Source organism: Tauraco erythrolophus, chromosome 1 (assembly GCF_009769465.1).
Source record: "Tauraco erythrolophus isolate bTauEry1 chromosome 1, bTauEry1.pri, whole genome shotgun sequence".
NCBI lineage: Eukaryota > Metazoa > Chordata > Aves > Musophagiformes > Musophagidae > Tauraco > Tauraco erythrolophus.
In genome coordinates, this window is record NC_141465.1 from 3968344 (window position 1) to 4112522 (window position 144179).

General features: G+C 47.9%; 1 protein-coding gene across 5 annotated transcripts; it reads right to left on the reverse strand.

Moving 5' to 3' along the window:
- Positions 1 to 9093: 9093 nt before the first annotated feature.
- Positions 9094 to 118708, reverse strand: IGSF11 (immunoglobulin superfamily member 11). Of its 5 annotated transcripts, none has more exons than XM_086615169.1 (7): positions 118384 to 118708; positions 14255 to 14418; positions 12811 to 13018; positions 11863 to 12018; positions 10763 to 10885; positions 10381 to 10531; positions 9094 to 9544 (listed from the first exon to the last, which is right to left on the reverse strand). In XM_086615169.1, the coding sequence occupies exons 1-7, from the start codon at positions 118454 to 118456 to the stop codon at positions 9094 to 9096; spliced, it is 1326 nt and encodes a 441-aa protein (XP_086471295.1). In that variant the 5' UTR covers positions 118457 to 118708. The 5 variants fall into 5 exon arrangements, with proteins under 5 accessions (XP_086471295.1, XP_086471364.1, XP_086471456.1 ...); XM_086615238.1 differs by lacking the exon at positions 118384 to 118708 and adding an exon at positions 21172 to 21187; XM_086615330.1 differs by lacking the exon at positions 118384 to 118708 and having other exon boundaries at positions 10835 to 10885; positions 14255 to 14398.
- Between the last annotated feature and the right edge of the window lie 25471 nt (positions 118709 to 144179).

The following is a 144179-nucleotide window of genomic DNA, read 5'->3' on the forward strand; positions in this document are numbered from 1 at the left end:
GTGTGTGCTGGGGAGAGATGGGGGCACAACGTTTATATTAAAGGCCAGCTGAAAGGCTATCAGAAGACCCCTGTGGGGTGTATGCTTTTGACTTGACCGACAAGAATAAAAATGAAGGCCTGACATACAAATCCTGACTATAAGCTGCATTTCAAAGGCAAACAGTATTTGTCGAGTAGCTGGGCTCAGAGCTGTGGTTTGGACCATTTCATAGACCAGCTTTTGGTAAACGCAGATCTGAAATCAAGATCTGGTTTCTAGCACCCCAGGATCCCACTGCTTGGGGCTGGGTGGAAGGTGAAAAGCACATCCAAAATCTATTAGAGTCATGTTTTCTGATTTCCATCTACACATAGCTGAAAAGAAAAATGAGCTTAGGAGTTTTGCATATAACCACCTTACCTTTTGTACCAAAGCCTCACCAGACTTGCCTCAGCACATACTTTGCTCTCGTATCTGAACCCAAACTCTAGATGTCCTTGATGGTACAATTAATCTAGACCCATTACTGAGCATGGACATGGGAGCTGGTTTCACAAGGTCACTGAAGCTTTGCATCCCCAGAGCTGGCTGGCTGGCACATAAGATTTAATTTGCAGTGGCTTTTCTGCTGGATGCTCTCCTAAGCTCTGAAGCATTGCTCCAGTGTGGAGGAGCTAGAAAACTCAGCCAAGCAGCTCCTTTCAACCTCAACAGCAAGGCAGAAGGACAAATTTAAGCCAGTTGTGAGCCTGTAAGAAGAAGTCAGTTGCACTGGTGGTTACAGTTAACTAAGGAAACAGCAGCTTTTTACAGTTTGTGGCCTATCTGTTCCCCAGCCTTGCACATGCACCAGCCCATTCCCCATCCCTTTGAATCACAGACCAGCGTAACAAGAGGAGGAGCTGGGAAGCTAAAGGCAAAACCATTTGCTTCTAGCCCAGTTAAAGCACTCAAGCCTCCCCACCACAGCATAGCAGACACCACAGTACGGAGGGCAGATCCTAAGTAAGAACAGTAGGAGAAAAAAGGGAAGAGGTGTTCATACTCAAGGCATAGAGCACTTTATTCTTTGCAGGACCACAAGGAAAAGAAACCAACCTCCGAGCCAGTAAGGAGGTGAAGCCTGGTGCAGACAAGCCGAACAAGTGGACAACTGGAGCCGATGTAGTTCTTCATCCCTCCAGAGGATGTCATCGTAGAGCCACCAAAAAAAGCGAGCTTTGTGACCCAAATCTGAAGAGTGAGTAAATGCCTAGTGTTCAGACGCTATTCAGACGATAGCCCCAAACCTCCCTCTTTACTTATCCAGAAGCAACCAACTTTCCCTCGGCCAGCATGCAACTTGCAGAAGGACAGGAGGAGCGGCAAAGCCCATCGCGACTTGAGAGACGTGCAACAGGTTAGCCTGGAAAACAAAGAGGATGTGTGCTCTGGGTGACTGGGCTGAGCAAAGGCACAGGGGCTTTACAGTTGTGCCCCCTTTCAACCTCTTTTGGTGTCCTTGAGCGTGGATGGGCGTGTGAAAGATGCATTCACACACAAGGAAGACGAGCAAAGTAAACCACGAACACGGAGATTGTGTTCACGGAGAGCAGGAACAGACTGCACTCAGCAGCCATTGAGCAAGTGCACTGCAAGGAAAGAGCTGGTGGGGGGGTCTATGTGCTTGTTCACCCGTTTCTGTGGGCTGTGTCACAAGAAGGTAGTCTTTGGTTTTGTGCATATTTGTCCCAGCAGCAAACCACAGCCAAAAGGAAGAAGCACTAACGATGTTCATGGCACATTTCTTTAATAGTTTCTATTCCTAATGATACGTCTTGACTTTGAGAGTCTAAAGCCACATCGGCTTTTTTTCTGAGCTAATTCTGACCTCTGCTGCCTTTGATCCTTCATGTAGGACATAGGGGCAAGCATGCCTTCACCGCAAGCTTCAGTCTGAGAAGACAAGAGAGAATCACGAGTGGAAACACTGTACCAGTGATACAAAGCACAATAAAAGAGTCTGTAGGCTGCTGTCCAATCTTAGAAACTGCCACAGCTTGAAGTACTGCTACTGCAACCCAAACCAGGCACCTTTTCCCTGCCCCAAAATCCACATGGACAATGACCTGGCGATTGCTATACTCAGCTTGCCAAAGTGTCTTGAGCTCCTTCAAGAAAAATAACTACCCAAGGGAAATGCTGCAGTTGTTGATAGCACGCAGGAAGCCAGAAGCCCCTGCACCAAACATGGTGGGTTTAAATACAAGCAAGTTAAATGACAGAGCCTGTGGGCTTTGCTCTATCAGGACCCTTGGCCAATGTTTCCCTCTGTGCTTGCACCACATCAGTTTTCCCATTAAAGCGTATCAACTGGAAGCAAGTCATAATCCCTTTCCATGTATGATTTAATAAGTCCAAATCCAGGAGCTGACCCAGACTACATCCAGTGCTAAAGAATCACTTGCCAGCCAGCCATGCAAGCTGCCTCTTAATCTCCTCTCTTCTTTGCTGCTATTTGTTTTGGGGGTTTGGCTTTGTTTGTTTGTTTTTTACACGGATAGATTAAATTTCCTGCCAGCCCACTTTCTCATTCAAACATGTTCCAGAGGAAGGGGGGGGGGGGGGGGGGGGTGGGGAAGGAGGAAATCAGGAACAAATGACCAGCAGAAAATGACATTAGAAGGCTTAGTGAAGAGTCTGATCCTCAGCCATGCACACTGCCCCTGTCCTACACATCGCAGTGCTCACTAAAGCAAGGGAGCCTCTGCCACAGGGAAAGGAAAAGTGTTTATTTTGAATGTCACTGTCTATGAAAACTCATCAAAGAAAATATGCCAGAGCCCTCGACTCGGGAAGTCCCAAGGCTGCCAAGTTTCTCCTCCCCAAAAAACTGCATTCCCCAATCCATGCCCAAAGCTCTTGCCACATATTAACTCCCACTCCTCCTCCATGGCCGTGTAGGTGACCTAACGAAACCTTCCTCTGCGCTGCCCATGAGCTGGCAACAAGAACTGTAGGCTACTGCCAGGCTCAGGAAATGTCCTGTGTGTGCCCCTCCTTGCTTAGGAGTTCACAGACCTGGTATTTCTCCGTAACATCCTCCCAGCACTTGCAACACGCAGTGGCAGACCTGGAAGAAAGCAATATGAAAAAAAGAGCCACAGCCTTTCACTCTCCCTTCTTTTGAGGCTTGCTTCATCCTTGATGTTCACTTACTCCCCACCCATGAAGGGACATAGCTCAGTGACACTGAATTTCCTTTCTCAACGCTCATATTCCTGATCCTCATCAGCACATCTTACCTTACTCACAAGAGCAGAGCTGTGACAAGGGCACTATGTGGAACCCCTGCTTTGCTGGCATCAGGAGAACTGACATCAGGAGAACAAGCTGCAGGCAGGATGGCCAGCAGCACTTGGAAAAAGCACAGGAAGATGGGCAACTCAGTCCTCAAGACACCTCACAACAGCTGTGCCCCAGGGCTCCCGTTAACAGAGGCCACATGAGTTAATGCCTGTTGGGTTTACTCTGAAGTCAACACGTGAAAGGGATCTGCTTCCTCAGTTTTCCCTGCCCTCTGTCTTAGAAATGTTCAAGACCCTCTTAACAGAATCTGCTGAACCATTTTGGGTGCATTTGGTGTTGGCACACATGTGCACAGATTCATCCACTCGCTCACAAAACAGTAGCACTGTGGTTGGGAAGATCCCTGTCAGAGTGCAAACACAGAAAGGCACTTCCGTGCCTGAAGTAGCTGGGATGCAAAGCATTGCTTCCAAGAGAAAATCAGTAACCTGCAAAAACTTACCAATGTGTTTGATGAAACCAGAAATTTATCATGAAAATTCCCCCAATATTTTTCCTTTTTGGGAGGCAATTAAAAAATTTCAGTTTGATTTCCTCTACCCAGTACCAAATCTATCACCCAGTTACCTCATAAGGACCTAAACCATGACATAAGGAGGACTGATCTCCTGAGCATCTCAGATCCTCACGCCAGGCAGTCTTGGACAGGACACCATCTGGTAGATTGGCTTCTGCTGGAAACTCTTCTGTGCTCTGGCAAGGGTTTGTTGAAGTACATGCATCTGGGTAATTTTATTTTTTTTAGTTCAGATGACTCAGCAGATCCTAATCCAAAAACTGTGTAAGTTAAAAAAACTTCTGGCAGTCTACAGACTATATTTCCCAAATGTTTGAAATTAAGCTGTCGTCTACATCAACCTCTAAAAACATATCCACTGCTAAAGCATAAAGCATCCTCTCATGATTATTCCTCTGTCTCAGCGCTCAAATGTACAGCTAATCCTTGTGCTAGAACAAGTTTCCTTCTGATATTCTTTGGTAGAAGGTGACATAACTGATAGGTACTGACATTTAAAATAACATCCATGGCACCCACTGTGGTGGACAACCCCCGTCACACACGTGGGGCTGAAGGCTGTCAGCAAACTCAAGCATTTCAGTGGCAGCTTCCACTTAAAACTATAATAGCTTGAACCTTTGTTTGCTTTTTAATGCTAAATAGTCACCCTTGAGCACTATGGAGACCTCTAACTGGTATTATTTCTGGGTAGATATTTGTATTTCAGCAATGCCTCGCTAGGTACAATTTACAGGATAAACTCCAGCCCACTAGGTGCTGTGCAAAACCAGTAAACTATCCGGTACCTTAGGGTATTCTGCTCTGTATCAATAGCCAGATGTGGAGAAAATGACGTAAGGGGCAAGGCAGTGGCAAGGACTGGATAGGATAGCAGAATACTGACGGGGCTATCATGGGAATAAAATGCGAAGATGTTATTCACATCACATCAAGGTTGCACAAGCAAAAGATGAAAAATGCAAACCTTAAGATTTCTACAGCAACTTTCCCCAAATGGCGATGCCGTCGTCTCATATCCTGGAAGGCCCATAGCTGAAAATGCATCCACAGGAGTACTTCAAACCGGGTGTTGAAAAATAACGAGGAATGAGAACACGGTGCGTGTGCAGCAGGGCTGAATTAGCGCTGCTGTTGGATCTGTAGGTTTCTGGTTTTAATAATCATCTTCAGAATATCTGGGGGATTTTGGAGATAAAGCAGGGAAAATGAAACACGGAGGTAAAAATGCGAAATCTTTGGTGAAACATCAGGTGGCTCTAACTAATAATAACCTTCTGCTAGAAACTGTAGATATGGATTAAGAAGTGTACACTTCCCAGTCTCCTTATGCCCTACAAGTGTGAATAGCCAAGCACAAGTACAGGCTGGGCGGAGAAAGGATTGAGAGCAGCCCTGAGGTAAAGGACTTGGGGGTGCTGGTGGATGAGAAGCTCAACATGAGCCGGCACCGTGCGCTGGCAGCCCAGAAAGCCAACCGTGTCCTGGGCTGTATCACAAGAAGCGTGGCCAGTAGGTCAAGGGAGGGGATTCTGCCCCTCTGCTCTCACAAGACCCCACCTGGAATACTGCGTTCAGCTCTGGAGTCCCCAGCACAAGAAGGATATGGAGCTGCTGGAGCGAGTCCAGAGGAGGGCCACGAAGATGAGCCGAGGGCTGGAGCACCTCTGCTATGAAGACAGGCTGAGAGAGTTGGGGCTGTTCAGCCTGGAGAAGAGAAGGCTCCGGGGTGATCTTATTGCAGCCTTCCAGTACTCAAAGGGGACCTACAGGGAAGCTGGAGAGGGGCTTTTTACAAGGGCATGTAGGGATAGGACAAGGGGAAATGGCTTTAAACTGAAAGAGGGGAGATTTAGATTGGATATAAGGAAGAAATTTTTCCCTCTGAGGGTGGTGAGGCACTGGAACAGGTTGCCCAGAGAAGTTGTAGATGCCCCATCCCTGGAAGTGTTCAAGGCCAGGTTGGATGAGGCTTTGAGCAACCTGGTGTAGTGGAGGGTGTCCCTGCCCATGGCAGGGGCATTGGAACTGGATGATCTTTGAGGTCCCTTCGAACCCAAACCATTCTATGATTCTATGATTTTAAGTTCAGACACTGAACCTTCCCGTGCTCCGTCTATGGGGATCAGCTCTTCTATTAACTTCCTGACAGTTTCCCCCAGCAAACTTATTCAAAAGTAGATTCAGGTTGGATATTAGGAAAAAATTTTTTACCATGAGAGTTGTAGAACACTGGAACAGGTTGCCCAGAGAGGTGGTGGATGCTCCATCCCTGGAGACGTTCAAGGCCCGGTTGGATGAGGCCCTGAACAACCTGATCTAGTTGGAGATATCCCTGTTCCTTGCAGGGGGGTTGGACTAGATGACCTTTGAAGGTCCCTTCCAGCCCTAACGATTCTATGATTCTATGATTCTATGATTCTATGAAAAGCCCAAGAAAGTCAGTGAGGACCTTCTTGGTGACTCCCTTCGATTTTGAAGCTGGGATGAACATGGCGTGTTTCAGATTGGAAAACCAGCACGTGAGCAGAGTCAGGCAATTTTTAAAAACATTTTCCCACATCACTCAAAGCAGCGACGGATCTCCTCCAACACATTACAGAAAATAAAACTCACCTTTGTCTAGAGAAGGAGACACCTTCGAGCCTGGGAAATCGTACCTTCAAGGGCAACGTGTCAGACTACTAGGAATGGGAAAAACAAGGCTGTACCATCAGGGTTCACTGCCAAACTCACCGGCCTAATAACAGGCAGGTCTTGGTTTTATGGTCGCTGCTTACTGCCAGTCGTATCAAGGATGAGTATTAACAGCTGAACTCGCTGGAGTTACAGAATTAGGTAGAGGGGGGAAAAAAAGTGGCAGCAGGCAGTAAGAAGTCCTTTTTTATATGAATAAAGTTTTTATTGAATTTTAGACAATTAGAAAGAACAAAGAAAGAGGAGCAAACAGTCTCATGGAGGGTAGAAACCAGAAGATCTTTCCCAGTAGAGGAGGGGGCTGCTGAGGTCAATGTTCCCGTCAACGTCACACAGGGCTTGTCACAAAAGCAGAGAGAATGTGTCTGGGCTTTTCTTTGATTGTTTTGGGTTTGTGTTTTGTTTTTTTTTCTTCCCAGATTAGGGTTTCTAAAGCCACCCTTCTTCCTCCATCAATCCCACCATCCAGCAGACAAGCAGGAAGAAGGACTGCTCCGGTGAAACGTGTACACACACACACACAGAGCAACCACCCGCCAGCACCACTGCGGGGGTTTGCACCCATTCCAGATGGAGCTGGGTAGAGGGGGAAGGAAGGGAGGTTGGATTTTTTTTTCCTTGTTTCTCTTTCCTTTGTTATTTTAAGCAAAGAAGGCACGATATCTCAGCCAAGCTTCAAACTCAGTGCTGCCTGGGAGCCCCCAACGTCCCAAAAAGCCGGCGTGTCCATGTGGGAACCCAGCCCCTCACCTCTCCCTCCTCTTCCTCAGAGTCTGTGCTTGCATTTGAAAGGTACCGCTCAGGCAGAAGGCTCTACCCAAGGTTTGTGCACTGCTAGGGAAAGTAAAGCCGTGCCGGGACAAGGAAAGTGAGGATGAGGAAGAGTCTGTTGGCTTCAACAGACCCTTTGTCCAATGTGAGAGCTATGGAAAGTCACCTGTGACCCCCTCACATTGCTTTTCCAAGAGCAGACCTGGAGGATTCTGGTGCTTTTGGAGGTGACCACTGCCTTTACACATGCAAGGGGTGGTGTTACGCAGGAGAGCCGAGACACTCGTCCAGGCATGGCCCCTTTGAGCCAGTGGTCTCTAGGAGAGTCAGTCCAGCCCTCCAAATGGCACCAGGTTCCTTCAGTGGTTTCAACTCTTGGCTTTGATTAAGGCTATTTAGTTGCAATAGAAAAAGGATAGGTGCCAGCCACAACCACCTCCCTGGCTGCAAGGAGATGGCAGAGCCACTGGCAGATGCCACCAGTACTGGGTGCTGGGACATTGAGAGAAGTAAGGGAGGCAGAGAGATAGCACGTGGGCTCCCACAGGGTTACCCCCTCCTTTAAGCCCCTGTTTTCACCCTAAGGAAAGTGATTCGGAAGCGAATCCTGCCAACCTCAGTGTCTGGGAAGTCTGTGTGTGTGGGAGAGCAGGAATGAAAACTCTGATGTCTCCATGTGAGGGCCCCAAGCACAGCACATGCCCAGCCACGCCGGCCAGCCCTGGGTAGCCTGATAAGGACAACCCACCTTGCAAACACCAAAGCTGTGAAGTTTGAAGCCACTTGCCCTAAACCAGAACAGTCCAGGGGCAGCAGACACCTCTGGACCTGCCCGCTGCTCTGCTCCACCACCCTGGCTCCTCTCTGCCTCCCGAATAACCCCAGCAACGCCCAAAAGAACCCAGACATGAGCCCTACAGCAGCAGCAGCGACGCATCCTCGCCCTGCACGGAGTGTCCTGGGGAAAGACGTTCAGATGGCTGCATCCTCCACAGCCATGAACAAGTCTCCGGTGGCAACCCAAGCTAGCGCAGGAAAAACACCCGGTCAGAGGAGAACGTGTGTGTGTGTGAGTGTTTGTGTACATGTTGGGGTGAGGGAAGAACTGCAAAAAACCAAAGACAAACACTCCCAGGTCCGTGCCTTCGCCCAGCCATCCCCTCGGCCGGGCTGGTGGCTGTGCCTTCATCTTATCCCTCCAGCCTGGCCCGTGCCTCGTCACACCCAGCCCCGGCACAATGAATTCCCGTATCCGGCAGCAGAGCTGAGGCTGTGGGGAGGGGGTCGTGGCCGCTGTGTTGGGGCATACCCTGCCTCAGCACCCCTCCCTGCCCCAACACAGGCTGCCATCCTCTCGAAAATGAAACAGCAACAACAGAGAAAAAAAATAATATATATATCTCTCTCTCCTCAAACCTCCCTGAAAGACCCAAATGGACGGAATCAACCCCCAACAAAACCAACAGGAAACAGAAGCAAAAATCCCCCCCGAGGTCAGGACATGGCGCATGTCCCAGCTGGGGTCCAGCAGCCAGGAAGTGCGTCCCCACCTTCCCGCTCCCCCAGCCTTGGCACGTCTGCGGCGCCCACCGGCACCAGGAGCCGCAGCAGCCGGGGGGATACGGCACGGCCAGGGCTGTCCCGCCGGCCGGCAGCGGCCTCAGGAGGTGAGAGGCAAATGTGTGTCCTTCCCTCTGCCTCGCCACCTTTCAGGAAGGAGTAGGGTCTCTTTGCCCCACCAAATACGAGAGGCCATTTGCTCAGCCGCTGGCATGGCCCTACACAAGGGAGCCGGCCCGGCTCTGGGCAGGCACCATGACCGGGACAGCCCCGATCCGCTCCAGAGTGGCTTGGCTGACAGCGTAGGAGCGGGTGTGCGGTGGCCGTGGCTTCCTGCTGACCGAGCCGTTGCTCCGGATCACCTCCTGAGGGGACGGTGCCGTGCTGGCCGTCACCACCAGCGTCTTAGGGGGAGCTGGGGATGGGTGGCCACCGTTGGCATAGACGGGGCGGGTGCTCGTGCTCCCCGAGCGGGAGAAAGGGGGCTGGTGGGCATCGTTGCTGTTGCTGAAGCGGGTGAAGGAGTCCGTGGCGTGGTTGGCTTTGGGGTCATTCCAGTAGCGGCTGTTGTAGGTGTTGGAGGAGGTGAGGGTGTCGTTCTCCGACGAGGACGCGTCGGCGTGGAATGTCTTTGCGGCAGAGGAGCATTTGGGTGGCAGGTCGTCTTCCCTGGGAAGGAAAGAGTGTGAGGGCACGTGGAGGATGCTGCCCTGCTTGCCCAACATCCCCCCGCCAAACTCTACTGGGGTCAACACCATCAATTCAAGGTGAAGGACAGCACCAATGTGGACCAGCATTGCTCCTTAGCCCGTATCATAGAACAGAATCCTAGAATGGTTCAGGTTGGAAGGGACCTCAAAGATCATCTAGTTCCAACCCCCCTGCCATGGGCAGGGACACCCTCCACTACACCAGGTTGCTCAAAGCCTCATCCAACCTGGCCTTGAACACTTCCAGGGATGGCACACCCTGTATGCTCATCGCTCTTTGCAGGAGCTGCTTCTGTACACATTAATTGCTTCATGTGCCTACCGCTGGGACAAATGACCCACACTCATGTGTCCAGTGGTTGTCACAGCCACTGATACTTCACAGACAGTCAGTATGACTGTACAACCAATGAAGCTGATACTCAGGAGAGCTGCAGGAAGCTACCAGAGGGAAGCACTGCAGCTGTAACAGCAGGGAAGATCACAGTTGTATATCCAGAGCTTTTTCGCTATCACTGTCTGGTATCGTGGGTCAGGATCCTCACCATGTCACTCTCCTACGGAGCTACAATGTCAAGCCAAAGCTCTCAATAAAAGCAATACTGAAAAGAAGTTCTGTTGTTACCATTCTTCATTTGCTCTCTCCGTTTTCTGGACATACATGGACATTTTCCCCTGACCCAGGAGAACACAGCCAGGATTAGCAAGAGTGAGATTTCTGATTGCCTTCCTGCCAGCCTCTGCTTTTTTTGGGTGGTCAGAGGTCCCCTGCCACCAGCTTTCCCTGACTCTTACCTTATCTCATTGGGAATCTCCTCTTCTTCTTCTTCTTTGTGTTTATTTTTCCAGTAAAACAGTGCCACGGCCACCAAGACAATGCAAATGACAAGCACAACGGCACCTGTGGCCACCGCTCCTGCAATCAGGCCAATGCTCCGGGGGTGGGCTGTGGGGACGATTGAACAGAGAATGGAGAAGAAATCAGAGCTGGGCTGTGGCTGTCCATGAGCATTTGAAGCTACCATGGCTTGGGAGGGGGGAAAGGCAATGTCCCCATTCCAGGGCACGATGATCTTCTGATAGAGAGGCACATGGTGGCTCACAGCAAACATGGTTACAGACTTTACTGTCACAAGATAGAAGCAGGTGGCCAAGGCTCCCTTGGCAAAATACTTACGCGCAATGACTTGCAGGTCCAGAAGGCAAGTGCTGGTTCCAATGGCATTTGAAGCCACACATTGGTAAAGACCTGAGGACACAGTGCTGATATTTCGGAGAGTGACAGTGCCCTGGACTTGGTCTAGTCAGAGAGAAAAGAAGGATTTAAATCCCTCCCCCCCTTAAGGAAAACCATGAAAGGGCAAAGCCAGCAAATAGAGAATTTTGGTGTGAGACTCTTAAGAGAGAAATAAATTAGGAAATAACCTTGAGATGGAAGCATTGCACACGCACACACAAGATTACGTCTTAAGGAGCTTACAATAGATGTTACTTCTTATAGATGAATTTCTGCAAATGAAAGCTTGGGACCCTCAGCATTGTGTGAGAAAAGGGAGGAAAGAAGAGATGTGCCATTACCTATACCCAGATCTACCTGCTAAATTCAATCCTGCCCTGCAGAAGTCCTGCTCTCCCCTCCCCGGGTTCCTCACCCCCTGGCTCTGCCAATTTTCCTCATTCCTGAATTCTGTAAAACTTAAATGCTTGCGTATTCTTAAAACACAGCAAGATGAAGGGCAAAAGTACAGATACCACTACTTGGTCAGGACACCTAGGCTAAGAAATTTTATGGGTGGGACTTGAGGCTAGGCAATACCCAGCCTGATCAGAGCTTCCTTTTACATACGTCTGACAGGTGGCTCTGGCAGTAGCTTATTGGACAACAGTGACCTCAGTGCGAGAAGCTGGCATTACTTTCCTGGGATGATTCTGCCTGCCTTCTCTCAGTTTCCAATCTATGAGCCTCTCATTTGGTTTAAAATGCAGGTGAATCGGCAGCTGAAAGCTCCAGCCACATGTCAACATCTGGCAACCATGTTGTCTCTCTCCCATTCGACCAGACCCTTGTTCCTCAATGGGGAACATGTTACTGCACCAAAAAACATGAAAATTTAAGTGGCCGCTGGAGGGTGCCTGGTCCACCATGGGCTCTAGGAATCTTCATTCCAACAAAGTGACCATGCAAGTGATGGCAGACGCTCAGTGAGCCATGCCACCTCTGGCAGCTCAGACAAAGGAAAGCCGAGGAAATAAGAGGATAATCAACAGAACAAGCACCTTGTGTGGCAGTTGGGGGCAACTTGGGAACATTGTCCAGTTTCTCCCAGAGGTATGTCGGCCGGGGGATGCCTTCTTCCGAGCTGCAGGTCAGTGTGATATCGCTGCCCACGTCCAGGGACCCCTGGATTCTGCAAAGCGGGGCAGAAGGAGGAACTGCGAGAGAAGAGGGGAAAGCGACAGCAGATCAGGAAATAAGACCCAACAGTGGAGTGCAGGCTCTTTCTGGACACGCGTTGCTGGGGGAAAGCAAGGACACTGGCATGAGCCGACAAGAGGAAGGCAGCAGACAAAAACCCATGAAGGTTTGAGGGGGGACAGTTCACAAAGATTCCTGACCCACCAGCCCATCACAGTTACAGACTACTGCTGACTTTCACAGGACTCAGTACTCTTAGATTCCCTCCCTAGAGAAAAAGGTGGCGAACATTTCTGCGTTTGAGACAGCAAAGGCGGTGAGAGCTAACAGAGCTGCAGAAAGAATTTGCTGTGGTTGGGTTTTTATTTCATATCCCTACAATGGCACAACCTCTGGAGTATTTCGTGTCCTGGGTACCATCCAGTACTAATCGCTTTCATGAAAACGCAGCAAAGATCTAAAGTCATCCTCTTCTCCTGTTGCTATGCACCAAACTCTTACAATCCCTTCAGCTCTCTAGGATGCCCTAGCACTCTATTCATGCTTCTTTCCAACTCCACATCACAACGCTGCCACAAGGAAGTTATCTCCACAATATTTTAAAACTCCATTACACGTCACCTGCATATGAAGTCTATGTGCCCTACAAACTCCCACAATACCCGCAAGGCAGCCCATCCCTCACCACAGGATGTCCGTGGGCTCCAATGCATACATGACCATATTGCTCTGCTATGATGCACTATCATGCACAGAGGATCCCCTTGTCCCTGTTCCTCTCCTCTCCCCCATAATCCCAATAAACACACCTAAGACAGTAAGTCCAATGACTCCAATATTCCTGACGCCTCGGTCGGGAAGATTGTTGACCAAACACTGGTATGTGCCAGTATCCGATAGCTGAGTGTTGTTGATGAAGATGGAGGCACTGGTGGTTGGCATTGTCACAGCAAACCCCACTCGCCCGTAGAACTGGGGTGCACCACCGAAGATCTGACCCCCTTGGTAGAGAATAACCTGGAAAAGAAAGGAAGGCTCAAACAACACTCTTCAGGAGCTGAGCAAGGAGGAAGAACGGCAAACAAAACATGGGCTTCCAGAGCCGAAAGGACCAGTTCCTAAAGCATCTCTAAAAAATCAGACCTCGGTATACAGTTGTCCGAGATAGACCTGTCCTATCAGAGGTGTTCTCTCTAAAAGAGGAACACACTCTGTAGCCTGTTTTATGTCAGTAAAAACATTCACAGAGGTAACAGACCAGACAGATACTCAAGTCTTCTGGCACAGCTGGACTGGCACTGCCAGCCTGCTTCATGTAATAATTATTACCCATCTGGACAGGATGGATGTAGAGAGACAGAGACTCTGCGGGTCAGTGAGTACTTTGCTGGAAAGCATCCACTCAGTGGACAGTATCATTTTGAGTGTCAGCCAGTAAGATCCTGCCATGATCTGACACTGTTTACTGAAGGTCATTGGGATGAACTGAGTGACAGGCAATGCAACCCTTGAACCTGCATTGCCTCTACCAGTCAGGTGGCTTATATAGCAGTCTGTGCTCAGACCAAGTCCCTGAGGAGCAAGTACTCTTCATTGCAGGTTCTCATAACTTTATACCAAATGGATGGGGGCAGTGTGACCCAAGACAGATGCATTTCAGAGCAATGACATTCTTTTGCTGTCGGAGTATGTGGGCAAAAAATCAGGTCAGCAGATCTCAGGTTATGATTCTAGTGTGCACTACAACGGATTCTCGTTCGCTAATGTTCATAAGAATGGACTTGCATGAGCAACCAACAGTGAAAAAGTAAGAGGGGAAGTAAAAGGGGAGATGAGTCTATGAGAGGCCATGTGTTCTGGCACCTTTTACATAGATTTCACAGGTTTAAGCCTGCAGCTGCTCACAGATCCTCCAAATCCCACATCCAGCACACCAAAACCTGGATTACATCTCCTGTCCTTTTTTTAACACACAAACCACCGGAGATCCCGGGCAGCCACACAGTAGCACATACACCTGCCCCAATCGCACATCCAGCCAAGGTAGCCAAGGACACACTGTGCATCAGTTAACAAGGCATTGAAGAAATCAGAGTCGTGTAAGATCCAGAGGGTGTGTTCTGTGATGAAGGGAATGTTCTGGGACAACCAGAGACTCAGCATCGTAAAGGGACTACATCCAAGATCAGCGTGAAAAGGGTGAGGAAAAGGAAAGCCCCAAAGAAATGCATGATCCGGTAAGAAAGTACCTACCTGTTGAGGCTGGTTGGCGTTAGAAAGAGGAATGACCATCCAGATGACATTAAGGTTAGTGAGAGCAGCGTTAGTGGTGAAGGTGCAGGGCAATACTGCTGTCTGGCCTCGGGCAACCTGGATATTCCCTGAACTGACTGACACCTCCAGAGGACACACCAGACCTGGAAAGAGAAGGACACCCAGTTCAAGCATTTCAGGAGAAGGACACCCAGTTTAAGCATTGCAGGTGGCCCCATACACATGCAGGTCCTGACAGGAGCATCCTCTTGTTACACAACTGTCCCTTATCAATTACTTCAGGCTAAAAAAACCTACATTTGTCCCTCAACAGATCAGTCTCCTCTCAGGCAGACATTTTCCACAGGCAAATGCAGGTAGGCAGCCCTTTTAAGTGAGAGCACTCTAGTTTCAGAGCACTCTCAAAACAACAGGTTTTGTTTTGTCAACGGGGAAAGAGCTAGAAGAGCACCCAAGCTGTGCCTAAGAGATAATGAAATATGTTTTCAAACCCACTAATCTTAATAATACCCAACATCACTGAAACAGAAAAGTGCATCCTAAAAGTCTTCACACCAAGGAGTAAGAGGAGAGAACGTGCATCACTAAAGAAGAAACACAGCTCTCCCCCTACTTCTACCTCTCATAAAGTCCAGCACGAACAGAAACATTTTAGTACTATTTTTAATTTAAAGGGTTCAAAATCTAAATCTTTTCCAGTCCAGGTATTTCTATCTAGCTGGTGAAAAATTACTACTGATAATGGAAGACCTCATCAAATCTCATTTATTTGCCAGCATTTCCACTATCCACTTCTTTGCATTCCACACCAGCTGGACAGGGCTCAAAGCCCGATAAGCCCCAGCTTCCCAGCACAGCAGCTCAAGGCTGCAGTTTTTAGACTACAAATCACACTGGGAAATATCTCCCTTCCTATTGCCAAAATCTTGTCAAATGCAAGCAACCAAGGAGTCACCACCACCATTTTGAGCAGGACTAAATTTCTTTAAACCACTTTCCTCCACAAAATCAAAATATTGACTACAAACACCATCTCTCAATATAACAGCTCACTATCTTCTTGTTCAAGGCACGTGGGATGCTGCTGGAGGAGAAGACAAGGGGTTTTCAAGATCCAAGGCAATATCAGAATATGGCTAGCACCCAGGTGTAGTCTGTGGACCGCCCTATTCTCTTGCTGACTCCAGGAAGGGCTGCCAGCAGTTTCTATTTTCTGCCAAGAGACACTGGTTTGCTAAAGGTGAAATTCCCCATGATAACAGGTTCCTATCTATCTGAACTACAAAGAAATCAAACTGGCTAATTTCTGAGTAAAAGGCGAGGTCTCCCGCATGCTTCTCTGCTGGGATCCTTCCCAGCCTACCTAATAGAAAGATGGGGCATTCAGAGCCTGGAAGCACTGAGCTTCAGATGCTACAGATCCAAAGTTTCTAGCATCTGAACAGCCTACGATGAGTTCCTGGGTTTGGACTGACTGCTCTGGAGCTGCAGTACCCCAGGACCTTGCAAATCCTCAGCAGCTCCCTCTGGACTTCTGTTCCCTCCTCCATATCTCCCACCTCCAAAGCCCCAGGTAGTTTAGGGGGGCTCAGAATTGCTTCAGAAAAGAGCCAGATGAAATGCCATTTTAATCTTTTCAAGTGAAATTCATGAGTTTCTTATTTTGCAGAAGAACAACCAAGCCTGACTTTCCTTACAGGCTTGGAACATATTTGAAAATATGGAACATTTTGGAAATTCCTAGGGAAACAGTTTATCTCTGGTGCTAACATCTCAGAGAATTAGGTGCTTGGATGAGGAACAGTTGGTGAAAGCTTAATCCATCAATCTCCTCTGCAGGGCTGTCAGTAGCAAGTGGAAGTAAATAATTTGAAGAGCCAGTAATATGCATCACCTTTACTACAAGGCATCTGCCTTTCAGTTGCATCTGTGGTCAACAGACTGGAATGGTTTTGGATTCCTCCTTTGCTTATAGCTGGCCAGGCAGTGGCAGTAGCCCAAAAATCTGAAGTGATCCATGTCAACTTTGGAGATGTCCCTTACTGAGTAAGACCTTGACAAAGGATTGTCTTTTCTGCAGGCCTAAATTTGAAGGCTACCTTGCCATGACTGCTCATCCAGTTTAGCATCATCCATGTGCTAAACAGTGTTCAAGGAGTCACAATAATTTGGACATTTATTGGATTAACCTCTCTTTCCCAGGTTTTCCTAGGACAAATCCTGCCTGACTCATTTAGTGGCCTTCTATGATGAGGTTACGGCATTGATGGATAGGGGAAGAGCAACTGACATCATCTACCTGGACTTATCCAATGCATTCGATACTGTCCCACACCACATCCTTGTCTCTAAACTGGAAAGACATGGTTTTGATGGATGGACCACTCGGTGGATAAGGAATTGGCTCTCAAAGAGTTGTGGTCAACGGTTCAATGTCCACGTGGAGGCCAGTGACGAGTGGTGTTCCTCAGGGGTCAGTACTGGGACCAGTGTTATTTAACATCTTTGTTGGTAACATGGACAGTGGGATTGAGTGCACCCTCAGCAAGTTTTCAGATGACACCAAGTTGTGTGGTGTTCTTGAGACGCTGGAGGGAAGAGATGCCATCCAGAGGGACCTTGACAGGCTGGAGAGGTGGGCCTGTGAGAACCTCATGAAGTTCAACAAGGCCAAGTGCAAGGTCCTGCACGTGGGTCAGGGCAATCCCAAGCACAAATACAGGCTGGGCGGAGAAAGGATTGAGAGCAGCCCTGAGGTAAAAGACTTGGGAGTACTGGTGGGTGAGAAACTCAACATGAGCCGGCACCGTGCGCTGGCAGCCCAGAAAGCCAACCGTATCCTGGGCTGTATCAAAAGGACCGTGGCCAGCAGGTCAAGGGAGGTGATTCTGCCCCTCTGCTCAGCTCTTGTGAGACCTCACCTGGAATACTGCGTTCAGCTTTGGAGTCCCCAGCACAAGAAGCACATGGAGCTGCTGGAGTGAGTCCAGAGGAGAGACACGAAGATGATCAGAGGGCTGGAGCTCTGCTATGAAGACAGGATGAGAGAATTGGGGCTGTTGAGCCTGGAGAAGAGAAGGCTCCGGGGTGATCTTATAGCAGCCTTCCAGTACCTAAAGGGGGCCTACAGGAAAGCTGGAGAGGGGCTTTTTACAAGGGCCTGTAGTGAAAGGACAAGGGGCAATGGCTTTAAACTGAAAGAGGGGAGATTTAGATTAGATCTAAGGAAGAAATTTTTTCTTCAGAGGGTGGTGAGGCAGTGGATCAGGTTGCCCAGAGAAGTTGTAGATGCCCCAACCTGGTGTAGTGGAGGGTTTCCTTGCCCATGGCAGGGGGTTTGGAACTAGATGATCTTTGAGGTCCCTTCCAACTCTAACCATTCTATGATTCTATGATTCCAACATGGTGCAGAAAGCTCTTCTGCCATGTTCAGCATAGATTTGATGAGATGCTCTCCATGAGAGGAAAACCAACTACTCATCTGTCTTGGAATAGCAACTTGCCTTCTTCAGCCCCATCCCTTATCCCCTCCACTTTCTCCTCCAAGAAAAACCCACCCGTTTAAACTCTTGTCATTCAGAAAAAAGCAATACTTAAGTATTCACTACTAGCAAATTTCCTGGAAAAGTTAGAGTTTACAGTTTGCATTGCAGGGTTTGTCACATCAATCACTCAATCATCAAAACAACGCGATTTTCATACCTAACCACCCTCTTGCTACTCCTAATATTTACTATTAGCTGATTGTAAACATCCTGCAGAATAACAAAAACACGAAAATAGAACATGCATAATCTCTTCACTGTAAAAAAAAAATTTCAATACATTTGAGAATTTCCCGATCTACTTATGAACAATTTCAAAAAGGAAAGAAAACACATAATATTCCCTTTCCTTTGCCAGTACCCCACTCTTGCCCTGCAGCACCCCACAGCCCCCTTAATCTCCTCCCCCTTGCAGGGCAACACAGGAAGAGCGGAGGTTCCCATCCATTTCTCTTGCATGGAGACCATGGAGAGAAGAGAGTGCTTGCATGCTTTGAACCTGGCATGCAAAAGGAGCAATCCCCCCACACCATGCTGTCCCATCTCTGTCTCGTGAAACCACCAGGCAAGCCAGCTCCTCAGACTTACCTTTGCCTCATGCATCAACTGCTCTTTCTCGGGGATGCGCACAAGGCAGGTGGCACTTAAAGACAAGGACTCATTTTGTTAAGCTAAGTGGCACCTGGAGGGCTCCAGCTGGGGAAAACACACACAACTGCTTCTGACAAGTCAGCTTAAACAAGGCGACAGGGGAGTCAGGAGAGCAAATGTAGGCAAAGTCCTCTTCCACCAGCGCAAACAGGGAGGTAGGCTGGTGTGTAAACACAGCACTGGGAGGGCACTACTACAACGTGATTCCTTTCCCAGAGGGACAGTGGAAAGAGCAAAGATCATAGAATCATAGAATGGTTAGAGTTGGAAGGGACCTCAAAGATCATCCAGTTCCAATGCCCTTGCCATGGGCAGGGACACCCTCCACTACACCAGCTTGCCCAAAGCCTCATCCAACCTGGCCTTGAACACTTCCAGGGATGGGGCATCTACAACTTCTCTGGGCAACCTGTTCCAGTGCCTCGCCACCCTCAGAGTGAAGAATTTCTTCCTTATATCTTATCTAAATCTCCCCTCTTTCAGTTTAAAGCCATTGCCCCTTGTCCTATCACTACACGCCCTTGTAAAAAGTCCCTCTCCAGCTTTTCTGTAGGCCCCCTTTAAGTACTGGAAGGCTGCAATGAGATCACCCTGGAGCCTTCTCTTCTCCAGACTGAACAGCTTCAGAAGCTACAGCGTCCTCCTTTATATCTCAGACAACTAGAAAACGTAACAAATTTACTCGTGCCCTTGTCCATCCACGCAAGGGTCTACGTGACTGCATCCTTCCATACCAATACTCGTGGCTCGAAACGCAGGTGGATGCACACACAGACACATACACTTACAAACCTGCATGCCCAGGAAGACACCTCGGAGGAAAACTCAACCGAATGTTACGTGTTTAAACATTTCAAAATTAGGACTCACAAAAATGTGGTCTTGCGTTAATGCCAAAGGAGGGAGGCAGGGGAGAGAGGGAGGAAGGTATTTCAAATTTAGCATATCTGTTGGGATAAGGATATTTCAGTGCAGCCTAAGGAACGAGGACTTGAATTCCCTCGAGTAGACATAAATGCAAATATAGACATATGCACGCATATACAGCCCAGTCTAGTAGGTCAAATGACACATAAAAGGTCAGAAAAATCAAGCAAAGGATGTTGTAAAGGGTGTCCTTTTGCAAAAGTACAAAATCCAGACCTTTTCTAAGCATTCAGAGTAGTTTAATGACTTGTGAGAGGCAACAAGAATCGATCACCAGGAAATTGTCTCCTAGAATTGGATTACAATGGCCATTACGCCCGCTCTTGCCTGCGCAGTCTCCTCCTTGCTGAGTAATTAAGCATCCCTGTAAGCAGCATGCCTGGAGGAAGAGCAGGGTACACCACTGTCAGCAGAAACAGGAACGGGCCCTTCCTGTACGTAGGACACTTTGATCTTAGCTTGATTCAGCAAACAGCTTTCTCCTTTGATGCTGATGCAGCGAACTCCCATCACTAATTAGAATGGATGCTCCATTTTTTGTTCTCCTAACAGGGAACCAGCCAGCAGAACAGTGTTTTGGCTACAGAGGCTCTTTTAGAGCTTCTTTGTACTTCCAGGACCGAGTAATCTGGCAACAGATAGCTCTGATTTAATTTTTGATGGGTGACTACTGCTTTTTCAAGTAGCATGCTCGGCTCCCTCCCCTGCCTACATGAAGAAGTCCTTGTAGATCGTTCATACAGCATGACACAAGCAGGTAGGTCTCAGTCCTGGAACCAGCATTTGCCTGCCTGCTGGGTATGAGGAGGAGACAGATGCTGCCACATGTTCACTAGCTGCCCTACAAGGGCTGCAAGCTTGAGACGCTTCGGAATACACCAGATGCTGCGAAGCTGAAAGACTGGGGCACATCTTAGCACTTTGACTCACGCTAAGTTGACTGAAAACGTTCCCAGCTCCCGCTCACCGCCACACTTCTCTGCCAGAGGTCACCGGCAAGACCACCAAATCACCCTGGCTGACAGCCCCATGAGTAAAATAAGGACTTCCACCACCATCGCTTCACATCAATAGGCCAGATCATAACACGAACAGCTGACGCACCATCACCAGTCCATAACATCATGATGACAAACGGTCACAGACAACAAGGGCCTCGGAGGCTGTGCCTTCAGAAAGCACTGCGGTCACGCCGTTGTGCTAAGGGCATGTCCTCTACTGCTGGATCATCCCCAGCACCTGGTTTTCAGAGGCAACCATGCCAGTGAGGTAGCTGGGTATCACTGGCTGGGTTGCAGAGCTTCTCTTCCCCCACTATATTTAGCTTAGGAGTGTTGATCTCCCAGGACAACAGAAAAATAGAAGTTTCTTTGGATGGTCATTCATACCATGAAAGTCAAGCTCCTGCCCTGCCTCATCTTCCGGAGGACACTCTCTACTTTGCAAATACCCCAAGAACTGTTGGCAAGTCAGCAGCATTTGGCACCTGCTAGCAGCCACCTCCTGATACTGATCGGCGTGGGAGGCTGGGCTACCGTGACTGCATACACAGAGGTTCCCTCTGCAGCGCTGGCAAACGAGGGAGGCAAATGGCCAGGGGAGAAAGGAGGGAGGGAGGTGTAAAAGGGATGAAAAAAACCTCAGCTGCGTGTATTCTGCATCTCCAGACCTCAAGAGAAAACGTGCAGAAATGCGTGTGGCTGGGGGCAGAAATAAGAATAAAGCTTCAAGCTGTATCATCTTGCATCCGAAACCCAGGGAATGGCTCCCCACCCTGTCCCAGCGCAATTAGCAATCCTGTTGCCACGTGCTGGGGAAGATGCCTTTGGCAGTATGACATTTTGGGTCCCTCATTAGAGAGGCAAAGATGAGGTCACTCAAAAGTTTCAAGAACAAAGTAGGAACAGAGTGTTTGATCTGGCAAGTGCAGGCAACGGAGGGACAGACTGCAGAGTGCTCTCTTTGCCGAGATGAAAGGAGAACACAAGTCGCTGTGCCTTTGGCCTTGCCTCGTGTCTCTGAGCCTGGCACCAAAGCCCCTGAAGGAGCCTGACCTGCAGTTGCAAGCACTGATAGCACTGAAGTTATCCGGCGTGATATGACAGCATCCAAACAGGCTGCTCAACAAGTCGACTGAATACCAGTCTTGCCCATTCTCACCAGGGACTGAGCATGTTCCTGCCATTCGAGATGTGCTACTCAGAATCTAGCTAACCAAAAGCAGTATTTACCCAGCCTGGTGCCTGGAGGCAGCTTGCAGTAGGCTGCACCCTGCTTGCGGAAGCAGCATCACTGAGCACTCCAGTGGAACGCAGATCTGAGTTACTGTCCAGCGAGGCTGAATTATTTCCAGTTCACTATGGAAAATCTACCATGGAAAAACTTGCAGTCTCCAAAGCCACTCTGCAGGGCAGGCATTTGGGACAGATGCACACTGTCATAGTAGACCGTACTCCTGGGCCAATGTGCTCTAGCACAAAATTTCCTGGGGAGGATGCTTGGTAGAGACCTCCTTGGAACAATTATACTGGGAGCAACAGTGAGAAGAAGGGAGGGCTCCACCACACTAGAACCCTTCTGCCAGCCCACACCAAGGAGAAGGCAAACTTTGGTCCAGAGACATCTGCAGGGTTGTTGCCTCCGTGCCCCAGTTTGTGGGCACATGTTATACAGGTGCTACAGGGAGTCTTCCCAGAGAGCCTGTGGGTCATCCTGAGGACACCCAAGAAAATGTCAAGCTTCTGTCAGAAAAGAGAGACAGAAACTTTCTAGCACAGCTCCTCCTCAAGACACAATCAACACTGCCTCGGCCACTCCCAACAGAAGTTTGTCTAATTTAGTCCTTAAAGCCCCGAACGACGTCTGTACCGTGCAGCACAGCTTAGCAGTGCAGTCCAGTGCTGAGCAGCCCCAGAGCTGCTTTCTTGTAATCCCCAGAGCTCTCACCAGTGGAGCTTCTGGGTTCCTGCTCTTCCTGCTCTCAACCCAGCCATGCAAGCCACACTTGCCAACCTCGTCCCTTCCCCTCGCCCTGTCCAGCTCTTTCGGCACCATCCCCATCATGATGATGGGCAAGTGCATAGCTCAGAGCTAAAAAGGGGAGTTGTGACTGAACAGTTTGGCCATTTTGTTCTCCAAAACAGCTGTATCAAACTTTGAATATCTCAGGCTGAGAATTTATTCGGACTAAGCCCGTTCCCTTTATTTGAACAGGGACAATATCCCAGCTCATGCTGGCTCTTTCTGGCTCACAGGTCTAGCAATGGGACAGTAACCTCACAGTGTATAAGGCAAAATAATCTCCAACTTTTCCTTCCTATCTTTGATGGCTCTGCGGGACAGACTGGAACAAACAGCAGGAAAAGTATCACACCTAGCATGCTTTTAGAGCAAGATCCCTGTAACACAGGTGTTAAACCTATACTGATTCTAACTTTTCCTCTGAGGTGTATACAGTGCTACTTCCTCTGTTGAACGCAGGCCAAAAGGCAAGTTAACCTCTAAGCACCTTTATCCCTGGAGAAACCATCAGACACAACTGGTGGTTTCTAGTCTCATTCCTGCAGCTTGGATTCTCCCAAGTAAATAGATCCATTTTACCACAGTAAGAGCAATCTCAGGATTGCTGCCCATCCTGTAGGACATACAGGCTGGCAGACACTCATCCAAGGAGTAAACACCATGTCAGGGTCTTGAACTCCAGCCCTGCAGCCTTTCTTGCCAAGAACTAGACCAGCTGATTGGTAACATTGGCTACCTGTAAATACATCCAACCCTAACTATTCTATGATTCTATGTGCTGATCACACCGACCCTTCTCCCTTATTGCTTATGACCTCATCTGAACTAGACAGAGAGCTAACAGTGAAACTCCCCACTGACCCACACTGCTCTGGCCTCAGCTGGTGGCCTGGTGAACTGCAGGCACCACAACCCCTGCCACCCTTCCTTTTAGAAGTAGGTCTTTGTCTGCAGGGCAGTTGTGAGGAGGATTTCAAGCAACTGTCTGATTGAGATGACATGGAGCACATCTCCCTGCCCCTGACCTCCCCAACCTGCAGCTGTAGGGGAGATGAAAACTGGTCTTTAAGACCAAATCAAGGCAGGCAAGCTTTTAGCTATACATACTACAAGAACGGTGCCAGCTCCCTCCCGTGTCCTTGTCAGAGGAGCTGGACTAGCTCTTGAAGGGGTAGGAAAACAGCTCTCATAACAATTGAGGAATTTGATTCCTTCCCCATCTCTGGCACACACTCCCTGGATCCTACTGAGCAAATCAGCCAGCTTCAGGTATCCTCAGAGGGTCCCTATGAGTGAGATCCTCATTTGCTCAGGTTTAGACCTCAGGGGTTTGATTTGCTGAACTGCTGAGCATTCAAACCTGCTAGAGAAATCGAGAGGGGCTGTGCTCTCCATGTAGCTGGGATCACATTATGTTGAGCTCTCAGCGTAACCCGAACGGTGCCCTTCCCACAGATCTTAATGCTGGTGTTTAATTAGTCGCAGTCCTGAAATGCAAAAGAGGTTTCTGAACTGTGAGAAGAGCATCGTGTTAGAGCAGCTTGCTAACACATACAAAGTGGGAACAAGAACCCAAATCTGGTCTGCAGATGCCCTGGTGACAGCAGGGTCAGGAGCCGAACGACCCAAATGGTCCAATTCTGGACTCCTGCCGTATTCCCAATACTGTCTTCTCTTCTATGTCTCTATCCATCCTGGCTGGACCTGCCAGGAGAGCCACCTTCTTCACAGCTCTTGCTAGCTGGGACGGTTGCTTTGCATCTCTGCTGCCTCGGATGCAGTACGCGTGCAAGTCAGAGATAAAAAAACAGCCGCATTGTATTATAGAAAGATTATAAAAATAGGAAGGGACATTGATAGGAACAAAAATAGCATCTACAATGACACGAGCTAGGATAAAACTGATCAATCGCTGTGCTCTGGGGCATGCGTTAATCCCCTCTCCATGGTATAGTGTTGCACAATTAGGTACATTATGGAAAGTTTAACACTTTCCTCCGATGCATGCGGCATTGGCTGGAAACCGAGACTGCTGCGATGCGAGCTGGCAGTCCTTGGATTCACAGCATTTGCAGAGGACTCAAGGAGCAGCTGCGCCACGGAGGTCAAGGAATTTTTTGCTTTAGCAGACGAGCAAGACCACAGGGCATCCAGAGGGAATCAGGAGCTCACTCATTGCTCCCCTGAGTTGAAAGCGGGGGGGGGGGCGGTGGGTAAGCCTAATTCAGCCCACTCTACGGGACCATTTGGTGCAAATTTGCCCATTCCTGGCTGTGGCCAGCATCGGAGTCATCAATGACTCATCTCCCCAGGACTCAGGTGGGCAAATCAGGAGCATGCAATCTGTCATTTCTTTCCCTCCTAAGGTCCTCCAGAGATGCTTGAAAGACCGTTTTCCGAATCGCAGGCACAGGCAAGGGGGAAAGCGAAAGTTCAGCTTGTCACAGAAAGGCATCGCCCTATTCTTTGTCTTCTACAAAGCTGAGACTGGCATAGTCCCTCCTACTTCGCCCCTAGTCCAGTGATAGATCAGCTCTGGGGAATCCTGCTGCAGTAACTTAAGACATTGTCATCCTCTGCTGTTTGCCTTGTCACCCAGCACAAGGTCATTGCCCCAAAAGCAGAAAGCCAGGCATTGATCAGCACAACCTGGTGAGGAAGCTGTGAGGACAGACTAACTTGCTTTGCTGTGAAAGGGAAAAGCTGCACTGCAGACACGCTGTCCTGTTCTGCTCACTGCTACAGTGGAGGCATCATCCAACAGTAATGAATGTCGAAGGCTGGGAACATTTTAAATGACCACGGCCAGTTACTTTAGGCTGAAGTGACTTGGGGATGAAAGCTTATCAAAAGTTCATGCAATCACATTAAAGTTGGGAAGATCAGCTTGAGTTTGCAAAGAGCCTGCAACAACAGCTCAAAGCTGCAGACTTTCCTGTTCATTTAGCTCAAATGGCAACATAAACCTCCCACATCTCTCCTCTTAATTATCTCACTGCTTGTCACAGCACATCAGAAAGGAAAAGGCACGTTTTACAGCATTACATTGCCTAAAAGAGGGGAAAAAAGCAGAGAGTTGACTGAGAGCAGCGAAGACATACGTTGGCTTCATTTTACTGAAGCAGGTTGCAAACCTTGCAGGAGCCAGCTCTTAACGCCTGGGAAGCACCACCATGGCCAGTCACTGTCTCTGAAAGCATCCTCAAGCATCCGCACGGGTATCTGTAGCCACACCTGAGGCCAGCTGAGCCCACAACATGCACAGTACAGGATGAGGCTGCATGGGATGAGCAAAGGGCTGCATGTAACTCGCTTACCCCAGAGCAGGACTCTAATTAAAGCTCTTCCCAGGATCTAAAAGCAAAACCAGCCTCGAGTTTCCCTCCACCTCCCCATCCCATTTCTTTGCTAGTACTCTCCCAATCAGCAGAGATGTGTTGCGCTGCGGAGCAGCGCCAAGTGCTGGCAACAGCACGCGACGTTGCTGACACAGTAGAGCGGCCTCCTTCCGGAGAAGGTATCCACTGGTGCCTCTGCAGGAGAAACGTATCTGCTCCCAAGACCAGGGAACAGAGAGTCAGGGTCAGGAAGCTGGAATTAAAACAGGTCGGCAAAGCTCTACTAAGATACTCGCTCCTATTTTCTGTTTGCCGAGCCATAAAAAATACATTCACGGCCCAGCAGGTTTGTAAATGATTTATGGTCAAAAGAATAAATTTCTTCCTTCTCTCCCGGTTATAAAAAAAAAAAAAAAGAAAAGAAAAGTGCGACATGATAAACTGCTTAATAAGGGAAAACAGCTCGAGGTTTAAATACGTTCAATGGTATATTGAGTGGGAAGGACAGAGCCCATAAGGAATAAGATTAAAGCCCAGGAAGGGTTGCTCGTACAGGGGAAGGCTGGATGAATGGGTGGGCAGGCTGGAATGTACGACTTGTGTGGGGTGAGGAGAGGCAGGAGAGTGGGGTGCAGCTGCATCAGATGGGGATCAGTGGGGATGGGGAAGGAGAACTGCCTCATCAGTGACTTCGAGCACTTTATCAGAGAATGCATTGAGAGAGATGCGTTGTGCGTATCCCTCTGCCTCCTGCCTCCGCTACGGGAAAAGTGCCGTTGATACACCAACCGCAAACTCACACCTGAGCGGCTACTTCTAACTCCAGTGCAAAGAGTCCCAACCTACGGTTCAACTACGGTTCCACCGCTTTAGCCCAAAGCTCATCAAGAGCTGTGTCCGTCCTCCCCAAAAAAGAGGAAGCGCAGAGGGTGATGGACAGAAAAGGGACAGTGCTTGCCCTATTAGGCACAGGCTGGCTGAAGATGCCGCTGCTGCTGTGGTTCCCTCCCTGCAGATGCCACTGACATTCCTCGGGGAACTTCAGGTGGCCACGTGAAACCCAGGCCTTGCTGGTGCTGCTGCATCTTCCAGAAACAACAAGACAGCAAGATAACAGGAACACAATGCATCCACACACCCAGACGTTGATGGGCTCCACCACAAACAGGAGTGCATCTGTGCATGCAAGGGTGCACGTATGACAAAAAGCCACTGAGGCCTCCAGCAGGGCTTGGGTCAGCACTGAGTACACCAAGGAGCTGGGACTTCCTATGTGAGAAAGCTTCCCTGCAGGGGGAGAGCAAAGGCTGGGCCAGACTTACATCAGGCTGAAGAGGGGCCAAGGGCAGCCCCAGGAAGGAGAGGTTGGAGGAAAGGAATGTAGGGCTGCGGTAGCAGCGTGGGAGCTGGGATTGGGGTTAAGCAAGTGCAGAGGACAATGAATAGCAGGGCCCAGGGATAGGAAATAACTCCCCAAGAAATAGCCTCACATCTCCAAGCCAAATGCAGGAGAGCTCGCTCAATGCTACTTGGGGTACCTACCTTACCTGCCTTCCCCCATTACCGGGATATCCTAGCACCATCATCACCCCATGGTCAGTGATGATGACCTATGGGGGGTTACAATGGGCTGGTCCCTCAACAAAGGGGTGCCTAAGACAAAACACAATAAAATTAAGTAATTTAAAATAAAAGCAATCCCTGAGGAGACAGCAACTAGCCATCTCTGAGAAGACAAGTTTTCATCTATAGACTGATCCCATTCTCCTTGAAGTCAGGAAGGACTGTCACTGAGATGAGTATCAGATTCTTAAAGGATCTGGTCCAGCAACCCACTATTTTTGGCTAAGGCAATGCCAACAAGTTGACCATCTGCATTCCACCCCAATCGTACGTCTCATGTATGAAATGCTCTCATCCTATGGAGTACACAAGCTTTGCAAGTGAAAGGATGCTTGGCAGATGTTCTTCAGTGTTCACTGTGCCTTTCAGCTCCTCTAAAAATTTTCCTGCTCTGTGACTCGCTGTGAGTCCTACTTCACCTACGCAGCTGTCTGTGTGGCCATCGGAGTCTGCTGCCCACGGCCGCTCGGCCAGACACTGATGCCCGGGCTGATTTAATATGTCCTAGAAATTCCACTAAAGGTAGTTAAGCCACTGGAAATACGCTTGATTTTTAAAAATTAAGCACATGTTTAAGTATCTTGCCAAATCGGGGCTTAAAGGTCTAATCACATTTGCATCCATTTTGCTAACAAAACTCCTGTGGCCCGCTGGTATGAGAGCGAGCCTTCAAGTGAGAACACGGACAACCACAGTGAAACTTCCCTGTCTCATCCGTGATGCTCAAAACAAGCCTGATAAAAACATAAAAGAATCATTTTCAGTCTCCAAAAGCAGTCAGATTGAAATCAACTTTCATGGATACGTTCAAAGACATTAGACTTCCATAGCTTAAACTTTGTTAATCCCAAACTACTTTGGATGCAAAATTATTAAAACCAAACAAACATAAAAGAAACAAAAAGGCAGGCTCTTTTTCATTTAAATTGAAAAGAAAGGAAAACTCAAATTCATCTTCTGATCTGGCAAATGTCAGGTCAGTAATTGAATGTTTCAGATTATGAGTTGAGCTGTCTGAAGGAGGTTGTAAAAGGACAATTTTCCACTAGGGAAAAAAAAAAAAGGACTTTTCATTAAAAGCAAAATAGGTTGTAAGAATATCAACTTTGATGACATTTTCAGTGAGTGAAGTCAAAATGAATTGCTTCGACTTTCCCATTTAATTATGGTAATATTGGCACACTTCAGTGCAATAAGGTAAAAACACTTTATTTCAATCCATTTAAACTTTTGTCATATATTTAGGCATTACATAAATTCTGGCTTCATTTAATTTTATTCAGCACTGCTACAGTGTTATACACACACACACACTTAATATACTTGCTATGACTTTTTGACATCTTGTGAACAGTGTCTTTTCCCAGTGGAAATTTCCCCTGATTTTTGTTCCATCCACTAAAAAATCTGGACTCTCACTGCGACACAAAACAAAACAGAGAGGACACATTAGGACTTCTCTAGAATAGATGACCACTTCGTTACCAGCTTGAGCTACCAACAACTCCAGCCCAGTCTTCACATGGAAACATCCAGAGTTCAGGAGCTGTAGGTGTTTCCATGTGAAGTTTGGTCCTGATGTTTCTCAAGTGGCCGGTGTCAGGCACAGACCCTTCCACACATGAGCCACAGGAACACATCCATTTAAGCACTTTGCTGTCCTTGCCCTAAATGAGACTCGCTCCCTGCTCCCCATTCTCAGGGAGCTCTGTCTTCCCCAACTCCCTGCCCCAAAACCCAGAGTTCTGCCACGAATGTTGACGAGTAGAAATCAATTCCTCACTCTCCAGCTGTTTGGGCTAATCATTCCCACGTCGCGTGATGGAACCAGGACCAATCCATAAAATATGCGCAGATGGATTAACGCAAATCTGCTGTCTGTCTGCTGCGTGCCCTTTTGGCGTGTGGGTACGTGCCAGGGTGCAAAGGGAAACAAGTCCTTGTTTTTTCACCTGTAAGGTGGTGAGGCACTGGAACAGGTTGCCCAGAGAAGCTGTGGATGCCCCATCCCTGGAAGTGTTCAAGGCCAGGTTGGATGGGGCTTTGAGCAACCTGATCTAGTGGAAGGTGTTGCTGCCCATGGCAGGGGGTTGGAACTAGATGATCTTTAAGGTCCCTTCCAACCCAAACCATTCTATGATTCCAAGTCCTAATGGTGGGAGGTTCTCCCTGCTCACCGTTTTCCCAGGGTTGAGGCAACTGCAGCTCTAAGCGTTGGAGCTGAGATCACCAGGCCTGACTTGTCGCGAACGCTGAGCATCCTCATCACCAGCTGGTCCCAACCCTCCTGCTCTCTTGTCAGGTATCCAGCATCATGCTGGAAAAGCTCCAGTGCAGAAAGTTGCACCAATAGCTCTAAAATACGCTAGTGGGCATGGCACTGGGGCAATGCAGAGTCTCCCATTTTGCAGTGAGGAAAACCAAGGTGGAGAGAGGATATAACTCACCTAAACACCATGCGGCAGGTCAATGGCGAGACAAGAATAGGACTTCAGCACCTGATTCATGGGCCTTGCCCTGCCTATTAATCACGTTCTTCACCACTGTGCCAAGTATTAGTATTGATTTCAAATTAACACACACATTTCTTATCAAGGAGAGAAAGAAAAATAAGCAAGAAGGTTCACTACGTTCAGCTGTGTTGGAGGCCAACGTGACTGTAAGAGCAAATGCTTTCTGCAAGAGGCCCTGCCCCAAAACAGTCCAGGCTGGGAGGCATACACCACCACCCTCAAGGAAGCATCAGATGCTCACAAAATGCTCCAAACTTCTTAAGGAGGTATTCAAAAAACATAGAATAACATGCTTGAAATGCAGGAAAGAGGCTTTGTGAATGCAGCTGCTGCTGTTATTGTCCAGGACAACGTGCCTCCCTTCTCACCATCCTCTTTCCTGATGCCAAGTCCTGAGACACAGGTTAACTCTGGGTGACCAAACCTCACGGTTCTGTCTGATTTTATTGTTACCCTCTCTTCTTCCCTTCCGCTGATGTCCTAAATTCCCTTTTACAAGAGCTGCTACCTTTTGCAAACATCAAGCTGCTGCTTCCCTTGTCTTCTAGAGCCTGAGTCTCAGGAAAACACTTTGCAAATTTTCCCTCCATAACAGATGCAAGAAGCTGCTTATGCCCAAGCAGTGAAAGTACACAACTGCTCTGAACTATAGAAAGTTTTTTTTTTCTGCACAGCTGGCTCAGTTTTTCACACAGATGTTGTCTCTCTTGCCAAGTCTAAGAGCACACGAAGCAGCATTAATATGAAAGAGCCCAATTGGACACTGGTTTAACAAGCTGAAAATTCCCCAAGCACAGCCTGGATGATGGGTTTTCCTTTTCCTTTCTTTTTTGCTTTAATGCACCCGGAGGGGGGGAAAAAAAGTAAAATAGAACAAAACCATAAGAAGCCACTGAAGGAAGTCTTAGCCCTTTGGGAGTAAATTCCCTTTTTGAAATTGAAAACACACATGTTAATCTTTAATGTTAAACCCTGGATTAAAAATTCATTCAAAAATCTCACAGTTTGGAACACTTACAAGTCCATTGCATTATTAAAAGCTCAGATCAGTGCTACTCTGCATAAAGAAGTCTCTCCAAACTCTTTCCTTTCTCTTGAAGCCAAGAGCAGGTACTCACTGCTCTCCCCGTTTATCCTTTAAGCTCCGAGAAGCTTTGTTGTGGTTCCCAAGAGCTGGGAAAGGCTCAGTCTGGGGGTCTCTGAGTCCCGTTTCAGAGCACTGCCACTCACATCGTGGTCTCCAAACAGCACTCCCCTGTCTAGCAGGGGTTAGCAGTGGTGCAAGGTCATGGCTGGACTCAGCCTGCCCAGTTGTGCCTTTCTGAAACTAGATCTTACCCACAGGCATCAAAACCATCACCGGCCTCCACCTTCGTCAGAGTGCCTGGGCAATGCTGGGGAGGACTTGCACCAAATTCTGCAGGTCAGCCCAGGGTTGAGTTTGCTGGTGCCCACAAACACCCCCCGTTTTAAGAAAGTGATGTGGGATGCACAGCACCAAGGAAAGAACTGTCTGTGCCCGACGCAATCCAGGCTGCCACAGCTCACGGTGGCAGACGATTCACCAAAATATTTTGCATCATGGAAGGAAGAATTGTTCCCAAACTGCCCCAGGCCACCTTGCTACAAAGGTTCTTGTTTAGAAATACGAAGCACGAGGCTGAGCCCTCAATTTTACTTACTTTTTTGTGCTCTTTTTTCTGTGTGCCTAGGGAGGGGGGAACGAGGAACCAGGCAGCATGTGCAGAGGTGTTGTGGTTTTTACAAGTATTTTTGGAGCCATTTGCTCTCTTACCAGCTGCAGTCTGCAGTAGGCCGAGTAGGAGGTTTCCATCTCTAGAGTCTGTGGTCCCACATCATTTACCTTAAGGGAACTTTCTTTTTAAGCATCGGTGTTTTCAACAGCTACCTCAGCACGGTCACACTAGCAGTTACCATCACGAAGCAGCCTCTCTCCTCCTTCCTTTCCTGCACTTGCAGGCTCATTTCCTTCCAAATCCTCCACCTGAGACCATCCCCAGGAGGCTGCCCTGCCCTCACCTGCAGACAGCTGGGTCTGCACCAGCTGAAGCCAGAGCCCTGCCCATGAACCTCCAAGGAGAAGAAGGTGCATGGGCAGTGGGCACAGCTCTTGGAGGGGGTGCTCCCCTCCGGGATGTGCTGGTGCCTCTCTCTGACCCTCCAGGTGCCATCGGAGGAGAGGACCTCCCCTCTGCAGTCGAGACTGCTGCCTGCTGTGCAAAAGGTACCACGGGAGACCGAAGACACCGGGCAATGCAACAGGCAACCTTAATGTTACCGTACTCCAGGTGAAAACGCTGCAATCTGTCCCTACCTCTAAAGCGGTACTTGTCATCAGGGAGGTAAAGAAAGAAAAGTAAAAAACACACAGAAAAGATTAAACACATACAAATAGCGCTTATCTCTCCCTTGTTTATCATAACTTTTCCTGCCACATTTGCTAATGGCAATAATAATCATGACTGTAGTAGAATCACGCTTTGGCTTCTTTCCCAGATTCTCCTCTTGTTCACCAGGCAGTGAAGTCATTGCATCACCAAAACTTCACAGATATCTGGCTTTGCAAGAGGGGTCCCACCAAGAAAGGTTTTCACAGCTTCCCATGGAAGCTGAGGAAACAAAAGAGGGATGGAGGAGAGCCCTTGTCTTGGGGAGAGGAGAGTGAAAGGCAGGAGGGAACAGAGGTGGCACATGTCCACTGTATTTGCCAAGAGTGGAAAGTAAGGAAAGCAACAATTATGAACACACAATCCAGCACACAAACAGTCCTGCTCAGGGTGAAGATGTGTTCCCCCAGCAGGATCTGAGCACCCCTGGGACCCAGGGAAGGTGAGGAGCCATAAGCCCAGATGACTTGCCCATGCTTGCGCACAGCTAGACATGAACCCTCGCTCTCTGGAGTCCAGCTCGATAGTTCATCTCTCTCTTTCAGTCTTCTACTTCTAAACTCATGTGCCCATGAAGTCAAATTACAATTAAGACTCCACAAATATGGCAAAATATATTCATGAACATCTGTTTGAATAATAAGCCTGAATCTGCTTTGACAGTATTCACCCAACCTGGTTTCCTTGCCTTATGTGAGGGCTCACACCAGGTCTCCTCTGTTCAAAGATGATGACACGAGGGGGAAGCTGCTGCACACACTCACGTAAACATGCAGATGGCTTCAGCTGGTGGAGGAGGGGTTTTCCAGCCTTTTCCAGGGGAACAGACTTTCCAGAGGTTGCAGGCTACTTCTTGGACTATCAGCTAAGATAAAGAAGCCTGAAGTCAGAAGGCTAAAATATACTGCTTCAAAGCCTGGTCTACCAGTAAGAAATCTGTCTGGGGGTTTGAATCCTCTGCAGTTTGGACTTGCTGGGAGAAGAGGGGTAGTCGCTTACACTGAGGCCATACCTGCTCCTCTGGCTGGATGTCCCCAAGGGTGCAGATGAGCATCCCTCCCGCTCCTCATGCCACCCTCTCCCCCTCAGATCTGCCAGATTAACACCTGGTGCAATAGCTCTCCCTCACAGCCCTGGCAAAAAGATCCTCATTAGTGGGTAAGAGCAAATTTTTTTCTACCATAGGTCACGCTGAGAGGATCAGGTTAAAGAGCCAGAATGCCAGCAGCTGCACGGGCAGCCTGAACTGACGGTATCCCCTGGCAGGGGAAGGGGAGCAGGGACAGCCTCTGACCTCTCCATCCACCCCAGCAGCAGTCAGGGCAGCACGTCTGACTGCAGCCTTGCTGCCTGCCTCCACTTGCCTGACTGTGAAATGGGGCAGTACCCCCTCACCCCACCAGTGCTCTGTGCTGCTTGGGCATGTGGCATTGAGGAAAGGCAGGTAAATGAGCAGAGGGACTGATGAAAGCAGTAGAAACCATCTCCCGAGGTGTACATGTGTGTTGAAAGTCATCAACGCTCAAAGCAATAGAATATGACCCTGGGAAAAACGTTTCTTGAAAAGCAAAGAGGAATAAACTCAAAGAGGAACACATTTGATGGCCAGCCAGAGAGAGAGCGTGGAGTTAAATCAGCATAGCTTAAAACACACATCCCACCAGAGGCAGATGGAAAGGCTGCCCACTGCGTGCCTCTGCAAGAGCCCCGTATCTCCACAGACGTTTTGGGGCTATGTCTAAGCAGGATGTGAAACAATTTAAGAACAATACAGCAGGACAAGAAGAGTCTCCAAGCAGGAGGAAGCAAGAGTTTGAGAAAGAGCAGCACTAAACTGGATAAATCCTAGAAGAACAACAGAAGTTCAGAAGGAATCATCTTTTGAGGCTGCCATAGGGATGTTTTTTATGTTCACACAGGGAAGGAATTCAGCTCTAATGACAAGGAGGTATTGTGGGAGGCTGTGCTGCACTGAGACTGGCACAAGGCTGCTGCCCATCCAGGGACGACTTTCATCAAAGGAACAGCTTTTTACAACTGCTTTCCCAGCTCTCATTATCGTAGAACCTACTGACATGTATTTCCACACTCCTGTCACAAGATGTTAAAGTCTTTTCCAAGCTCTAGGAAGCAGGAAGATAGAGCAGTGGAGGAAAGGACTCCTGCGAGGCTGGAAGACAGCATAGCATCAGACAGCACATGCAGCAACAATCCATAACCACAGAAGACAGATGAAGAAAATACAGCTCCCTTTGGAGAGTGGAAGTCTAACAAATGAAAATAAGCTGCCATTAGTCTTTTGGCATGAACATCCCTGGCTTGAAGTAAGTAAATGGGTTTAGTTCCTACTTTTTATTTTAATTGAAGAAGAGGAATGGTGTTGCTGCATCCACACCCCCATTACACCTACAACGATGACTAGTGGCCCAATGCTTCCCTAGCAGAGAGGGAAGAGCCTTGGGCATCCGCTGGCCTACCATCTTCCCTGCAGCCCTGTCAGTGACCCTCACAAATCTCTCCAATGCCACTATTGCCCCTCACCGATGAGACCCAAGAGGACACGGTTTGAGGCAGCATGGTTGTGCCCATCACTGCAACAGCACAACTGCCTGTGGCTGTGAGAACCACAGGAAGGGGCTGAGGGGAAAAATCATGCCCTTGGGTTAAAGGACATTGTGTGGATCCTCACTCCTTGGGACCTGTGCTTACTTTGCAGGCTGTATCTCCAGCCCTGTGCCACCAAACACGGGCATGTGGGATGGGGGGAGACAGCGCGCAAGCTCCTTTCTGTGACGGCACCTTCCTCCCAAGAGCAATGGAGTCCAGGTGCTCACCAGAGCTGACAAGGCCATGCAGCACTGACTCAGTGCTCTGCATCCTCTGAGAAGTGAAAAACAGGAGGTGGCAGGGTGGTTTTCCCCCTGCTTTCCGGATGCTTGGGTTTCTGACAGATTTCTCTGCGAGGGGCTACCCAAAAGCTCCGCGGAGCTGGAGCGTCAAACGTTAGCGCTCAGCGCTTAATTTGTGGTGCAAATGCTGTCAAACCCGATTGCGTCTCTTTGCCCCTCCGAGGCATCCCAGGCCCTCTCCGCTTCTGCAGGGGGCTGAGGCTTTAAGGAATGACCAACTGTTAAAGCGAGCCTGCGAACCGGCAGGATGCACGGCGTATGCTCCAGCGCCAGGCGTGCCCTCTCCCCTCTCCTCCCCTCCACCGGGTCCACAGCATGGTCAGCAGGGAACACACCCCAGGAAACTTAATTAACGAACATATTTGAAAGCTCCAGGCATCATCTCGCTAGAAGAAAAGAGTGATAACATTAGCATCTGAGCACGAGCTCTTTGGGTTAAGAAAGGAGGGAGATGAGGCTGGAGGCGCTGGCTGGGAAGCATCCCAAAAGTACTGGAGTCTCTGCAGGGATCTGCCCTACTCATTCGTACCAGACACAAAGGTACCAGAGGGGAAGGAGCCTTCTGACAAGGGAGGACCAGGCAGGATTAAGTGGGAACCCATAAAACATGGCAGACTCTTTTTTCTACGCCATGTGAAAGGAGAAAGTGATCATCGCAGAGAAAGGACGATAGGAAATGAGATAGAGATAGGGGGATACATCAAAGGGACAGAAAGGAAACAGAAGAAAAATAGACAGAAAAATGCTAAAGGATAAATGTAGTGTGTTTTTAATTTGCATGAGAAAAATAGTTCTCTCTTCCCCACCGATCATCTTTATTAGCAACCAAATTTGCAGTGAGATCTCAGACTAGCTATCCAGCTACAACAACGGCAAAGCTCTGAAACAAACTGCTCCGGAGAGGCTGTGAAAGCTCCACCTCAGGCAGCTTTTAAAGGCAGGACATAGGGCTGATGGAGATGTAACCAGGTACTTTGCCTGAGCAGCACACAGATCAGACCAGTTTGGCCCACTATGGGCTATCTGATCTTTGGAGAGCAGCTGCATGGAATCACTGAGCTTGTAAAAGTTACTGTTTAATACAGTTTACCCACATAGAGCTCACCTCACTTTCACAGACCACAGTCCACATGTCACTGGACTAAAAACATGCCCCAAGATCTTCTCAAGCTTCTGCAGCTCTACATTTGACATGCTTCAACTGCAAGGACAGATTCTGGGAAAAGTGAAGGAGGGCACAGAAAAAAAGGGATGTGTAGGAAGACCACTTTGCCCCAGGAACCCACAGCTTGCTCAGCGACAGTACTTGTATGTAGCCACACTGGGAGGTGCAATCTCCCCAGTGGTTCCAACTCCTCTTCTCAGTTCAACGACGCACTATCCACCGTCCACATCAACCTAAAGCTTTGAGCCAGGAGATGGAGAACATCAGGCTGAGCTGTCTCATTTTAAATCTCGACTATGAGGAAGGAAGCCAGCAGCAACACCCTGGGCAGAGGAAGATGTTGGTGGTAGACAACTATTCCTTCACCTCTCACTTCATTACCCCGCAGGAAGGAGGTACATGGGAAAAGATGATTCTTTAGACATCATCTTTCTCTGAGTATCTGCTGCAATCCAAACTCCAACCAGTAGCCCACTTCTCATAGAATAGTTTTGGTTTGGAAGAGACCTTAAAGATCATCTAGTTCCAAACCCCCTGCCACGGGCAGGGACACCCCCAACTACACCAGGTTGCTCAAAGCCTCATCCAACTTGGCCTTGAACACTTCCAGGGATGGGGCAGCCACAACTTCTCTGGGCAACCTGTTCCAGTGCCTCACCAGCCTCATTGTAAAAAATTTCTTCCTTAGATCTAATTGAAATCTCCCCTCTTTCAGTTTAAAGCCATTGCCCCTTGTCCTATCACTACATGTCCCTGTAAAATGTCCTTCTCCAGCTTTCTTGTAGGCTCCTTTAGGTACTAGAAGGCTGCTAGAAGGTGTCCCCAGAGCCTTATCTTCTCCTGGATGAACAGCCCCATCTCTCTCAGCCTATCTTCACAGGAGACAGCCTGTGCTCCAGTCCTCGGATCATCTTTGTGGCCTCCTCTGGACTCGCTCCAACAGCTCCATCCTCCTTGTGTTGGGGACTCCAGAGCTGAACGCAGCACTGCAGGTGGGGTCTCACGAGAGCAGAGTAGAGGGGCAGAATCACCTCCCTCGACCTGCTCCCCACACTGCTTTGGATGCAGCCCAGGATATGGTTGGCTTTTGGAGCTGCAAGCGCACATTGCCAGCTCATGTTGAGCTTCTCATCCACCAGCACTCCCAAGTCCTTCTCCTCAGGGCTGCTCTCAATCCACTCTCTGCCCAGCCTGTATTTGTGCTTGACATTACTCTGACCCACGTGCAGGACCTTGCACTTGGCCTTGTTGAACTTCATGAGGTTCTCACAGGCCCACCTCTCCAGCCTGTCAAGGTCCCTCTGGATGGCATCCCTTCCCTCCAGCATGTCCACCACATCACACAGCTTGGTGTCATCAGCAAACTTGCTGAGGGTGCACTCAATCCCACTATCCATGTTGCCAACAAAGAGGTTAAACAGCTCCGGTTTCAATACCGACCGCTGAGGAACACCACTCGTCAGTGGCCTCCACTTGGACATGGAGCCGTTGACTGCAATTCTTTGAGTGCAACCACCCAGCAAATTCCTTATCCACTGAGTAGTTCATCTGTCAAATCCATGTATCTCCAATTGAGAGATTATTTATGGGGCTAGGTGGATCTGAGGCAAGACCCTGCAAAGCCACTGCGATTAAGAGAATGAAAAAAACAATAGCTAATCTCAGGCAGTGAACAACCATGGATAAGAAACCTGCTGTCAGGAGCTCTGGAGCATGACAAGAGGTCTTGAATCTCCCTGTCTGTCACCATTCCCATTTAAAATCTTCACTTCTCAAACCAGCAGCCTTGATAGGAGAAGACCACCTTCTTTCCACATGCAGGGAGGAGAAGGGGAAAAATCTCCTGCTTCTTCCAGGAGAGGAGAGGCACCTCTGTTTGCTCAAGCTTGCCCGCTTACACGAAGGCGTGATCAGCTGGGGGGTGATGCTCTCCCTAACTTTGGCTTACCAGGCTGACACCAGCACAAAGTCCATCCACCAGCTCTTGGCCCAGCAGCTTGTCAGACTGGTGACCAGCTTCAGAGCTCAAGAGAAGGTCACCAGCTTAGTTTGCAGGGCTGATATCAAGGCACATTTCTACTCGAGTCACTGTGTTTTCCTGCAATTTTCCTTTCCAACCTTCCAGGCAAATATCAGCACTTGTAGCTATTTATGTTCTCAGGAAAGTGACTGCCTGGAATGAGGGAAACTATGAAAAATGAACACAAGAAATATAGGGATGAAGAGAAAAATAAGGAGAAAGGTAAATAGGAGTTTTCCAGCACCAAATTTAAATGAAAAAGCAACAAAAAGAGTTTCCTTTTCTTCCTTGACTTCTTTCCAGTCCCCTTTTTCTCACTTTTCTTCTCAGTGAAAATTGAAAGCTGTGTCAGAAAAAATTAAAACCTACCTTTCCCACTTCCTCCTCCTCCCCTGACCATTTTCCATAGAAAAAAAAAAATGAAGACAAGAACATGATGCAAGCTTCTGTGAAAAACAGTCTTTGATTAAAAAAGCTATTTTTCATTAACACATAGAGCTGAAGGAAAAACCTGGACTAGCTCCACACAGCATTTTGGAGATACAGGCTAACCCCAAGCCCACAAGTATTTGTCCTCAGCAAAAGGAGAATTCAGACACAGCATAAGTACATGTATCTATACGGGGTTTAATCCAGCTAGTGTGCTAAACTCAGCAGGAATGCCACGCTGGAAAGGACATGTTGTACTTTCCTGATAGCAGCTCACAGCAAGACCTGTGCTACCGCATCCTCCCTCTGACTCTTAACTCGTGCTGAACGGAATGGATGCAGCAATGTCACCACACCTTGCTTTGCCCAGGCAGACAAAATCCCTAAACGCACTGATTCAGTGCTATACCCTTGTCCAGCAGGTACCAGAACCCCAGCTCCTGGCCAAGAGCTCTACAGCAGTTTATGTACATGCAGCTGCTGTCAAAGGCACACGTCCCCGTGAGGTTTATTGGCTCTCTACCTCCCACTTGCTGGGAGGAAGCCAAGATGCAGGAATTTGTGAACTTACTAACTCAGCGTTTCTGCCTTACTGGCACAACGTCTGGACATGGCCTTCTGGAAAGTCTTATGACCACTTGTTGGTTGCAGAGCCAACGCTCAAGCCCAGGTCTTTTGAAGCTGTTGCCCCAGAACATCATGGCTTTACGCGATAGTACGGGTCACAAGATCAGCACCACAAATTTGTCAGGGAAAGGAGGCCTGGGAAGGACCCACAGGGCACAGCCAGCACCTTCCCACCCTGGCAGCCACACTTACACACCGGGCAGCTGGGTCGCAGTGCACCACAGCGGCTGGGGGAATACAGGATGCGTGCCAAGCAGAGATGGGGGGCACCAACATTAAAGGGGTCTACATGTCCTCAAATTGCTGAGCGCATCTGCTCACGTATATGCATAAATAGGGGAACAGCACTGTTTCCTCTGGATCTTCCACTAAAGCAGGTTGAGGAAAAACAGAGGCGGGCTCTCACTTTTTCAGTGCAGTAGTCCAGCAGGAGGGAGCAGAGGAGGGGAACTGGCACAAGAACACATCTTCCAGTGAAAGGGATGATGCACTGAGAATTCTTTGGCCAAAACACCCTCTTGTTCCTCTACAGGGCAAGTACTGCTGCATCCTTTCACAGCATCCTTGTATTGCCCTCATGCCTCCTGCTCCCTCATAAAAAAAAATAAAATCCTCCTTTAAAAACATTTACCCACCACAGTTTCTTTCTTAGGCAGCCTTTACTTCACCCATGAAAGCACAAAAAGAAGCTGAGCTCTGATATACCACTGCATCCTCCCCTTTATCCCCATCCTTTCCTCAGCACAATTTGAAGAGTAATGACCTGAACCAACCCCAGCTTAAGACAATGGGTGTCTGTGTACTGACTTCAATGGAATTTGGATTAACACGGGATTGCAAAATCTCCAAAATTAATGCAATGGTAATGCTGTTAAAACAATGGCTCAAAGGGCAGGAGATCCCTGAAGTTAAAGGTTTCCCTTGAAATTAAGTAAGCCACACCGCACATCCTGCATTGTCTGCGATTACACCTTCATGCAGAGAACGACACCAAGTGCTGCACATCTGAGAGCAAAACCCAGCAACACAAGCCCCTGTGCGTGCAAAGCAAACACTAAGAGCAGATAACAGTAGCTATCTACCTCCTTCTTCATCCCTCAGTTGGTACTGATATCTTGTTCACTGCAATGCTTTTTGTTCTTGTGCTTTTCTTGAAAAATTAATAAAACAAAAATGTTAGAAGCAGACAGCGTGTGTAGAACGAATGCTCCTCTGACAACAGTTATTCTACAGAGCTCAGAGAGTAGCAAAGTCAGCGTCAACCTCAGCTCCACATAGCCACGGGATGCCCCCTTTGAGCCTCCTTGCCAGGTCACCAGATGCCAGGCAGGAAAGCAACAAGATTGTCCTGGTTTCGCCGGGATAGAATCATAGAATCAATTTGCTGTTCAGAAAAGCTACATTTCTAAAGTAAGCTGCACTTTTAAGAAGACAGCAGCTGGTGAGAACAAAGTTGATAAGACACTTGGTTTTAATTTGTAGCCAGCCGTGGTATGCAGGTATCTACAGCGATCAAGGACTTTTCAACTGCTTTCTACTAAATCACCCAGATGTCCAAGAACCTGGGGGAGCGTGGCCTGGGCGACTGACACCTAAATCAGTAATACGTGTTCCACACCACGTAACATCATGCTCACTATAAATTGGAAAGTTTGTTGGAGACAGCCTCTCTTTCTCAATGGTTGCTGGAGGGTCTTGCCCATCATTCTGCCCCAAGGCCTACTCTTTCTCTTCCAGAATTGTGGTTTTGGAATTTGTTCATCCAGGAGACGAGAAGGCTCTGGGGTGATCTTACAGCAGTCTTCCAGTACTTAAAGGGGCCTACAGGAAAGCTGGAGAGGGACTTTTTACAAGGGTGTGTAGTGATAGGACAAGGGGAAATGGCTTTAAACTGAAAGAGGGGAGATTTAGATCAGATATAAGGAAGAAATTTTTCACTCTGAGGGTGGTGAGGCACTGGAGCAGGCTGCCTAGAGGAGTTGTGGCTGCCCCATCCCTGGAGGTATTCAAGGCCAGATTGGATGAGGCTTTGAGCAACCTGATCTAGTGGAAGGTGTCCCTGCCTGAGGCAGGGGGTTTGGAACTAGATGATCCTTAAGGTCCCTTTCAACCCAAACCATTCCGTGATTCTCCTTTCTGGGATCACTAGTCAGGAACAGGCTGGACATTGGTCAAGGGGTGGTGAGCAATTGCACCATACATCACTTGTCTGTATATATTATTACTATTAAAATTATTATTTTCCATTTTATTTCAATTATTAAATAGTTCTTATCTCAACCCACGGGTCTTCCTTCCTCTTCCCAATTCCTCTTGAGTGGGGAGGAGTCACTGGGTAATAGAACAGCTGGCTATTGTTTAACCCCAGACACGGGCTAGACGTAGACAAAGATGTTGAGGAATATGCCACTAACAATGACACCTTCTTTCAGAGCTTCTCTCCCCATATGGGTAATGTTCTTGTGTGTATTATTATCCCAACTGCACAAAAGAAAATCTCAACTGCCTGGCCCCAGTTTTAACCAGAGCACCCACTAAATGGTGACTGCCGACAATGAGAGATGCCCAACTTTAGTCGAGAGATGTTAGCCAGAAGCCGAGCACCTGCAGCTCCTGCTGAAGGCAATGAGGGCTGGTGGTTTGGAGTAGTCCTTTCTCCAGCTGCTGTGATAACTCCATGTCTCAGTGTGGCCCCACAGCTTCTCCTGCAGGCTGCAGTGGAAGTGAGGGGAGATGGATGGGGTTGGGGTAGGAAGCAGGCAGCCACTGCTTCACTACGTGTGTATCTTTTGCCTATTAGGCACTATGTGCCTGTTTTCCCCAGATCTTTCCAGGGAAATTCTGGCTACATTTAGTTTGGCTGGGGTACAAGGCTGTTTTTAGGGAAACAAATAAACAAAGATCCCTTTTTAATTTTCATTTAGATCTAGGATTTATATTTTATTTGTTAATTTTGCTTTAATCTCCTTGTCCTTCATTACTCTCTGACTTTCACAGCAGGGTAGAGGAGGCACACAGGGAGGAGGGTGAGGAGTAGTGAGAGCAGTGATGAGAAAGGTCCTGAAAGAGGGAAGAGAGTGAGGGGGAAAGGGTATTGTTGACAGCATCTGATCCTCCGATTAATGTATTTCTAAGCAGATTAACTGAATCCCAACTGCTCTGTGCCAGGTTTCTTCTCTAAGCTTCTCTCTCCCCCATATAAATAAAAAGACATTTCCTCTGAGCAAACAGCCAACGTACAGACCAGAGCTCTGGCAGACTCCCTGTCCTCATGTGGCACAACACTATGGGGCACAGCAGAAGTATGGGTGGGAAGTATGGGTCTATGGAGGTAACCTCCAGTTTTGAACATGTTTTGTGTTTGTTTTTTCACCTCCTCAGGACTTTGCATGACTTCTGACTTGGTCATGTTCAGGAAGTGTGGAAGGATGCCAAGCATGACGTGGGAAGATGAAGAAACAACGGCTGGTACTATCCTGGTCCCAGAGGCACATCAGAACTCGTGATCTCGTTACACTTTGCTTATCCATAGCTGCTGTCCATGGCACCCACATAGGGAGGAGGGGAGGGATGGCAGGTGAGAACATCCCCCAAAAGATGGTGGAAACCGCTAAACACAACTGACTTCTTCCTGCCTTGCTCCACCAAAACCTTCACAATTACTCCCTACCAGAAAGAAACATTGCCATTTCAACCCAGGTTCTTGGAGCATTTCGCAGCCAGTAGTTGGCCAAACCCCCACAACCCTGTATCACTGTCCCCGTTTCACTGATGGGGAAATTGAACGAAGGAGACTTCTCTGAGGTCAGAGGGAAGGTCAGTGACACAGCACCATCCACATGAGCTGAGTGACAGGCATCTTTCCAGGTCACAAGATCAGCCTTGGCTGAATAGGGGTTCTCTAATGAGTCTTTGAATTTAGCCTCAAAGTTTGTTTCCAGACCTTGTGAAGCAACCCCTCCATCAGCCAGTCTCCAGCCTTGCTCCCCAAGGGCAGGTTTGCCAGCTCTGCTAGCAACAGCCACAGTGGTCACGGGACATTTCTGCCTGCCTAACAAGCTGATGGAGCTCAAAGACCATGTCTGCCTTCAAACATTGCAGCATTGCCAACCCATCTTGAAAAGGAGTCTGGAAGGATGGAATAGACCTCCTGCCCCCACTCCCTTCTTACATCTGCTCATTTTCTTGGTCCAGGTTTCCTCCTGGCACTCTGCCTTCACCTGAGCAACAAGTGGCTGAAACACTCACAGACACTCATCACCTTCTTTGTGTTAGAACTCCCCTTAAAAAGGGAGGTTTTTCTGTATCTCCTACCAGGGAAGGACAGCAGCGCTCGTAATGAACAGCCAGCACAGAATAGTTGATGGAACCACTCAGAAAGAAGAGGAATTCCCATTTGCTCAGCTGTCCATCTTGCCCTGCTCAAGTCATGGTGGGAGCCTTAAAAATTAAGTCAAAGACACGTCAAGGCTAAAACGCTGGCTTTGCCACACAGCGACAGCTCCGAACATTAACTCTGCCTCAGAAGGCTGCATCACACACAACTTTTAAATGAAATATTTCAGATCTTATTGCACTGTACTGCACGGTGTTTTCCTACCGATGCCTTTTCATTAAGAAAATCACCAGAGAAGTCCTGCGCTGCAAATGGAAGCGGAGATTGTGACTAAACAAGACTATACAGAGTCAGTTCAGGCTGTAGGGAAAAGATAAGGGCAGGGGGAAAAAAGCAAATGAATCTCTGTTGCCTAAGGCACTGAAGGGAATAAGGAGGGATTTACAAACTCATCAGGAGGAGAAGCACCACCACAAAGAAGGTAGGTTCATTAATAAATGAGGATAAGGATGAAATTAATGGTTCAGAAATGGCTGAGCAGCTTTTTTAAATCTGTCCTTAGCCAGAAGAATAAAGAGAGGAAGTTTGGACTAGAAAGAAGGAAAAAAAAAAGCAAGTTTAAAAAAAGCAGACGCGTAAAGAGCTTGAAGAATGATACGTCCACAAATCAAATAAAGCAAACAACATCCTAGAACTTAATCCAGAAACGACAGAGACATTTTTTAAAAGTATTTTTTCACTTCAACAGCATTAATAGAGGGCTGAACATTAAGCAATCTATACATATAAGCACCTGCATAAATGTATGTAAGATCAGGAGCCTAATTTGTTATGGCAGGGCATTGACAAACTTATTATCCCAGTGACAAATAATCTGACAATTTACACTGAGCTAGGGAGGCTCCACAAAACCAACCAGAAAGCAAACATAATAAAGATTTTCCATAAGACATAGAGCTGGTAATGTTTAATTCCAAGTCAATATCTACCCCTAGTGAAATAATGAAACAAATATGAAGGGTCATTAAGAAACTAAAGAATAAAATTACGAGCAATACACAAGTGAAAGTCTTTTGCTTTTTAATACACGTGCACAACTAGCACCCAGAGGAAAGGCAGTAATGGAAATTGGAAGCTTTAGGAATTTGGAGGATTTGACATTGCCCCACTGTATCAGGTTGAGCAGAACCAACAGCCCATGGATCAAAAAACCGGCCAGAGGTACTGAAAGAAAATACGCTTTGTTGGACTGGGAAGTGACAAATGATGTGCCAAAGGGTTTGCATCCAAGTTGGTCTTATGAAACCAATGTCACAGGAAACCAGCACTAACTGTCCATGAAATTTGCAGCTGACACCCTACAGAGAAATTGCAAATACAAAAAAAAGATGAAGAAACAGGCCCTTGACGAACACAGAGCTCCTTAAAATTAAGGATGCGTGGGCAATGGTCCGAAAGTTAAAGCAGAGAGTAGCGTGAGTGGGACAGAGGATGATGGAATCCAGACTCATCAAAGCCACAAGCCGAACCCAACAAAATAGAAAAATGCAGGTAATGTCCCTGGAGAGCAATAATCCGGAAGATGGATACACAGCAGGAGGGAAAAGACACAGAAGCTGTTTTGTTCTCTGAGACTTGAGGTTACAGAAAATAGCAAATAAAAAAAACTTGATGTGCTATATTAGCAAAACAGGTTCTTGCAATTTTGGGTGCTGAACAGAGGGACATCCCATCACAGTGAAGGGAGGGAGGAAAGAGTTTCTGCATCATTTCAGTGCAACCAGCCCAAAGATTTGGTTTTGTCCATTCCATCAGTTTTTCCTCACTGGCAACAAATGAGCAGCAAATTAGGAAAAAATCAGAGGTGACTGATAAACAGACCTGGAAGAATTTATAAAGAAGACTAAGAAGGGTTAGATGTGTACAGCTTATTAAGGAACAACCCCCTGGAAGTAAACTGGAAAATATCCTTGATGCATGTGAATACTTCAGAGTGGGAGAAGGTAATAACTAGGAGTTATGAGATTAAATTAGAAAAAAAAGACGAAAAAGAAATAGACCTCAGATCAGGAAATAAGTTGGCCTGGTTCTGCTTCTGCATCAGGGAAAATTAGAAGTAACTCAACAGAAAGGAAAGAAGGGGCACAGAAAACAGGTACTGCAAGTGCATCTAGAGAGAGTGTTTCGGAGATCCTTCCCGAAAGGCTCTCCTTTCTTCAGGCTGAGAGAGCTGGGGCTGTTCAGCCTGGAGAAGAGAAGGCTCCGGGGTGATCTTACAGCAGCCTTCCAGTACTTAAAGGAGGCCTACAGGAAAGATAGAGAGGGGCTTTTTACAAGGGCATGTAGTGACAGGACAAGGGGAAATGGATTTCAACTGAAAGAGGGGAGATTTCAATTGGATATAAAGAAGAAATTTTTCACTCAGAGAGTGGTGAGGCACTGGAACAGGTTGCCCAGAGAAGTTGTAGATGCCCCATCCCTGGAAGTGTTCAAGGCCAGGCTGGATGTGGCTTTGGGCAGCCTGGTGTAGTGGAAGGTGTTCCTGCCCATGGCAGGGAGGTTGGAACTGGAGGATCTTTGAAGTCCCTTCCAACCCAAACCATTCTATGATTCCCCTCTCTCCCAGTCTTTGCGTGGTCTGAGATCTCAGCTCCCCAGCTGCTGCAGCACTCTTGGTTGCACTGATTTGTTCCTTCCTTTTAGGAAAAGCAGACGCTTTTCCCAGTATACGAGCACTGGGCAGAATTCAAACCACTGCAGAGGCAAAACAGCGTTGCCGGGTGTTTCAGCAGCTCTGGCTAATCTCATACCCATTAGCAACACGCTTAGTTACGTAAAAGAGATACTGAGGCTCTAATTCCACTATTCATTACCATTATTAATACAGTGACATACAAATACATAATGAAGACCTCTTGTCCCTAGGGAGGTCATGTTTCCAGATGCCTGCTGACCACAGAGAGGGCTGGGAGAGGGGCACGGTCTCTGAGCTCCTCTAAGCACTACAGGGCTGCATAAACAGACCTGGCCTCTTCTCCTGGACAACAACTAAAAGGAACATTCTTCTCTCTCATCAAAATTTAAGTCAGCAGGTACACCCACAGAGCACTAAATCCAGGGAGGAATATCCTCAGGGTCCCTATGTATTTGCAAAAAGACAAATGCAACCTCCAAGTCGGGAGATGTCCATGCCTGTTACTTAAGAGCCAGCGAAGGAGAAAACAAGAGTAATAGTGCTCAGCAGCCCCAAGGACTTTCATCTAAGCTGCCATAAAGGTTTGCGCTCCTGCAGGCACAGGGAAGGACAGAGCAAGCTGGAGAGACGAGTACTGGAAAGCACCACTGCTTGGTGGTAACTCGTGACAAATTTGGGCAAATTGGAAGAATTTGGAAGAATTACACCCGTTACACCCGTTACCACCGGGTGAAGGAGTGCAGTGATGGGAGCTTTTGGAGTCTTTGTCCACTTACAAAATAGGCATTGCGTGTCTGAGAAGTGTCTTCTGGAGGCCAATATACTTAATATCTTAAATTTGATGTTTAGCAGACGCCCTGCATGGCATGATGTCCTCCCAGAAGCCCTTTGCAAATGCCAGCCTGCCCTGTATCCATTTGGCCACATCTGTGTCCTGTTAGAAAGGTAGATCCCCCATAGTTCCTGCTCAGTGACACTCCAGCCACAGCTCAAAGACATTGGCCACCCTGAAGCCTGTTTCTGCTACGTTCTCCCAAATGAATGGGGAATGGTTCTGTGAGTGAAAGCAAGGGATATCATTCTGGATTGGCAGGTTTCACCACATCTAAATCACAAAAAGCTCTGTCAGGAGGGAGTGACTGTTCTCCATGCAAACCCATCAACCAAGAGTGCGTCCTGCAGGAAAAAAAAAATACATTTTGAGGATGGTGAGGCACTGGAACAAGTTGCTCAGAGAAGTTGTGGATGCCCCATTCCTGGAAGTGTTCAAGGCCAGGCTGGATGAGGCTTTGAGCAACCTGGTGTAGTGGAGGGTGTCCCTGCCCATGGCAGGAGGGTTGGAACTAGATGATATTTGAGGTCCCTTCCAACCCAAACCATTCTATGATTCTATGATCCTTATTATATTCATTCCTCACTTTCTGATGGCTAAATCCTGGCTTGCCCTGCCTTCATAATATGCTGTAGACTCCAGGACCTGGAGATGCATGTGAGCATTCCCCATCACGTATTTTGGGCAGGGCCAGATGCAACACAGCGTTAAGTGTTCCCAGGTCACCCGGTGGCAACAATACTCAGTTGCACCCCATGGTCCCAGAGAAGCAAGCTCAGCTGTTTCAGGAATAGCACTGGAGACTTGCCTTCCTCTAAACGCCAGGCAGAAGCACTTCAGGAACTGCAATGCTTTTAGCCAGCAAGCATAAAAACTTCTATACAGCTCACTTGCCCCACCCAGAGGCATTTTGCTCTGCGTCGTGCATATACCAAAGTTCTGCAGGCTCCAAGTTCTGCAGAAGAAATGGGCAAATAACAGCTGTACCACTGAATTAAACCCAAGAAGGGGCAATGATGGTAGTGAGAGATTCCTATAGACCTTGACAATTATCAAGTCCAGGCCCTCTGGAGCTTTTCTTCAGTCTCTTAGAGTTGTGAAATTGATCTGGAAACCACTTTATTAATGTTCTTTCTTTTCCTCCCCTTCTCCCCAAGCAGCAGCATCATTTATTAATTTATGATTAAATGAATTATTGATTCTCACTGCACCTGCAATATTTGCCATTGTCCTTCTCCTCCAGAGACTCTTTGACTGATGTGAGAATGGCAAGATGTCAGAGAGAGGAAAAAAGGGAAAGAAGAAACTCACTGCACATGGGACCCCAGACAAGCGTGCTCCCCAGTGAAGTGCCAAGCTGCAGAGGATGGATGCAATGCACCAGGGCACAGTGATGATGCCACCTTCTCAGATGCCAATGGAAAAAAAAAAAAGAAGAAAAAAAAAGAAAGTGCAAAGCCAAATTGCTTCTGATAAGGAAGGAATGAGTAGCAGAGCTATTCATAGGCATTCAGCATGTGGAGAGGCTTAAAAAAAAAGGTCTGACCCAAAGCCAAAGCTTTTGTTTTTATTCAGAAAAGTCAAGCTGCAGTTCTTTGAATACATCACTGAAAAAAACCTTCCAGGCTTTTGGCTTTTGCCTTGCGATTACAATCAACAGATGGTGATTATTTCACAGGCTGGGGCATCTGGTCAGCTCCCAGCCAAACATAAATAAAAGACCTTTGCGTGATGTTATCGGGCATTCCAGTCCAGAAGCAAAACCAAGGTTGGGAACAAAAGAAAAAAGGTAAAAGAGAAGAGAGATTTGAAGTTCTCTGAGTTTGGAGATGTTTCCTTTCCAACAGGAAAGTTGGTGGGGATGAAAAAATATAGCGTCTTCACAGAAATGCGCCCCTTGCACAGATGATCAGAGCTCAGCACTCTTGAAACTGATGGAAATTTCTGTGTCGGAATCTCCCTATCTTGAATTAAACCTAAACCTTGACCCTTTCTTTATCTGGACTTTGCAGGCCAGATAAACCTTCACTCTTTTTTATAGCATCTTTCATCTCACCATTGTAACATGTCTCCCCCTAAAAAGCCAGGCAAGTTTTACTCCATCTGAGAACGGCAGGAACGCATCAAGGTACTGATCCTGCTTCTCATCAGGGAAAAAGGATGACCAAGACACTGCAGGGCATCCTCTCCCCATGCACCTTTCCTGGCCAGAAGAGCCACAGCATTCTCCTTGAAGTAACCACACAGAAAAAGCACCTCTTGATTTTTGTTCACCTCGCCGTGAATCCCTGCTCGCCCCAACACCATGCTGGCTCTGGGCACCTGACCACTGCCCATCGAGGGGCTGAACCCACAACAGCAAGGGAAGACCTAATCCCAGCAGACAAATTACCCTCTTAGGTGGGAGGTGTGGGGCTGTGTTTCATGGAAAGGAATTCCCAGATCACAGAGGCTTTGGGCGTGCGTGTGTGCAAACCCACCCAAAAGCAACGCAATGGCCACATCTGTCCTTCCTGCACCCCGATTTTGTTACGCTCTGTTAGCCCACAGCTCTATTTCACCCCAAGCATACGTGATAGGATCACAGGTTTTATCTGCAGAGAATCTTCAGAGCCCTCGCTGCTGTTTTGTACTACAGGATGATGGCTGGAAACCTGAAAGGTGAGGATCTCCTCCAGGTTCCCCACCACCGCAGCTCATGTTACGATGTACCGCTGCACGGTTTCTTACCCCCTTCCCAGGGAGAATCGGCGGAATTCAGCCATTTCATTACGTGCTCAGCAGGACTACGGGCGAGAGTGGAATTAGATGCCTGCTCCCCAGCTGAGAAGGAGTGATGGGGACACCCTCCAGCCCAATTTATACAGCGGCATCAGAAGGCAATGGCAAAACAGGGCCGGAGGTGGGGCAAGGGGCACGGACGGGTAATATAGGAGTGAAATCTCTGCAGAGAACACACACATGTCGTGGGATGAAGGAAGGAAATTACATTACACTCTACACGTACAGGGAACAAGCTTGGCTCTGAAATAGAAGAGCAGCATGTTACCCCACCGCCTCCTATTAAATTGATGGACTACGTGGCTGTGCCCAGGGCTTCTCGAGATAAAAAGGTTCATTTCCTTGGAGAACAAGGTTTTGACCTTCACGACCTTACTGGGCCTGTACGCCTTTACCCATTTTAATTTCAGATTAGCATCTCGCATTTTCAGTACCTAGGGGATTACTGTTTTCGCCTGCGCAGCAACTGCAGTTCATAAAAGTATCGGTTACCCTCCCCCTTGTTCACAAAAATCAAGGCAGATCTGACCAGATGGCACATGCTCCTGCGCTCCGTGTCAGGCTGCATTAATTCAGGGGAAATGAACTCTCCTCCAAAACTATATTTATTTCAGACACCGCCATGCCCGGTTGCTGGGCTGTCCTCAGGAAAACCTAGAGCCAGCTCTTTTCCGTGAGCTTAGTGGGGGGAAAAGGATGGCAAAGGCCTTGCTGGAAGTCTCAGGTGCCAGGAAGGAGGAGTGCCCACAGGATTCCAGGCCCCTTCCGCAGGCCTTTGAGAAAGTAGCTGTTTCCTTAATGCTCAAAGCATCATGAAGCACAAGGTGCTCCCACACCTTGTTGGACCAGCCCAGTAACATCTTAAGGCAGCGTTACTGGAACAGCTCAGCCTTTTGGGGAAGGTTGCATTACGCTGCCTTGCTAGGATAGGGAATGGGATTCCTCCAAGCAACGGAGAAAGGCGAAAGCTGTTCTGGTACGGTGGAGGGTGCGCACCTTGAGTTAGTATCTAGATCCAGCTCTTCGACAGGCCCACTTCTGCGGGGTTTAGGTAAGGCATTTCACCTATTTATAGCTCTGGCCATGCTGTCCCATTGATGGCCCATTTCCTCCACCTTCTGCTGGAATAATTCTCCCTGTTGCTGGGGACAGTACAGTGCGAGTGCTGGAAAAGAGAGTCTGATTGGGTAAGAAACGCCCTTTGTTCCTCTCTGTAAAATGTTATTTACCATCTTCCATAGCACGTATAACAACACCTAAGTGCTATACTATAATTAGTAAAATCATACAGAGAAACTGTTCATGTGGATAATGATGGTTTGCGTCCTCCCATGTGGGTAGTTTAAGGTTGAATTAATTCATGTTTGCCCAGCTATGCGAGATCTATGGAAGAAAGGCTATTGTTATGCAAATAATTATTAATAACGACTCCTCCTGCACTGCTCCCCATTATATGTGCTCAATTTATAAGTCAAAGGGTGCTTTTCTCCTGCTGCAAGACAAACTGTGTTCCACAAATGGAAACGTTAGTGTCAGTGTACCTGGCAAGGGAGGACAGCTCTGAAATGAGGGTGCTTTTCTGAAATCGAAGGCTCGGCTTCTGGATCCTCCTTTCTATGCTACAAGCAATATATGTGACCCTGGAAGGCACTAGGATGAGCAGTCACCCTGCCTACCCGAGGCATCAAACTCAGGCACAGTTCAGAGGATCTCACCACAGAGGCAAGCCCATGCAGAGGGAAAAATCCAGACCACCAAATACCATATAATTTGCCCAGAGGTGAACAACTATCTTCATTTCACAGACTGAAGCACAAACGCTTTGGACAATAAAGCAACTCTTAGAGGTATGGTGAGTATAAATACACCATACATACAACGCTCAAGTCCTACACTAAATTAAGTCAGGTGTCTATCAAAGACGACTTTTAAGAACACTGGGGTTTTACTGTTCTGTTTCCACACAGGAAACAGCCATCAGCGGAGCAGGTCTGATGCACCCCAAGCTCTCATGCACACTAACTCTGGTGAGGGATTTCTCAAACAGAAACACAGAGAATTAAGTTACACCTTTGGCTCCCGAAGCAGCAGCTTGTGAACACAGGGCTCCTGGGCAGGATAGGCTCTGACAGAGGTTAACAAGGACCACCCCCCCCTCCCCAAAGTGGTCACCCTCCATCACTGACAAATGTTTTTGCAGGTTTCCCACTGCGCCGAAGTTCGCAGACGCCTTAGGCAAGACATAGGTAGTAAGGTCTAAGCTGGATGTCTTCCTGCATCTTCTGCAGCTGCGGACACTAGAGAATCTGCAGTCAGAGCTTAGGTAAAGGGAGGGGTGAGGACCACAAAAGGCAGAAGTGATGCCTGCTCATCCCTCTGTCGTTCCGCAGATGCAATCCAGCTAAGCATCAAGGAAAATTGATTTGTGCCACGTGAATGAGCGAATGCGAGGTGAAGGCACTCCTGGAACTGATGTGGTAGAAAGAAAGTCCTTCATTTTATTTATCTGCAACTCTGCTTTCACAGTAGCTATGATAAATAGATACTAATCGTTGCCACGGACGGTCCAGCGTTCAGATGTGTGCCCTTCCCTGAGGCCACTGGAAGAATGCATGTTGTGTGTGTTCGCATGAGAAATACCGCCAGCCCCACTGCTTGCACAGCCCTGCAGATTTGCTCATTCGGTCACCAGTCCAAGGCACAAACTCTCACAATTACCCAAAATCTTCAAGAAGCAGACCAAGGTGTTGTAGTGAATGCATTCTGGTCTTGCTGCCGGGAAGAAAAGTGCATGTCCTAAGATTGTGGAGCACTATGTCTAGGATCTGATGTTTAAGGGATCCCCTAGTGATTTCAGCAAGCTGATAAAAAACACGCTAGAACAAGTCTTTTTTTGAACTGTAGCACATTTAACCTCAGAAAGCTCTTCCTCACTGTCTTGTTTTCAGCGGAGAGAAAGTCAGACCTCTGGGTAAGGTTTCCAGCCACCAGGAGTGATGGCTTCATGTTCTGACACTCGTGAATCCCTTCAACATTAACTCCACAAGCAGCACTAAACAGAGCAGGCAGTAAGGATATACATTGCTGATGTTTTAGATAGGTCTCAGTAGTTCAATCACGTATGGATTTTTATTCCAGCCCAAACAGCTTTTCCTTAGGCTGTTTCCCCACAAACAGGTTGGTTTCACTGGGGTCTGCTGTAGTAGCGCACTTTGGTGAGGAAAAGACGGAGGACTTCTGTAAATGGACTTTTCTAAGGACTGAGATTAGTCTTTAAAACAGCACACCTGGTCTCCCCTATAGAAAGCAAAGATCATAGGACACTTCCTGTTGGCCAACCAGTGTCCTAGGACTGGATGAGGAATCCAGCTAAAAATCTTTAAAGATCCAAAACCGCTATACATGTGAGCAAAGTATTCTGTTCCCTACACAGACACAAGTCTTTAGCTATCAACTTGTGTCTCTCAGTGGTTTTAAAAGGCTTTTAGACCTTTTTGTCAAGAAGAAAACATGAGACTGGCACAGGAGAGAACACAAGGGTGGTAAGTCCAGGCAGGTCACAAAGATGAGAACTTCACTTTGGTTTTTTTATCCCTCTCTTGGACCCACTTGTCTAGAACAGCAGAGAGAACATTCATGGGCAAGAAATATACTTAATTTTTTGAAATAGCAGCAAAGATGCCAAAACTTGGGTGCAATTATCCTACTTGGGGTAAAGCTCAAGGTTTTCAGTTTAGCATCCCAGGTAAGGATGCTACTAATGATGATGCGTTACGCTGGTAAGTCACAGCAATGATGCAATTGCCAGGATCACAATTGGACAGCTACTTCCTCAGTGCTCTGGTTAAACACATTCTTTCAAAAAGGAACAAAAACCTTCTTGAGCAGCAGAATATCCGAAGCCTGATTTCTTGCAACTGCCTGGTATGTGGCTTCTCAGGTGTCCAGTAACCCACGTGAGTTCCTACCGCAGCTGTTGCAGAACTGAATAGCACCTTCCCACCCCATCTCCAACAACCACAAGTTCCTTGTCTTTCTTCAACGAGTTAACTCATGAATGACTGATCCTCGGTGACTTTTTGATTAGCTCTTGCTCTTGGTGCAGAAAGCGTCTCTTCTGCAGAAGAGGCCTGTCTTGCCACTGGAGTATATTTGCTACCTGGAGCCTGCACTGGCTGCTGCTGCGGGTTTCGCTCGTAAGGGTAGAGGCCCGCAGCTCCCATCAGGGCACAGGCCTGAACAGAAGCATTCAAGAAACAGAGCAGCAGGCTCTTTCTTGGATGCACTTAGCTGTCTGATTGCTTTCTTGTAAGACTGGCCCTGGGGGATAGTTGTGACATATGACTGTGGCGCAAACATTGCAGGTGTTCCCTAAGCTGGGAGTTACTCAGGATCTAGGACAGCTTTCACGTTACAGGTAACATATGAGCAGCATCAGGAGAAGAAACACTAATTAGATGACTTATGAGCCCTGAAAAGACCAGGCAAGAGGCGAAACAAAAGGATCCCTTCCAGACCTGGAGACTAGTCACTGACCGGTGAACTGGCATCGGTCTTGGCAGTCGTGTCTATCAACTCCAATATCAGCTCTGCACGATGCAGCTTGAGACTCGCGATGAACCGCTTCATGTAATGGATACCCCCAGCACAGATGAAGGCCAAAAATTTCCCGTACCGTGTCTGCCAGGCCATGAGAAATGCCAATACTTTTTGCTGTAGCAAAGAGGCGCAGCCAAAAGGAGGAAACCAGATTCCAGATTTTACAGTTCAGTGATCCCTTAGGCATACTGAGGAAGAACATCTCTGCTCCCTGCAAGTTTTGATGGAAAAGACCTAAAACATCCCCTCTAGTCCATCCGTGGAGGACATCCCACCACAGCCTGGTTACAGCACACGTCAGAAACGCAGGACTTAAACGTATGGCAAGATGCTTTTCCGAGGGAGGAATGGGCAGTTTCGCTTATTTACAACAATGTTCCACGCTCCTTTCCTACTCTGCCAGCACTCCAAAGATGCACAGCCTGCACAAGAAAGCTGTTTCAAGACGGTCCTTTGTTACAGAAAAGATGCTGTGAATAAATCACAGGCTCGTGAGCTACCCTGGCCAACAGGATACCCCGGGATAATCAAACCCTCCGTGTTACAGACTGTTAAATTGAGACACGAAGCATCAGCCTGACCTGCCGCGATCCCACAGGCAATGAATGACCAAGGCAGGAGCAGTGGCTCTCCCTGGCTTCCCAAGAAGGCACATCTGCTTTCTTACTGCTCTGCATCGTCTTTCCGAAATCCCTCCTTCTCTCTGCAGCCTTGCGACGCGCGCTCCGCGCTCACGCCAGTCCTCCGCGTACACCATCGATCTCAGACCGTGCTTCACAGGATGCTCCCCGCTTGTTTGTTTGCTAATGAATATTATTTCTAAAAAGTAAGAGGTGGGAGGGGTGGAGGAAGGATGAGGGAGCCTGGAGTAAAGGCTGCCGCTGTGGTCAGTCTCTATGGAAATAATCCACAATGCTAATACGTCCTAAAATGGCAATAAAGCCTGTGTTCTCTTATGTAATCCCATAGTAAGAAAGAGCTCTGTCGGCTTGCCTGACAAACGATATCTCTGTAACCTTGGAGAGGATTATTACCAAAAAACACAGGGTGGAAAAACAAAGCGACATGCACACACACACGCAGAGGCGCACGCAAATCCATCGGATGCAGCAAAAGGACAAACAACTCGAGCCGGGCTCCTGCACGTCAGCCCCGCGATATTGTGTCTCTGTCATCAAACGGGGAAAGAACCTCCTGGCAAAGCAGCAGCCCTGCCCCAGCTCCTTCTCTGCAAGCAGCTCCCCCTCCCTCCCCAGGCACCAGGAGCAGGCAAAGGGCAGGTTTTCCCCTCTTCTGTCCTCCTTCCCTCCCTCCCTCCCCCAAAATGAACATTCAAAGCCCCGGCAGCTGGCCAAATCCAGTTTGTCTGCGTCACCAACGCACGTGGATTCACATCTGTCCTGCCCAGCAGTGATGGAACCAGGGCTACGTGCATCCTCGAGGAGGACTCATGCCCCCAGATCCATCAAGTTGTGCATCAGCAAGGGAAAAACTGCACTTTTTCCGGGCAGAGCTGAATGGCACTGTAAGGCTACCCAGTTTGCCTTAGAGGCATAAGGAGACAGGAGGTTTGGAGGAAGGGGAACGCTCATTTGGGAGCTGTCACTAAGTTTGGCTGGTGAACCATAAACCAAAGCCAGGCAGATCTTCACTCTCGTGCCTCAGGTGCAGAACAGAAATAAAGCACCATCAGATTAAAACCACGCTTCACAAGGCAAACCACGGTGTCTGTCCATGCAGGTAGCCCTCCCACCACCCCCCTCTGGTTCTCTCTCCATCTGCAGACTGTGCCCCACTGCCAACGTGGAAAGGGATGCTCCAGGTCACACTGGGAACCCCTTGGGGACATGGATCTAAGGCAGTAATTGCTTGAGCAAACACCCCCATCCTCCCATGGACCTGCCAGCCCCCAGCTCCCTCCTCCAGGACATGCAGCCAGACAGGTGGGAGGCTGACCCCAGGAGACGACTCACATGCAATACTATTAGCACCAAGCTCTTGATGCCAGTGAAGTATGGTGGCTGTTCCAGTATCTCTTTCCCACAGATGAAAGCATGGGAACATTTAGCAGAGGGCCAGAAAACTTTCTTGGGAACAAGAGATGACATTGGACGGGTTTCCATGCCTGATTGAACATTCACCCTTTCATGATGGGCTGCGTTTAAAAGACTTTTAATGTTTTTTCAGGCAGTAGAAGATACATGAATAAAGAGCCTCAAGTCAGCGAAGATTCCTGAAGGCAGGAAAAAGCCAACTCTGAAGAAAAAGTCAGTCCTATCACTTAAAAAGACATTATTATGACATTTAAAAGTCATGTTTAAGGGAGCACAGCCTTCACCAGTTAGTTCATGCAGAGAGCTCTAATTCACACTAGTATAAACAGTGTGACTGCCTGGAAAATAAAGGGTTACAATCATTATTCACAGCAGTCACATTTTTTTAATTAATAACCTCGTAATTGGTATCGACTTCAACCAACTGATGACAGTCTTATGATGAGCCGTTCCCAGCCAAGCTTCCTACCCAATTGCCCTCAGGTCAGGAAAACAGTGAACTCCATTATCGGGCAGGAGCTCTCTGCCCCGCACCAGTCTCCCTCCTGGGCTGCAGAGAGGTCACCCCATGCGTGAGACGCAGTGGCCACCCACCTCCACAGCCGTTCTCCAGCCCTTCCTACCACCATGGCTGCACCGATCCTCTACGGCGCTGCAGCCCGGCTTCCACAGGCCGGCGGCTAAACCTCCGGCACCTCCTGGTGCAGCGATTTCCCCATGGAGAACTATGACTAAAAAACCTGATCCCACAGCCAGGGCTACCAGAGCCCCTTCCCAATGCCAGAGAAGACAGCGAAGGATAACCCACTCCCAGGAATTCATTTCTAGGAAGCCGAATGAGCAAATCTTGCTCTGTGTTGTTCAGGCACAGGCTCAAGCGATGGAAGTCACTCCCCAAATCTGCGAGAGATGGTGATTTTGGACATTTCCGACGTAACTGCAATATGCAGCTCGGACGCACCTTTCCGGAGCATGGGGAAAGGAAAAAACAGGCTTTGGTGACAAAGCGCAGCACGACCCAAGATGGGTTGAGGCTAAAGCACAAGCCCTGGGGCAGCATTTCAGGTCTCCACACCGAATTTCAGGAGAGGTTTCCTCCCAAAAAAAAACCAGCACGAGTCCCCTGGGTACCGCAGCCCCTCGCAGGGTTTGCTCAGCCACAGTGCCGGGCACGCCGGGGGAGCAGAGGGGTAAAACCACCGCTCTGGCACCTCCCCCAAATCAGTGCCCTGCTTCCCCCCCCCACCTCACCTCCCCAGCGGGACCCAAAAAGTCCCTTTTCCCCCCTCCAAGCCTTCCCTTCCCGCCACTACCGGGGAGCAGCATTAGAGGGCAGTGCGCTGCCTCGAAAGGGGGATGCTGACCCCCCCTCACCCCCAAGACAGGGCCACCCCCCGCACCCCGGGGCACGGTGTCCCCCCGGCTGCCCCTCGGCATCGCCGCTGAAGGAGGGGGCCACCCCCCCGGCCCAGGTCCAGGGCCCCCCCACTCTCTGGTAGCCGCTGCGGCGAGCCCTGCCCACCACCCCCCCACCGGCAGGCAGGAGCCGGGAAAATCTGCAGAGGCTGGCGTTTTAATTAGAAAATGCCGAGTTTTAATTAAATAAACGCTAAATAAACGCAAAGGCGAATAAAGCAATGCCCACACTCTTTGATTCTGCAATTCAATTTATTTTGCGCTGTCCCCGCGCTTTTCGGTTTCCGTACGGCGAAGCCTTTTGCATTGATCACTGGGAGCTGCATTGCAGAATTTGGCAGGGACAAAGCTGGAAGCGCTGGCTGTTGGATAAAGGGCAGTTGGAACTTCTCGCAGCTGGGGATGCATCGGAGGCAGCCTGCGTCTGCGGCAGAGGAACAGATTTTTTCCAGATTTTTGAGCACCAAAGTTCCCACTGACCATAAGTGGAGTTCAACGACACTCCTGAAAATCATGTGGGAAAGAAGAGGACAAGAAAACACCCTGTCCCGTCTCTAACTAAGGAGAGCAAGAGAGTAGGCACGCACATAAATCGACGGGGTACCTTCATTCTGCAACCCTGCAAACACTTCATCGGTTTCTTGAGCACGCAATTGTTAATTTCAAGGTTCTAGAGACCAAAATTACGAAACAAAACCAAGGCTTTTGCTTTCAAAAGCCAGTTCTGGTTGCTAAGTGACTATAATATACTTCTTTATCATACCATTTGAAAAACCCACGCAACCAAGAGCAAGGAAATTGCCAGGTTAGGACATCAGGAATGTGTCCTAGCAGGATGATGAGTATTATATATGTATTTGTACTCTAGTAGTGCTTAGAGACCCCAGAGAGCCATTGTCTTTGCTAACATTAAAAGTAAAAGATAGTTCCAAGGAGGTCTTAAACTAAAATGGGGCATAAGAAGTTGGTTTAAGAAACAGTAGCACTGACCTGGAAAAAAAGGAGGGCAAGGAAGCAGCTCTATGAAAACTGAGAAGAAAACCCACCATGAACAGAAGAAACTGTAAAGGGAGATATCTATGGGTAGGACTGGTGACCGAGACTGTAATAAACTACATTTGGATGGAGAGCTGGTGGGGGGCTTGGGGGAAAGAACACAAAAAAGGTAAAAGCATGAATGAGGGGCTAAAGTAGGAAAGTTTTAAAACTAAGGACACCAGAGGAGCATCCCGCAGGTAAAAAACTCACAGTAAGGGCACAGACAGAGCAATAAGTGAAAATCTGAAGGAAAAAATAAGCAACTTTGATGGACTGCAAGCAAAGAAGAGCTGAAGCCATGAGCTGCAGCAGCACAATCAGTAGTAGCTGCAATAACTAGAACCAGGCACTAGTTCTGGTTACTGTAGCAATCCATGCAAAAATGCTCAAACTGAGAGAATATGATTCCTCTGTGCTTTATCCAGCATCACATAACAAAAAGTACAAAGCAACTTTACTTCTCTTCCGTAATAGCTCTGGAATTCTTAAAAAGGACTATTGATTTTATTTCCAAAATACTATTTTCCAGAATGCTAGTCCGTAAGAATTACTGTCAGTGAATAAATTAATCAGCTGACTACGCCTGTGAATAGTCTTTCTGCTTGCTGATTCTTAGGAATGCTGGCATCACTGTCTGGTGTAAAGTCTGCATGTAGCTATAACAAAACCCCTTGTTTTGTAAATACCCTTTTACCCATGAAAACAGTGCTATGCTTTCCCATACGGCTCTCCTACATCCCTCTCGAACAGGAATTTCACTCGCAGTGCCAAGTAGGGAACAAAGACAAGCAGGCACAGATATTGTGCCATGAACTTCAGAGCATTCACACCCCGGGTACGTTCCTGGGAAATGGGGGGAGGGGGGGGCTGGCCATTGGCATTCTAGAAAGGGACACACGGTGCCTGGGGTCTTCTCCAAGCCAGGGGACCGGAGCAGCACTGAGACCGGGGGCTCTGGTCCAAGCATAACTGCCCACTAAATATCCACTACAAAGAAGCTCAGAAAAGACCAAGAGAGTTCACATGGATAATTTAGAAGGAAAAATGACAAAACTTGATTGGTAATGAAATTAGAGAGGCGGACTTGCTTTTAAGCCCAAAAGCTATGATTACTGTCTATAGATACAACACTGAAGTCATTTATTGAGATCACACTGTGAGTTTGTGTGGGTGTACACTAGCATTTTGTCACCCACACTGTTTTCAAACCTGCTGGTCAGAAAATTTCACAAATCAGTAGACACCTCCAAGATTTAGGTGCCTGTAAGTTTTGTGACATCGAGGGCATGAGTAAATTTGCGTTGCGACAAACTGTTGTAACAACTCACCAGGCAGCTGCCTGGTTTCGCCGGCCAGGTAGTCAGCCACCACACACGGATCCCAAAGCCAGGTATTTGCCAGGCCAGTACCTTTTTGAGCAAATAGGAAGTAGAGGAGAAAGGAAAGAATATTTCCAAAGGTCACAAAAGATGTAGGAAGGAGCTGAGTGTTACCAGTTGGGGGGACGTGGAAAGCTTTGGCAGGGCACAGGGTGCCTGAAGACGTGTGGACTCTCTGCAAACGCTGCGGTGCTTGATCCTGGGGATGTCACCAAAAGAAGGAAGCGTTGCAGGAGTGCTGGGGATGTAGGACAGGAACCTGCAGACAGCCAAGTTCCCAAATGAGCTTTTCTTTTCATGTAAGCAGGTCAAAATACCGTTTTCTTTCAAGGTCTATGAAAGAGGGGTAAACACCAGGTAGGTACAGATGCAAATTAGCATAAGCAAGCTCCTTCTAGGCATGCCCACACAGTGATGTTAGCTGCATGGGTATGTGCAGCACTGTCCTCATTCACCCAAATGTTGCCAGCAAGCACAGAGAAATCGGAGCAAGCCCAAGCCGAGTACACTTGCAAATCAAATCCCTGAGGTCATAAAGTCTCTTGTCTCTTTTACCAAACGGAGCTTCTGAACCTCAGGAGTCTGCAAAGTATGTTGAACGGCACTTTGCATCTGAATGATGCCTGATCGTTATCTGCAGAGATATTCAGAACAACTGAGTACCTACAAGCAACCTCTGCAACCTGAGTTATCATCTAGCAGATAAGCTACAGATCTACCAGGCCATCTGTGATCAAGGATTTGGTCATCCCTGCACCACAAACCCGGCTCTGTCCTCAGACAAGTCACTTTGCCATGGCTATCCACACAAAAACCGGATCTGTATCCTCTCCCTCATTGCCAAGAAGGCACAGTAGCGGGGAGTTCAGGAAGAGGAATAATTTAAGGTTAATAGATGAACTGCTCTGTGCTCTTTCAGTGTCATTACTTTCCGGTCTTGAACAAACGTGTTTTCTCTCATGTAATAATCTTGGTTAAAAAACGGGTGTACGGAGCCCTGCAGGTCCTTGACCACCCTCTCCCACCCCCATCTTGCAGCTCCTGCCCCGGTGCGACGCGGCTCCATGCCAGCGATACCCGAGCGTCTCTGGCACGCCGTGGGTTCAGAGTGGTAACCGAACACGGCTCCTCAGAATAGACACGCTCCCCCGGTGGCTCCCACGACCCTGTATCTTCAGTAACCCTACCCCACCGGGGCAGGGGCTGGGGGCAGGAAAGCAGGCGGGCCAGCAGAACAGGAGACCCTCAAGACTCCAGGGATTAAGTCTATCCACCAGGCACAACTGTTGTCCGAGTCCTTCTCCCCACCCCATTCCCAAATCTTCATAACAGGTGGAGAAGGAGGGGGTGATCACCACCCTCTCAAGAATCCCCGCACACATGCCTAAGGGCTGGACATAACCAGGTAGGGCCAGAGGCATCCTGGCAGAGGGACGAAGACATGGAGCCAAATAAAGACATGGAATTCAGCACCCAAGTGGAGATAAAAATACATGGACTTCAGCCCTGCCCTGAGCAGAAGGAAGGGCCAAGAGAGCTCTCTACCAAACCCAGTCAATGTCATTCTGCCCTTCCCAAAAACTTTCAAAAGACATGCCAAATCTGGACTCAACTACAACATGCAAGTCAGGCCAAGCGTGCCAGGAGCCCTTCAGCAGCACTGGCAAAGGCTGCTCACACGTGTCACTCCACCATCGCAGGCGTTGGCTGCTCTGCACGCATGGGGTGGGTGGCCTGGACCTGCCACAGGAGCCAGCAGAGTCACCGTTACTCCTGGGACACAGCTGCCAAAGGGTAACGCTGGTGCCACATCCCAGATAAAGTGCAACTGGGTGTACAAACTCTGCCAGGTCCACGCAGGCTCGGAGGCTGGGTATCTGTACGGCATCCCAGGAGCCACTGGCAACAAGGAAGAGTTGCCCAGGGCTCACAGAGGGCAAGGAGGTGAGGGCAATCCAGGGCTGGCGGATGAACATGACAAAGCCTGGGAGATGGCCTAGCTGGAAAAGGAGCCACTGTCCTCGAGCATCCTGCCTTGAACACTGGGCAAAGTCCCATGACCAAGCAGCCGGTGGGTCTGCACATAAGTCCAAGAAGTGGGGAGGGAAGCTGTGGGAGAAACACAGGAGCAAGGGTAAGAGCCCCTGTTTGCACATGGCTTGGAGTGGGAGGAGTTGGGTGACTAGGGGGGACACAGGGGAGGGACAAGTCTCAGAGAAAACTAAAAAGAAGCAACAGCCAGTAGACAGAAAGCAGAATCCATTTTTCTGCACCACTGAACTGAGTCACTTAGTCTTTTATGAGACCAGTGATGTACTAGAAAAAAAAAGAAAAAAGAAAACCACCCTCTGCCTGAGCGGATGCAGATGAGGCATTTCCAGTGCAGAGCACACAAGAACCAGTCGGAGGGCTACCCTACATGCATCCCAGCGCAGCAGTGTGACGAGGAAGGCACATGGCACGGGCAGGATGGTAGCACAGATACAAGGCAGCAGGACTATAGCAGTGATGAGACCCATCAGGCACAACACACTGGGGAGGGCTGGTGAAAGAGGCAGTTTGGTGGGCAGGAGCCCTCAATCCAGCGCTCTTGGGGGAGTTCAGTCTCAGGTCTGGGCTTTGGTGCTTCACCTTCCACAGGGAAGTCTGAGTGTGGCCCTACACCCCATAACAGTTAGACCAGAATCCCATGTTTCATCTGCTCTGCAAGAGACATAGCTCTCCTGCGTTTGCAGCCCTCTTGATGCAGCTGCTCTGCATTACCGTGGGACGGACCACTGATGCAGAGACCTGATGAGAGCATAAACAGAGAGAAGAAAAAAAAAAAGAGGAAAAAAAGGAAAAAAAAAGCTATAATCTATAAAGCAGTAACTCTAGATATAATTTGTGTGTGATGTACCAGACTCAGCAGAGCAATGGTACCCAGCGGCCGGTGCAGGTCTAACATAACAAAAGGCATTTTCACATGTGTAACAAAGCGATCAAGAAATACGGGGTGAGAGAGAAGGACAAAGCCTGCCAGGAACCTGGAAGAGCACAATCAAGGTGTCACTTGTGCAGCGCACCTCTGAGATGCTGAGAATGAGACATGCATCGTTCAGTAGGTGGTGGTGTATGTTCAGGTAGAGCTATTCAGGAAAACAAAAAAAACTCACTAATGTGGCAACACACGCAATCAATACAGATTGCTGGAGCGACCAAGCTGTCTAGAGAAACCAATACCTACAGATATCAGAATCAACAATGCAGGATACTTTAAATGCCTTAAGAACAAGAAATTTTAGTGCCTAGACTGAGACCCTCAGTTTACTGGCACTGCAAAAAAAACCCACAAACATAGGTTTACTAGAAGCAGGATTATGTCTGTATTTCACCAGCCGTTCTCCGCAGGCAGCTTCCCTCCCTCTCCCCAGACAGCTTCAAAACTTCACCAACCTCATGGCTTAGAGGTGCCAAACGGGATCGTACAGATCCCGTGTGCTCTGCAGCACCTGGGATCTGGACACTGACGTGCCGAGAGGGGCAGCAGCCATGTCGCTTGTAGCAAATTGAACGCAACGTGACTCGCACGCTCTGGGATGTGGTATCTGTGTTAACTGCTTTTACATAAAATGTGCTTTAATTCACCTCCTTCCTATATTCCTCCTCCCCTCTCAACTATCAACGACTTTACAAGAAGTCTCTGAAGCAGAGGAGCTGTCAGGAGGCTGTAGCAGCTGAGCATGAGACAACAGAGCTCTTCACACTTGGAGGCAGTTGAGAGTTGCAGTATTCACACATTTGCTGGATATTATTGCTCAGTGATTAAGGAGTTAACTACACCAGCAGTCGCATTTGTGGGTTTAGGTCACCCCTCTCTGGACTAACCCATCTGCTCGCCCCTTGGAGAGCAACCGTTGCAAACTCCTTGTGCAACTCGTTGCAGAAAACCTGCTGCAAACTCGGGAGCCTCCTGCCACATCCTCGGACAACCAGCTCTGTCTCTGAGGTAGGCTTGGAAAGAAGGGGGAAAAAACTGACAGGAGCTGAGATTTGTCAGTATTGCTGAAATTCTACGAGCCTGGCAGCAGCCAGGGTCAAAGGATGGCAGCAGCACTAGGATTGGGTATGGTCTAGTGGGAGGAGAAGACAACAGCCGAGGAGCTAAAGAGGGACAAAATAGAGCACAAAGCAGAATATAGTAACAGGTTCTATCCGGAAATATTATCTGCACAAGCAATTGTAAACCCTCCACAGAGGAAACAAAAAAAACCCACCATGTCCTGGAAAAAGTGTGCAGAAGTGATGTATTTGGTAAAGGAGTTTCTCCAAATAAAATAATTTCCACCTTCAGCCCACTCTGACCAGAGAATAATCACCCAGCTTCAGCAACAAACTGGGGCAGCAACCCAGCTGGGAGGACTGATGATAAGAAATAGATGACACACACAAATCAACGCATACGTATGTGCACATGCACAGATGTATGGAGGAAATTCCTTGGTTATTTACCGTTGCGTATCTTAGGCTGCTTCAAAACCTTCTCCAAGGCAGATGAAGAAAGCTTTGCCCTCATGCCACATGGACACACACACAGATTTTGGACCTCCCGTGTGAGCTCAGTCCCTGCTAGAGGCCCAGGTTAAAAACAAAGTGCTGTTTCCACTCCTGCAGATAACCGCTACCTACTCAGCAGTGTGGGCAACAGGTCCTCCCTGTCCCGCCCATAACTCTGCTGAGATGACACCGTGCCTTACCTATGCACTCCCGATGCATCCGTTATCCCCTACGAGCCTTTCCTCTGCAGACTGCATTGTACCATAGTTCCCAGGCACAGAAAGCTGACAGGAGATTGTTCACTTCGTCCTCTACCACCTTACCACGTGCCAGGGACCTGCCAGAACCCCAGCCTATGGCCAGGAAGACCATGAGCTCAAGATTTGAACTCAAACCTGCCACTGTATGATGACCTTGAGCAAGGCAGCTTTCTGGCAGGATTTCAAGCCAGGAAAATTTGAAAGCCCTCAAGCTATGTATTGAAGAGATGGAAGATCATATCCTTCATCCTCAGCGTTCACAAAAACGTGTAGCAGACTCAGCAGCAACTTCCAGCTGAGAGATCGACTGATGACCTGCAACGAGGACAAAGGCATCTGAGAAATCACCCAGAGCACGAGCCACAACATGCAGCCATCTCTCAACTGCTGTCGATTCAGGAAAACCATCATTTGCAGTGAGTAAGCTTCAGTTAAGTAAGCTTCCCTGTACTATGGGTTATCTCCATAACTGGACCCCGGCAGGTACAGTTTTACAGTGATTTTGCAGAGAAATCCTGCTCTGCCATTCAGATCAACTGTCCATGCAGCCCTTTAGGGCTATTTGCATTGCACAATGTGTGTAGACTGGATCATAAAATGGTTTGGGTTGGAAGGGACCTTAAAGATTATCTAATTCCAAACCCCCTGCCATGGCCAGGGACATCTTCCACTAGATCAGGTTGCTCAAAGCTTCATCCAACCAAGCCTTGAACACTTTCAGGGATGGGGCATCTACAACTTTTCTGGGAAACCTGTCCCAGTGTTTCACCAGCCTCATTGTAAAAAAGACTTCTTCCTTATATCTAATCTAATCTCCTCTCTTTCAGTTTAAAGCTATTGCCCCTTGTTCTGTCACTACACGCCCTTGTCTAAAGTCCCTCTCCAGCTTTCCTGTAGGCCCCCTTTAAGTACTCAAAGGCTGCTAGAAGGTCTCCCTGGAGCTTTCTTTTCTCCAGGCTGAACAGGATCTGGGAATGCAGCCTCTTCTGCTATTTATGCCTCCCCCAGTACAATACACAGCTTCCCTTCTGCTTGTGCTGCTGCATGGACACTGGCAAAACCAGTCGGCTAGTGGTCCTCCAGAGACCGACCACCCGACAGAGCAGCTCTGTACCCTGCCACACAGAGACAGCAGTGCAACAAGGAACGCCACTCCGAGGGAGAGGTTTTGAGACCACCTAATACAGCTGAGAAAAGGCACGCAGCCCCTCGCAGAGCAGGAGAGGCAAGCTGCAAGCTCCCCGTCGTACAGGTGCTTTCCTCTGGCGATGGCTTTGAAGACGGCCCATTCATCTGATTTGTGACTTATGTAATCACCAGAGAGAAACAGGGCTGGTTTGTTTGCTTTTTGCTTTAATAGAAGTCATGTAATCACTTTAGGTTTAAGCTCCAGTCCAAATCGGACTATTTTTACATTTCAGGCTTTATCTCTCTGGAAAGAGGATGAGTCCTTTTGCCTGGCTTACAAAGAAGGAGTTGTGATAACGCAGCGGCTGCTGGAAGACCACATGGAGAGCAGCGTGCCCCTTCTCATCTGCACCCCGGGGTGCACTCACCAGATGCTCACCCCACAGCTCCCAGGTAGAGATCCCTGGGAGCTGGTGTTATAACCTGAACCACTTGGTCTGCACAAACCTTGAATCCTCTTTTATTTCCCAATTCTTGCTCTAGCTTTCTCGCACCTATACATCCCACTGCCATCTCCTCAGAAGCAATTAATTCTTTATTTCATCCCAGGTTTTGAGCTCACTACATTGTTCTGCATTTCTGTCTAAACTCCAGCAGCTCTTGCTCTCATGATACTTCCCTTGATGTTGGCTGTCACTGTGCACGCTACCTACCATCTAAACACCGAGGTGCCAAGTTTCAACCGAAGGAACTGACAAAAGATTTGCATGCTTTAACAAATCGTACCTTCCATTATATGGGTCCTACTCTGCACAGGGGCCAAGCCTTAATCATCTGGAATAAAACAGGCTTCCTCACTACACTACCCCTGTTCCCCACTTCCGCCCTATTTCTCCACATTTGCAGCAGAGACTTCTTTCTGAAGACAGTCCACACTTCAGAGGTGCTTAGACCTTGGCCCGAGCCATCATCAAAACAAAATCCGCGTGCAGACCTTCCTGAAAGCGTAGAGTGTTTACAAACTGATTTATTGCCCCAGGCCCCATCAGTGGCTCTTTTTACTCCTTGTCAAACGATTTAGATTTCACTCAACACTTCTTCTCAGGCGGAAACGCCCCATCATGTTGGCAGCAGGATTAAAATGGCATGTGAGCCAGCCAGGGTGAAAACATCGCCATTAATTTTTCATCTTTCCTCGGGCAACTCTGCCTATAGATCTACACAGGTATTAAGACAACCTTGTCAACTAGAACCGTTAGCTCATCTTCCTCCTGCATCCCTGGTACACAGCCAGCAGAGCTGCTGGTGCAGCAGTAGAAGGCAGTGACCCTTTTGGGGTGGCTGTGCCCCTGCCATACCAGGGTGTATGGAGCACTCACTGGCGCCAAGGGTAGGTCCCTGTGGACCAAACGCATGACTTCAGTCATCCTCCTTCCACAACCACCCCAGGGACAGCCACGCCAATGGTGGCCAGAGTGTTTTTTCCATGGGGAGTTTGATGCCAACCAGTCCTTTGCGCTGGCTACCACTGGGCAACCATCACTTTGAATCAAAAGTGCTTAAACAGCCTAGACCATCCCTCTGCTGAACATCTCACCAGGAAACACCAAGATCCAGCAAATGAAATCCTCCTGCGCTCTGCCCCAAAGCTCTTAACACCACCAGCAAGGGTGATCACAGAGCTGCTTCGCTCCCACCCATGCTCGGTCCACTCTTCTCTGACATCGTGTCTCCCTTCAGCCCTCCACAAATAGAGAGCCACCAAAAGACATGTCAAAAGCAATCTTCCCTGTAAACACAAGAAACCTGTAGCCACCCTTCCTTAACAGCCCTGACACAGCCAGGCCTCCCACTACCTCTGCTCCCACACCCACTGAGCTTGGACAGGCAAAAGCCTACAGCAAAGCAAGGAGACCTTCATGGGAAAAAATAAAATGCTGCCCAAGGTGAGTTAGCAGAAGGTTGTAGTCTCTTGAAAGCCTGGGCTGGCAGAGCAGTCTCTCCTCCAGGAGATTTTCAGGCCAGAGATAAAGTTGAAGATCAGACCATTTCTAGCCATCAGAGATCCTGTGGTTTTTGGGTTTTTTTAATATATATATAAGATTAAAAGTGGTAAGCTCAGTGTCATGGCTACATTCCAGCTCAGGTGATTACATGCTCACTATCTTAAACCCCCCTGCCCCTCCACTGGTCTGACTGGACGGAGTAACAACAAGCTTGACTCAATAACTGGCATTCCTTTTACAGAGGAGGCACAGCAAAAACAGCAAGCTATGCTCAGGGAAGACTCTACTCAGATATTTGAAGCCAAAGACAATTTGACAAGTGCAGATAAGCAAAAAAGTATTTTAACTGTCTACCGGGCAGAATGCTCTCTCGAAAAGCTGATGAGAAATTCAGAGATTTGTGTGCATTTGATTGCACGTCTGATCATACATCCTATTGCTATAGATCCAGCCTTAAAATATTGCTAAGGATGCAGCCTCACAAAACATACTTGATGTGAGGACCATTAACAATGAGAACTGCCTAAGTACTGGACTTGACCAGATGGCGGAAAGATTTTTGCATTTTCTCGTCATACAGTTACGGATGGCTCTGCACCGTCATCACAATAGCTTTGTCCTCTGGCTGTATACTCATAATTGCACTTTATTTTTGTATTTCTTCACAACTTAGTGCTAAGCACAGCTCTCAAAACAGACGCTTTTGTTCCATGTAGGAGCCTTCTCTCCCCGTGCTGGCTGGCTCTAACTTCTGTTGTGACAATATGTTTATCTTCTCTAATATTTGTTTGCCCCTTTTTATTCCATCTATTTTCTTCGACATACATTTTTAATTAGGCACACTCCTCTGCTTTCATTGCCTGCTAACACACTCATTTACAAAGCTCACTATTGCTGCAAATCCCTGTTGTATGCATAAAAGGTCAAGTCTATTTCTTGCAATAACCTTTGTCTGGCCAAGTTATCAGTCGTACATCACAGATGAGATGATCCCTAAGGAGACCACTTGTATTCAAAATGTATTCAAACCTTTTTCCTTTGGTGACGAGGATTCCTAAACATGAGGGGTAACAGTGTCACACCACCACGGTAACAATATTTGACTTTTAGGGAGAATATACTTTTCACAAGGGATGTTCTTCCTTCTAGACTCATGGTACGCTTGAAACATCTGGAGATTTTGTTCAACCCAATGCCATTCTCTTTGAGTTGGCATCCACTGCCGAGCCCCTGACCCTCCAAAGCCTCCATGGGTAGCGGATTTGAGGCTCACTTGCCCTCTCCACATTTCTCTGAAACTTCTCAGAAAACCAGGAAGCACTGAAGCCACCTCCGTCAACACTCTACCAGAGATAGAAACCTTCTATTTGCTTTCCCCATACTGGTGCCCAGGATGAGGTGCAGGAGAGAAAGCAACAGTGCTGAGATGAGCCCTCCTCCTCCAGCCCCATAAGCAGGATAGTGGACCACAGCACAGCTGAGGGACTCCAGGGACAGCTGCAGCTTCACAAAACAAGGCAGGTGGTAGGTTTGTGCAGGCAATTGGAAAGCATCTGGGGATACTGACCCCAATAGCAGTTCACTCTTTTAGCTCTCCCCAGGATGGTCACAAGCAGCCCAGGGGGACTCCACAAAGAAGACAGCAGTTCTGGGCTAAGGAGACCATGCTGAGGCATGGAGAGGTGACCTGTCTTCACCCAGGTCAGCGGCAGAGCTAGAGCCAGGATTTGAGCTGGAAACAGGAACCAAACCAGACTGAAATCATGCCTTGCTGATGTCCTGACTTTGCCCACACCTTCCTACTGCTTCCTTCACGTCAGCCTCAGTGACTCTGCAGCTATCTGAAGAGTCAGCTCAGGGGTGCAATTGGAGATGCCTGGACAGGGGAGGTGGTGGGAAGTCACGGATGGGCAGGCAGAGGGTTACAGCCTGGTCTCAAAACAGCTTACACCAACCACAGACCGGCACCTTGAGCAGTCCCAACTCTCAGCCTCACGCATTTGTTACCTCCTCAGGTGTAGGACAGTTGGACACCTATCTCAAGCCAAGTAACTGAACCGCTTCCAAGATAAGCCAGGCTCTCCTCAGCACTGTAATTAATTCACCAGCCTTTCCCTTTCCCCTCCCTGTGCCAGGTCAGCAAATTCACTGTTATGCCAGTTACTAAAACTGTATCTCGCTCTCTCTGGCAGTTTATCAGTTTTATTGGTGTGAATATGTCTTCCCCAGACGGCCTTCAGAAGTAAACGTATGGTAGAACAAATAGCTAAAAGCATGCGGGACAGACAGAGCAAAAAGCTTGCGTGATGCATGAGGCAGGAGGCTGGGAGAGCGGGAGGGAGCCTGTGCACAAGGCGGAGAGGAAAGCATGCAGAGCAGAAGAAAGAAGAGAGACATCAACCATACCCAAAGAAGCTGGGGGATGGCTCCTCTGGGATCAGCAGTGGGCAACACTGGCATTGCTTGTGCTTATAGCCACGGGACCCAGGGCAAGACATGCAACCCTCTCAACGCACTTGCTTTTGCAGCAAGACATTTCTGGGATGCCCTAGGAAGCCTTCTGTGAAACACGGCGAAATAAGATGCATCCAGGCTGCCTGTGAGTTATCAGGTATAAGAAACACTCTTGTGTGGTGGAAAACAAGTTGTTAAAAAAAAGATATCAGCTCTCCAGCTGTGCAGCCAGGGGTCCACACTGTGAAAGCACATGTATACCAGCCTCCTCCACTTTCAAAACACCCCTCAGATTTCATTGCCATCTCAAAGCTGACATTTACCCTCCAGGTATTGTCTGCATTGTATTTTAATAATCTCCCCACCTGTCATTATTTTCTCTCCCAAATCTGTTGCTCTTCAGCAATGCTGTAATTTAACTCCAGCTGAAGGCTGCTTGGGCTTGGATGACAACGTTTTCTCTATTAGTACCTGCCAGAGACAAAGCTGAAGCTCATCAAATGATAAATGACCATAACTGCCTCTCGCTCTCCAAGATTTATTTAGATCGTGACACAGAGAAAAACAACAAACTACAAACTGAAACATGTTTGGTCCTCACAGCCCCACTGTGGGCAAGCATCAGTCCCCAGTCACGACATGACCCACCAGCCAGGGACGCCCACTGGCCTCAGAGGTTTTCTAATGACAGTTGTGGCATTGCCACACATGTCCAGTGTGCTATTTTCTCCCATCTCATCTCTTCCAGGGGAAGATGAAAATCAAGACCAGATGCAGGTTTTCTGGCAGAAAGGTAAAAGGGGAAGAGAGAGATGGTCACCACATGGTCTACCACATCTCCATAGCATCCAGGCTGTACTGAAAGAGAGGACAATATCCTGATCTGTTACACCAAAGTAAATCTGATCCTTGTGAATATACAACCCACCTCCACTTCCCAATATCAAATGTAAATATACATGGGAGGAAGGGGAAGGGAAACTTCCTTCCTGGACTTTGTGGGTGACCTGCAGAAGACTCTAAGTACTTGCGCTCCTTTTGCAAAATTAGGAGAACTCCAAAACAGGCTGACTCCAGGAAGCCAAGGCTCTGCTATCCTGAAAATGCACATTCAAGTTACCTCTTCTGTGCAGGCCTTGAATTTCTCTTGGCCAGCATCTCTTTGAACGGTGTAACACGACATTTTACATACCCAGCAATACCGGCCAAGATCTGTAGCGTTTCCTCCCTGAGAGGAAAGCAGGGGAAAAAAAAATAAATAACGTATCATTTCACTAAAGTAATTCTGATCTGGCCTGGGGGTATATTATGATGAGGCTTCACTCCCTGGTATGCTTCCAGACGTTCCCATTTCTTCACTGTCACTTCCTCTTGGATACGTTTGCCTGTGCTGTTGGTGCAGCTGTCAAGTCCACTGGAGATGTCAGGAGACTGACAGTCACTCACACAACCACACTGTCCCGCAACACAACTCTCCTGCCTGGCTCCACATCTTTGCTAGTGCTGCCATCTCCCTCCAGCAGGACACCAGCCACCCCTGGAGCAGCCACTGACCTGCTCCCTGTGTCTGAAGCTACCTGCGAGAAGGGCCCAGCCAAGGAGTTGCCTCATCCCTTGGCAGGAAGCAGGTAGAAAGAAGAGCAGGACCAGGTTTGCTCCCAGGTGCAGAATCCAGGGTTGCTCCCTGCCAGCACACACATCCTCACCACTGTGCGATCACCCTGATCACCCTCACCAAAGAAGGCAATGCATGGCTCTCTGAGTTGATATGGGCTTGGACACAGAGGGAGGAGGACTGCTCTTGTTCTGCACCATCTGTAAGCCAACAAGCTACTGTCTCACACTGTCCTGCAAGATCTCCTACGAAGACAGGCTAAGAGAGTTGGGCTTGTTCAGCCTGGAGAAGAGAAGGCTTTGGGGAGACCTTCCAGCAGCCTTCCAGTACCTAAAGGGAGCCTATAAGAAACCTGGAGAGGGACTTTTTACAAGGGCCTGTAGTGATAGGACAAAGGGCAATAGCTTTAACCTGAAAGAGGGCAGATTTAGATTAGACCTGAGGAAGAAACTTTTTACAATAAGGGTGTTCAATCTCTGGAACAGGTTGCCCAGAGAAGTTGTGGATGCTCCATCCCTGAAGGTATTCAAGGCCAGGTTGGATGAGGCTTCGAGCAACCTGATCTAGTGGAAGGTGTCTCTCTCCATGGCAGGGGGGTTGGAACTAAGTGATCTTTAAGGTCCCTTCCAAACCAAACCATTCTGTGATTCTATGATCTTGTGTGTTTGGGATGCCTTCAAGGAAGGGTCTTGACCTTTGACTGGACAAGAATTTTAGACTTTTGTGGGGTGCCAGGACCCTTTGCTCTTTAGACAATCACCTGCCTTCTCTCATAGAGACGTGATAGTCATGACACTATGACAAGCTGCTTTTCACTAGACCTTGCCAGATAAGGGAGACAAGACTCAGTAACAAGACCCACCTAACTTTTATCCAGACCAGTTGATTGAGAGGTTCATCGGGCACTGCTAGAGCCAGAACTAGCAGCTCAATTGCACATCCTGAAGCAAGCTAAGACCAGTTTGCACCAGAAGTGGGCCACAGTTCAGAGAGAATGGAGCCTTCCAGCCTAGCAGGCTAGCTGCAAGTCAGCAAATGGCTTTAAACTGAAAGAGGGGAGATTTAGATTAGATCCAAGGAAGAAATTTTTCACTCTGAGGGTGGTGAGGCACTAGAACAGGTTGCCCAGAGAAACTGTGGATGTCCCATCCCTGGAAGTGTTCAAGGCTGGGTTGGATGAGGCGTTGAGCAACCTGGTGTAGTGGAGTGTGCCCCTGCCCATGACAGGGGGGTTGGAACTGGATGATCTTTGAGGTCCCTTCCAACCCAAACCATTCTATGATCCTGTGATTCTACAAATACTATGGTGTCTAGCCAGTACGTATTGGCTGTGAAATAGCCAATATAGCTCTACTTGAGACATGCCTTCAGTTCCTTCTCTTCCTTAAGGGGAAGATGCCTGCCAGACACCAGATCTCAAAACTTGGATGTCTGCTTCAGCATCACGCTGCAGACTCCCATTTTCTGCATTCTCTCGTAGACTGCAGCTAATCAGAGCTGCCTGCCTGTGGGAAGGAGGCAAAGGATCAGTCCTGCAGTTGCTGTTGGTGGCATTATTCAGTTCTACAGTCAGTGTCTAGCAGCAGCAGGATTTTCCTCTCTAGAGGTGTCTGGAAATTTTCCAGGATGAAAGCTCCTACCATTGAGCTGGTGCTGTTACCTCCCTGGAAAGACTAGGATGCGCCCCTTTGCTGGCGATTTCAGAGGTGACAGCAGCTGTCAGACCCTAGCAGAGAACGTGAATGTGATAGTTGAAATAAACTTGCTATTTTTCTGTCAGGTGAAACGTCTACGTGGATGCTGAAACATCCCAGGCAAGCGCAGCTTCACTGCTTTCCTATCATTCTCGTTAAGAGCTCAGTTTATTACATTTTGTCATTGCTAAGCTGAGTTCATTTTGGGACCTCTTAATTACAACGCAGCCTGCTTTGGAAACAAAACCAGCAACGATGTTGGCAAGCACTCACAGAGCAGAGAATTCTACCTGAAAAAAGACATTAGAGGCAAACCTTCAGCTGTAAAGGTCTCCAATTTATGGCCAGGCAGGTTCCTGCAGGGGCATTCAAGCCGAGTCACTCCATGTTAGGATGATGATGATGAGGAGCAGCCGCCCCAGGTAAGAGCAGCAGTAGGAGCACAGGCACCGCGTCACAGCGTTGGCCGTGCCAGCACCTGGCACCATGGGCTTTGGAGGGCTGGGACTCAAAACAGGAACGTATTCGGGGGGCATCCTGTGGGTTTGGGGTGACAGGCAGAAAGAAGCCCGAGGACAGATGAGGTACAAGGTGAGGAATTTGTGCGCGTTACAGGTAGGTTCCCACAGGCAGCTGTAAACTTGGTAAACACGTTACGCTTTGGAGATTAACGAGGTGAGATGCTTGCGATGGGAACCCGTTCTAGGCAATGCCTTCTGCCAGCAAAAACTCTGCAAGCTCTCTGGAGAACACGCAGGTGCCTGGGGAGGACGTGCAAGAGTGTGGGGAGGATCAGCTGTATACAGGGAGCACTCCCCAGCAGCGTGTAGGCAGGCGTAATATTAGGGGAGGGATGCATATGACATTTTTACCAGTAAGAAGATGCAAGGAGACAAGGCTCCAGGGTGATCTTATAGCAGCCTTCCAGTACTTAAAGGGGGCCTACAGGAAAGCTGGAGAGGGACTTTTTACAAGGGCGTGTAGTGATAGGACAAGGGGCAATGGCTTTAAACTGAAAGAGGGGAGATTTAGATTAGATATAAGGAAGAATGAGGGTCATGAGGCACTGGTTTCCCAGAGAAGTTGTAGATGCCCCATCCCTGGAAGTGTTCAAGGCCAGGTTGGATGGGGCTTTGGGCAACCTGGTGTAGTGGAGGGTGTCCCTGCCCATGGCAGGGGGGTTGGAACTAGATGATCTTTGAGGTCCCTTCCAACTCTAACCATTCTATGATTCTATGATCTGTCTGTCAGAAAAGCAACATCACCTTTTCTGCTCAGACACAATCGTGGGGCCACAAAGAACTAACGCGTTAGGTGGTTGTCACCATGCTGTAGCCATGGTCTCTCTGAGTGCCTTCAAGACCACAGACTGGATGTACAACCCCCTCCCGTAAGAAAACCTGGACCCTTCCTGCTGGAGATGAGGGAGAACCTTCCTGCACTGCAACTGGGGCTCTGCCATCCAAAAGGACAAGTCTGCAATTTTTAAGCCTTATTAAAAGACAGAGCGTAAGCCCAGCAGTGTGCTGGGCACACCAATTCAGCAGCGCAAACCAAGCAGCGTGTACAAAACCAACACAGGCATGCTCTGAGGCTTTTCTGTCTCCAAGCAACTTGGAGCACCAAGGCTCTCCCCATTTCACCAAGGACTGCTGCTCTCAGCAGGGTCCAGGGGGGGTGTGGTGCCACCAACGTCCACCAAATCCTTCCCAGACCTTCTCAAAGAGACATGAGGACTGACACCCCACTACAGTTTGACAGCAGACAGATTTCATAGTGACAGCATGGGATAAAGTGTTGCAGCGATGTTCTTACCATTGTCGCTCATAAGCCAGACCAGAAAATGTCTATTAGGAGCTTTTCTTGATATTCCACCTACCTTTCTTTCCCTGAGCTTTATCACATCACTCCTACTTATACACCTCCTGCTACCCTTCTGAGCAGCTCCTCTCCGTGAAGTTCACACCCTTCAAATTATAGGAAGACAGTTATGTTTCCCCTTTTCATCACCAATTACCCATGATAAACGCATTTGGTTGCTTTAATCTTTCCTCATACCTCGGCTACCCTCCAGTACCCTAATTGTTCTTGTTACTCTTTGAACTCCTTCTAACTTGCCTGCCTTCTGTGACAATGAGATGTTTGGAGCCAAGCACCAAGGTTTGGGTGGGACCTGACCACAGCTGCATGTTAATTCCATCATTAGCAAGATTAGGTGTCTCTGGCAGGATGCGGGTGTTTGTTCCTCCCCACATCTCGTTGCTCGTGGTGCGGCTGTCCTCCAGCCAACTGCAGGTTCCTCGGCCGCTATCATTTGTTGGTTTTATTTAACCAAGGGATTAAAAGCTTTCAGGACAGTAATTACAATGATCACTTGAGTGCTGGCTCTGAAGCCTGATGGCACACCAGACGTCCTCCAGTTCTGAGCAGCGCGTCCTCTGGCATGGGAAGTGCCCACAGGGATGGGTCAGACAGTGCTCCCCTACTCACAGCCTCTGCAAGCCTTCTCCACCTATGGCACACTGAGCCCAGAGCTAATATGCATGGCTTGAATGCTCTGGCTACAGGCAAGAGAGCCTCAGGAGGTGTATGCAAGAACTTGGTGCCCTCTGAAACTTAGGGCACTGCTCTGCCATCGCCCATCCTGCCAAGGAAGACTGCCTGTGCACGCGTCCGATAGCACTATCCACAAATACAGACTGAATCTAGGGCAGGAGAGGCAGCTAGGGATGCTCTGAAGTGGCAACTGCAATCTTTTACTTATGCAAAGGCAGCATAAAAGCCACCCACATATGGCTGTAGAGTCACATTAGCTTTAACATCCTAAGCCATAATGAAAAGAGTATCTGGTGATAGAAGACAACAGCATCAAACAATAGCCTCTCACTGACCACTTGCACCCAGAGCACGGGCTGAGAAGTGTCCTACAGGTAGACCTACGATAGTCTTCTACGCTGTCTGTTGGGCAGAAACGCAGGGATGTCATATTTTCAATTTGTTAGCTTTCTGCATGTGTTCCAGGAACAAATTTCCATAAAATGGAGCTAATGAGTCTTGCCTAGTTAGAGACACGGAGCTGAAAAGCCCTCGACATAAGGAACAGGCAGTATTAATAATATATTAGACTCCTCTGCAATACCGTTCTCATAGCTGAGAACATGCGTGACCCTGTGCAAGCTTCATCGTCTCTCCTTTCCGTGCCTTGGGGGCTTCAGGGTAATTTCAAACTTTGAAAGTCTTCTCCTCCACTTGCTCCAGTTTCTGATTTTCCTAGAGAGCCATCCGAATCTCACAACATCACCTGAGCAGTAGGTAAGTAAAAATTGCCTCAGCCGTAGAGGAGAAATCTAGGTTAATTATGTTGATAACTTAACCCCAGGGCTAATCTCTAGTCCATTAAGGTAAGCAGATGGTCAGCTCACTGCAGGGAAGAGGAAGAGAGGACAGAGAAGCAGCTCTCATTCACAACAGGCAGGACCAGACATGTCCCCAAGAGGGTGGGCATTCCCATCCTGCTCCCTTCCCCCATGGATGGGTTTTCTTTATACCCGTGGTTGGCCAGGCAATCCAGAAAGGGAAGCACAGAGCCACCAGGAGATAAACAAAAGCCCACACAAGGTGAGTATTTTTGCAATTCCAGTAATCAGTGCACTGGCATAGATTGAAAGCAGGGAGGGATAGGGAGTGGGAAGCACATGTAGATGGGTCTTGCAGGCTGGCATACCTGGAACGGGGTGGTTCAATAGTACATCCATAAGAAATAAAGGTCAGACACAGTGTGTCATTGCATGAATGGCTTTAAACTGAAAGAGGGCAGATTTAGATTAGATCCAAGGAAGAAATTTTTTACATTGAGGGTGTGAGGCACTGCAACAGGTTGCCCAAAGATGTTGTGGCTGCCCCATCCCTGGAAGTGTTCAAGGCCAGGTTGGATGAGGCTTTGAGCAACCTGGTGTAGTGGAGGGTGTCCCTGCCCATGGCAGGGAGGTTGGAACTAGATGATCTTTGAGGTCCCTTCCAACCCAGACCATTCTATGTTTCTATGAATGGAGGAGAAGCATTTTCAATATAGTCTCCTGACCAAAGCAGACACTAAAAGCCCTCCCAGGAGCACTACTGTGTGGGATATGTCCCTCCTAGGGTGACAGGGGAGGCCCCTATGGTCAATGCACGGGGCTAGGAACAGGTGTCCCAGCTCCTGTCCTCACTTCTTTCAGTGATGAACGGATCAAGCAGGAGCAACGCATTTGGTCTCTGTCTCCACAGTATCATAGAACAGTTTGGGTTGGAAGGGGTCTTAAAGATCATCTAGTTCCAACCCCTCTGCCATGGGCAGGGACACCTTCCCATAGATCAGGTTACTCAAAGCCTCATCCAACCTGGCCTTGAACACTTCCAGGGACAGAGCACCCACTACGTCTCTGGGCAACCTGTTCCAGTGTTTCACCACCCTCATAGTAAAGAATGTGTAAAGCGTCTGTAAGACATGCCTTCTACGCCTCGCAGGGGGATTTTGTAAAGCTTAAGTGTCTGTAAAGTGCTTTTTAGCCCTTGGATGAAAAGGGACAGAGACACCTCACATCTTAGCGGTCACCCTATTTCTTTAGTAGCCATGAAGGGATGCCAAGAACAGCTCTGCCTGCCTAAGAGCTCCCTGGCTTCCACTAGAATTGCAAAAGAGTCTTTATCTACTCTCCTCCGCAGAAACAGCAAATCCCAAGAGGAGAATAGATAAATATAGGTTTATGTGCAAACAACCGCAGCGTATAAAAGGGATTCTCCAAACTATCTATTTCGGGTATCGTTTCTTAGGGCAAAACTGCTCCATCCCAACTTAATCCTCCAACCACTGTAGCAAATGATTTCCCAAACACTAGCACTCTGCAGATCATCTGCTAGGACACTAAAGGTGTCCACAGCATGGGAATGTTCAACCTTATAGGGAAACAGAAATGGGGAGCTTCAGACTATTATTTTTAAAGGTACAGTTCAAGCCTAAGGGTCCTGTGGCAATGCTGCATTGTGATGTTTGAGATCCCTGTGCAAACTCATCACAGGATCAAATCACAACACAACCATCGAGTTGACAAGCTGAGACTAGTATACAACATGTACATTAAACAATTATATCTGAAGGAGATGGGACCAGCTGGTGCACATTAGAATCATTTTACTTATTTAGGGGACAGCCTGAGCAGCCTTCCCTTAAACATGTGCTTGGAGGTGAGCTCCACTTTGGGAAAAGCAGGAGTTATAAGATGAAGCCACGGGTACATTCACATGGTGTACTGCAGGCAGAAGCAAGCCCTGACCACCCTTTGAGCAGATGAAGATGCACAGTTGTGGTTAGCATGCTGAGATGCAAGGTGCATTAGCTCATACCAAGCGCTGCACTGAAGCAGTCTCATGGCTTTCAGACCAGCGCTGGCTTGTGTCCACTGGCTGGGATGGAAGGTCCAGGGAGCTCAATTCTGCCTGCAATATCACGTAGGCATTGCCCACATCACCTCCCTGCAAGCCCATAAATCCCCTGCTCCTCATCTTCCCTTTTTCCCCTCTGTTCCCTTTCTGCAGTGCAGGTTCTTTTGGGAGGTGAGGATGGATGACACCAACTGGCACTTCATCACCAGTAACGCACACATACACAGAGGGACAGGTCACAAAAGAAATCATCACTTCCCTGAGGAAACCATTCACAGCTTCACCTCCCAGGAACACCCTCCAAGCAGTCATCCCCTCCCCAGTGCACCTCACAGGAGTGGCAACAAAAGTTCAGCTTCTGTCAGAAAAATGACTGTTATGGATGGAGCTCTTCTTACTGCCGAGACCTGCTGCCTCTGTGTGCACCTGAGTGCCCAGCTCTGCTCACCCAGAGATGTTTTACTGGCTTCTTACTTCTGCTGGTACTGCACAACCAACTGAGCCGCTCCTCTTCTGGTTCAAATTTCAACATTCATAAAACACATCCTAAAATAACGCCTATTAACCAGCAGCACCAGCCCCTTGCACAATACTACTTGCCCAGACCCTGGCATGAGGAACAAGGCATCTCATCGGGTCCTCCAGCTGAGATGGCTCACCACCTCCTTCCCCACTTCTTCAGCCCGAGGGACCCCAGGCACATGTCGTGCCCCTTAGCAGGGCAATGCTTCTATGGGTAGGCAAGTGTCATAACCTCAGCGTCACTGACGGGCATTACCAGCATCAAAATGACACAGCAGGAAAGACATCTCAGAGCCCTGCACGAGTTGGTGGCACAAAGGTACTAAATGTGCTCCAGCAGCTGGGTGACACCAGCAGCACCGTGCACCAGCCACTCTGCGCTGAACCTTGCTACTCCGTTTTTGTGTCCCCTGAGGAGACTGCCATCAGCGCTGGAAAAAGGGGGGAGATGTTTGAAGTAGCAAAGAAACATCTGACAACGGTAGGCACGTCACAGCGATACCATGGATGTCAGAAACAACGCGTGGGAAGGAAGCAATTTGTCTCCCTCTCCAAAATATTTGGTCTTGCAAAAAGGCACAGGAAAGATCCATTTCTCCTTCAGTTCCAGGGAGTCAGATTGATAGTGAGCAAGGGCAGGTCCCAGAACTTCTTACACGCACACCAACATTGAGCACGGTGTTTGGCAAGCCGAGGTCAGAGAAGAAACAAGTGGTTGTGCTCCCCTCTGGTTCCCCTCAGCACCTCAACAAGGCACGAGAAGAAGATACCAAGATGCAAAGCAGAAATCCATCACATTTCAGAAAGGTTTCCCTCTCCCAAGTCACTCAAAGGAGGAACTTTGCTTCGGATTCAGCCCAGCGATAATTTCTAATCCATCATCTGAAGGATTACAGAAAGTTAGAGGAGACAGATGGTGTTGCAAAGACGGAGGAGTCTTATTGCTTGGCTGCAGCCTGTACTTGCCAAGGTTACAGCCAGGATTTCAGAAAGCTCCACTCTGCAGAAGCCGCTGCTCACTCCGGGCCGGACGGACCATGCTGTACCGGCAAGATGCCGGCTCAGCGCAGGAACAGCCGAGGCTGCCAGCAGGACAGTTTGCAGATGGGCTGCAAGGAAGAGGGATCCCTGCTCTGCACAGCCTCACGGGGCTTTTGCGTTGGGACTGGATGGAGAAGGAAGATGTTTTGCAGCCAACCAGCACTTGGCAGTGGCAGGAGAGCACAGCTCCTGGTAATTCACATGCTGCCTCCCTGCACCACGTGCAACTGTCGCCCTTCTCAGTTTTGCCTGCACCAAAGTTTTGCAGCGGGTCAGGGGCAGAGCCTGGGACGAAGTGACAGGGGCTGTCCCAGCTCCCTGCAGCCCACTCTGCCCCCACTCCAGCAGCACCCATGCCCGTCGTGCTTTGCCCCAGCCTTCAGCCCAGCCAGGGCACGGTGGTCGCCCAGAGAAGGGTGAGCATCACGTGCCAACTAGCACCAGCCTTGCTCCCAGCAGGGCTGCAAGAGAAGGGTGCTTCGGCGTTTGGATTTTGGTTTTTATGAGTTTGCAACACTGAAAAATTTATGGATGGATGATTTTTTTTTTTACATCCGCTTTTTTTCTTCTCTTGAAGACATATTAGAAATAGTAGGTGTCAGCTTCCTCATTTTTGCCAAAGGCATCTCCAGCGAGCTAATGAAACAGCAACATCACAAGGAACAGACCTGAAACCTGAGCCAGGAAACAGGAAGAACCATTAAAGACTCACCCTCTGCTTTAGGTTAATGCAGAAGTTTATATCAGTTGCCTGACAAATGCTTGCAAGAAAAAACTGTTTTCCTGAAAGCCAATGCAATTTTCAGACAAGGATGAGGAAACTTCATGATACACTTTTCCAGTCTTCCCAGAAACCCTCCAGGAAAACCTCAGAAACAGCTTCCTGATGTTTCTCATGTGAAAAACAAGTAGAGAAAAAGAACCAAAACATTCTCCAGGGAAATTTTAGACAGCCCTGGATAACGGCACAGTCAGCAGCAGCACTGCAGTAGCCTCCACAAACCAGCAATGGATCAGTGAAACGTGCAGAAGTCCGACAAAAGAAACATTTCTGCTTCTAATGGCAGCATATTTTTCTTTTTATGAGACACCTTTGAAATAAGGCGAAGTGAACAAACCTGAGTCACAGCACTTGGTTCTGCTCTTGGCTCTCTCCAGGCTGAGCAAACCTCAGCAAACCCTCTCCCTTTCCTACCCCTAGTCTTGCCTGCTGCCAAACAAGGCTCTCAGGGACATTCTGGAGGCCTTCAGATGAAAAGGTATTTTGATAAGCCCAGGAGGAATAAATAGCACTCCCTAATTTTGCACTGGTGTAGCCAGGACACAGGTTCCCCTTCCTGCCTGCTCCACGATGCTGCCAGTCATGTCCACGACAGGGGTGGCACAGGCTTCTTGCACAACTCGAAGCAGTTGCAAACCAAACGTGCACCCATGCCCTTGATTTAATTAATAAATAAAACCCTAGAAAGCCCACACAGTGCTCCCTCCCCCTCCTTTCGGAAAAAAAGAAACAAACCACCTAAAGCTCAGTGGACCAAAATCCAAGTGGTGAATCTGAGCGTGGTCTGAGGGCAGAGAGCACTTTATACCTTCATCTTCTGCTTCAGTGGAATGTGCTGAGGGCGTCATTTACAGCAGGGGCATTGTTGCACACCAGTTACTCTTTCTTTGGGAGCTGTGGAGGCCGCAGTAATAATGAGATAATTATCCTCATTATTCCCAGTAAGGGTGGGAAAGAGACCGCCTTTGTCCTATGGCTCCAGACTGCACCAGCTCAGGGGGTTTTGTTCTACCCGCGGAGCCACCTCTGCAGATGCTCCCGGGATGTTCCCACTGGGGCAGCTCCTGGTCACGCACGTTGGGGCACAAAGACCACAATGGACCCTGGATACCCCGACACAGCAGAAATCCAAACCGGGGATGTTTCAGCCTACCACGAAGCCAGCACGTCCCCACTCGCCTCAAAACACACGCTCTGCCCTACTTGGGTGAGGATCGTCGGGAAACACAGACAGCAGATGGGAGGGGAATTAAACTCAGATTGAGGAGAGACTCTGGCCCCCCAGAACTGAGACTTATTCCTGGCAACGCGCAGCTGAAAAGCACTTAGATATCAGCGGTCCTCGTTAATTCAGAGGGTATTATCCAAGCTTGTTACAAGATTGATGTCCACCGTGGTACAGTCATTAATAGTCACCCTCAGCGCTTGGCCTGGATAGGGACGCACAATCTAGTAGCCAGAAGTTGTTTCTCTTCCTTGCTTGATCATTTTGCTGATCCCTTGGTCTGAGCATAATGATCAGATTAGAAGGCTTGCTTTTTTTTTTTGGCTTCTTAGTCTCCTTAAACTAGATTCACACTTCTGTGGGCCACTCGTCATCACTGCCGGGAGCATTAATTAGAGCCGATGAGAACCTGCATGACCTGCTGTGGCACAAAAAGAGCATCATGGAGGAGCAGCAACTCCAGCTTGAACCAGGAGCTCAACACACCAGCCGCCCTCACCCAATGCCCCAACACGTGCAACGGCTCTGCACGCATTCTGGCAGTCAAGGAACTGCTGGAAGGCAAGAGAAAGGTGGTGCAACCGCCAAGCCCTACAGCAAGAACACAGCTGGAAGTCCTTAATGCAAAGTCACTTTGCCTGAGGGTGGGCTGGATGGGCCCTTCCACCCTAATCCTTTTCACCATCCTGTGCTTCAGGAAGACACCAGAGTGTAGGCTTCATGGACTGCAAAGCAACCATCGTTAGGTAATGCATTTCCAGAATATTCCTTTTATTTCAGTGAGCACATGACAGCTCAGTGCTCTCGTACAGCTGAAAAGCTCAGCAGCAGCTACACCTCACGCTCGGTGACCCTGGCAGCTGCGAGGTTACTGGCAAAGGATCCCTGTCCTTTGCCTATTCTCCACCACCACCACCCACATCTCCCTGCTTTCAACAGCCCCTGGCGCAGAGGAGCTCCCGATGGCCACGCGGGGACAAGCACAACGGAGCCGGTCATCGCTGGGCCACGCACAACAGTTGCATTTACAGAGGTGGTGCCTGTGACTCGAAGCTATTTCAGCTGGAAAACAAGGCGGCTTTATTTTTCCCCCCCTCCCTTGTTTCTAAATGGGCACCAGGCACGAGAATGACACCGGCTTGCACGCAGCTGTAGCACCGTGCCCTGTGCCATAGGCAGCAGGAGAACCGCTCACTGCGGGACCCGCTGCAGTGGGCACTTAGCTATGGGTGCCCAAACCCTGTTTACACCCTCAGTCACCCAGAAGGGGTGAACATGCCCAAGGGCTCCTGCCTGCTCACTGGGGAGAGCTCAGGGTCCTGCACGTCCCATTACTGGGGCAGCAGAGGAAGGGAGGCAAGGAAGGAACTCTGCACAGCAACAAATGGGAAGCAGAACCAAAAAAAAAAACAGAGCCAGAAAAACCAAACAAAGCACAAAAATGACAAAAGGGAAATTAATTTAAAAAGAAAAGGCACATCTACTAGCACCAAAGCATTCCCTTCCGGCACGCACAGGTTTCCCTGTTCCTCTGCTCCAGAATAACTCAGGACAAAATAAAATCTGTTCTTTATGAAATCCAAGTAGTAATTAGTTCATGAAAGAATAAGGCATGGAAGTTATGGATGTCAGGGATGAAACAGGAGCGGAAACTCAGAGCTTTGTTTCTGCTCCGCTTTTGCCCTCCTCTCTGCCAGCAGCTGATGCCCAGGTAAAGCAAGAGCCCGTGCATCCCGTCCTGGGCTGCCTTTTGTGTCTCTTTCAAACTAGGTGAGTCATCAGCCTTCCAAGCTTGATCCCAGCAGGAAAATCCAGCCCCTGTGTCAGGAAAGGGCTGGCCAGGACATCTCTTCCCCTCCCACACGCCCTGTCGCCCCAGCCCACAGCCCTGCAAAGCCGGGCTGCTGCCCTTCTCCCAGCACAAGCCTCTCCGCATATTCCATAAGGGGATTGTTGTTTTCTCGTGCGTTACACGTTTAAGAACATGACATTTGGAGCATGGATAGAAAGGATCTATTTAACCAGATCTTTTATTCCCTCTCTCACCCTCACATACACAGTGGCTGCTCCCCCACAGTCAGATCCCTGTGCACACACACTCTGCACGTGCCTTTCGGCTGCCTCCATCGCACTGGGTTTAATTAAACACCCTGGAGGCTTGTTTCTAAACCCAGATTATTGATAGATTTTTTTTAACTTTTTTTTTCCTAATACCCTGACAGCCGCAATTCAGAGCTAAGTGAGGTGAACAAAAAGATTCCAACAGGAGAGAGGGAGGGATGGGGAGCCCAGGAGTGCTCAGATCTGAGCAGGACGAGGACATAGGCTGCCCTTGGGAGCAGCGTGCAGGAAAACACGGTGGCAGTCCCCAAGGAAGCCAGATTCCCCACCACGGACTGTGAGCATCCTGCCAATCCTCGGATGAATCGCATCTCAGTCACCAGGAAGGAAAGACTGGAAGGGACCATCAAGGTCACCAAATGCAGCAACGTGCAGTTGCTGGCAGTCTAGCATGGGACCTTTCTGTATGAACGTGTCCACCAAAGAGTAACTTCACCTTCCTGCTGATGCCCTGTGCCCCTAACAGTAGAAGACTCAAAGCTGTATCTACAGAGTGGTGCTCCACTAACACCTTGCATCTCCACCATCAGGAGGAATTTATTGGGCAAAACCAGCCAGAAATTTGAAAGAGTGGAGCATGCTCCAAAGTACAGAGGAGGGAAAAAAATCCAACCAGATTACAGCAGATCTTGCTGTGCTGATCAGAGGAACACTCTCCCAACCCTACAGACAACGAACAGACAATCTGAAACATGAGATTAAAGCATGTTCAAGCAAGGCTAAGATTATAAATATTGTCCAGGTAAACTGAGAAAGCCTAGAAGGAAATCCCTCCAGGGATGCCAGCACTCGGGTTGGAAAGATCCTTTAATTTGCAGTTGGTGCAGGCTTTCCTGCCTAACCAAGGCTCTGGTTTCCAAGACACCTAGTCCAAATGACAGTGAGATGAACCGGGTGTATTATTTACTCAAAAAAACCACCCAGGATTTATGCTGCCTGCTCATCTTGGTGCTGGATCCAAATCCAATGCCCCTACTGTTGCCAACACTGAAACAAGAAAAAAGCTTCACTTTGTGAGAAGGCAGGAAAAAGAAACCATGATAAATCACATGCCACTGCTGAATATCTCTGGGAGCGCGGGCATCATCCTTGCAAAGACACAGAGGAGCAAGGATACTGGGATGGGGGAGGAAGAGAGAAACTCCAGCCTAATTTTGCAGCACTGGATATCAGGAAAAGCACTTCATTCCCGCGCAGCAACTGCTGCTGCAGGGGCCAGAGGGGCAGGTGAGGAAGAAGATGCAGCCTGGAGTGGCCAAGCCAACATGCAACGAACGCTGCAAAGAAGAGGAGACTGCCAGGAACCTGCCTCAGCTCTGCCCAACTCCATGACTTCACAAGTGTGACTGCACATGCTCCCCCAGCTTGCCCTGGCTTCCAGCATCCTTGACCTACCTCCTGGGTTTCTTGCCAGGCTTAACTCAGCATCCGCGGCAGCTTGTGATGAACAGCCCAGTCTAAAGCAGCACAAAGTACTGCATGCACTGGTTTCTGACAACGCTTGTCGACTTTTGTATCACGTCACAAGGCAGACAGAGGCTCACTGCGCACAGCAACGAGACTCAGGCTCAGCCCAGACCAGCACCCATGCCAACAAAAGGCCCATGCCCAAGTTGACGTTGGGTTGGGACGTTGACACTCCAGTTTAGGCTTTAGCTAGGGAACCGCACAAGTCTTTCGTACCAGACCGCACCTTATCCTCAGACAGCCACCTTCTTCCTCCCACTCCTCCAGAGAATGTGCCTCTGCCCTGCAAAGTTTTATGCCTTGAAATAAACAGGATGGCATCGTTGAATGTAGGCACAAGTCAGAAGCGGCATCAACCCATGGTACGGGCTGAGCAGCGCCTGCGGGATCTGTGCTGGGACCAGAGGGAGCATCTCATCTTACCCCTCACAGGAGAGCAGAGGATCTTTTATTGCTGTCGGGGCTGCCCAGGGGATTAGCCCACAGTTGTTCGCCTTTGATGAGAGGGAAGGCAGGCGTGTGAGCCCAGCTCAGCACGCCGGGCACCCTCTGTCCATCAAAGGGCTGAAAGTTGCAGCAATCGAGGCCAGAGAGTGCCTCAGCTGAGCTATAACTGGCAACTACAAAATTCAGCAGCATTCCTGCTTTGTAGTCTCGTACAAGCCCAGAGAGACCTTCAGCTTTACGCACACACTCCCATCCCAAATACTCAAGGAATCCCTGAGTAGCAGGACTGAAGCCTAGATTCCTGCATCCTGCTGGCTTGGGTTTTCTTATGCCTAATAGTTTACCTAAGTTCACACGACAGACCTCCTTTCCCTCAGTGGGGTTATTAATTTAGTTTCCTTTCTTAATCTGGTTGTACGTTTTGATGAATTCTGGCAAACGCAGTATTTTCGAGACTCCTGTCAAACAGGGCTGAACTTGGCCAACAAGATACAAAGCTATAAGGGTGAAGCAGAGAGTGCAACTCCACAGTCCTTCCCTCCCAGTAAAATCACTTGAAAAATGGATTCTGCAAGTGCACTGTTTAGTTATTACACCAAGAAAACCCTCAAATCCTGTCTGAAACGCATGGTTTGGGCTGAACAGCCTTTTCCAATCTTAGCTTCATTCAGGCAATAGATTTTTCAGGACTTTTAAATACTGCAAACATTTGAAGTGAACAGAGTAAGAGATAATTGACATCCCTTTCTTTACCTGACTTAACTCTTGAACCCTTCCTCCCATCCCAGGACACACATGACCATAAGGAGGCGGGAACACCGGCAAGAACAGAAGTGCTACAGTGGCATCTGAGGTACCACCCCCAAACAAAACCCTAGGTATGATGCCAGGTTTAGGCTGAGGCTGGCACCTGGTCCGTAGTGCCAGCTGCAGGGAGCAACCTCACATCATGGCACGAGGACAGGGCTCCACAGATCATCAAGGGGGGAGAAAGTGGCAACCTCCTGGAGAGGAGCAGGAGCTTCAGCCCAAAATCCCAACCTGCCCTTCTCCCCTTCGGACGTCAGGTATTAGAGTACAGGCATCGCAAAGGCGGTTGCTGCATAAGCACAAGAGTTGGAGGGGAAGGCAAAGAGCAGAAACTATTTCAGGTTACATGACCCTATCTCCACCAAATAGGATTGTCGGGTACAATCCAATTGGCCGAGGTGGGTCACAGTGCTGAAAATAGGTTTGTACTCTTGCCCTCTTAGCTGGTAAATAGCTTTCGGCCCCCAAAAGTGCTGAGCTCCACTATGCATTGGTGGAAACAGCTTGCACAAAAAATGAGGTGGCTCAAGGAAGGGGAAGGGGAAACCTGGGCACCAGGTGAAACGCTGCTGCAGCATAATCAGGGCAAAAAGGACACATGAAAGGAGCTGTTAGAAAAAACAAACAAACAACAACCAACCAAAGAAATGAGTTTGGAGTTGCAAACCACTGTTTTGTCTGTGATTTCTATCCAGGCACATCTCATACATTTAGCCTGTACAGTTAACATGGGACTAGGAGCACGGGAAGCAGCACAGGACAGAACCTGCTCGCGCACAAAGCCTGGCCCTGGCATATAATCCCTTTCACAGACAGATTGAGACTCATCTTAAAGACTGTACGGGTATTTTGCTCCCGTTACTCTGCTTGGAAGCTGCTTCCCAAGCTTCCCTGACCTAACAGTTCGAAATTTTAATTCCCAGACTAGATTACCACAACTGATTTATCGGAGCCCGGACTGTTGCCAGCACCTTCCCTTAGTCTTAAAAAACTCTTCCCCATCACACTGTTTACCTGCTGATATACTTAGAGTGCCCTCATACTCCCCTACCATTTTCCTCAGGCTAAACGGTTCCAAGCTCTTCCCATCTCCTCTTGCAGGACAAGCTTTCCGTTGTCTCATCCCCCTGACACACACCTGCTTCAGCACAACTTGTGTTCAGTGACACCAGCTAAGAGCAACTCCCTCTGACCAAAGGAGAGCAAAAGATTTTGGGGAGTTGTTTCACTGCTGTCAGGACAGCCCCACGTACACCCCACCAGTCGCCTGTCCCCCCGCAGGCATCCGGACAATGGGAAGGAGTGGGCTGATGCTGGAACAATTTAATTTCTGCTCTCTGGCACAGGAAATTCCAACAGGAACGCCATTTCTAGCTGCCAGCACAGGGCAAAAGAAAAGCATGCTCATGGCAAGCCTTTATCCCACCAGCCTCAGCAGGATGGAGAAGACAGTGGGGCTCAGCAGGACTGGCCCCTTCCTCCTGCCCCTGCCCAGCACTCACGGGACACTCGCTCCCTCCTGCTCTGCCTCCATCAGCGAGGGAGACCTGCAGCAAGACTTTTACCGCAATTCGCTGAGGAACGCTGCTGTCCAAACTGATGAGACAGCAATTCAGCAAAGGATGCAGGAGGCAATTTAGAGAAGTGGCGGTGACACCAGACGAGCTTTCACCACATTTGTCAGAGTGCCTGCAGATTCCATCTCAAGGCCATAGTGACGCTCATAAATAATGAGCGGAGCTCCTCTGCATCTAGAGCATTTTAATAAATAAAAATGTAAAAAAAAGCAGCCTAAATGGCACAGTTAGTTCTGCTTCTGCAACATTTCGGTCTTCCAGCCGAACGTATCAATGATTTTCTCCTTTGCAGTCCCTGAAAGCACAGCTACGCCTGGGTGGTGCCTCCTTTAGCACGGACGTGATCTTTCACATACAGAAGCTGTGCTACTACACTGTTACTGAGAAATGCAGAGCTCTGTTTGCACGTGTGTGTGCACACGTGTGCACATGTGTATGTGATTTCACTCACCAGCTGCTTGCACAGGCTCCAGGCACAGAATAAACCAGCCCGGCCCCTTCCCTGCACGCTCTAACTTTATGCATACTCTCCTTCCTTCCAACCACTACAGGTTTTGAGGATGGCATTTTGCTTGGGGATCTGTCTCCTATTTCACCATCCAATTTTAAGTCCTCATGAAGGACGACAAAGGAAAGAGCAGGGAAACACTTCCCAAGTCTCAGCTTGGCCAATGTCCCCCCTTCCCGCAGCATCCTCGCGAGCCAATTTAAAGCACAGATGACAAAATCCTCAGTCTTCCAACATGGGCTCGGAGGTCAACGTAGAGCCCGCTCACAGCATCCAAGCAACCCTTCCAATACCACATTTCCTTACACTCCATTAAAGCACAGCCTCATCTAGCAGGACAGCAGGACCACAGCGCACGTACACGCAGCACCATGGGTACACACACCCCACCTGAACCACATCCCACTCCGCAAGGATGCTCTGCCAGAGCACTCCCATCTCCGGAGGTCCTGCACAATTCTGGCCGTGCATCCTGCAACCGGGCTCGAACAAGGCACGCTGCTGCTAGTATCATTCAGTCTTTCCAAGTCTCAGGATGGTTCAATCTCTGCGGTGCCTGCCCCTTCGTGCCCAGCTCGAGTGCCACCCGCTGTACGGCACAGTGAGTGTGCCCTCTTGCTAACAGGATTCACTGCCTAATTAAACCCCCGTGGAAAGACGGCGTTTTCTCAGCGACTTGCTGCAAGTTATCTGCACAGACTCGCCCAGACGCAGCAGCCCCTCTGCAAAAGAGACCCCGAGGTGCTGCGGAGAGGGAAATAGCTTCTGCTGGAATAATTTAGTTCGCCGATGAATACTTGGAAGTGCCAGGTCACTGGACTTTCCCGGCCCCCCTCCAGCGTAGCAGGCAGCATGAGCCAGGAGCCAGCCCGCTGCGCTGCTGCCAGCATCCCAGGTTTGCTGGAGAAACGCACTTGCACTTTCTGGTGGGAACCCACCTCTCCTTCCCAGGCTCTTCAGGCAAACATATCTAGATCTAAAACAAGGGGCACACTTACTGAAACCACAAAACCCTAACGAGTGTAAGCAGTTTGTTCTCCCCTCACTGCCTGCAGGTCCACACAGGAAAGCAAAAGAGGGCAAGCAATTCCCAAGACCCTTTTTCTTTATGGGTCCAAAAAAAAAAAATCCAAAGAACAGAGCAAATCAGATACAAAGATCACAAAAAATTAAAAAAAAAAATTAAAACGAGGCGGGGGGGGAGGGCAGAATAACTAACCTGTGTTTAAGAGTCAAAGTATCATTGTGCAGCTGAAAAGTCTGCTTCTTTTGGGAAGAGTGTCCGTTCTTAGTAAATGTGTCCTGCTAAATTACATGGAGGCAGCAGCAAAGGGATGCTCCCTTCCCAGCAGGCAAAGTGCAAATTCAAAGTTCCAGCTGTCAGAAAACACTGAGCTGTTTCCAGGGCCATACTTACAGCTGGATTTAGAGGGTTTCATACAGTATTTAGAGCTACTGTTGGGTTTGGGTGGGGTTTTTTGGGGCGACTTCTGCATTTCCTTTTACTTAATTGTGACTCATCCAGCTGATAACCACATGCAGACTGGTTAATAAAACTGAAGTGCAACAAACTAAACACACCTAATCTGGAAATGAAATGCTGAAGTTTCTTATAGTAACATCATCTCAGCATTTTACATATCCAATATCCAGCAAAATAAATAGTCTTTAAAAGACCCACAAAGAAATATTCATACTGAAAATACGATCTTCTCCAAGTGCAATAAAGATAACATTTCCTAAATGTCACAATTTAGAAATCTAGTCATCTGAGACATGAATGCTGCAGTAACACAAGCATCTGTGTTTTTCTCTCCCTGAATTCCCCACAACCTCCACCACCAAAAAAAGAAAATTCAGTTCTGTTATGTATTACCAGTTATGTACAACTGGAGCTGCTCAGCTTGAACAGGTTCCATAGGCTTCACCAGTGTAAACTCTGTAAGGAGGAGTGCAGCATTTAAAAGCTACCTGGAAAGAAGATCTCCTCCTGCAGAGTTTACACACTCTGTAGAAATACAAAGACTTCAACAATCTTTTGGCCGTGTTAAAACTTGCCTAAAGTTTCCATACTGAAAATTGTCACAGGAGCCCAAGAATTCCAGTGGGACTCAAATTTATTTTCCTCCGGGCCCTTTGCACTTCATCAGTTGGTAATGTTAATTTAAGGCCTGATCCTGCTGGGCTCCGAGCATCCACAGTGCTCCCCAGGTAGGTCCAGAGGGGCTGTCAGCTATCGTAGCTCCACTGAGGTGCTGAGCATCGCAGCACACAAGTCCCCTATAGACTCAAACAGTGCCCAGCACTTAGCTTCCTCAAAATATGGAAACTGTTTTTATTCAGTTTGCTTTCTATTCATTTTTTACTCAGTTTGTTTTCTCCTCCTCGCAGGAAGAATCATCCTGGATTTACGCCACCAAGCTAGGAAAGTGACTTGGTACCTTCTCCCAAGCACTGCCACCAATTTGCTCAACATCTCTACTAATTATTTACGTCCAGGTGCTGGGAATATTTCAGTGCCTGATTACCAATGAAGTCAGTGGACACCAGGATAGCAGCTCGGAGCCTCCATACATCCATCTCTTACTCTCCCTTCCACCCCTTCACCCATGGGCATGGGCAGGCAGCCACAACAGCCCATCCTTCACACAGAGCTGGCTCCACGGCACGAGCATTGGGGTAACCAAAGAGCATCACTCAGGGCATTGACCCTCCAAGAGCCTGGGGAATGGGAAAAGCTGGATTTCCAGTGCTTCTGTTGGCAGTAGAGAAGCAGTCACCCACCCGCTCCAGGCCTCCACCACCAACCTCAATAAGCCCCATGCTGCTTGTAGGCTTCAGTGCCACCCTTGGCACCACCAGCCCCTGCCCTGCTGGGGTGGAAGCGGAGCAGATGAAGGTAAAACCTCCAGGTCCTTGCACATGCTCCACCACTTGCTTGCTGCAGAGGGGTGTAGTTCCCTTAATTTAATCTCCACCAGCAAGGGAGAACAGAACTGCATGAGCTCAGCAGACCAGAGGGCACCAATGAAAAGTACTTAGTGGAAAAAAAAAAAAGAGAAAAAGAGGTGCAGCTACATTAAAACTTTAAGCATTACCTTTCCTTATCAGCAGTTTACCCATACTGACAGAAGAGAAAGGCTTCTCATTCTCATCTGCTGTCAACTAGCGATTTAACACGCTGTACCCGGTTTTAGTGGGCTTTGTCTGCTGCCAGCCTTGGCAGGGGTCTGCCTGGCCTCAGCACTGGCCCCACGCTCCAGCTGGCTCTTCCTACGGCAGCAGAGAGGGAAGCCTGCTCTGCTGCTGCCCCTTCTGTGCCTGCTCGGCAGAATTTAAATGTCATCGATGTGACACTATTCAGGGAAAAACACAAACAAACCTGGAGCCCCTTAACTCTACCTACAGAGAAAAAAAAAAGGAAAATGGTTCAGAAAAGCAGTGCCTACAGCCACCCTGGCATGTCAATGCCAGGAGCTCCTTGGTGGCTTTGCACTCCTCATGCCACCAAAAGCTCCTGGAAGCTGAAGGCAGCAGGAGAAGCAGCCGAGTTCCCCACACCTTGCAGGGGAAAGAAGCTTCCCATGACGGAGATGAATCCTTCATGACACCTGCATCAGCATCATCTGCAGGATAAACTCCAAAAGTATTACCAGAGGGGGTTGTCAGCCCTCATCCACATCTGGCTGCAGTAGTGAGACTTCAGCACTTCAAACCCAGCCAACCTTAAGGTGGGGTCCTGCATGGAGACACAGTGTGGTGGGATGGGGCAAGAGGGTTTGATTTGCCCAGGCTCAGAGGTCCCAGGGCAGGGACTGAGATGTTGCTCCTCTGTCCTGCCATCACCCTGAAATCTTGGAGATGGGGACCCACAGCTGCATGTCTAGAAACAAATGACAGTGCAGAGAGCTACCTGCATGGCAGGACGTGTTTTTTAGAAGAAAGTATCAGGGATGAGGCACAGATATACAGCTGACCTGAAGCATCAGCGTGAACTCCCAAGGCAGGAGCCCTGGGCATGATGAACATCCACCCCCAGATCATCCAAGCCTTTGGCAAAGGACCCCGTTTCACCCCCCATCCTTCGCCGCCACTCCAGTTTGACTTATCCCTCCCCTTTTTATTGCCTTGGCACCGCACGAAAACCAGCTGTGACTCCAACAAGCCTCTGAGAGACCATAAAGCCCTAAGTGGGGACAGGCTGGGGCTGCTTAAAATGAGTGGCACGTTGCCCGCGGCCAGGAACCTGCCCCCCAGCAGCCTGGGGCTTCGGCGGAGGGGCTGAAAAGCCCCATTGAGGACAGCAAGGACGTCAGGGCTGGCTGAACATCCCATCCAAGAACAGTGGGCTCCTTGTTCCACAGCCTGGGCGGTGGGGAAGCCTCAGCAGAAAGCAGGCTATTGAAATGGAAATCAGGGACTTGCACCCAGCCAGGAGGAGGAAGATGGCTGGCTCCTCCAGAACAAGAAGGGCACTGGGAGACTTTGGATGGGGGAAAGGATAAAGGGGAAGAGGACAGAGGAGGGGGAGACACGCTCCAGCATGCATACTGCACAAGTGGATGTGGGAAGGGGAGAGAATGAAATCTTTTTGGGTGAATAAAGGGAATCCAGCCTCCCCAGCGAGGGTGGCTCTGGGTGTAACCGCTTGGCTGTCTTGCCCCAGGAGAAGGAAATTCAGTACCTAACACACCCATGATCCCAAAAGCACATCTCAAATGCAAATGACCCACATCACAAATGGAGAAATAACAGCTCCAAGGAGTAAGGCCTGGTGCAGAGGCGTGCTGATAACCCCGTGCAAAAACCGTTATAGAGTCCTAAGAAAGTTCTCTCTTCTTCAAACAGCAGAACCTGTGAATCCATCCCTTCCTTCTCACTCTTTTTTTCCCCTGGTGGAGGGGTGGAACAAGGCAAGAGAACAGGGGCAGTATCATCTGTAACTTGTGCCAGATCATTACATGATAATATGCCTTTCCAGGCTGCAAGAAAACACAGCAGCGCTTCACACAAGCTGTCTGAGCAAGCAATTCAGCAATGGAATAAATCAAGGCAAACCCTCAATAAATTAAACCTGAATTAAATTAATTAAGAGGAGACATTATGACTTCAATCACAGGAAATTCTACAAGCAGACCTGTAGCTTTAATTTCACAGCTGTGCTTGTGCTACCCTGTGGTGCTATCAGGCTAAATTAATTCTAGGTACTCGCCCAACGGCAGCCTGGGAGAAGGCGGCTGCCCTGCAGAGCCCAACAACAGATCCAGATCTCTCTCCTCATCCCAGTCTTCATCCTGGATCAGGCCTGACCAGGTAGGGAAACATCTCTTCCCCCACTCCTGATGGCAGCCCTTTCCCACGCACAGTTTCTCCGGGCAGGGCACTGGGAAAAGACAGAGCCTAGAAATGACCTTTAGTTCGCACATTCCTTTCTCAGCCAGGAGCAAAAACAAAAAGTTGGGTGTTTTTTCTTTTGTCTTCTGTGTTGGTAATGAGATAACAGAGAGGCAGTTCCAGAGTAATTCACTAGGACTTACTCCAAAGTTCAGTTATTACACACCACTGTCACAGGCTGCAAGGATAAAGAAATGATACCCTGAACTCTGGTCTTTAACTGGGCTTCCAGGAGCTCCCTGTGTCATACACAGGAAAGATATTCAGAAGGGAAGAGCAGAAAGCAAGAATCAAAGGAACAAATGAAACACGTGTGTGTGTTCTGCCCACCTTCACCCTTCCCTTTAGGAATTAATTGCTCCCAACATTTCCCATTTGCTGTGTTTCTTAACTTAGGTAATAGACATCATACTTGGAAATAAAACTATGGAAAAATACAGGGAAGGATTTGTTTGCCCAGAAACCTAGCAGTCTCCAAACACCCCCAATAGTTAAGAAAGCCTTTCTCTAAACCATTTAGATAAAGCACAAAGAACTATGTCTTTTCAAGGCTCGCCGAGGTGGGAGGGAGATTGCTTCGATTAAAAAGCTACACTTCCACGTTGGGAAAGACAAACGTGTTCTGCAAAACAACGAAACCTCTCTCCAGATGCATATCACCCCTAGGAACTCAGAGCCACTATCTGTGGGTTTCTCACAGCACCTCTTCCATAGCGACTCGCACACAGCTCCAACACCTGGAGACCAGAGGGCAGGGAAAAGGAGGATGCTTTCTTGTTGCCACTGTATTTTGTAGGATAAAGTGGTTCAGTTACTCTCCAAGTAATGCCAGGTGCCCATTTTAACCCCGATTCCTTCACAACACATGGTTTAAAAAATTATTTACTCTTAATTCACAATTGGTTTGAAAATTATTTACTCTCCATTTGCAATCATTTGGCAAATGATTTAAGGGGGAAAAGTCCACCTGCTTCAAGACTAAACCTGGGAGCTTTGTTCAGCCTCCCAAGAAACAACTCACCACACTTCAAAGAGGAGGTGACTGCTCCTGCCATGCCTCCATATCCAGCTTTACGCTCCCAAGTGGAGTATATTTGGCCTAATTGAACTGGCAGGAGTCCCACCACCCACCTTTGTGGAGACAGCCTCCACAAAATACACCTCACATTCAGCCACGAGATCATTTTGTCCTCAACTTCCACTCTTCTGAATAAAAACAATAGCAGGGAAGAGCGCTAATGCCCAAAAAGTGTATTTCGACTGCTGCCAGGGAAAGCAGCTTCTCCACCTGACTCAGTGGCTCCTCTTCCCCAGGCACTGGGAGAGAAAGAAGTGCAGGTAACATGACATATGCCAGCTCACCCACCACTTTTGGCAGCCCTTGCTGCCAGGGTCCCCAGGTGCGATTCCTTCACTTGGGTAACAAACATGCTGCCCACCACATGCTGCTCCTGGGGAAATTCAGTGCCTATCCCATTCACATCCACCAGCCTCCCCATGTTTTCAATCATCAGCTGAAGTCATTTACTATAAAGTAGAGTCACTGCTCTCCTTTTTCCTTGCATTTTTCTTCCTGAAGGAAGAAACAGGCTGCCCATGTTGCCAGCAGCGATGATGAAACACTTGTGCTGCAGAAGTGCCACAATGTGTTTTGCTGGAGGGTCCCTGCACCAAAGTTCTCCTGTTAAATGGGACAGCAGTAAACCTCAAACAGGCAGTGAATGACCACCACACCAGTGAGTTCTCAGCACAGAAGCAATAGGAGAAATTTCAGGAACACAATATACCTGCAGGGAATATTATAATGAAAGAGTATAATAAGTGGCAATCTGTTTTCCAGAGATTTAAAATCTCTGGATTTTTTTTAATTGCTGTTTATTGTTACTAATATAGTAATTATTAATAGTTATTACCTTATGTTAATTAATCTCCTTTTTAACCCCTTTGTGCAAATATCAGCCTTCACTCAGTCGGATCACTCAAGTATGAACACAGCTCGGATATTCAGCCCAGATGCTGCCAGAAAAGCAACAGCACCAGACACCGCATCTACTGGCACTGCTAAAATATAGCTGACCCTGTACTAAAACAAACAAGCAAATAAATATGTAAAAAGATCATATACTTCTGTTTGTCTCTGTTTCTTTCAACCTCCAAGATAGACAGAAACTGAGCACATATTTAATCCTGTATTTTATTGACTTTATACTAAACGCGTGACCGCAGCTTTTATTTATGCCATACCTTCAAGTCCCAGCCAAAGGACAGAATCACCAAGTCCCTGTGGAGTTTTCTTTTTAGGGTGCTTAGCTGTGTAGGGTCTCACACCCTTCACAAGCAAATTCTTCTGCCTTTTTAGTTCCTCTGGAATGGGACATTGTCTGCTCGCCCAGCCAGTCCCCAACTCATCCTGCCCCTCTCTCCTCTGAGCCTTATCAGGCCACAGGGTCCCTCACAAAGCACAGCCCCACTCCTAGTCTCAACCCTTCTGTGTGATGATCATCTCCCACAAGAGAGGCTGAGAGAGCTGGGACTGTTCAGTCTGGAGCAGAGAAGGGTTGGGGGGGGCAGTGGGGTGGGGGCCACCAATGTGACTCACCCCCAGTGAGTCCCTTTCTCCATCCAGTCCCTCAGCTCTGCTTCCTTTCTTCTCATCTGCATCCCTCAACCACTTTCACCACACTCCTTTGTCCCTGCCTTGGTCACCTCCCTCATCATCTCCCTCCTTCCTTGAACATGAGCAGGGTGGCTTGCTCCTCCATCACCTCCAAGCACAACCAAAGAAGTCCCTGCAGTAGATAAGGGAGACACACTCACACCCTACTCCCGCTGCCAGAGACCAGCCCTAAGCTCTGCTTATGGCATCTGCAGGGGACATCTGGGTTTGTCCCGGTACCTGCTCAGCACAGTCTGCCTGCTGGGAGGGAGCACAAGGCACAGCCCCATCACACACAGCAGCTCCAAGGGGGTGAAAACTCGGGGACTTTTTCCTGGCTAAATTCTATAATGCCTCTGCTGAGCACACGGATGATTAGATTTGATTTTTCAAAGGCTCTTTACCTAGTCAAATTCAGGTATATAGAATCATAGAATGGTTTGGGTTGGAAGGGACATCAAAGATCATCTAGTTCCAGCCCCCCTGCCATGGGCAGGGACACCCTCCACTACACCAAGTTGCTCAAAGCCTCATCCAACCTGGTCTTGAACACTTCCAGGGATGGGGCAGACACAGCTTTTCTGGGCAACCTGTTCCAGCGCCTCACCACCCTCAGAGTGAAAAATTTCTTCCTTATATCCAATCTAAATCTCCCCTCTTTCAGTTTAAAACCATTGCCCCTTGTCCTGTCACTACACACCCTTGTAAAAAGTCCCTCTCCAGCTTTCTTGTAGGACCCTTCAGGTACTAGAAGGCTGCTCTAAGATCACCCCAGAGCCTTCTCTTCTCCAGGCCGAACAGCCCCAACTCTCTCAGCCTGTCTTCATAGCAGAGGGGCTCCAGCCCTCAGATCATCTTCATGGCCTCCTCTGGACCTGCTCCAACCGTATTTCCTCGAAGGTGTCAGAAAGCACACACCTGTGTCACACAGATCATCCTTCTGCTGCATTTCAAGGTCTGGCTGCACAACACAGAGGAAAGGCAACATCCAAAAGAAAACCTTTTCCTTTTCAAACACTCAGGAACCCATTTTTTCCCCCCTAATCTTATTCTCAAATATAGGACACAGGTGGCTGGAAGATTTCATACAAATTCCCTGTGAGCTAGAATCCAGTAACAGGAAAGTTTCAGCCCAACTTTTTAAAACTTGGCAAGATAATTAAGTGTCAAGGCAAAGACAAGATAACAATAATGACCTTTGGAGTTATTCAGGGGGCAAGAATAGTAATCAGGGGGATTGTTAACCCCAAGAGTGAAACCAAGGCAAGAAAAGGTGAAAAGTATAACTGAAAATACCAGGCATCCTTAAACACAAGCAGCACAACCAGCCTCCTTGACTGGAGGATTATTTTATTTTTTCTTAAGTTCTAAAAATACTGGTATCAACTCTGGAGGCAATCTAACCGGGTTGCAGATTAACGGTGCCATTGGTACAGAACCATGGTGGTGGCTCCGTCAGGGTCACCGCAGGTCCGGCTGGCTGACGCTCCACCCAGCACGAAGGAGGCAAAGCCACTGTGAGGGATGGATCAAGCGCACAGCGGTCGTGCCAAGCAGGCAGCACGTGGAGTGGAGCCAGCACAGCTATGCCTGTGCCCCTGAGCTGCTGCTGACCAGGAGAACCCAAATGCACAGCACCGTGGGATGCTCGAGCAACCCTGCGCCGTGCCAGCCAGGTTTGATCCAGCCACTTGTGAATCAGGGGGGGAATAAACCGTGCCAGAGCTCCTCTCCTGCAAAGCCAATTAGGTATCTCTCCGCGGTGATCCCTTATACGTAGTATCTGGGAGAGCTTATCCTGAGTCCAAAGGCGTGGAAGCCAGCTCAGGTCTGGAGGCGCACCCAGGCTGCAAAGCCCTCTCCTGACCCAGGCTCTAGGGAACACAGTGCAAACATCAGCGTGGCCTCAATACAGCTCCTTATCAGCAGAACGGCCCTCACTACACAAAACATGAGGGAGCTTCCAGATGCATTTGCTTTCGCTGTGCTACCCGCTATCTATAGTGTCTGGGTGCTCCAAGGTCCAGACAAGGTTGCTCTACCCTGAAAAGACCAGGGGTAACAATTCCCTGCACAGCAACCCTCAGGAAATCACCAGCTTCCATCCTTCTGCCCCAAGGCAGGATTTCTACAGCTCTGTCACCCTGCCAGCTGCTGGCTGAACCTATTCTCAGAGGCCTTCTTCCACAGTGGAAACTTCATGCTTTCCCCAGCCAGCCTCCTCCCACGGCTGTCAACCCCTCCTGCACACAGGAGACCTCCAAGGAAGATGCAGATGCTACAGAAGCCAACCGTACGTACAGCGCTCTGGCACCTGGGACTGAGGTTGCAACCATTTGGGTTTCTGCAGGAGAGCATGAGCACACAAGCAAAACAAGCCCTGGGAGCTTTAATAAACCATGTGCTATCCTTACATGGAGAGCAGCCCATAAGATAAAGACTCTCTCTTCAGAGTCTCTGAAGTCTTATCCGTTGTCTATTTGTATATCTGCACTGATGCTAGTGTAGATACATCCACAGAACACAACACGCCCTTGTGCATAATGACAAGGGAAAAACATTGCAGTTCTGCTTGGCTGGGCCCCAAGTCAGAGCAGTTTTGCTGCAAACCTTCAGCTTCATTGTATGTCTTAGGTCATGGTTACGCAGTAATATACCGCTGACAATGATTTTTCTTGTCAGCATCCTCAGAAACAAGCCCCTGTCATTCCCTTCCTAGAGGCAGGGAGAGAAAGGCCCAGGTGTGTGCCCACCCTGGTGCAAGAACCAACAGGGCAGGGACAGGACACATGGCCTCACACTCGCTCCATGCTCCTCTACCAAGTTCTCCAGGCAGCACCTTCCTCCCGCCTCTCCCTACCTCCTGCTCCCATGGCTGGTCAGGGAACAGAAGCCTGAGAACAGGTTTGAAATGCAGTCCTAGGAAAAGAAAAAAAAGCAAAAGAAAAGTAATCTGGAAGACGAATGGAAAGCACAGCATTGGTGAGGTGTTGTTTCCCCACTGGGGAAAACAAAAAAAAAAAGCAGAGTTTTCCTACCCAAGTCCTCAGTACAGTAAAAGAAGTCAAAAAAATAATCACATAAAACGCTGCCTTGGTGCTGCTTTACTGGTGTCAACCACCACAGGATGAAAAGGACAAGGGTGTTCAGGCATGGTCAGCAGTCATCCCTTCCATCTCTCTGCACAAAAACGAGAGTGGGAACTGGATAAAAACAGGCCCCACACTTCGTGTGCTTGTGCAACAACAACCAAAACAGCTACAAACTCCTCTGGAGTCTGGAGAAGAGAAGGCTCCAGGGTGATTTTCTAGCAGCCTTCCAGTACCTAAAGGGGGCCCACAGGAAAGCTGGAGAGGGACTTTAGACAAGGGCATGGAGTGATAGGACAAGGGCCAATGGCTTTAAACTGAAAGAGGGGAGATTTAGATTGGATATAAGGAAGAAATTTTTTACAATGAGGGTGGTGAGACCCTGGAACAGGTTGCCCAGAGAAGCTGTGGCTGCCCCATCCTTGGAAGTGTTCAAGGCCAGGTTGGATGAGGCTTTGGGCAACCTGGTGTAGTGGAAGGTGTCCCTGCCCATGGCAGGGGGGCCAGAACTGGATGATCTTTGAGGTCCCTTCCAACCCAAACCATTCTACAAAACACAGCTGTCCCATCCACTTATCAAACCATCTGCAGGAGGTGGCGAGGACATGCAGTTCTTACACCAATTGCTTTGGTACTTATTTACTCTGCATATCCATAGGATTTGAAATAAAAGTCTGTTTGTGCACACAGAGGTACCACCCCACCCCCATCCTGCAGAGAGCACAGCTTTGGCTCCCACCAGTCCCCACACTTCCAATGGAAAATGTGTGTGGGGGCAGAGCAGGGGCAAGAGTCATGAGCAGAAGCCATGATCTGACTCTGGCAGCAGATGACTTCTATTTGCACTCGTTAGCACTGCCCTAGCATGAGCTAACACCACCCCCTCGGGTAATTTAAATTTATTACAAAAAAAAAATAGAGGAGAGGAAAAAAAAGCCTGTATTTCTATATTTAGGAAGTTAGGATAATCAGGGTGGAAAAGCCCATCTGTTTGACGTTCACTCCAGCTGCTGCGGATGCGGAAATTTGTCTATTTTCTTTCTTTTTGCCTTTTTCGACTTGTCCTGACTGTGACAGACGTACAGAGCCTGATGTATGGCCACAGACATTTAGGTCCGAAACAGCACACCGTCCCATAGGATTCCCTGCAGAACCAGTTGGCACAACCGTGATCTTTCCCAAGAGACCGTAAAATAGTTAATAATTATTGTTCTAGTATTATTGTTATTTTATTGCTACTATTGAAAAAAATCTGCAACACTGAAGAGGGAGCAACATAAAGGCAGAAGACATGTCTTAGACCTCCGTAAAAGTCAGTTTTAGGAAGGAAGCCTCCCTTCTGCCACATCCTCCTTTTGGGAGATCTCCCCACATAAATCTGAGTTTCTGTGGATGCCACCTCGCCATCAGTGGCACTAGCCACTGGATGGAGACACAGCCACGCTTCCTTGCAGACTAACCTGTTCTGCCACTCTCATCCCAAGGCTCCAGGAAAGTGAGCCCAAGCTAAATTCAGAAGTGCCCTTTGATCTCCCACCTCCTGAGCTGACCAGGCTCTCGTCTCAAAAATAACAAGGATGCCATTGCCTCAAGGAGTATCTTGATGTTTGTGTCGTAGACACGAGTGCCCGCAGCTCTTGCGGGACACGGCATCGTTGCCCATGCAAACCTAATGCAGTGCTGCTTACTTGGCTGCTAAAGGCACACACGTAGTGTGTAAGGACACGTGGCAGACACCGGGACCATTTGCTGTTTATCTTGTTTGGTTTAGGTGATTGCTTTTTAATTTCACAATGCTCATCGCTGGGGTCATTAAAGGTGCCGGGGATGAGCCGTAAGCCTGGATAAATTTTACATGATTAATGTGCTGAAAGCCCTACAAAGATGAGAGGAGGCTGCCAGCGCAAAATTCAGAATTCCACTGCCAGCTTTTCCTTGCAGGATCCTCCCAGCCCTGAAGCTGAGATCACACAACAGGACATGGAAGAGGAGACAGACAGGCAAGGAGCATAGATTGATAAACAGGAATAGAGATGAGGAAACGCATCAGTCCAGGGACTCCCCAGTCCTCCCTGCTCATCCAGCTCCAGTGCTCCTTTCTCCTGCCCTACAAATATTCCCTCACCTTCCCAACCACACAGAGCCAAAACTGTCCCATTGATTTCCATGTATTTCCATGTGTACAAGATAAGGATCTAGGCCATCACCTAAGGGGCAATAAATATATCCAGAGGTCCAACAATTTCCCTTTGGAAAAAGCTCACCCTCTCACGTACGCTGTGTAAGTTGCTTGCATACAAGGAGTTGATGGACACTGATGACCACATTTTGCAGGCTTGTCCTTGTGATATATCTGGGGTTTGGTACAGAGCATGACTTGGATGCATCTCTGATCACTGTGGCATAAGAAACATCTTACTCCTTTGAGTCTCTGCTCTAGAGAGGTCATTTCAGCTCTTGCAAGTCAGCAGGAACAGTCGCTTTTCCTCACCCAGAAGTCACTGCCTACTTTTACAGCTGTCTCCCATATATCATCCATCACCCAAAGATGGCTTTTTCTCTTCCCAGACCACAGTTGCCCAAGCTGTCTGTGGTCTTCTGCTAGCTGCTCCACTCTATATGCCCATAGGCATCATGGCCCACACACAGTTGTTTCCTTGGGACATGAGGTCCTTACACCCATCCCTCCTCTGACAGAGGAGTAAAGGTCTCAAAGACATTACTTTTCTTCCCATAAAGTTTATGAAATTAGATGGGTAGGTACAGGTGAGATACTCACTTCTAGGAGGACAGACCAGGCCACCTCAACCCTCTACTAGACATAAGAAACTCCACACAGGTCAGCCTGAAGGCACAAACAGGAAGGAGATGAGGTCTTACTGGTTCACAAACCCACAAAACCAAACAGGAAGGAGATGAGGAGGTCTTACTTGTTCACAAACCCACAAAACCATTTAACTGTGCTTTTCGGGCAGGCCAACAAGACACAAGCTGTGTCACAATGCTGAAGGGTACGTCACAACTTCGGAAGCTGCTTCCCACAATGTGTAGCCTCCGAAACATGCACAGGACAAGGTAGACCTTTCCCAATTGATATTGATACAACAGCCCTTTAAGATGCTGAAGTAACTCATAGCTATTCCTCACAGACCCAGAGAAAGTTCTTTCTGTGAGGGTCACTTCTGTCAAGCATTATTTAATATATCTGAATTAACTTATTTTTAAGAGATAAGCCAGTAAAAGCACATGGAAAAGCATTCCGAAATCTGAAAAATCTTGAAAGATGAAGATATAAAAATAAGTGAAACTAACAGCTGTTTTTTTTTTTCAGTTTTTCATGTTATTTACCCCAATGTTTAAGGAAAAAAAGCACAGAAAGACACATGTGGGAAATTTCAGATGAACTGTCCTGTATTTGATGACTCCAGAAATACTGCAGGCTAATGCAATATTTATATCACCGCCTCCCCCCCACCATCTGAAAGATGCACTGCCCCATAATTGCAGATGAGGAAACAAAATTCTCTCGTATGTTCGCTTTCATGAAAGATAAATATGCTTTGTTCTATATTTTTGGGCCCTAATTCAGCCAACCACTTAAACATATGCTGAAGTTCATCATCTGCCACACTACCACTTATGTATCCACGCAAGAACACGCCTGAAGTCAAGCATATGCACAGCACTCTGCTGACTGTGGACCTTACATCTTTCTGTTCATTTATGCAACTATTTTAATTTAGTGACGTGAATGTACAGAGGAAGTAACACATTTTCAGCAATTTTAGCTCACGCTGGCAAAAGTGAAATTTGAACTTGCCTATCTACGTAAATAATCTAGATAATCATTAAAAAGTTATAGCTAATTTTTGATACCTTTCAGAAACAGCATAATTCTAACAATTACTTTAAGCTGTCAGGATAGTAAAATACTACAGCATGAACTTTTGCTCTGTATCGGTGCCGAGCAACCAAATCTGGAGCTGAAATACTGCTCCCCTGCAAAGGAAACAGGAAAAAACCCTGCACGCATGCGATATGTCAAATATTATTTGTAGAAGCTATTCAGTAAGTAATTTCAAATAAGTAAAATGCAAAGAAACCACAGGATGTTCACAAACAATTTGCAAATAGAAATGGAAGAGGAATTCATTAAATAAATTATTTGCTATAAATTATTCACCTACCTCTAATCTTACTACCACTTAGCCTATAAAATTCATGCCATAAAAGATAGAGGATACATAACAAGGCATCATTAACTTATGCATTTCCCAGGGCTGCTTTATTTTGACTGTCCAGTTATATTATTGCATTAAGGCAGCCCTTTGTCTCTAATGTACTTTGAGTGCAATACATTTTTGGTTTAAAAGCTACGCTAAGGAGACCTGCTCTGATTTTAGACTGTGATTTGATTTTGAGCTCTAAGGCTGAATAACTCTTCAAATCTGAGAGAAGAATCCAAGCTGTTATCTAAGCAAGACCAAAAAGAATGGAAACCTTAGACAGTTGGCTAATTTCCTGAGATTTCCACAATTCAGGTCCATCTCATGTAAACTCACAGTAAGGAATGGGCTTTTTTTGGTGTCCATCAAGCCACATAGTGGCCTTCATAAAGGTGAGAGATGCAGAAGGCAAGTGTCAGAGTCAAGGGGGAGCAAGGAGCAGATCACAGGGTCAGCAGCATCCCCACCCAAGTCGCTTTTCCCCTCCTGCAGCTGTAAGACAAGCTGCCAGCTGTGTCCTGGCTATACAGCCAGAGGAAGAAATTCCAGAAAGAAGCTTAAAATACAGTATAGAATTCTTTAACCATGACAACAAAATCCCAGAAAGGGTTCTCACTCACAACCAAGGATGAAGACAGCTTTTTTCATTGTTTAAGTCCAGATTTGCTCTAAAGTGACAGCTACACTCCATTACTTGTTTGGCCTCTCAGCAGTTGTTTTATTTTTTATACTATATTTGTTTACTTTTAATTAAAAGCAATGATGATTATCACTGAATTTCTCTGTTTGTGGAAAACTAGTGCAAACTGTGGTTATTTGACTATGGGGGAAGAGAGTGAAAAAAACTAGTTCTCAGTTGTCAAAATAATCTCCCAATTGTCTCCAGAGTGAATGCCATCGCTGCTGTTGGATGGCAGTTTAATTGGTTGCAATTAAACGCTACACCTCACCATCCATACACATTTTTACTCCTTTGAAACAAAAGCAAAGTTGGTTTTGTGGAGCTTCATCATCCTGGACTGACTCACAGCAAGCTTAGTCCTTGGCCCGGTGGGTCTTGGATGCATTTATCAAGTCATGGTATATCCAGTGTTATTACACACTGGTATTTCCACAGTTTTTATAAGTGTTTTAACAGAACCTCAGCACAGGGCCAGAGGAGGCAGGGGCACAGGGTCCACTCACATCATAGATCCCTTGAAGACTCTGGTCCCAGCTCCTGATGCACAGACCTGCAAAGCTAAATAAGCTTTACTATGGTAGTTGCTACATCACACATGGAGAGAACGGCCATGGCACTGCTGGCAGGACTGCTTCCCCTCCTTGCTTATTTTCAACATAAATTCACATCAGCTAGGCTTTTCAAAAGGAACCTGAGGGAATTGAGTGCTTAATTCCCATGGGTACCTTATAAAATCCCAATTGTAATAGACAATGCTCTATTATTTTTTTTCTCCATTTCCCAGGTGAAGCCACAGCATGGCTAGAGAGCATATAAGAAGGGCTGCATTTGGCCAGTTGGAGACTAAGGTTTCCTTGAGCAATGAAGACAACCCTTCAAAACACAGGAGGACCAGATTCACTCTGGCACATCTCCACCACCCGTGGCAAAACTCACACAGAAAGACAGAGCAAAGGCAAGCCAGTCATGCAGCAGACCCTCCTGAGCCAAGCCTAAGCACTACGGTATCCCCACTTGATCTCCCAGCAGAACCCAGGGGAGCAAAGCTTCCTCAAGTCTCTGATGGCTCAAGATTGCCACCAGCATTACAGACTGACCCCAGTACAGGAGGAGGCAGTAAGCTGCAGGCAAGGAAGACAGACCAGGCACACAAACTCCCCTCCTCAGTGGCCCTAGGGCCACTTCTCTGCAGGTCTCACACATGGCTTTCATTGTGGAGGAGGCCAAGGCAAGGATGAGAGAACAACCACATTTGATTTAGTCTCCGCAGGTTTTCTTTAAGGACTCAAAAAATCAATAACCATCCAGGAGCCACTGCCATGAAAGCTCTGGAGGGAAAGATTCAGCAGGCCACCGATTAAATCAGCAGGCAGGCAGCATGCTCCTATGGAGAACGTGTGGGGCCAGCACTCAGTATTCTCCAACTCCAAATTGGCCATGGAGATCCTGTGTGACCATGGCCAAGGCACTTCCTATCTCCAGGTCTCAGTTTTACTATCAGTTGTGATGATCTAGATAACAGGGCTGTTACCTTAGTCAGTGGAAAGAAAGATTATACAAAGATTAGCATTAAAAACGTGGGTGGGTGGAGAGCAGCATAGATATGAAGGGTTCTGAAACATACGTGGGCCTCCTTATTCATGTTCCTCAGCTCCTTCTACAAAATGGTCACTCAAAGCAAAAATAATATACCCTTCCTACAAAGGGTATATTATTTCAAAATATACCCTTTTCCTACAAAGGCAGAGTACATCAGACACACATATATTTAGAAAACTGTGCAAACAATTACTGACTTCCATCGGAGGCAGGAGAATGGTACCCTGTGATACAGAGGGGCAGAAAGACAAAGACATCCAAAGTCACCCTGGAGCAAGAAAAAGCAAAGGACCCAGATCTCTGGGACAGATTCAGCTGTGGCATACACACTGATGCCAGCCACACTCAAGAAGGTCAGGAGCAAATGGCAAAGCTCTCATGAGCCTGACCTGGAGGTCCATCAGGTGCTATATGTACGTAAGACAAGTACTCATCTTCCAGCACATCAAACAGCTCATTTCAAACTCCTAAGGAAACAGTACAACACTGCAGCAGAAGCAACTGTCAGGAAGGACAAGACAAAATCCCTTTTCAGTCCTTTGATTGCACAGCTTTTTGGCTCGCTCAGCTATCCCCCTCACCCAACCGAGGGTGCCACGCTCTCCTTTTCCTCACCCAGGAGACATCAATCTGTCTCTAGAGCCACTCAATTGTTCCTGATCCCCAAACATGTGTTTTCTATCCCCTTCTACTCCCTCAGAGCATGGAAACAGCAGCAGAGACTCACTGGCAGCAGGTGGGAACAGAGCCTGCATCTCCTAATCCCCAGTGCTCATAGCCAAAAAAAAAAGGAAAAAGCAAAAAAAAAAAGAAAAAAGAAAAGAGCTCCCCCACCCCCAGTGCCTGCTTTCTCCCTTACATGCAGAGCATCACTGCTGCTGAATCGCAGCCTCAGGAAAAGGATAGAAAGAGGCCCAGAAGGCAGCTAGGGAACCCACCGGCCGTTGGCTTCCATCCACGCCGGGCCAGCGGGCTCCTTCTGCTGCAGTGACTTGGCAAGCGCACCTCGCTCTGACTCAGCACCTCGCCGGCACCTCCTGTCAATTATTCCCACAAACTGCTGACGCCCAGAAAGGCTATTTGCAATGAGGATGCAACACAAGCCGGTGGCAGTGGGATGCCTCAGCTCCCCCCTGCTCCCACCCCAAACCCTGCAGCCATCCCCTCCGCTCCAGCCCTCCGGCTCAGGATGGGGAGTGCAGTTGGGTGGGGGGAAGCGTGCCCACGTTGTACCTGTTTCTGTGGATAAACAGACAACTGCTGTCAGTGTGGCAGCTGAAATGCAGTCTTATTAAAAAAAGGACAAAAAAAATAGCAGCCACTGGGAACAGGGACGAGAGCAGCACGAACAGATGAGACTATGCAAAAAAAGCTGCTGAAGAACTAACAAACACAGAGCATTCCCCAAAGAACAAGCAAAACGCAGCCGTGCTGCAACTCCACGCAGCAGAGGAACACGAGCCTGCACTCTGTGTCGGAGGCATTTTCAGCACGAGAGAGGGAAGCACGGATGGTGGGTGAGTCCCATAATAGAGGCCCAGGGCACACCAGCTGTTCCAGGGGCAAAAGGAAGGGCTGCCCTTGACAAGCCAAGGACATGACGATTCTGCAGACTGACTGAGGCTATTCTGTCCCTCTGCCAAGTAGCCAAGGTCCTCTCAACCTCTCCGAGCCACTAGCTCCTCACACAACCCAGAAAGCCACGCAGGCTTGCAGCCTAGCAGCTCCACAACCAACGGAGACGTTCTAACATCAAACCTCATCACACAGTGAAGTTCAAACACACACTCAGCTGCAGAAGCAGTCCAGCAGCTACACAAGCCTGGCAGTGCCCTGCAGAAGTCCTCCAGCACTTCCTCTTGTAGGGCTTCACTAAAACAACAGGGTCGGCCACCCAACTCTCTCCTTCCCCAAGGGTCATGGGGGGGTTCAGGCCCCATGAGAGGCAGCAGAGCGATGCCCAGAAGTCAGCGAGACCCAGAGAATTCCCTGCAGGAGCACATAGGGACCTTTTAATCAAGAGGCAGGACCGTATTTTCTGAGATATCACTTCAAAACCAAACATATCATAGAGCACAGAGGATGCCAATGGACCACACAGGAGCACAGGTTGGTGCAGGAGGGCATGAAGCTGGAGCAAAAGGCTCCAAGGAGCACTTCATGTTTGATGCTGAAGTCTTTAGTGAAACATTCCCTACAACATGATACAACCACCACTTTATACAGTGCAAGAAAGGGATGAAATAGCCATGCTAACCAACGGATAAAGCGTGCAACGCATCTCGTTGTCCATAGACCCACAGTTGCAGAATTCATGACAGGGTAGTGTCCTGCCTAGAAATGCAGCATCGGCAAAAGGGCAGAGACAAACTGCAAGATGAGTAATGCACAGATCCCACCTGGATAGCCAAGGCTGAAGGAGAAAAGTTAACTAAAAACTAAATCTCACTACAGCAACCTGGATTTACCAGCAGCCTCCTGATCAGAGTAAGGGAACATGTACTGCACAGCGTGGAAGGAAAGCAAAGGAACATCAAAGTCAAAGAAAACAGTAAAAAAAACAATGACTTTAGCAACATGTGCAGGAATTAGCAAAGTGTCCCAGCAGGTTACAATTTTGCAGCGTCTTAAAGAGCGTAGGTAGGGCTCGGAACAGCCAGTCCCAGGGCACTCAGAAAATAAACCACCACCACTGATGCAAAGAGCAACCTGAGTCAAAGCAACCCTGACTGCTACATAATCAAACTCAACACCCCTGGAAGAGGAACTGCACCAGAACTTTGCGCCGTGCTTCTTACACGTTAGAAAAGACAATTACAAGAAAAATGGTCAAAACACCTTTACTCCAAAAGCAGGGGAATTAAAGTTGTTATGCTTTCAACGGCAGTTCATTGAAGCAATCTCAGCATCGTCACTGAAAAGGTACTCGGTGCCCCTGAACAAGAAACTGCTGAGAAGCAAGAAAGCACATTGTATGGTCAAACAAAAGGAACAAGGAGTCATTCAGCCCAAGCAGTTACTTGGTAAGACGGTAGCTGGGAGGGCCGAGAACAAAACTGAGGGCCAAATCGCAAAAGTCAAAAAACAAACAGTCATTTCTGTATATTCAAAGGACAAGCCCAGAGCTGCTGAACAGTAGGAGAATGGCATTTCTCAAGCAGCTGTGCTGCTAGCAAAGACACAAAAGCTTTTGCTAAGTCAGGTGTTTCTTAAAGTTAGCAATGCTTTCCTTAAGAGGGGGTACGGGCTAACCTGGAAGTTGCAGCAGGGGTCGGTTAAACTAGTCAAATTCCCTCAGCCCCTGAAAGTACACAACAGGAGACAAACCAGCTTGATCTCTGCTCAGAGGAATTGTGCCCCTTCAATCCACTCAAGTTTTGGAAGGAAAAGGACAGGACTAAGCAATTAATTTTCAGTCACTTCAAAGCGTGCCGGCTAAACCATTCCAGGCAGATTGCCAGTTCAGTGCCAGTCCTGTTCCCCACTTGCCTGGGTGGGAAACAACCCCCCTCTCTCCATTGGGGTTTATGCCACCCAGGTCCAGGCTGAGCCCAGAGCTGCCCCACCGTTCAGTGCCCAGGCTCTCCCCCTGCCCTTGCTCTGGCCCTGATTACAAGGGATTACCCCCAGGTTTCCTACAGCTCTGGGGTGGTTTAATCTATTTCTTAATATCTGGAAGAGAGACAGGGAGCTGGCAAAGTGATTTGGGCTGGCCGAGACAAAAGAAGATTGAGAGAGACTTCCAAGGGATCTGACAAAGCTCAGCGAGTGGGCAGCCTAGCACAAGATGAAATTCAACGTTACCAAACGGACAGTAATAAGAACTTGAGAGAATAATCTGAGCTACTCGTATACCACGGGGCTGTAATTCAAATGTAATCACTTGAGGAAAATATCTCGGTATCACTGTGAACGGCTCAGTGAAAACATCTGTTCAACGTACGACGGTGGTCAACAAAGCAAGCGAGCTGTCAGGCTGTCTAAAGGCAGAGCCCGAAAAGGACGCTGGAAGTATTAAAATGCCACTGTGAATACTGACAGTGGCATCCTCATCTGGAATTGCTGCGGTTACTTCCTGATGGCACACTTGAAAATGCAGAAGGCATAGAAAAGTTTCATTGTTCACCAGTCAAAAACACTTACTGGTCAAGCGCAGCTAAAATTGGTACAATTTAAATCTAGAGAGGAGCTAATTAGAAAGAAATTAAACTGATATGAAGAAGTGAACCAGATGCTTCTATGTATATTTTTAAGAGAAAGACAAAAGGTTGTTCAATACAATGGAAGAGCAGGAAACATGACCAGACGTAAGGAAGAAATTTTTTTTACATTGAAGGTGGTGAAACACTGGAACAGGTTACCCAGAGAAGTTGTGGATGCCCCAACCCCGGAAGTGTTCAAGGCCAGGTTGGATGAGGCTTTGGGCAACCTGGTGTAGTGGAGGGTGTCCCTGCCCATGGCAGGGGGGCCAGAACTGGATGATCTTTGAGGTCCCTTCCAACCCAAACCATTCTATGATTCTGTGATTTTCCTTTCCTTTTTCTTTTTTTTACTTCTTCTGAACACAGCCCATAATTAACTACCAGCAATGATTAGCTCATGTTATTGTGAAGTCAAGAGCTCAGCAGAAATCAGAGGCCTGCACATTTATAAAGATACTAGGAACATCCACAGATATATCAGGTAGAATAAAGAAAAAAAAAAAGAAAGGAAAAGAAAAAACATAGCAGCACTACATCCTCATGCTTCCATGCATGAGCCAACTTCTAATTAACAAGGATTAAGAAGTAATCTCCCCAGTGGGCATACAGAGAGCATGTACCACCCCACTTGCTCCTGGCAGATGATGCTTTTAAGCCAGGCAGGGGAAGAGCTGAGCCCAGACAGCCCACCCACAGCCCACGCCAATTGGGGGCTGAGGTGTGGGTGCCCAGCAGGATCACACACCAGCCCCCCAATAACTGAAGAGGCTGCAAGAGGGGGGCTTTCCCTGGGGAAAGGAGGGGGAACGGACTTTTTTTTCTCCACATTGGTCAGAGGAATACATATGACTTAGTTCATTGTGGGCACCCCTTTGAAATTAGGAGACAATTAGCTTGAGCAGGCTTTGAAGCCCAGAGTAATATGTACATCGACCTTCTCCTAGGGCAACCTGTGGCACTGGCATGCCACCAGACTCCTCCTTACTAAACACCTAGTACCAAGTCTTCTCTCTGAGGCTTTCAGCACCTACTGTGAAGCATCCAGCATTGGCCATGCCATCAATGACCAGTGGGCTGGCCTGACTCAACTCTTAGACCGGCCGCTGCAGAAACACACCAAGCATTGTAAATGTCCTCCCTCGAAATGACATTCCTGGCTTCTGCATTTTGAGTAAAACCAAAGCCCAGATGTAACTGAGTGGGGTTCAAACATCAGCCTTCTCCTGCTGATGCTTGTGAAACACCATCTAGCTCATGTTCTCACAGCTAGGTTGACTCATGAGGATGTAAGGAAAAACACGCACAAATTTTAATCCCAAAGTCAGCAATCTGATCAATCTAGTACAGGAATTACACCTGAAAGTAACTTCATGCAGATATGCAAATGCACAAGCACTGCTGTGCTGTCAGGAGGTGAGCTGTGGCTCTGCACATCCACGAATAATAAAGGGCTGAGCTCGATCTGCTAAATTCTGTCCTGACTTCTCCAGCAACTGCTCCAGAAGGGTAAACAAGGATTAACAAGAAATAGAAACTTGTCTTATTTTATACACCGTATTCTGGTTCTTTTGGTCCAAATAGTGTTCTACAGCATGATGAATAAGGAAAGGACACGGGCAATGCTGAGCACATGTGTGGTGCTTGCATTTATGTGTCAAGATGGCAAAAATAATGTGCAGAGACCGTGCACAGGTGCCACCGATTGCTGCAAGTTGGTTTTTATCACTGTTTTTAAATGCCCTGCAGAGATAAACAATAGCAACCACTAAGGCTTTTACTGTAGATACTTCCACTAAAGCAAACCTTATCAAACATGGGATGGTCTGTAAAATCATAACTGTGTTTCAAAATAAAAACGGGAAAATTGTCAGACATACAGACACATTCAACTTGAGCATCTTTGGGATGAAAAACTTTTGACTTTTCACGTCAAATTCTTTCTGTTTAGGGTATTTTTGTATTTTAATAATACAAATCCACAAAGAAGCACAATATTTGTTGTCCTAAAATGGAATTCTTCTCAAAGATTTCCTTTCAAAAGCAAAGCATCTAACTTCAATTTCCATTCAGAATGAAGCCAAATACCTCAATTCCGATGAAACAGAGCATTTGCTCTTAGTCCAGCTCAAGCAATGGAGGAAAAAAAAGCAGAAGCCAGAATGGACACAAATGACCTCCAAAACCAAAGAGATGAAAACATACACGGAAAAAACCCAAAACAGTTCATTGTGTACAATCAAAAATAGTGTACTTTCTCCATGTAAGACATGAAACACTTGTGATAGAAAAGTGAGGTGGTACATGAGTAGGAGCCCCATAATTGTGACTTCTCCAAAGGATAGGCTGGGCAGATGTCCCACCTGACAGCAAGCAAATCATTTCATCCCCGTACACTTCAGTTTTCCAGTCTATAAATCAAACCCACTGCCCTCACAAAGTCAGTTTGGAGATTCTCAATTAGTTAATGTTCGTAAGTGCCTGTGCAAACACAAGGTAGTATTAACCAGGGAGCTGTCTTTGTTACACTACTGTCTGTTAAACAACCAGGAGCTAAATTTCTCTCTGCACATTTACAAAAGGGAAGGCAGCATTAATGCTCCACAAGGAGACAACTACAAAGAACAGATTTCCGGTGCATGCACTTCTCCTTGAAATAAACTGTGCTTTTTAAGTAAAGTGCTTTTAACACAATGATAGTAGTAGCATCCTGCTAAATATAGATGACTCACCACAATTTAGTAGTCAACATCCCTAAAGTGTACCATGACAGTATTGCTTAACCTGCTGCACAAATTTCAGCATTCTGTTGTGGTTACAGTTTGGACCAAGACACTGAGGACTACCACCAACCTCTGCTGACCTTCAGTGGGTCATGGCACCTCTGAGCCTTATGTTCTCCATCTGTACTATTGGTATAAAAATAAAAACTCATCTCCCCAGTGAAGGCAGAAGAAATGATTTCTAAGTTTGTTAATGAGTTGTTTATACTATACTTTGTATATCCATATTACTACTGAGCAGCTAAATACAGCTGTTAAAGGCACTTTGAGATCCCTCAGAGAAGAGAATCTTACAAAAGAAAAATTGGGTTTTAGGCCATGATGGAGAGATAAAGAATCAGTTTCCAAAATAAGGGAAGGATGCCCACTTCAGAGACACAAGAAATAGTTAATGCATCTGTGCCTACTGCTGGGGACCAAGGTCAGGTCACAAGCAAAATGATTTATATACACATCACAAAACCACACAGCTTGACACAAATGGCAATCTGTTCCAAAAAAAAAAACCAACGCATAAGCATGGAAGAGAGGGGGACTGCTACAGTCCTCTCTGGTTAGGGCTGAGAACCTGGGGCAGGGCTGGGAAGGATATGTGGGCTAGCACAAGGGTGCTGCAAGGCCAAAGCTTAAACACTCAGTTTTGGCCAAGAGAGGGACCTCAGGTGAAGACTGGAAAGATCCACCTATGTGAAAAGTTGCAGCAGCTGTTGATGCAATACTGCCAGGCACACGCACATACCCATACCCCATCCTGAGCTTGGAAGATCCAGCTGCAACACACCACAACACACCGACATCTCACCTGTTGCGAAACTGTCACAAAGGATCTGAACACCATGCAGTTAAATAAAAAGTTGGTTCTGCAGTTTAGCTGTACCCGATGTGTGATTTCTAACACATTTGGCAATTTGCAGTATGCTATTTCTGGCTACATATCAAGATTGACTTGCAATCACAGGCTTGGTTTCAAAGTTCTAAACAGAATTCCCTCCTATCTTTCCTTAAACTTCTCTAGGGAGCCTGAAAAAAATATTATTTTCACAAAAGTTATTACGCTCATAATGCTGCCCCTGCCCCAGGAGCATTAAACATGGGTATTATAAGCCCACAGAAAGCAGGCATCTAGCTCTGGTTAAAAAGAATCATTGGTATTCTACGAATTGCAAAATAACGAAAGAAATGGGACTATAATACTTGACTGACATTTCACTGCAAATGAATACAGCCTGACTGTATTTTGTCGTAGGCATAAAGTGTGAGAATGACAAAACGACCTTTTTCCCCAACACTTTTCCTTTGTTTGGCATGAAGTATTTCTTCTGATTATACACTCTTACAGCTTCTGATCCTTTAACTTTTAAATCTTTCACCTTTCATTTAGGTACCACTTCGCACATGACCCCATAGTTTTTCTCCTCTATCCTCTAAACTAATCTAAAGCCTCTCAAAGGGAAAAAAATTACTCTTCCTAACCAGATTTGGCAACCCAGAGCAGAAATACACTTACTGATCTTCTAGAAATGTTTAGAAAAAAGCTCTCCCAATTTTATTTCAGCTTTCAGGAGTGTGTGTTTATTCCTTATACCTTACCAGGGTTTTCTTTTCAAATTCAAGAATCACCAAAAATATGGCCATGCTGTGTACCACAGCTGTTTTCATCTACCACTGTCTTCTAAAGTCTTTTCCTGAGACAAAAAGTAAAGAAACAAGCTTGAGACACAGGTGGTTCATTAAGTTAATATTTAAGCCTTAAAGGAAAGTGCAAGAAAAAGCACCACACTATCACAGAGAGATATTTTATGAAAAGGTGTGTTTCTGTGTTTAGTTGTCTCCATTGTCATTGTCCCCACATGCCCTCAACCAACAAAAAAAAGAAAATTAAATATTGAGTTAATCTTTTTTTCCTAAAGAGATAATTAAACACCCCTTTAATTTTAAACCTCAAATCTAGTTACTGTTACATGTTTTTGCAGGGACATCACATAGCAGAAATGCTTCACCACTCACATGCCTCGGACTGCAGTGGGCACAGTAACTTTCTAGACAGCTACACCTTTGCAATGTCTGCAGACATAACATTGTGGCATTGAGAACCTGAAAGTCATTCAACTCTCTTCCCAAACCGGGAAAAGTTCAAAATGTAAGCAAATAACCTCAACTGTTTCATACTTCGTGTTATTTCCTTCAATTAAATGCTAATAAACTTTTTTCCCCTTAATTCATCTCTTTGAAGTCAGCAGGTGCAACTTCCACTCAATGCATGCAACTCACAAATGTGTTCTCAGGATGGGGCTCAAGGTGCTTTAGGGACTGAGACATTTGTGAAAAGTTCACCTTGTCCATCACAAGTCTTGTTTCTCAACAGGTCCTGGGCAGAGAGGAACAGCCTGCTGCACCTCACAATGCAGCAAGGGCCAGGCACAGCCACCCCAGGAGCAGACTCCATCCAGGTCCAGTCTGCAAGGTGGTTTCATCTAGAATTTGCCAAGATGTCCCTGGTATTCTTGTGTGAGATCTCATCATTTCTGACTGTATTCCTGCTCTTTCGGGGATCGCTTGCAGCACGTTTCCCAGCCATGGAAGTGGCCAACAGCAGTGCCCAGCTGGCTCAGCAGAGCTGTGCACTGCTCACTGCTGAGCGGACCTCTGCAAAGATACTTAGTAGACCTCTAAAGAGATGAGCAGACCTCCAGAAAAATCACCTTGCAGACCTCAGTGAAACATAACCAAGCAGGCCTACTCTAAAACCCGGCATAACTTGAAAGCAGGCATCGCCACCCGATCAACAGATGAGTCTGAACATCATGCACTTCAGAGTTTCTTCCGTTGCCCTTATCGCAGCACCTCCTGGTGCTCCCCAGCAACACACTGAGCCATGTGAGTAGCATCTGTCACATGCAATTTGTTCCCTCTCCACGCAGAGGACCGGGCTACACACCTTAATTCGGAAGGGGCTTCAGGGGGTGGGAGGTGATGGAGTCCTTTGGGTCTCCCCACGTCCCCAGGGGAAGCATTTATCTTAGAGCTGAAGGAGCATGCTGAGGCAGAGGAGGACCCCAGAGGACTCTGGGCAGCCCGTCACCATCTCTGCAGAAAGTTCCCTGCTGCTTCACGGCCTTAAGGCTGGACCAGAGTTTCCCACCCAGGTGAGCTTGATAAGGGGGGGGGGGGGGGGGGTAGGCCCGCATAACCGAGCACGACACAAAGCCCAGTTTAAAGCAAGTTTTAAAGCACCGTAAGAAAAACCAAATAAGCGTAAATATATTTAAAGAAGGAGGATGGTGCAGAGGAGGCAGCAAAAGACGCCGAGCGGAGCAGCGCTCCCTTCCCCACCGCCTGCCGAAGCGCTCCGCCGCATTTCCCCGAGCATCACCGGTGGGACCGCAAGGGAAAACTTCCCCACCGGTTCGGCGGAACGGGGCATCGCGGTGGGGCGGGCGACGGGGATGGGGCGGGCGGGGGGGGGGTTTCCCCCCCCCCCGCCCGCCCCATCCCCGTCGCCCGCCCCACCGCGATGCCCCGTTCCGCGGGTACCGCTCGCCCCCCCCGTCCATCACTCACCTCGCAGGGCCAAGAGCGCGGCCAAAGCTACCGGCACCCACCTCCCGCCGCCTCCGGGGCGCCGCCGCGTCATGCCGGGCCGGGCGAGGGGAGCAGAGCGGGCCACCGAGCCCTGCCTTTCCCCGCAGGTGCCGTCGCCGGTGGTGGTGATGGTGCCGCCGCCTCCGCCGTCCCGGGACCGCCCGCTCCCCTCCCGGCGAGTCTCCGCCGTGCCCCAAGCCCCGGTAGCCCGGGGAGGGCGGCGGGAACGGGCGGCCGGCCCGAGAGCGCAGCCTGGCGGCCCCGAGCCGCCCCCGCAACCCGCCGGGCTGCGGCTGCCACCCCCCCGGCACGGCACGGCGCGTCCCGTCCCATCCCACCAACTTCCTTCTCCGCGCGGGCCACCCACCATTTGGGGGTTCCTCCCCCCCACCCCCAACGCCAACCCGCTGCATCCCCAGGGATGGGTCAGGGTGAGTCGCCGCGGTCCAGCTCAGACTGGAAATCGCCCCCCCCCCCCTTCCACCACCCCCCCCAGGTTCTCCGTATCATCGCAGCAGCGCGGGGGCTGCTTCTCTCCAGCCTACAGCTGCATGGGAGAAGAGGGTGGCGGCACACAGCAAACGATTTGGGGTGGGATGCGTGGGACCAGGGGGATAAACATTGCTGGCTTAAAGGTAGGAGCCACCCTAACCGTTCAAGAGAACCATAGAACAGTTTGGGTTGGAAGGGATCTTAAAGATCATCTAGTTCCAACCCCCCTGCCATGGGCAGGGACACCTTCCACTAGATCAAGTTGCTCAAAGCCTCATCCAACCTGGCCTTGGACACTTCCAGGGTGAGGTGTCCAGCACCCCTAAAAATCAGACCAAGATATCTCTGAAGAGCGTAAGACAGTTCTTGGAGTTGGGGCCCCACAACACTGCAGAACAGAAGAATCACCAAGAAGTTGTGTCATTTAGGGTCATGAGCTTAAGTAATTGCAGTCCTTAAGGCTACACGGAAAACCAATCCATCAAAATCCAGCACACTAGACATTGAGAGTGGGAAGGGAGGAAAGGAGCCCTTTTCAAATTTAGAGAGTTATCTGGTGAAAGGATCAAAGCAGAGAGCTCCCACAGCTTGACTCCTTCCACACACCCACCTCCCCGTTCAAGTCTGACCACAGTGGTTTTCCTTGGTGAAAACAAGCAGTTTGGTTAGGAAAAATCCTCTAACAATTCTGCAGAACATAGAACCACTTCATTCCCTTATCCAAAGGTTTCCCCCACCAAAGCACAGCCATGCAACCTTTGCATCCTGCAGGCAGATGATCCACTTCATGAAGCTTCTCCCCACCTCCTTCCCCAGGAGCATCCCCACACCCAGCCTACCCTATCCCTCAGCACGTCAGGTTTCTGACTCCTCAGTTGCCTCAAAACCTCCATTGACCCTTTCTGTAGCCACATTCCCACTGAGAAAAAGGGAACTGCACCTAGGAGGGAAGAAGACAAGGAAAAGCAGCCAAGGTAGCAGAGCACAAATGACTAAGCAACAGGAAAAAGGTAAGATGGCACCTGTGGAAACATTAAGTGGGAAACTGGCTATCATCTAACCAGCTTAGGTTAAGCTTTGCCTTGCCCAGCATCAAGCTTTGGCACCCTTCTGCCACAGGACTAGGTAAAAACATCAGCCCAGTAGTCCAGGTTTACTGGTTTTCTTGGTTCCAGAAAAAAAAAACAAACTCCATTTATGAGGAGCAATGGCTGACCTGACCTTATCAGGCAGCAAAACTCCTGCTGACTCCCACATGGGCTGGGATTTCATTCAGCCAGCGGTGGTACAACGGAGTGAAAAGGCACTGTAGGGGGATTCAGGGGATGTAGGCCTAGTTTTTTTTCCAGGTCTACCAGGTGCCTGCTCCATGGCCTCAGGCATCAAACCTGACAACGTGGACATTCTCATAGGTGTAGTGCTCTTCCAAAACACCCTCCCTACTGCAGCCCTGCCACAGGCAGGCAGGATAAGAGAGTTTTGCTCCACTAAGGAGCCAGCTCTTGGCAAAGGCTCAAGCAACTGAAGTGCAACACTTCAGAAGAGCACCAAAGAGTCATAGCCCAGCTGTTTCCTTCATTCTCCAGCAAAACAGAGACTGAAGTTTCTCAGGCTCCCTCAGACCACTCCTCTTTCCTTCGGCATCACTGTATTTTTCATCTAAAAAAAGGGTAGAGGAACACAACGTTCTTACTGATCAGCTTCAGGAGACTCTCATCCTTGTGGGCATGTGCCACAACCACCCAGAAGAACGCAATGGCAACGTCCATGCTCCAAGCTAGAATGAAATCCTATGAATGCTTCTTGCCAAACAACCTCCTTCACCAAAGTCAAGGGCAGAGAGCACAGAGCATGTTGGGCCTACCACTACCTTTACTTCTTCAGATAACCTTCAGGGATGAAAAGACGCAAGGATAAATCAAGTAGAAACAAGAAAAATTGCATATTCTCCCTAGGACTGCCGCACTGCTTTCCTGGTCTGCCAAGACTTGGAAGTTTCCTTGACCTAATGGAAATTAAGTGTGTTTTTTAGTATAAGGACACACCGCATTTGGCAAATGCCATCCCAGCTCGCCTTGGACTGTTCCTTGCATCCTGCTGTGCATCAGCTGGCAGGTAAACAGCAAAGATCAGTTCGCCCTGTACAGTGGCTGAATTAATGTGCTTCCTAAAGAGCTCAGTGAGCACGACGTGAATCAAGAGCCTGGTGGTCAGAGAAAGCATTTCTGCCCAGAACTGACCCAGGTGACTCCCTTCTGACCCAAGCTGGTAGGAACAGGAAGTATTTTAATCACCTTTAGGATCTGGTCACCACAGCAGATACTATGCCATACCTGCATAAGACAGTGACGCAGCAAGTGACACTAGCTGCTTCTTGCAGCAGTGGCAAGAACAAGCTGTGGCCCCACTCCAGAAGGATGGAGCAGCCACAGGGAATAATAATCCTCAGATGCATGTCAGTCCTCTCACCCCAGCTCCCTCTTCACCTCACCACTACTTCCAAAAATAGCTTGCAGCTTGTACGGAAAGGACATGGATGAGGAGATACTGTTCTTGGAACTCTGAATTTCTACTTGAGTTGCCCTTGAGCCTTCCCCAAAATATTCGGCTTATGCCAACCATTTATTCAGTGAGCGCAGCACGCTCTGGACAGTTGGATGCTAGAGCTACGAGCAGATATACATTTGCTGCTCCAGCAGTCTATCTTCCCACCAGCAAGCATCTATACCTCTTCCTTGGCACTGACGGAATAGCACATCGTGGATAGAGGAGATGAATTTGCAGTATCCCAAGCATCAGATGGTGGCAGGTGACCACTGCAGGACTCAGCTGTGTTACTTTGCTCACAAGAACAGACATGGGATCCTTAAACTAAATGATGAATATCTTGGCCAAGATTTTACACACTAGGCTGGGCAAGGGAAGAAAGAGGAAAAACTAAACCACTCCCACCTGCTTTTTCTTTTGAAAGAATTATGATAAGTAATGTAATTGTCATGTCTCGGGGAAAAACATCTTTCTGAATTACATTTGAGAAGGCTTTTTTCCAGGATGATGCTTTTTTTTTTCTTTCCCTTAACATGGCTCTAAAAAAAATAACCAGTGAGGATGCAGTTGGGTTTAAGAGCTGCAATGGTGCCAAGCCTTACATCACCCTTGCTGTCTCTCAGCTTGTTACTGGGTTATCTATTGTCAGATGGAAATTTATTGAAGGTGACATTGCTTACAAATTGATCAAAATCAGCCTCAGTGAAGTGTCCTTCCAAGATATAAAGAGATGGATAAAATTTACTCAGTTGATCATTAATAACTTCAGTCTGTGGAATTGGTTATCTCCATTTGACAGAGGAAATAGAGTTTGCAGATTGAACTGTTTTAATCCTATCTGAGAAGAAATATGACAGACCTTCGGAGATACACCCAATTAACTATCTCTGTATCTTTTCAAGAAAAAAAAATTAAAAACAAAACCCTAGATTTATTTTGCTGAACACCTGTTTATACAAAACAGATGTCACCAACCAGAAGAAGAAACAGCAATACTCCTGTCAACTCATCTACCTCAGGAGATTTTTTTTTTTTTTTTTCTCCTGGCCACAGGAATGGTTATGTGGGAATACTGCCCCAAGTACAAAGGTTTGGATCTTTGAAAATCCACATACTGGAATTAGCAGGAGCCTCAGGTCTGGGTCACCTGGATATTTACCTGTTTACTGTCATCTGCCCCCTCTATCCAGAGTCAGGTGCAGTCCAATGCAGGCACCATGAGCTCAATGCATCATCAACATAGGTTTTTGGGTGAGCGATCCCATGCATGGGTCAGGATAACCTCATCCCTGCCACAGCCATGATCTGTGCTCACACGTCAGCCCCGTAGTGAGACCCCAGGAACATCTGAGCAAAACTGGCCCTGAATAACACACAAATTCCTGCACTCCTTCAGTGCCAGATGGCAGAAGTGGATGTGTCCATGGAAACCTGGGTGGATTAGGCATACTTTCAAACTTCTCAGTGCTGAAGTAGGCCACCGTACTGGTTCTTTCTCCAATGCCACCTTGACCCACACCTCAAGAGCAGTCTCTCTCTCTGCCTGTCCCATTTCATGGGACAGGAGCCATTCAGCCAAGCTTCACAAGCACCCGGAGCTGGGCTGAGGCACTCCATCCCCTAGACCTTCTCACCCTCATGGACATGCTAGCTTGCCTGGTTTCTTTGTCGCAGGCACATAGTACCTACGACACACCAACTTTGCTAGGCATACTGCAAGGTGCTCTGTTCCTCAGTAGCATGAGGGATCAATGCATTTCTACCCCCCACCACCCCTCTGGTTTCTAACTGCCCTGGAACATCCAAGTGTGCTCTGAGCTAATCCACAATCTTGTCAAGTCTTTCCATCTTTTCTACATCTTCTGAGTTTTTCCTGGGTGATCCCACACTAAAAACAAACCTCCTCCTCTCCTCCTGCCCGGAGACCCCCTGTGTTTCAGTGTACATCTACAAAATCAAAGCTTTTTATTCAACGTTTTGAAATCCTTCAATCTCTTTCTCACTCCACACAGATACGTTTGGAACAAATTGCTCCCAAAGGCTTCAACTAAATCTTTTCTTTGGACACGTTGTTCTTGCTGTGGCTAACAACTGTCATCTTGTACCCCGTCGAACACAGGCTGCCACCCCTGGTAACGAACAGTGGATGCTGCATCCACATAAAAGCATTTCATAATACTGCCATTTACATAATAACTTTCTAAATTGTACATCGACAGATTTGGGGAAATCATTACAGTAGGTGAATTAAATCTTCCACTAAACACCAGCAAATGGTGGTAATGACAAGTCTTCTAAGTAGCACACCCCATAAAGCTCAGAAAATGAAAATCAATCACTCTTCAGTTTTTTTTTTCCCCAGAACTGCTGAAAGAATTTATTACACACAGCTGTGACAGAAAATAAATAGATGACAAAATTGAGAAGAAATACACTAAAGTTAGGACTCATCTGGACATTTTCCTGCAGTTGTGATACAAAATGGGTCTTCAAGAATCTTGTTTAGTAGCAGTGCTTCTGTGGCTGTGATGGTCTAAAGATATGTGAAGTGCAATAATTCCTACAGAGAAGCAATAACTTTTACTAGACCAGCTGATGTAGCTGAAAAACATCAACATGCTTTTGGGCACATCGACCTGGAGAAGGGCTTCCGTAGTTGAAAACTCATCGTTTTTTCCCTTATTACATCCACTGGTCTAAGAAGAGATATTGCAGCTTTCTGTGTTTAACTGTTTGATGTTCATTGGAAACTAGTAGCCATACATAATGTTTTTCAGCTACTGCCTTGCTTTCTCCTGTAAGGACTAAACACAGATAAAGAGGAAAAGAAGAAAACGAGAGGCTAAAACACTTGTGCCAGTGGATACACAGCCACTTTGCTTAATCTTAGTGTCACTAACAGTGCCTGCATTGATAGTTTACTGGATTAAAAGTTATTTTTGCAAGTTATTTAGAAAGGCCAGAGATATCCCAGACAGTGGTGAAAACCCCAGGGATATACAGGACAGTCTGGAGAGTACAGGGCAGAGACTTCCACACCCAAACATCACCTTTGCCAAGCCCATAGAGCAATGCAGGTATCTCTGCAGCACCCTCACGGCTACTCCCAACTCCAGAGGGTAGCTTGGATCAGGGACTACAATATTGTCTACGTTACTCTGCAGCTGAACAAAGCACTTCCTGAACTAAGGCAGGCGACAGCCCAGATCTTTGGTATCCAGTGCAATGTGTCCATCGATGAGATTGGCGGCCAGTGCAGTGATGGGGGGTTATGTATTACTGCCCTAAAGGTCAACTCAGACAAGGTTTCCCACCTGCAAAGCATGATGTTCTTTATTACTACCACAACAAAGTGACTGAATTTTGGAACGCACACCTCATCCCTGGCCGTCAGCACTTTTATGGGACAAGTGCTCAGCATCTTCTGGGTCTGACTTGATCCTCCAAACACAGGGAGCCCAACCACATCCCAAAAGATGATTCCTCCAAAATCGAGGCAGCCACGTGGCAACAAATGAAGCCTTCCATTTAGGGGCAACATAAGAATAAAGTAATCTAAGAACAAACCATAAGCTTGCACTTCAACGCAACCTGCTGGTTAATGTTCTTAGTTGCCCATGCTCCACTTCAGACTTAAACCTCTCCTTGTAGCAGCATTTGCTGTGCTACTGGGAAGCTGCCCTGAGCCCATGCCAGCTGATCTCCCTTTCACCTGTTGTGGAAGGAGTCTAAACCATCCTGCAAATCACTGCTGACAGGAATGAACATTTCCAAGCTATTATTGACAGTATTGCCTGCCATTGCTTAGCATTAGCCATGGGCCACATGGTAATTGTCAGAGTACGTGGCACGTGAGGAGTTAATATTATCCTGGATGTGCACAAATTTAGCTCTGCTGAATATGCTGCTTTTGCACAGCATGTCATGGCTTCCCATACAGGGCAAGGTGTGCCTAATTCACATTAGCCTAGGCCAGAAAGGGTTTGTTTCACAGCAAAGAGAGCAGAACTGTCTTTTTGGAGAAATTTTATCATGCTCACAACATAAAACAGTCATCAGGTGAGTTCATCAGGGCTAGGATTTAAGCTAGAGGAAGAAGTCATCAGGGCTGACTTAAGGACAACAGGAAGCATTAAACTTTGCCCTCACTGGTCTCCAGAGCAAGAAGGTCCTGAGAGCCTGAACCAGTAGCTACTGTTGGGCAGAAAAGCTCCATGTATAACACAAGGCAGATTTGCATCTCCCCCCAGTCAAACAACAACAAAACGTGAATCTCCAAAACATGTTCACCAATGCTCTTTCAAATGCCCGTTTAGGGATTATAATTCCAAGGTCCATATCAATTACCTAACATGGGGCAGAGTACAGCCTCTCTCTTCAATTTGCACCAGGGATTTTAAATAATTTGGCAAGTAGGAGTTGCAAGCACCCTTTCGATGCTCACATAGATAGCCCAAACACTGTAGTCCCAAGCAAAGACAATGCTGACTGCCAGAAGGTTTTGTTGCTGAATCTACTCCCAAGCAATTTTTGCTTCCCTTTATGCATATAGAAAATGTTTTGCTTCTCCCTCCATTGCACAAAACTGTAATTATAGCTGGAAATTACAGCACCAACAGTAAAAACTCAACAGGCTCACAGACTGTAGCATCCTCTCAGTCCAAATCATGTCTTCTCTGGGTCAACACAGGAATACAGCCCTAGTCCCACTATTTGCCTTGGACTGTGAACATAGGACTTCAATCTCCAGAGCAGAGTTGTCAGCCCTGTGCCTTCCCTCACCCCTGCCTTCATTTAGTGGTGCTTAAAAAATGTATGCTTAAAAAGCAAAGCTGAGTTGCCTAAGTGCAAAGGAAAGCCTCTTAATTAGCACTCAAATAAAAAAAAAAAAGGAGGGAGGGGAATGAAGAAAAAGCATAAAGTGATTTAACATTTTCAAGTGACTTTCCTGGACCCTTCTGCCCATCGTCCACCTCTTTCTCCTGACTCTACCCAGACAACAGCCCCTTTGGGCCAGATGGAACGAAGAGCGTTGTCTGTAAAGCACCACGTTGGGACTGTCAGTTCATTTCATCCCGATGGCACTGATTTATGCCAGTGCCTGGTCAAGGATTAAACCCTCCATCAAACTTTAACAGCCCCTTGTCCCTTTAACAGTCCAATTTCGAGCAGGAACCCTTCTTAGACCCTGAACGTCTCTATGGTAACACAACAAGATCGTTTTGTTCTCTCTCACAGCATTGTGTGCATATTGAAAAGCACAGTTAAGATATTTTGAAGTGGAGAGTCCAGATCAGCCAATTCTAAAGCCTTGCAAGAAAAATGATTATGCAAATTGAACTTCTAAAGGTGAATGGCAATGAATGCTTTCAACAGCAACGCAGTTACAGTATGAGAAACGAGAGCAGTGGTCTCAGCAAGGTGCCTCGCTCAGCAGTACAAAACCCACCACACACCAGTTGCTTTACTTTTTGCTTATCTTAGCAAAACGGTCCGGGACAGAACAGGTCACGCTGGCAAAAGCATTTCTGGGATTTGTAGCTGTCGCTGCAGCACAGCTGAGACCCAGCATAGCCTCTGGCCACAGAAGTCAAGCCTCCAGGAATCTTAACGTGGTCCTCTTTCACATTGAGAAAGGAAAAAGATGCAGCAAGTAAGGACCTGAGTTCAAGCCATGACTAGCAGAGTGTGGGAAAATAACAGAAATTGGGGAAAATGGAGAAATACAGCTTTGCAAAGTTCAGCTCAAAGGCTGCAATATTAGAGCAGCTTTGAGGTGAGACACAGTTGCTGCTCCCAGGACGGACACGGCCTGCTGGTCGGATGGAATGAGCAATGTCCTTGAAGTGGGGAGTAGAGTGGTACGGAGGTACCACGGCTCACCCCTGTTATCAGGGGTAAAGAACATCTGGTGAAGATAACTGTCTAATTGCCATCAAGGAAGATGGATCACAACTGCTGCCTCAGCAATAATGGTAAAATCCTGTCCTTTAGTTGAACTTTGCTCATTATAATGTCATTATAATACAAAAACACACCTCCACCTCAAAAGCTATCCACCTCCGGGCTGCGACCACCCCTCACTGAGCAGGCGCCCTGAATTTCTTCTTGTCTCTACCTTTGAATTGAAGCGAGGAAAATTTACACCAATCCTAATAAAGGTGTGTATGACTAAAATCACTCAAGCTCCACCTGAAAGTAAAGAAATAGTATAAAATGGCGAAAGAGAGGGAGGATGTCAGGGAGAAGCCCTCCATCAAAACATTTGGGATCAGTTGACAGGCTAGATCTCTCTTCCCCCCCACAGGGACGCCTATTGGGTAAGAGCTCTGTGTTATGCACATTTACTTACTAACGTCTTGCAGCTATTGAGTATTATCACTGATCAGCTCTAGGTTTATATTATTCCAGATCAAATCTTTTTCACAGTCAGTCCCTATATCACTGGCTATCTTCGAATCTGTATCCTGTCACAAGCACATGCAATAAACTTGTTATATATCAATACAAGTTTCCAGAAACTTCAATAATTGACACAGGATAGAAAGGATTTGTGTCGGTGTCACTGCCTGTGATTATTTGGGAAAGGGGCAGACTGGTCAAATTGACAAAGGCTCAAGGTAGGCTATTACCTCTTCTGGTCACTGTTTCTGTATTTTTTCATGGCTATCACTCACCTGCTGAGTGCTGCCGTTGCACTCAAGATCTTGCTAAAGACAATACGGAAGGACCTCATGTGCAAACCCAAGAATTCACTGTCAGTGTGACTTTTAACAGTTTAATCAAAGAAAACTTATTTCCCTAGATCTAATTATTAAGGAAAAAGAACATTATCTGAAAAAAGTTTGAGTGATAATACAGTTGAAATGTTTTTTACACACTTCCTGGCAAATATCCCATCTTTCTCTTCACAGGGAAGAGCATGATGCTGAAGTATTTCTTCCTCCTCCACCTAAAGTCCATATGGAGCTGGGTGCATACATTTTCTAGCAACATTTTACATCTTACTCCTCCTTCCTCAGTCTGCAAGTCCACACCACATCCAGAGTTACTACATATGGAGAACCTTTACACATATTGGATTTTGTTCTCTTTTTTTGTCTTTAATACTAGTTTTGTCAAGCTCTCATGTCCACGTTTCTTTATCTGACCACTGGCAAGATGTTTGTAGACCTGGGGTATACAGTAGTATCCTGCACCTCTTTTCCCATCACCCCATGCCTGTTCTCCTCTGCCCTGCATTCTCTGTTATCACACTGTGCCTGCATTTCTCTATACTGGTATCAGTATGAAGAGCAGGGAGTGTGTGATCTCCACTGAGGCCATCCTTTTGAAAACAGGAGGCTCCCAAAAAGATCTGAGGTAGTAGCAACTGGGTGTCGGTTTGCCAGAGAGATCGTGTTCTGCTGGGGGAACACATAGTCCTTTAAACCCAGCTGGAGAATCATGGAGGACCAGACTTCTAAGGAACCAACCAGAATTTTCAGTTTGATAGCACAGATCCAACTCAATTTAGCTAAATTAAGCCCTTAATAACAAATTCACTTTCTTCTTCATCTGCATGTTCTTCAAAGGAACACACTGGAGCAACCTATGGGGAGGCTTCATTACCAGTGGGCCCCTGGATGCAACTGGAACATGAAATAATTCTGAGAAGTCCTAGTTACCACCCCCAGTGTTATTCACTTTGTCTAGACATATGAAAAACTGAACATAGACCATATGCAAGTTTTCCAACTCAGTTTTTACAAGTGTTTTTTGTTCACGTTACATCTTTTTGTGGGAAGATCGCAGTCCTAGTGCTTCTCAAATACAGAAAGGTTTCAAAAGAATTTTTTCTTAAAGCTTTGAATTAAAAACGTTGCCCATGAGGCAACTAAGTTGAATAAAAAAAGTAATTAAAAAACATAAAACATTTCTTACTTCAAAAAACTTTAGCAAATTAACGATTTCAGCAGGGTCAATATTCAATTTAGACTTGGTTGCTTGGGTCTTTGACCAGTCAGTTCTTCAAAACCACCAAGGACACAGACTCCACAACCTCTCTGAGCTACCTGTTTCAGTAATTATCCTCAGTAAAGAGCCTGTCTCCATCTTCTTGATGATCTCCACATATGCATTGGAAAGCAGGTGTTCCTCAACCCTGCCCTTCTCCAGGCTGAAGAAGTCCAGCTCCCTCAGCTCCAGCTTGTTTTCACATGCGGTGGTGCATCAAAGCCACTACATCACCACCACAGTACTTAATCTCCATCCAAGTTAATCAGTGGAGCATCACAGCAAGCTCATACTCATACAGGACATGTTAACCAGTTCAGTTTTTCTCAGAGTGGTATCACTCAGGTAAAATTTATCACATATGTAGGACAGGTGAGGTTTAAGTGACTTCCCTGGACATACCACTGTTTGAAAGATTATGCAGGTACTACAGAATTTAGGACCGGGTTTACACTTGTGTGAAAGGTTACATTTGGACACCTCACATGGACTCCTAATCCTACCTCCAGTGGCTCAGAGCAGCTTTTTCTGAAGTTTTCCTCCCCCCACCCATTTAACTCTCAGTTTAACACAGCACAGATTTCTTCCAAGCATAGAAATACCAGCTCCAGTTACCAGGGATACTACGTTCTATAATGGTTTCCAGGAGGTGTCGTCTCCAAGGATGTATCCTTCTCCCAAAAGAGAAGAAAGCAGCTGGCTTTCTCTAGGAAGGCAAAGGCAAGCAGCTACAAACCAGACTTTTCAGAAATGGATCTTGATGTTGAGGACAGTACTTAGCTTACCTGTACCAGACAGAGCCCAGAGCAGATCTTGACCCTCCTCAGATAAACACCACTGCTGATTCCTCACTACTCACATGCTGCTTGTGAGGAAATACAAGTCCTGAAGGACTGTGCCATGATGCATTCATGTTGTTGGACTGAAAGTTTAAAATCTCACCCATCGGATTAACTAAACGCAGTGAGTAATGTGCAGTCGAGGGCCAGAATACGCCTTGGCCTGCAGCTCAGTAAGCGAATCCTTAAGGAGCTGGCATCTCACTCCCACACAAATATAGCTCTCTGCTCATTACCAATGCAGTCTGAAATACCGGGGAAGACTACAGCAAAACAGACACCTGGCAGAGACGCCAAGTTATTTCCCTGCACAGTGATTTATGCAGCGATACTTCCTAAATCACTGGGAAGGGGAGCACAAGCTGTGCAAAGAACAGCAGCCCCGCGGCGTGACAGAGGTGCACAAGCTCCAACAACCTTGCAAGTCCCATGGGTAGAGGTAGGACAGCAACAAGGGGCTTTGCCATCTGCTTTGCAGGGGGTCCTTCCCCCCCAGTGCAAAGGGGCAGCAGTTCCTTTTAAGCCTGCTTTCCCTAGGCTGCTTGATGTCAAGAGGGCAGCTAGTGCCCTTACAGGAACCACGAGGTCCAGCTCCTAGTTGGCTTTCCTCATCGCCTTGGTCATACAGGCACAGCAACCCGTTTCTGCCTGGGACAGACCACTTCCTTTACAGTCAAATCCCCGTTCTTTTCTATAGCCTTGTGTTATGGTTTCAGCCCACCAGAAGGCAGGAACATACACAGCCCTCACAAGCAAGACTTCAACCTCTAGTGGCCCCTGGCACCCAAAATCCACCTCATCTACAGCATCACCGGACATCCACCTTTGCAACACTTCTCCTGCCCTCTTAAACAGCCTTCCTTAGCTTATTTCTCCTTGGAACCAATCTTGGCCTCCACAAGGGAACGGCTGCAAAAACAAAAACTGGAACATTTATGGAAACAGTCAGGAATTTATTAAGCATGAAATCTTCCATAGTCTAATATTTCACTAGTGAGCAGCACTGCCATCCAAAATAGTCTCGGTATTTTTCAGGTGCATGCTGGCTGTCTCTCTCACATTGCATCTTTATTTCTGTTTGTACAGCACCAAGCACGCTACGGCTGACATTCGGATATGGTATTCCTAGACCGTACAGCTGCAGAAATAAAGAATGTGATATGCCTAATTGGAGGTGTGATCCAGGCTATAAATTATACAGTCCTGTCAAAACTGAATTAATCATGTACCTTTCACCAGCTCAGCTGTACTCTACCCATTAATCCATCTTCACCAAGATGTATTCTAGTGTTACAAATAACTCCTTAGTTTCAAAGGCATTTCTCCCCAAACTATCCCCACTCAGGACAGACAAGATTCAGCCTTGGGCAAGTGATGCTTTTCTAGGCATAAAAAACCCTGTACAACAAAAACCTTCTCATCTTTAATGCCTGATGGTCATGAAGGGATAGAAATGGGAGCTTCTTGCTATTACAGAAGGGCAATTCCCAGCTGCACAAAGGGGACATATGTCCTGAAAAGACTCAAGATTTTAATGCTATGACTTTTTGTGCATAGAAATGCATTTGGGTCATTTTTTAAATGGTCACACAGCTAATTCCCTTTGAGTTCTGCACAGTTGGATTCATTGAAATGGAGGCAACTTTGTTCACAGTAGTTATATTGTTGTAGTTGTGAAGGCTTTAGGCTGTAGCCGAGATAAAAGTTAATTCCTTTCCCTACGAACTTTATTAGATCAGCTAAGAGATGGGGAAAAAAAAAAATCTAGACAATCTTTGAGGCACGCAAAGCCTTCAAAATAAAGAAAATATCTCTGGATCTGAACACTAGGAAGCCGAGGAGAAGAGAATTCTTCCAATAAATATTTTAAGCTCACTAAATTATTCCAGTGGGATTTTTTGCAGCAGCAGTTGGCATGAGATGGGCTAAAAGTTAGCAGGGCTCCTTCAGGATGAACCACAAACAAGTTATACTTTAGGACACATGAGGAACAACTCCATCCCCCACTCATTCAAAAAAAGCTTATCTGGCACACAACTCACCCTCATCCACACATCACACCACAGCAAAGGCTCTCCCTCTCCAGCTGACATCAGGCACCTGAAGGTCACTCTCAGCTGAGAGATCAAATGGTTACAGCCAACGAAAACCTTTTCTGCTGCAGTTTAGTTAATTTGTTTGATGTTGTGGGGGTTTTTTTCCTAATGGTTTCTCAAAAAAAAAGAGAAATGCAACAAGTAATCACACAAAGGGAAGAATTACATACTGAAGCAGCTAGAAAAGAAGCTAAAGTAGCAGAATGTCACAGCTTCAGCTGAGAGCAAGCCAGGATTGCCAGCCCTAATTTCTACAGTGGTTGGAAAGTACATAACATACACAATTTAAAGTTTCTCCAAAAGAGGGCAAGCTCAGCACTCCCTAACCCCTTGCAAGAAGCAAAAGGGGTTGCTTCTTGGGGTCAGTAATGCCAGGAAGAGCAACCCTTGTTACAGGAATAACATGCCCTTAGGAGGAAAAGGCAAGAGGAGTTAACTTGGGAAGATCATGTATTAAGTGTACCCACAGGCAACCCAAGCCAAAAGCTTTTTGGCCTCTTCCCAACATAAGATATTATCAGTCCCTGTTAACTTCACATCCCTTGGGCTCTACAGGTCTCTTACAACACAAAGAGGGGAGAAAAAAATCTCTCATTCAAGAGCACCTTTGAGCTGAATTAAACTCTGAGAGGCCCACTTGAGACAGACAAAGATAGCAGCAAAAAGTCACCTCCCTCAGTGCTCTAGACACCACAGAACATTTTCAGGCTGACTGGGAAAGCACTGCCCCAACTCAGGGCTCAGACAGGTCTGTGACAGGCTGCTTCAGAGCAGTCACCAGGGAGTGCCAAACAGGCACAGAAAATAAGGCAGCGCAGAGTCCCCACCAACTAACCCAGAGAGAAAACACTTGCCTGTCTTTTCCAGAAGAAGATGATGCAACAGCAGAACCCCACCACAAGAATCAAGCCAAGCCTGGCTGTTTTGCTGCTATTTAAGCAGGCCCCCTGACACCAGGGGATGACCCAACCCAACTTCACAGCTGGCCCTGTTTATTTAATAACGACCATCAGCAAGACTGCAAAGGAAGACTTTTGAGGCCTTCTTGCTTGCCTCTATTAACAGCATTTCCTCATTTAGCTCTCACGAGTTTCCTAGCAACATCCTTGCATGCACATTAACACGTGTATTAGATCTTCCACAGGCACCTGTAGAACAATCAGGGCTGAAAAACTTTGCTTTCATGTTGACTCTGAGGGGAAATCAATTTGCTTCAAGAAGCAAACCCCTTCAAGGCCACAAAGGCTACAAACACGCTCACGACATGTTCGCGAAACCAAGGAGCTCTTAGTGAAGGAGAACTTGCTGCATCCAATTTCATTATTGGCGTTTTCCATAGAAGAAGGCAGTGGGTTATCCTCTCCCTGCAGCTTCCAAAGGCAGCAAACGTCAATACACAGAATAACGCTCAGAATAACACATGAAGAAGCGCGAGCAGCCAGCCAGGCAGACTCTGGACAAAGGGTCAAAAGGAGCAGTAATTCACTTCTACACAACCTGTGTCAAACCCTCCGTGTCTTTAATATCTGCCTGCTCTGGTAACTGGATGCTACCCTTGTTTCTCACTGCCTGAGACAGTGGCTTTCTTGCCCAAAGCAGAAAGCAGATGGGTTCGCCTTCCCCAGTACCATCTCAGTGAGTCCATCATGGAGGAAGGACTTGTCCCAGTCTGCTAGGTGGGTTCAAACTTCACGCTTCATGCACCAACAGTGTCTGCACACCAGGGAGATGAGGATTCACCAAATGCCCAAAGCAAAATCTCAGTAACTAGCAGGAATGAGAAACTCTTCTTTGTTAAATCTCACTTGCATCAGTGACACAGGGATAAATAACCCCCCGGGCTGGGGCAGGGCAGAAATCGTGCCAAGTTCCTCATACCATTAATGTGCACCAGCACCTCCCAGGAGTAGCAAATCAGCAGCATTTACCTACCACATTTGCCATGTAAATAACACAGAGCTGCATAACTGGCTTGGACTGACCTCCCTTGGATGCTCCTAGACAAACAAAGAGCTTTTGAGACACCCCTAGAGGTGATCAAGACAGTCTCGAGAGCCTGGAGGTCACAACCCTCCTCGTCGTCCTCACCCTCTCCTCCATTTCCCTTCTCTGCAGGAGTAATCTGAACCACAATTATTCCCTTGGCTGGGAAGTGATTCGGAGCACGCTTCAAAGCCCAAGTGTACCCCTTGCTGAAGCTCCGTTCAGCAGCGATGTGCGTGGTGCAAGCAAATTCCCTCGAGCTGAAATGCACCCTTTGGGGAGAGCGCTTTGCTTTTGGGGCAAAGACAGCCTTCTCCTGCCTGTTGCCTACAAAGCGGGTCAGGAGAAACATCCTGATCTGCTGCTGCCTTTCAAATGGGGTTTCCAGCCCTGGGAAAGCCTAACGCCGGTGTGCGGAGCTTCTCCAGACCCAGAGGGGAAGCCGGTGCCCCCCAGGGTCGTGCCCAGCGGCGGGGAACTCGAGCGAAGCCACCGCCGGGAAGCACACATCTCTGATTAATGCTCTCAGGCTGCCCGTTGACAAAAAGCAGCAAGAGGATTTGTAATGCCTAAGCTTATCACCATCACGCTTCGAGAAAATCCCTCTCCAAGAAACAGTGTAAATAAGTAAAGTTTTACAAGTTAGTGGTCTCTCCTAATTGAGTAACCCTTGTGAATTAATAACGTTGAAGCAAATGTGCAAGGACTCTGCTGACTTTCTGGAAGATGTCTAATAAGGTTCAGGTTTACTAAAGCACCCAGAGGAGCTGGTCCCCAAACCTTATCGTAATTTGTTGAGACACTAATGATAGGTAACTTCTAGAGGTTTACTCAAGAGCGTGGGTATAAGGACAGGAGAATCATCATCAGGTCTTCCCTCCCAATCTGGCCAGATGCTAGTCCTTCCATTCCCACTACCTTGCGGTTCCATAGGAAACGGGGTGGGAGTTGTCTCTCCTTCCTTCAAAGAGGTTCTGTGGTACAACAGCAAAAAACTACCCTTGGAGCATCTTTCAGAGCCAACGTGGAAAGCCTCAAGGGTATCTCTGCATGTCACTGTTCCTGCCTGAGGGCTCCATGTCTTCCCACCCTGAGCAAACACATTTAATAGTTTAGCACCAACAGGTGAAACACAAAAAAAATGCCTGGTTTCTATTGCTGTACCTTTTGCTTTGCCTTTCCCTGTTCCAGCCATTACCAGCTTGGTCTCCCTGAGGAGAAGCTGTGGTTGGGTGAATAATGCAGAGTGAATATACTATTTTTTTCTTTAGATGAACTTTGTCTTTCTTTGCTCGTGGACGCTGACAGCAGTTCCCACTACAGCATTCACCGTTTGAACCTATTAGGGCATCGCACTGTATTTATTTTGACTTTAATGGCTGGGAATATTCACATGCCTTCAGTCACGTTGCTCGGAGGTTGGCCACCCATAAAATTACGCCTTGAAGGCCCCCCCGCCTTTGCTCACCATAGGATCAGAAAAGGCTTATGATGATCCAAGTTAAGTCTGTAAGGAAATTATGAATTAAAAAGCAGATGTAAGCCACTTTCATACTGACATGGGAGAGCTCAGGAAGGAGACTGCACTGCTTTACCTAACCCAGGGCAGGACCATGAGTGAGAAAGGCCGCAGGCGATGGAGAGATGCCTTCTCTAATCTATCCTTAGATTAGATCTAAGGAAGAAATTCTTCACTCTGAGGGTGGTGAGGCACTGGAACAGGTTGCCCAGAGAAGTTGTGGATGCCCCATCCCTGGAAGTGTTCAAGGCCAGGTTGGACGAGGCTTTGAGCAACCTGGTGTAGTGGAGAGTGTCTCTGCCCATGGCATGGGGGTTGGAACTGGATGATCTTTGAGGTCCCTTCCAACCCAAACCATTCTATAATTCTATGATTCTATGATTCTCTCTGATTGAGCCATGCCAGTGGAAGAGCAGATGTACCTCAACTTGCTCTCGCTGCCCTTGCAAAGTCGGAGGGCCTACACAGCACTGCTGGGAGACTAGTTCACAGGAGCCTTCCCAAATCCAAGCCATGGAAAAAACAGACTAGCTGAAGCCATCAAAATGGTTGGCGTGAACTAAGCTTGAGGCTCTTGCACAACTCAGATGAAGGAATGAAACTCGCACGGCTTGCCCGGCAGATTGGTCAGGGTTGGCAACTTCCAACAATGCAGCAGCACCAGCAAGCTGGGTCAGCTGTCTTTTCCATCACTACAGCTACCTCCACTCACCTGTGGAGGCTTGAGGTGAAGGCAACTGGCATCACCCCCAGACCAAAATTGATTTGGATGCCAATGCAGTCCACACCACTTGCAGCAGCGACCTGCTATGCCCAACCCAACAGCAGTGAAGGGAAGGAGGAGGGCTCCCATCAGGTGCAGCACCCAGCTCTTGAGCCAAGTAGGCTAGCCCAAGGGGTGAAAAGTATGGGACAATGAACCTACTGCCTGCTTCACCTAAGCCAAATCATTGAGCCAGGCTGGCTACTGCTGTGCTCAAGCAAGCAGAGGACTTGTAGAACATGGACTTTTAGACATGCAGGCCATGAGAAGAGGAATACTTCCAACAGTCCACCAACACCAGCTCCTCCGAAAGTCCTGGTCTACCCTCAGTCCTTCAGCCTCGACGCAGTCAACCTTGCAGACATGGCTGAGAAGCCCTGAGATAGCTCTGAGTGCACAGAAGGGCTCCAGAGCTCCCAGGATTTCTGCATGTCACCTGCTTGGATGGAAAATGCTCCGATACGCAAGACAGAGCCCAATTTGAGAGCACCAAGGGTCTCTGTGTGCACTTGTGTTAAAATGCCTTAAACTGGCAGGTCTAGAGCAGGCTCTTCTAAGTCATGGGCAGTTTTGGTCACTGAAACACACCTGATTTGTGCAAAAAAATAGCAAAGCAGCCATGCTGCGTGGCAGCTCTAGTGTGTGCACCTCTCCCTGTGCATTCCCACCTCATGTTGCGTGATCAGCACCACACAAACATACACACACCTTCACATGGGGCTATGAGACTGCTCCTCATGCTTACAGCTCCTGAAGCTCACCCAGCAAGGAAATGGACGTTAGGATCCAGGGAGCAGTGATGCCTACCAGCTTCAGGTCTGCTATAAATTCTTCGGAAACTCGTCACCCAGTGGACAGGCAGACCCGCTGTGACCACAGACAGCATGTGTTCTGGGCAGCCTGATGACATCCAACCTAGCAGAGCAGCACCTGTGGCAGAGAGTAGAGTAAAGGGGAAAATGAACGGATGTAGGACCAGGGGCTGGTGTCTTAGCTAGGTTCCTCATAGTTCTCATATCCCATTGCCCTCTTACACCTTGGATGTGTGCAGTGATATTCAGATCAAGCCCAAAGGAAGAGAGGAGGGCTTGTCCCCACAAACCAGATCTTCCACAGCACAGCAGAGCACCTCTCTTTGCCCCAGCTGCAACAGAGGGAGAATAAGCGATGCTGTGGTCTTTGGAGGAACATGGAGTGGGATGGGGCTGAGAGACACAATGCACAAGACCATGAGAATGCTCTCACAAGAGTCAGCTGGGCCTTTGGTTGACACAGAGAAACCAGGAGGCACTGATTGCTGCAGACTAGAGGGGCCAGCACCAGCCAGCACCAGCTCAGCTTTCCTCTGCACACATGGTACAGCAGGAAAGAGACCGTGACTGTCTTGCTGCCTCCTATAACCTCCTGCTCTGGGTAACACAGTGCCTAGACCGATCCCTGAGCAGCCCCAGGCCCTGGAGCTCGTTGGTGCAGTGCAAAGAGGCCTGATAGTGCAGAGCAGCTATCACCATCATGGCTAGCACAGCCAGCACCTCTGCTGCAGGCACATCTTTGTCCTCTGTGCCCCCTCTCACAAAACCATCTTTCTTTTGCCACCTCTCTACGCTCCTCCCCGAGTGCCTGGTCCCTCCTCTGCTTCTTGGTGGAACACAGCTCATGATCCACTCCCTTGGGGCATCCCAGAGAAGGGCTCCTGCACTGAGCCCGGCACAGGCAGCAGGAGCGAGACCTCCAACGCCTGCAACAGGACCGTTGGGTTCCAAACAGGAGAAATATATTACTTCTGCACTACGAGAAGCCAAACTTACTTCTGAGCTTGGCAAGCCAGGGATACCATGCCATGGCAAGGTCTTGTTCTTAATATTGAAATATGAGTAACATCCCTTTGGCAAGTAGGCGCCTGTCTGTGGAGGAACAAAGAGACTTTTTTTGCCAATGCATCAAACAGAAGTGCAATTTTACTTGCTTGCATCCCCCAAGACGCACAGCACAAAATACGCTCCTGAACTTTGGGCGATATTTAAGTGTCAAAGCCAGTTCTCCATAAGTGCAATTCTCTTCCAGGCTTGTGGCATCTGCAGACTTACAAGCTCCGTGTCCCACAGGAGAGCACAGAGAAGGAGATGTTCATATAAGGGGAAATATGTATTTACAATGCATCCACGTTGTGCAGCTGCACTGTGTATTATTACACCGGCTTCTCATTTTTTAAAATCAGACCACTGCAGAAAGGGAAGAGCTCAAATGTGATGGTCTAATGGAACATCACAACATGAAGGTTGTTTGGTTTAAGAAAAACAAAAGCATGAAAGCTGCTGCTAAATCCAGCAAAATTGATCAGTATATTAAATCATTCAAGTCAATAGATATAAAGGTGAAGGAAGTGGTGAGAAAGAGCAGCTGAAGGTGGTCGTAGACAGAATAAAGAAGTGACTCAGCAGCGCTTCTCTCCTCCCCGAGGAGCAACTCGCAGCCTCACGCTTCAGGGAACGGGGACCCCAAGCCAAGCTGAATCCCAGGGCTGTCCTGGCTCTCACGAAAGCCCAGCCACACCAGTTGTTGCTGGCCAGGTCTTTCTGCTGGGCTCATTTGGGGAAGGGTTCCTCGCTGTCCCCTCGGTGAATCCCGGTGCGGGGGCACTGTGCCAAGAGCAGGTGACACAGGTCACCTGTTCTCAGCCATCCGGTTCCCTGCTGCTCCTGCCAGGAAAGCAAATCAAACTTCTCCAGGAAAGTGAGGCACCACGCACTCCTTGCTTCCCCGGTTTTCATGCTACCAGCTGGTCTAATTTCTCTTGACGTTTCTTCCATAACAACAACTGCAACGTGTCAGGATTGATTAAGCCAAACAGTGGGCGCGTCTCAAAGGAGAACACACATCTGCCGTGATCTGCCCCCACCTAAAAGCCAAGGAGCCTTTCCTGGCATGGGGAGGGGAAAAGGGAGAAGGAAGCAGGAATGGTGAGGAACCTTCCAGTGGAAGGAGCAGCCTTGAGCTGGCAGGGTTCAGATGAGCACTGGCACGGCTATGGCACTCCAGCCTGACAGCAAGCACGTTGATATTTAGCTCTTCGGATAGACCCCAGCAGTTTTTGCAAGGCATGCGTTAAGAGGTCTGGCAGGCAATTTCAGCCACTTCTCCCCAAATCTGAATATGGGACAGTTTGTTGGAAGATTTGCAGTGAGAAGGTCAGAGGTGGACGGATGTCTGTGCTCCAGAGACACAGCTGACCCTCCGTTCGCAGCCCAAATTGCGGCAAAGCGCCGAGGAGCACAGCTACGCTTCCCGGTCTCAGGCTGAGAAGGAAAGCAGACCCCCAATATAACTAAGAACCAACACAGCTGGTGATGACAACACAAGGCAGTAAGTGTGTAGCAGCTGCTCTTTGTGAAGTCACCTTTCCCCTTCCTGACTGGGGCCAGGAGAGGAGTTTGCACAAGAGCGTGTGGAGCGGCAAAGGATGCTCACACCTCCCGATAGCTGCAATAGCCAAGTGGTGGCACAGTATCCAGCCATTTCCCCACAGCCTCCTTCCCAGCTAGAAGGTGAGATTTGGACCAGCCCCTCAGCTTAGCAGGTCTTGGTGGCACCCAGTGCAGAGGCACCTGCAGAAACACAGGTCGAAACAGGAGAAAGGGCATTCAGTGATCTCACAGTACTTGGTCACTAATACAAGAAGATGACCATTAGAAATGCCTGGGATGTTTTCGATTCCCTTTCTTCCTTTTAGTCGCTTCTCTCAATTCCAGCCCTGCTGCCAAACCTTTCATCCTTCCAGCAGTCAGATGAGGAGCCATGGGTAGTCTCCTCTGTGCTTCCAATTCAGCGTGAATTCATACAAGTTGAGCCCTGTCACCTTCACCAAGGCAGCATGTGGCTCAGTAGTAAGAGAAATTCCCACAATTACTGTAATCTTTTAAGGCAGGAAAGGTATATTTTAGTAATAAAAAGAAGCTGTTTTGGTAACTGGCAATAGATGTAGGATAGACATGTCATAACATCCTGTACAGACATAATTAACCTAAATACTAGTATTGGTTGATTATCAAAAATCCTGATCCATGAATCAGCCTTCTGCTTGACTCACTCTGCATGATGTCGTTGTACGTCCATGTCTGGATAACCACGGAAATGTTAGGCTGAATGTCTTCTAATTTTAGCAAAGATTTGCATTTGTCCAAAAGACTTCACCAACAGTACGTTTATTATCATGCTCTCAAAATTAATCCTTTCATCAAAGATCAGAGAGAGAGATATCACTGCATAACCAAGGAGGCCAACTACAGACAGAAAAACAAAGGATTCACTGCAAAACCTGTAACTTATTAGTCAAAATTGTTTATTAATAACTTTTGAGAAAATCTACTGGGAGAAAGACAGGATTGAGACACAATTCACGCACAGAAAACACAGCGTTACATAAGCGTCAACCGATTGAGCCCACTTTGCCAGGCAGTAATACTGGAACAACAATCTCTAAGCTGTGGTGTACAGATGTTACAACACGGGGTGTAAAAGGGTTTGACCTTATTTGTCATGCCCTGCATTCTTCAAGCGCTAAGACAAAATCTCAGATGTATAACTCTTCCCTATGAAAATAAGCGTAGCTATTTGGTAAACCAATCAAGGATGGAGGATACTTACAGGTCTGCAGTTTTTTTCTATGCATGCCATGTTTACAAACATCCAGAGCCGTGGATTCCCTCCCTGGCACAACCCTGATGTCTAGTGGTCTATGCATTATGCATATAGATATTATAATGGTGTATACAACCGATTCCTGCAAAGCTCTTGTGCTCAGACATCTCTAGATATACCCAGATCACAAAGTTCAAGCCTGATTCCAAACCCAAGTCCTTCCTTGCCCCACCGCTGATGAAGAGCTCCATCTCTGTCAGGGTCTGTAAGGAAGAGGCACTCTGTCTCCAGAGACACGGCATACAATTCTCAAGGTCGCTGTACGTCCTTAGGCACACTCCATCTGCATCCACACCCCACAGCTTACTGCACTTAAAGCCTGTCCACATGGTAAGTGGTTTTCTAATACCAGCCATAATTTTGCACCCAGTTGGCATGTGGAAGGCTATATTAAGCCCAGACGATTAATGCTGCCTTTGCTGAGAAGCAAGAAAATAGTCTCTGTGCTATTATACTCTGTCAGCTTTCCCAAACACTTCAGGCAACTAATTCTGAGGACTTTTTGACTGAATTGACATAAAATGCATCCTTCCCCTCTTGTTGCTTTTTAGATGCTTTAGGTTATTTTTATACTGCAGTCTCAGAGGTTGTTGGCAAGAGCATGTTCTGCTACCCACCAGGCACTCAAGGATATTTATGAAGACAGTCAAATCCCATTTGTTCTGGTCATCCTCGGTGGGTTTACATGTCAGCATAACGTGAATGAGCATCAGATTGTTGTTTGTCATCAGAAGCCCCCTGGGTCTGTCCGTGAGGAGGTGTTTTGGAACAGATACGGTGGTTACTGCTTTCAATAGATACAGGAAGAAAATGTGGCCATCGGTAGATGTGAAACTGGAGAGAGGCCACCTGGAAAGAACTAAGAAAGCTCTAGGAAATCCATCAGAGCAAAACCAGGAGGAGAAGAAGTAATTTATAAGACAGGCAAGGTGGGTGAAAGGTTTGAGAGAAATACATATGTACATATACTTGACTTCTGGGTCTGAATGTTTTGTGAACACACCATTCAGAAGACATTCCAGCTCAGGACCCAGTTCCCAGATGCTTTCTACATCCTTGTGGCGTGAAATGAAGTGGAAGGACTGGTCTTAAATACTAAGCTGATCTTCCCTGGGAACCAGAGGTTATGCTTTGGTAACCACTTTTTACAGGAGCTCCCTATTGTCATTGGCTGACAAGGTGCACACCAAGGTCAGGTTTGCAGCTCAGGAGTGAGTTAAACTGTGTGCACTTACAGCCAGTGTGAGATGTAGGTGTCTGGTCCGTAGGTACCTACACGTGATCTAGGGGCCAAGCGTCTGCTTACGGTCAACAAAAACCTAGTCGCTGCAGGCTGCAGAGTCTGCAGATTAAGCAATGGAGTTGGAGCTAAATCCTGCTGCCAGTAAGAAGTTTTGGAAATTTACTCACTGCCAGAGGCTAAGGTGAGACGCACTTCAGTCACCGCATGTCCAGTCGGCCTTGCCTTACCGTTGCATCCTGTTTTTCTTGTAGGTTGCTCTGACCAATATTAGGTATCTGCCTTCAAAGTGTCAATGGCAAACACAGGGTGCCCTGATATCAATTATGTAGGATACTCTTCTGCAGACTCAGGTTTAGAACATGATCATCATCAGTGAGACTTTAATTTCTCTGACTCATGTCATCCAGGTAATGGGGCTTCAGCAATTTCGAACAAAAATCAGTCTGAGGGCAATCAATCAGACCATCGATTTGTATGCACAAAATAAGATGTTGCTTGACTGTAACATTTTGACGTCCACTGAACAGGAGATACAGTGGTATGGAAGTGAGACTTGGCTGTTTAAACTTCCCACTGTAGATAAATTGTCTCAGTAGCTTTTCTTCTGTCCACAGCGTTGCCATCTCGTAGCCAATAAGCACTTTCTGTATGGATGCTGTATTTTGCTGACTGTCTTCCCACGAGCCTTGTGAATAGGCAGTTCCAGTGATGCAAGCCCCTCATTCGGAACAGAGAGGGTGTTCATGAAAGCTGCTTTCAAGTCAGTTCAATTCCTCTTGGATCAAATGATGTTTGGGAGACAGAGGACCTTCTGTTGCAGCAGTTAGAACAAAGTGACTTGTTTTACTGTGGTTTACAATGTCAGCGCAGTCAACGCGCAGAACACAACTGACAAAAGGACCTGTACCACTGCTGTTCTGCACCACCATTTCAGTGGGAATCCTGGTACCTGGGTTAGATCCTTGGTGCCTGACCTTCAAAAAGGCCAAAGAATAGGGTGTTTAAATGTGATACGTCTGCACCTGCTCCTAAGATTTTTTTCTTATGGAGAAAGCTAGCAGCAAACTTTCTACAGCATCCAAGTGGCTTAATTTTCTGTTCCTGGAGAATGTAATTTCTGATAAGGCGAGGTTGTCCATCCAGAAAAGAAGAAAAGAGCAGTAAAGATATTATTCTCTTGCCATCCAAGATGTCCTGACATCCAAAGTAATCATGTACTCAGTCTTTCTCATTCCTGACAAATTCTGAATTGGCAAAGAAGTCCAAGGCCCTGTCCTCCACTCTTGCTGGATCGCAGGGCCACCTTCCCAGCTCAGGAGCTTACTGGTGGAAGCTCCTGGGGGATCAGGTATTTTATGTCTGAAGGCTATTGCCTTTACCATCCTCATAAATAACACAATAGAAACTTCAATACGATAGATTGCGTATTTTTTTTTTCCAGAAAAAAGAAGATCACACTGAGTTTCACGTTTTATACAAATGCAGAGTAGCCATTTGCCTTGTAAGACAGATGAACATTATGGAGATCTTTTCTTGCATATTGTTGGAAAGTTGAAAGGCAGTCTATTACAAAAGCGGTACTAAGGCTTTGGAAAAGAGG

Bases quoted from the DNA above. Each gene is read 5' to 3' on its own strand.
- IGSF11 (XM_086615169.1), bottom strand. From the start codon at position 118,456: ATGACGCGGCGGCGCCCCGGAGGCGGCGGGAGGTGGGTGCCGGTAGCT. The intron at 14,419-118,383 runs GTGAGTGATGGA...TTCTCTTTCCAG, and splicing joins CGCGCTCTTGGCCCTGCGAG to GTCTGGTGTGTCCTCTGGAG. The intron at 10,886-11,862 runs GTGCTTGTTCTG...CTCTCTGACTAG, and splicing joins GCCCCCAACTGCCACACAAG to ACCAAGTCCAGGGCACTGTC.